We start from the raw sequence: 103,087 nt of genomic DNA on the forward strand, positions 1-103,087 counted from the left end.
CTGCCACAGCTGGAGCTGAGCTGATCCAAAGCCAAGAGGGAGGAGCTTCTTCTGTGTCTCCCATCTGGGTGCAGAGTCCCAAGGACTTGGATCATCTTCTGCTGCTTTCCCATGTATATTAGCAGGGAGCTGAATCAGAAGTTGAGCAGCTGGGACATGAAGCAGCACCCATATGCTAGGACTGCAGATGGATAGTTAGCCTAGTATGCCACTGCAGTAGCCCCTGAAAAGAACGTCTTTTAAAATACCCACTCATGCTTAGGCAATGAGATCCATGCTGTGTAGAAGTTTCCAGGCCCAAGGACACCCTGATAAAGCTCCTCAAAGCCTGAATCAGCTTCAATGATTCTGGTGATATAATAGCCCAGCAGTTTCCCTAAGTTACTACCTATGTGTGTTTAACACTCGATCTGCCTTGCTCCTGCTCCATTGACAGTCACAGCACAGGCTTCATTTCTAGGAGATCTGAGTTTCCTTGGAATGATACCTTATTTATACTTGTTATCACCCCAATAACTCTCCAGCTCAGAATTAGAAAAGCTGTTTAGTGTAGGATAAAAGAAAAGCAAATTGTCTACCTGAGGATGTTATGTTAACCATCAACTTCTTTAACTTCTGAACAATAGGATCTACTTTACCTGCCTCCTTTTCCCCTCACTCCATTTCAAAAATGACTTAAGCAACTACACAATGCTTAGAAAACAAGATACTCCTCAGGAAACAAATATAATATATGTGATAAGCTACTGAAATCCCATGTGACCAGTGAGAAGGGAGGGAAGGAGGGAGGCAGGAAAGCAGGGGGATGAAGGGAGAAAACACTATGTATTTGAGGGGTATGTGGGAGATTATCCTATGTGGGTAGCCTTTGAAATGCAGAATTCACACTAAGAATAGTCCTTTGAAAAGCACTTTAAATTCTGTCCTCAGTTTAGAATATCCTTAAACACAACAAAAGAGCACAAGTATATCCATTACTGGAAAAAGAAACTAAATGACAGATTGTGATCATGGTCAAACATTATTTCTTTAATTTAGACTCTGCCAGCAAGTTAGCAGGAACATTAGAGAAAGTTAATACTTTGTGGCTGTAGTATTAGTTAATACTAATGTGGCTGTCTTTAGGCTTGATCAATGCTATGTCATGCAGCAAAAATAAAGCATCTGAGCATTACCAAGTAATAGATCCTTCATTCACAACACTGGGGAGACAACTGCCACTAAGGGGAGGTCTAGGAAACTCCTGTATGAGCCGGTAATGTTTAAGAGCTGTGGCTCCCATGCACAAATGCACACATAAAGCTGAAACTGAACTGACCCAAGAGGAAAGAATGAGAGAAAAGCAGACTTAGTCTGCAACCATTGTTTCCTTGGTGAAACAGCAGCTGATTATCCAAGGTGCCCTTTAAATACAGGAAGTAGACACCACAGTGCAGACTGTTCCTTGGCAGACTTGGACCCCTGTCGCAGTGCTAGACCCAATACCTGGTTCTATGCTATCTAATGCTGTGGGTTGCTGCAAGGTATCTAGAATCCTGTGGATATGCATGTGTCCTGACCACATCTTGCTAACAGGATAGCATTACACCTATGTAGTTGTCTACCAAGTATCTCTGCTCTTTTTCTTTCTTATTAATAGGATCTGCAAGTGTGTTCTGAGTAGTCGAAAACGCATTCGGGTAATGTGTGTGTGTGTGTGTGTGTGTGTGCATGTGTGTGTGTGTGAGACTGTGCGTGTGCATGTGTGTGTGTGTGTGACTGTGCTGTGTTGTGGCTTTTTTTTCCCCCATGGCGTGTTTTAGCAAGAAGCACATGGCCTAAACTAACTTAATCTAACAGAAGTATATCAATCAGTATGCAAAAATGAGGAAAAAATCACAAAAGATATCCAAAGCAAGGAAAGTTCATACTGTTTAGACTGGAAAAATTTGATTCAAAGTGGTTGAATGGGTAGAAGTAGCAAAAGGAAATTACCACCAAGTCATAGCCCTCCATCCCCTACTGTCTAGAGGAGCAAGATAGAAGAGATATCACACAGAACCATGACAGCCTTCCCCAGAACCCACAATCACCATGTCAGGAAGGCCACTGGAGTACCCATTGCTATAGCTGCCACTGGAAACTTGACAAGCTGAACTTGTCTGGGACACAGTCAACTACCCATTGCCCTTAGTCTTCCTTCCACCAACCCAAGTGGCTTGCCAGTTTCTTCTCCAGACATGCTCATTGCTTGTTCTCAATACCTCATGGGAAGCCGTACAACAGCAAGCTGGCAGAAAAGGCAAAAACAAGGCCAAAAGGCCCCAGACACTGTCTGATCAGAAAGTACACAAGGCCCACATACTGAGTAAGAGTTTTCTCTTGCAGTTCAACCTTAATGGCTTGGGTGACAGCAGCCCTCCACAGTGGTGGCAACTCACTTGTGGAGAGTACCTGGACCAGGTCAGACCCAATGCCCGGGATGCGATCCATGGGCACCATCACCACACAATGAAAGAGTCCTAGGCTTTGAGCAGCCAGTGTGCCCAATGGGCCCAGGTTCTGCCTGCTAACCACCCAGGGGCAAGCTCTAAAGTTTTTAGGGTATATAATTGCTGCATAGAGACATCCAGGGATAAGGCCAGTGTGAGTGTAGGTGAGGGATGAATTCTGTGTGATTCCTAGTGATGGGGTCACAAAACTTGCTTGCAAGCCAGGGGACTGAGATCCGACAGTTTGGAGGGGAGATTCCATAAGATCTATTTGGGCCAGACTGATTCACCAACCCACATGGGAATCCTGAGATGGGCTGTTGGCGTAGAGCATCACTGACTGCCATACATCAGTCCACATGAAAGCTGTGGCTGGGGGCCTGTCTGGCAGGGCTAGGTACCAGTACCTGACTGAGTGGCATAACAGGGAATGGGTCACACTTGGTAGGTCAGAACACTAACCAACACACTAGAGAACCAGATCTGGAGGTAGATTCTCTAAGGGAAGTGTGGGCCAAATCCTGTGGAAATATAAGTCCCACTGGTTAACTTGCAAGTTGGGGTGCTGATGGGCTGAGCTAGGTGTGACCATGGAAACTGCCATCACTTATGGGAAAAAGAACCAACAACAGTCTGGGCAGGTCAAGGCAGCAGCACCCGAATGTGCATCCTAAAACAGGATGTGGGGTATGCTGAGTTGCAATTGGAAGGGGGTGGATCAGGCAGGGCCAAGCAAACCTTAACTCACAAGGAAGAACAGAAATCAGAATGCAGCACAGGTCATGCCGAGCTAGGCTGTTACATCTACTGGAATGCATGAGCCAGGGTTACTAGGCTACAGCAACTAAGGCAAAGGACAAGATAGGTGAGGGGCTATGCCAAGTTGGGGTCAGAACAAGCACTAGCATGTGTGCGATCTATGGTTGGAAACAGGCCTGATTGGGGAGCTAAGAGCACAATCTAACTGGGTTGGGGTTCCAACTGGTGAGAGCAGCAGCTAGAGTGGATGCTGCATTCTGGTCTGGACATGGCTGCAGTCTCACTTGGCACAAGTGTGGACTGGAGCTAAACATACCAGACTGGGCCAGACTCCAGCACTATCAGGTTCTCAGGAGGACCAGGGTAGATATAGGATGGAATAGGCTAGGTCTCTGCCCCTACTGAGCCATGTAAGAGCCATGTCTGGGTATGGACAAGCCTTGGCTGGGCTGAAACATCCAACAATAAGAACCAGAATGGGTTGAAGGCCAGTCAGGAAAAACCACTGTTCCTACTAGGACAGGAGGTGGACTAAATAGGGCTAGACCATGGACCCACCAATATGTGCAAGATTTGGCATTGAGAGAGGTTCTGATGGAGGCAACTCCTCTGACAGGACACAATCCCTGCAGGTGAGTGCAAGAACCATGATAGGGAACAGTCCAGACCAAGCCAGGGAAAGGTACCCACCAGCATACATTTGGCACAGGTCAGGGGCAGACCAGGCTGAACCAGTTCAAATCACACACTGGCGAATCCAAGCACCAAAACAGAGCACCAGAACAGAGTGTGGGTCAGGCTAGGTATGGTCACAACATATACCAGGGCACATTATGGCTGGGATTGGACCCTCACCAGTGTCAGCTGGAATTGGGGGTGGGTCGGGATGGGCCATGCTACAACACCCATTAGCAAATGCCAAGGTGAGGTGGGCTGGTTGGCCGCAGCACCCAACCAGCACACAAGAGAAACAGGGAGGGAGGGGTCAAATCCAGTAGGGGGAATGTGGAGGGCTACCCTGCTGGACAGCCACTCCCACTGGAGAGCGTGAGCTGGGATGGAGGCAGACCAGACCAGGCAGTGATACAGCACCTGTGAGCCTTATGTGAGCTAGATCAGGGAAAAGCCAGGCTGGGTGGATTGTTCCTACAGGTTCAAGCATAAATTTGAGTGGGTTAGGGGTGGTTTGCCTTTGCCACAACATCAGCTGGCAGAGGCTGTCACTGGGAGCTAATTCTGTGAAGCTATACAGCAGAACCACCTGGAGAGTGCATAATCCGGGAGTGGGAGTGGCCTAGGAGGGAAATAATGGGCACCTCCCTCTTGGGTTATCACTGCCACTAGAGAGCATGAAAACCAGGATTGGAGCAGGGTGGCTAGACAGAACAGCATCCGCCAGTATGTGTGTGGGCTGGGTAGTGGGGCAGTTTGGGTTGCACTAGGCTTCAAGGCCCATTGACACGTATGAGAGTTGAATGGGATGTGGGACAGACTGAACAAGTCTGCAGCACATACTGGCAAGCATGGGAACCAAGGTAGGGGCAGACCTGGTGGGGGTTATGAGGAGTCACCTCAACTAGGCTGCAGCTCCCACTGGTTTATGTGAGGGCCGAGTGTGTGCTGGGCAGAATCAGGCTGGATTTCAATACCCATTGGTTCCAGTGGAAGACAGGTCTGGAAACAGAACTAACCAGCAATTGCAACCACCAGCATGTGCATAAGGTGATTAGAGCGATGGACTGTGCCGGACCCTGTACTGGTAAACACACAAGAATCAGGTCTGGGATCACCTCAGACAAAGTTTCTCTGGGGATCCCTCCAACTGCACTACTGATCTCAGAACCCCAGCCATTAAGAGACTATGTCAGCCAGTGGATTCTGAAGAGATTTCATTGGCAGCAATTCATAACTGTTGAACTATCAAAACTGCATGAGCAGGATCCTTGGAGCATGCCCCATGCCGGGGACCTAGGATGGGTGGGAGGCTGGGTGGGGCTTTTCTCTTTATCTCTTCCCTTACCCCGGATACTAATAATAATAATAATAATAATAATAATAATAATAATGTAAAAACAATGGTCTTACCCACTTTCCTGCAGCCCTTGACCTTTGTGCCCTAATCAACTATGTAAAGGTTACAAAAAAGAGTTTTCCCTCATGCATGACAAATAGAAATAGCTGAGGACAGCATCCTAGTTTCTGCTGGGCAGCATCTATGTCCATGAGGAGAGCCAGCCACCAGGTAAAGCCGACTTGGTAAATGCAAAACATCTCAGGTAGCACTACTGGATGTTGTTGATACTGTTAGCACTCTACTGATTCATTCAAAAGCCTTAGTTTCCTTTACCGTCAAATGTGGTTAACAGCATTATGACACCCAGGACCTGAGTAAAAATGTTGCAACTATGAGGTGTCTTCAAAAACTTCACAGAATAGGTATTCTAATAAAAAACTGCGCAAGCATTTCAAAACTCCCTACTAAGGAAGCAGCACCAAAGTCAAGTTGTTTTTAATTCCATTTTTTACAAATGTTTTGAAATGCCCTGTGTCAAATGGAACCGTGCATGTAGAGCATCACGTCATTTAGTAAGCACCCCAAAAGAGTGAGTTCTATTATTTTTTTTAAAGATTTATTTTTATTATTTTTTTTTTATTGGAAAGGCGGATATACAGAGAGGAGAGACAGAGAGGAAGATCTTCCGTCCGATGATTCACTCCCCAAGTGAGCGCAACGGGTCGATACTATGCTGATCCGAAGCCAGGAGCCTCTTCCAGGTCTCCCACGCGGGTGCAGGGTCCCAAAGCTTTGGGCCGTCCTCGACTGCTTTCCCAGGCCACAGGCAGGGAGCTGGAAGGGAAGCGGGGCTGCCATATGGGATCCCGGGCGTGCAAGGCGAGGACCTTTAACCACTTGCGCCACCGCGCCGGGCCCGAGTTCTATTATTTTTTTAATGCAGGTGACAATATCTCTAAGAATGTTGCTTTGAAAATATGTAACCTTAATTTTTTAAAAATGCAGTCAGGGCAAGGTGCGGTGGCTAATCCTCCACCTGTAGTGCCAGCATCCCTACAGGCACAGATTCATGTCCCGGCTACCCCATTTCCCATCCAGCTCCCAGCCTATGGCCTAGGAAAGCAGCAAGGATGGCCCAAGTCCTTGTGACGCTACACCTATGTGGGAGACCTTGAGAAGGTTCCTGTATCCTGGTTTCAGATAGGCTCATCTCCAGCCATTGCAGCCATTTGGGAAGCAAACCAGCAGATGGAAAATCTTTCTCTATCTTTCCTTCTCTCTATAAATCTGCATTTCCAATAAAAATAAATAAATCTTTTTAAAAAATGTAGTCATACACTCAAGCCAGTCCTCCATATAGCCACTACTGAAGTTGTCTGTCTCGGCCACTGACAGAAACAACCTAACCCTAAGTTGTATGACTTTCTTAAGACTCCTCACCTGAATGTGCAAGTCTAAACAGCTTCCACGATAGGGTGACCATGGATTCTGACAGGTGCAGTAGGACCTCTCAGTCAATTCCAACCTGTTTCTGACTGGCTACTCAAAGCCATGGAGCCTGGACATCAAGGTAGTTTATGTGCTTTTGGGTTACTTCCCTCTTTCCTTGAACTGACCAAAATATCCAACTGATTCCCTCCTCCCTAAATCCTCCTTGGTACCATTCACTCCTATAAAGTAGCTTGGTACAACAAGGAAGGAAGGAAAGGAGAGAGGGAGGAAGGATTCCCAAATGATTCTGATATCAAGCAAAGGTGGGAATCACTCTTCTCTACTTTAGCTCTATACTGTGAATAAAGTGCCTGACATTCAGTAGGCCTGAGTGACTTAACCTGAAGTCAGATGACTGTGTGGCAGTTCAGTGTTCTTCCTGCCACATCACACTGGTGATTTCCTTTAATTACATGAAACAACAGCCTTACCCTAGTTAGAACTATGTTCAAAGTAGTAATTTTGCCTGAAAGTTTCAAATTAGTTAAAATGCATACCAAGCTGGAGATTTAAAAAACTATGATTAATTCAAAATATGTCACAATATTTTATTTGAGAGAACTCAAGGAAATGGATTCTTCAAAAGTGAAAGTAATGGGGCCTAAGGTGATAGTCTGACGACTACACCCTCTACTTGCAAGCACTAGGATCCCATATGGACACCAGTTCATATCCCTTCTCATCCAGCTCCCTTCCCATCCAGCTCCCTGCTTGTGGCCTGGGAAAGTAGCAGACGGCCGAAAGCCTTGGGACTCTGCACCCACATGGGAGACCCAGAAGAAGCTCCTGGATCCTTGCTTTGGATTAGCTTGGCTCAGCTCTTGGCAAGGTGGCCACATGGGGAGTGAACCAGTGAACAGAATATCTTTGTCTCTCCTCTTTGTAATTTTGCCTTTCCAATAAAAATAAATCTTTAAAAAAAAAAAAGTGAAAATAATGGGGACTTGCACTGTGGCAAATCAGGCCATCTTTCTACCTGTGGCACCAGCATTCCATATGGGCAATGGTCCAAAAGCTGGCTGTTTCACTTTAGATCCAGCTATACTAAGGAAGCACCAGAAGAGGCCTGAGTCCTTAGTATCTTGCACCCGCATGGAAGACTCAGATGCAACCTCCTGGCTCCTAGCTTAGGCCTGACCCAGCACCAACTGTTGCAGCCATTTAGGGAGTGAATTCTGTCTTTTAAAGAAATAAAATTAGTTTTTTATAAAAGTAATGCACAACTATAATCTGTCAACCAAACTTGTTAGTAATAAAAATTTTTGCATGAAAATAATGCATCTGACCACAGTAAATGGCAATTTGGCAAATAAGTCATCCACTTCAAAACTTTCAAATCTGGAGCTTTCTCTTTTAGGGGTGACACATGTTGCTTTTGCCTTTTGGGGCTACCCTTTGCCTTGCCCTGAGCCACATAGGCTATCATTGGTGAGTCATGTTTGGTCCTAAATCTGCTCATAGGACGTGGTGGATGCAGAGAGGAATTGGAGAGTTTACCCCCCTGGCTCCTCCCTGCCAGGCTGCCAGTTGGCAATAGCTAAGTTCCTCCATGAAAACTCTTCCCAATAGGTGTTGATCTCACCAGGTTCCAACTCCCACCTTCCCCTCAGGTGGGAATAATTTCCCGTAGCTGCTATCAGTTGACTCCATCCTCACGCTTGTAAACCATCCCTTCATTGTCACCTGCTATAGTTTCAGTGCTGTTTTCATTGTGTCACCTCTGTAAGCCAGGTGTTACCAACAAGGTGGGCAAGATGCGCCCTTTTCAAAGGTGAGTAGTCCACAAGGGCTCCTCCTTCATGAGTCAGATTGAAGCCCCTCTATGAGAGGCTTCCCCCAGCATCTGGGCTTTTGTGCTCTTGCCCTTCTGCCTCTGCCATGTAAAGGTGCTCTGTCCCATTCCTTCTGAGGATGCAGCCCTCACCAGGCAAACGAGTCTGGCAGCACTATGACCTTGGACTTTCCAGCCTCTGAAAGTGTGAGAAAGAAATGTCTGTTCTTTATGAATGACGTAATCGCAGTTATTGTATCCTAGCAGCACTAAAACAGACTAAGATGAAACTGTGTCCCCTTACAAATCATGTTAGATCCTAATCCACAACACAAAGGAGACAGCGAGATGGGGAGGAGGGAGCTTCAGAAGATGATTAGATCATGCAGGTGGAGCCCTCATGAGTGGGAAGTTTCCTCATACAAGAAACCACAGGGGCAGATGTTACGGCATACCAGGTAAAGCCACTGCCTGTGATGCCAGCATCCTCTAGGAGCACTGGTTTGTATTCAGGCTTCTCCCTTTTAATCTAGCTCCCTACTAATGCACCTGGAAAAGCAACAGAAGATGGCCCAAGTCCTTGAACCTTTACACCCATGTGGGAGACCCAGAAGAAGCTCCTGGCTCTAGGCTTCAGTATGGCCTAGCCATGGCCATCACAGCCATTTGGGAAGTGAGCTAGTCAAATAAATAAACATCTGTCAAATGAACAAAACAGATTAAATTTTTTTCTTTTTAGGAAACCATAAACAGACCCTGACTGCTTCCCCCATGTGAGGACACAGTGAGAGAAGGGCTGTCTATGAATCAGAAAGCAGACCCTCACCAATTACCTAATATGAGGGAGCCTTGATCTTATGTCCCTCAGTCTCCAGAACTGTAAGAATCAATGTTAAGTCACCCATTATAGAGTATTTTTATCAAAGCAGCTTAAATAGATAAAGTTACCATCATGTCGTCTTCTTCAAAAAAGATATTTGACTTTTAATTGTTATTTATTAATGATCTCTTTGATCTTCCCCTGAATGCTTCCAATGGCTAAGCCAGACCCAAGCAAGAAACTCAAAACTTCATCCAGTTTTCCCACATAGGTGACAGGGACTCTGGTACCTGCTGCCTTCCCAAAGTACACATTAGCAGGAAGCTGAATGGGAAGTGGAGGTAGGATTTGAATCCATGCACCCTGATATGGAATGCAGACACCTTAAAAGAAGCTTAACTGCTATACCACAACACCTATCCCCTGGGTATGCCTTTTGAGTATTCTCTGTCTCCTACCAGACCCCTGATTCATACTCCACCCAGTTACTTCTGTTTCTGGTAGGCAAGCTGTGTGTCTTCAGGAAAATTGTTTAACTTCTCTGACACTAAATTTCCTTAATAGTAACTATAAAATTTTGAAGGATTGTTTTTGAGAATCAAACATCAGGAACAGCTGTTTGACACAGTGGTTAAGATCTACTTAGAACATGCACATCCCATATAGGTGTACAGTCCTAGCTCTACTTCTAATTGCAGCTTCCTGCTAATACATACCTTGGGATCTAGCAGTGATGGCTTAAGAACTTTCCCACTGGGAAACCCATATTTGATCCCAGCCTGTTGGCTTAAGCCTGGCTCAGTACTGGCTACCGAGAAGTACACCAGTAGGTAAAAGATCACTCATTCTCATTCTCTGCCTTTAAAATAAAAGCTTTCTTTGTTTTTTTTTTTAAGATTTATTTATTTATTGGAAAGTCAAATATACAGAGAGGAGGAGAGACAGAGAGGAAGAACTTCCGTCCACTGGTTCACTCCCCAAGTGAGCGCAACGGCCGATGCTATGCCGATCCAGAGCCAGGATCCAGGAACTTCTTCCAGGTCTCCCACACGGGTGCAGGGTCCCAAAGCTTTGGGCTGTCCTCTGCTGCCTTCCCAGGCCACAAGCAGGGAGCTGGATGGGAAGTAGAGCTGCTGGGATTAGAACCGGCACCCATATGGGATCCCGGCATGTTCAAGGCGAGGACTTTAGCCGTTAGGCCATGCTGCCGGGCCCTAAAATAAAAGCTTTCTTAAAAGAATCATATAACTCTTAATGTAACAGCATTGGTATATTATACTCTAACACTAGCCATAAAACCAATATAAATTTATTCTTAATTTTCTTAATTTTTATACACAAAATATTTTTACATATTTTTGACTGTCTCTGAATGAGGTTAACAATGGAATTTATGGACTGAATACAGCAATTGGTGAAGCACTCTCTAATCCTTCCAGTCCTTGATAGTACAGAAAGAATGAGCTTCCTGGTGCTAAGAGGGAATTCTGGCTCAGTGCCTTCAAGCTGGGGCACCTGTTTTTTCCTTGCCTTCAGACTCAGTCTGAAACTTTAACTCTTTCTGAATCTCCAGGACTGGGGCACACTGTTGGCTCCCTCAGACTTCCAGTTTGCTAAACCCAGATCCCATTACATCATAGCCTTTATAATCACATAAGCCCATTTCTTATCACCTACCTACCCCATCCATCGATCTGTCCATTCCCATCTATCTATTTTGTTGGCTCTATTTCCTTTGAGAACCCTGACTAGCAAATTTATCATGTTGAATGTACACACCTCTCTTGTAGATTGCTTTTTTAGGTAAAGCTATAGCTTTTCCATCAGCTGGAAAACATGAAAATAAGTTACCGGACTAAAGGTCATAGGAAGGTACAGACATGGCTGTCCCGAAGAACGTGCTCCATGCAAAAAGTCACATTCGTGCTTGGCTCAGTTGAACAGTATTATTACTCAAAGTGTATTAGTCTCATTTTTCCCTCCTAAAGCAAAATGAACCTAAAACTGGGTAACTCTGAAGAACAAATGTTTGTTTAGCTTCCAGCTCCAGAGGTTTGAAGGCATGTTGCCAGCATGAGCTCAGCTCTGGTGAAAAGGTGGTTGAGATCTGGTGGTTGAGATCACTGTGGTGGAAACAAAAGCAGAAGGAAGGGATGACAGGAGAGACAGGAAGCCAATACATGATTTGGGGGTCAGCCTCGGGCTTTTACCACAGCTGGCTCCTGTGAGAACTAAAGAATCCCACACAGTCCCTTTGGAGGACAGCACCCACCAATAGCCTAAAGATCTCACATCACTAAGCCTCAACACCTCTCACATCCCCATCCTCAGAGCCAAGCATCCAATACATGAATTAAAGAACAAGCCACATCCCAGCCATAGCATGGGATCTTCCATATTTAGAGAAGCAAATCCCACAGTGGTTATAAGCTGTAGTCTGGGTGTTCCTGCTTCTATCATCAGAAAGTCCTACTGTCACGAGTACCAGTTGGAATCAACAGAATCCCTTGCTGAGACACCCTGAGGTCTCCAGTTGGAAATCTATCCAGATACTCATTTCCCCACATACACCAGCCAAGAAACAACCGCTCACACCACCCTCCCCCTGGCTTTTGCAGCAGCCATCTGGAAGCTACTGTGAATCCATCCAAGGACCCTTACAGTCCTACCCCCTGAAGTCATTACGCCCTAGACCAGTGGCTGCTGGCTTCAGAGAGAGAAGAAAGGGCTCTTCCATGACTTCACTTTATTTTAGTTTAGTGGCTCTGCACACTCACAAGATACCAGCACCACAGAGACTGTGGACTTTAAAGCACTTTTTCAAACATCACACACACAAAAAAGGTTATAAAGTTAGCAAGAAAGAGAGAGAGTCCTATCATTTTCTTTATAACATTAAAAACATTGTGGAAAAGAAAATGTTCAGAGTGTTTACAAAGCTGGCAACCTGAAGTCTTCTTTTGCTCCGTGACAGACACAAGGGATGATGTTACAGCAATCACTTGATGATACTGGAAACAAGACCTTGAGGCAACTGGAGAAAACAGTCAGCTGGAACACATCTGGCTCCTGTGTGTAGCCGCTCATAATCACCAGCCCTTCGTGTGTTTTATGGCTGAGCAGCTGGGTTGTGCTTTCCACCACACACCACCAAGAATTATGTCTCTCCAGCTACCCCAGCTGTGGCTGAACCAGTTCTCACCTCCAAGAAGACAGGAGCCCATAAAGTTCATCATAAAACACTCAGTACTTGCTCCCAACTTAGTTTTCAGGGCTTCATATTTTCTTCTATCTTAGGTATTTTGTCAAATGAAGAAAGTCTCTTGCAAGAAGCAAACATTTATGCGTCAGTTTCAACATTTTGTGGAGGCCACGGATCTGTTTACTGTTGTGAGATTTTTTTTCTTCATCTTCAAATTTCTTGGGATTTCCTGGTGTTGTGAAGAGCAGTGGTTGAACGCTTAAGAGGTTCTCACCATGCCCAGTACCAGGGTCTCATCTTTACTTTCTCTTTGCTTCTATCCTTCAATTAGGAGATTAATCCTAATTATCTCCATACCTTGCCTAGATCCAAACTTGAAATGGCTCTCATTTTAACTGCAAACACCAGGGCTAGTAGGAGGCTGCAAGGAAGTGAGTGAATTACTGCCAGCTTCCATGATGACAGGGTGGGCTTGGAACCCAGAGTGCCTTTCTTTGGGAAAGGAATTTGCTCCACAAGGGGTTCCTTAATCACTACTCCTGCCAGTCATCCACGGACTTCCACTTCCAGTGAGTGTTCACGGGGAGCCTGCATATCTGCTCCTCCCTAAATTAACCACTTTCTCACTGAATTAAGAAGCAAGACTCAGCAAAACATGACATTTCCCGAAGGGAGAAAATACTCCTCTGGCAAGACTGAACAGTGTGAAAATCTCCTGGAGTTGCTCTTCTTGTAACCCTTCCTTCCGCCAACAAAGCTTTTACTTCTACTTTTGCTTTTTTTTTTGCTCTGCAACAAACCTGAAAACTAACTTGAGAAGGCTTTTTTTTCCTTCCCACCAATTCCCTTTGATAGTTTCCCTGCAGGTTTATCAAATTCTCTCTCAAATACAATGGCCTCAGTACACAACTAAGTGTCCTACCAACAATGAAAAAGGTGTTTCTCCCCTAAATGTTACACAATGTCCCTGCTCAAAGTCAAGTCATCTCCAACTAGGAACTGAAAGAGAAAGACTTTTTTTTTTCATCACACCCCAGCGTCTCATGCACAGTGTTATTGCATGCAGTCTGTGGTTTCTTCCAGACCACGCTCAATAAAAATACAGTGTACAGGCTGAAGTCTGAAGCTGTCTGCCTCTCCACTAACCCCATAAAAGGCTCTTTTACAAACACTAAAGAATATTAGCAAATCGTTTTTTTTTATTACAAAGCAAGTTAACAATCCAGTCTTTGATATCTTCTTTAACACTGCAGTAATCATTTCATGGCAGTATTAGAAAGCTAGCATATTTGATATGCTGTCTGGTTCATACATTTCTAATGAGGTTTGCAGATTTTCCAAAGGAGTAATGTCACAGTGCTTGCTCTTAGCTTCAATACAAACAGAATATTAATGTAAAGGAGAATTGCCTTGTTCACCCTTTTGTGATAAACTATTGATAATCATATTTGTAAGATAATTCATGCATAATAGCAGTGTGTTTCTAAAACTATTCTTCACCCTGTGAGTTTTTGAATGCTATGAAATTAAATTGTCAACTAAACCTTGAAACAATATCAAAATTATACACTCTGGTTAGTGAAATAGATAAAGGTACAATACTACTACTTAGCTTTTTCAATGAACTGATAAATGAAGAGAGAATTTCTCTGTACTTGTCTGAAGATAATAAACATTTCTTAAAACTGACACTGCAGATGCAACTTTGTCAAATTGTAATATGTGTTAACTTCCTGTTTAGCATTTTTGAAAAGCACATGGTTGGGCTAAGGTTTTGGGTGTTTGGCTCAGCAGTAAGGACTCCTGCATCCTAGGTTCAAGTCCCTGCTCTCCTTTCAGTTCAGCTTTCTGGGACTTCACACTGATGATTCAAGCACCTGGGTTCCTGACACCCACATGGGAGACTCAGATTGAATTTCTGGCTTCGGTCTGACCCATCCCTGGCTGTTGCAAAAATCTGGGCGAGTGACCCAACAGATGGAAGATTTAGCTCTCTTTCTACCTCCCTTATTTCCCTCGTGCTTGCTCTCACTTTTATTCTGCCTTTTAAGTAAATAAATTTTCAAAAGTCCATAGATTAAACATTGTTTCACTGAAGGTTATGATTTTTGGGACCAGACTGCCTAAATGTTTAAAGGTTGATTTTGAGATATTTGAAGGGGTTTATACGATGTTGCCAAGATCTTTTGGGTCTTTTGATTTTAAAGCACCCTGTAAGAGATACTCAACTGCTCTGCTTGTGACATATCCAGCATCTCCTTCTCCACTCTGATTCCTGGCTGGAATTACTCAGCCCTACTAGATAAGTGTGTTTAAAAGTGACAAGTACAAAAGTTGTAGAAGTGATACATGAACACAAATTACTCTCATAGTTACTTCTGCTATCTCTGTAATCAACTGCATTGAGTTAAAGATAAAATGCTTAAAATTACAATAGCAAAATAGAAAAAAATATATCTTTTCCTCTTTCTTTTTTCATATGTTTGCTATGATCATGGATCATGAGGGACCCACACTGAAAAGAGTATGGTCTACAGCTTATTCTGTCTTGCTTCTTCTTCTTCTTCTTTTTTCAATTAACTTTTATAGTCAGAGTGGGTTCCACAGCTCAGCAATGTTGGCATTAGCCAGAAGCTTAAAAAAGACACTCGGGCCTGACCCCAGGTTTTTTCATTAAAAGCAGCATTTTAATGATACAGATGTTCCCTGACTTAAAATGAGATTACCTCCCAAGAAAACCATTGTAAACTGAAAATATTCTGTCAAAAATGCATTTGATACATTTAACCTATCCAACTTCAGAACTAGCAACACAGCACCCCATGGGGCCTCCCTTCTGTCTCCTCACTAATGGATGTCTGCCTGGAAGCTGCTATTGCTAGCTGCTCAGCGTCACAGGCATCAGACCACAGATCACTGTTCTGAAAAAAGATCAAAATTCACAGTATAATCTCAATTGAATGGGCATCACTCTTTCACCATTATAAAGTTGAAAAATCCCAAGTCAAATTATCATAAGATGTGGCCATCTGCATATCTGGATAATTTCTATGCATTTTAAGATTTGAGAAGCACTGGGTTGGTAGCAGTTGAGTGCCTTGCTAGCTCATGGGTGAGAAGCACCTTAATGTGGGTCCAGTTCCTTCCTTGTTTTCAACGTGTGTTCCTGGCTGCCCTGGGACAACTGTCATCATTAGCAATAATAACATGTATCTGTAGGTGAATCAAGTCACTTTTCATAAACATGATCAAATTTGTTTCCAGCTATTACTTCCAATTTAAAGTGGTATTTTCAAAATGCACAAATACAGTTGTAACAATGGGACAAGACGTGGGTAGAACATTTTGAATTGATTTCAAAGATGAACATATCCTAATTCAGAAAAGATACTTGAAAATATTTTCAAATATAATAACGTCAATACTCCTTTTTCACATTTCTTTTTTACTAAGCTCCAGACGACTTTTAAAATAAAAGTGACTTTCTTAGGGTTGGTTTTATCAGTCTAGAACAGAAAAAAAAAATAGATCTGGAAAGCATATTGGTAGAACTATGCCAAGAAAGATCAAATAGCTCAGTTAGGGTAGTGGCAGAACACAAGCTGGAATCCAGAACTCCTAGTTCTTCATTCAAACAGATGATAAATAACAATCATTTATGATTGCATTAATTCAGATTTTAAAAATCATTTTAAAGATTTCTTTATTTACTTTGAAAGTCAGAGTTACAAAAAGAAAAGAGACAGATATTCCATCTGGTTCACTCCCCAGGTGGCTACAACAGCTAGCACTGGGCTAGGCTGAAGAACTGAGCCTTCCACCTGAGAAGCAAGGGCCAAGCATTTGAGCCATTCTCCACTGCTTTCCCCAGACCATTAGCAGGAAGCTGGATCATAAGTGGAGCAGCTGGGACACAAACTAATGCCCTTAGGGGATGTTGGTATCTCAGGTGGCTTAACCCACTACACAACAACCCTGGACCCACAGATTTAATATTTCAATATTAATCACACTTATTCCCAATCTAAGAAGAGTCTTACTGGAGAATACAGATAGTAGCATTATGGTTAAATGGCATCTTCAAGTTTAAACATCGCAAATTCAAAGGATGCTATCCTCCTTAGTAAACACCATGTGGCAACCTGTCATTTCTGCTCAGAATAAGTATTGACTATTGACTGACTGCTTTGTGATACTTGTCCTAGGGAAGCAAATACAATCCTGACCTACAGCTCCCAAGTAACATAGCTGAAAAAAGGGCAAATCATAGTACGGTGTGTGACATTATAACTGGCCCATCAGGAAAGGAAGGATGTGTTGATATGAAAAGCAAGCTCTTGCCTCTTCAGTTCAGTGAAGCTTCCATTCACTGGTTCACTCCCTCACTGCCTGCAACTGTCAAATCCAGAGCACAGAGTGAGCCCTCACTACACACCATTGTTGCTGCCACTTTGAGCTTACTCTCCCCCGCCTGGAGAATTGTAAGTAACAGATTTCAGTTATTTGCAAATTTCCAAGTTCAAGGTATTTTGTGATAGGCTCCTTAACAGACATTTAAAACAGCTAGAAAAGCAGATCAGGACCTGAGTACAAGAATATTGCAGGTTAAGAAGATCTTTGTGCAAATTACTTGGTACTAAAATGTGAAAACAGCAAGTTTACACTTGGATGTGCACCAAAATGTCTTCCTTGAGTTCAGAAAGATATAAGGGAGATATTTTTGGTTAATTGTACCTGCCCAGTGCATTCTGTCAGCTGAAATGATACTTTCTTTGTAGAATCTTCTTTTACCCTTAAACCATCCCAGTGTCTTTTCATGCAGTCTCCCTTGACATGTAATATGAGTCCCATCATATTTATTATAAAAACACACCACAAGTTCCAGGGTGTTGGGATGGAAGTGGCCTGTCTACTACATTATGCTTGGATGCTTGGCACTGTCACAAAGAAAACATTTGCTGGATGAATGAGCAAATTAACAAGTGCAATATTTTTCAGGTCCAAGAATCGTTACATAAATCAGTACTACAAAACATTTATGAAAAATGGAATGAAAATATGATTGCTTTTGTGCATAAAAAATGGAAATCTGGGCATATACAAAGTCTTCAAAAATCTCCAAAATTTAGGATACAAAAGCCATGTGAGGATTTTAAAAATTTCTCTCCACCAAAATTTCAATTCCATTTTTCCGGGGACGTTCTGAAGTAGATTCTTGAGGATATATCTGACTCGTTGGGGCACTCAATTCAGAAACTAGAAGCACTAATACAATTAAGCCAGAGATGTAATATTGAGAGGTAAGAAGAGACAATAGAAAAACCATTTAAGAGAAAGATTATCTTAACTTAGATGCATAAATTGACACATCCTTTTCATAAACTGGTTTACTGAAATATAACTTACTTGTCATAAAGTCTACTTCATTAAAGCATACAGATCAATGGTTTTAGTATGGTGCAGACTATGCAATCATCATCAAACCGACTTCAGAATATTTTTATTACCCCATCAGAAACTTGTACCATTATCAGTCACTCACCACTATCCTTTCTGCTTGTCATTTTATTAAGCCTTGTGACACCACTACTTACCTTAAGATTTGCCTTCTCTTGACCTGTCATATCAATGAGATCATTGACAGCCTCTTTCACTTAGCATGTTTTGTAAATGCATGCACTTAGATGTTTTGAGATGCAGTTGTGACACATCACATGCATCAGTAACTTTATCCTATTTTTATTGCAAAATAACATTCCCTTGTATGACTAAAGTACATTTTTTTATTCTCAGCCAATGGCCTTTTGACTGTTACAAAGAATGTTTCTGAGAACATTCAGGTGCAAGTTTCTATGTGAACTTTTTAAATTTCTTTTGTGTGGAGGTGCAGAAAGTATAATTTCTGAGTGAACTGGCCTCTTGGCACTTATATGGGAGACTTGACATTAAATTCCTGGTTCCCAGATTTCTACCTCCTGTCTAATTATTGGTATTTGGAAAGTAAAACAGTGACTGGAGTACTCTTGCTTTCTATCTATCTCTTAATAAATAAGTAAACAAAAAAACCAATGACACAGAACTTTTTCCTTCTCTGCATGTGAGGAAATATTGAGACAGTAGTCATCTGCAAATCAGAGAGTGGTCCTCCCCAAGGACCAAACCTACCAGCACTTGGATCTCAGACTTCCACCTGAATGAGAAACAAACATCTGGTTTCTAAGGTACCAGGTCTATGGCATTTTGTTACAACACCCCAAACTAATACACATTCTCATCCCTAAGAAACTTTTGTCTTCTGATTAGGAGGCCAAATTCAGACAAAATAAATGACAAAAATCACACAACAAAATATGGAAAAATATTGCAAAGTTTACTACCGTATGAACTGAAGTGGTACAAACACGCAGGATGAGGTAGCATTTGCAAGGAAAGTGAGATGAACACATACTTGAAAGGTTTATAGCTGGGCCATGGTCTACTTTTTTGGGCCCTCTGCTTGTTTTCTGCCTGCCATGAGAGGAGGACTGTGGGTAAATGGTGAGTAGAACAAAAAGGCAAAAGGAACAATAGCCTCATATATGACATTTTTTTAATGCAGTAAATATTGAGGTATCCCTTCACCAACCTGGGAAGCCTCATGGATCCCTGAGATATACTGAATGTGCTCCTTGATATTTGAGAAGCACTCTTCTGGGCAAAAAGTTACTCTTCACCTTGGGTTTTGTTAAGTTGTCTCTTGTGCCAAGATTGTGCTTAGGTAGAGTTGGAGAAGCCCTGAGTCCTCTCTGAACCTCCTGAGTGGCGTCTGAGCCATGACCACAAAGCCCAGTGTGGCTTCCTGGGAAGTCTGTCACTGAGTATCTCATCCACAGCTACCTGAGCAAGAGTGGTACCTTCCTTCATCTGCAACTCACCTAGTTCACCTTGTGGCACCTCCAGAAGAACTGCCAACGTGTCACATGACTGAGGGCATCTTCTTCACTGCTTATCTCCTACCCCTCCTTGAACTGAGCTTGAATCATTCCCCTTGCCTCTTTAACCCACCTACCCAAACACAACCGCTCTCTTGGCAGCTCAGATAGTCCTGGTATGACTGATAGAACCATCAATGGGCACTCTTCTAACACCACACTCTGCTGCCAACATCTCTGCTTTGCTCCAGCTGTTCCTCCTATTTCTTTCTGAGTAATGTGTCACCCATGGAAGCTAGGAGGGAGACAGTCTCAGGGAACATCCCTTTTCTGGCCCTGGATGCATGAGAGGTTCTTGAACATGCTATGTACACATCCTAGTAGGTACACATTATTGTGTGTCTTCAGAGTTTGAGTTAACCAGATGATCACAGGTTGATTTGTGCCTTGGGACAGAAGAGGTCTTGTTAACCAGTGCCAAAACAAATCTCAAGCCAAAACAGAAATCCAAGCCTGATGAGAGTGGCTACTGGGTGAAGCTGCCTACTCAAAGTCCCCAGGGATTTCCATGCCCATTTCAGCTTGGCATAACCAGATACTTGAGCCTGTGCCTGGCACAAGTTGGTAGGTAAATCTTATATTTCTCCCCAATTTCTTTTAAATTTTTATTTATTTAACTTATTTGAAATACAGAAAGACAGGCAAGCAGATAGAGATTTCATACCTACTGGCTCTCTTCCCATGGCCTCTAATGACCAGGACTGGATTAGAACAAAGCCAGTAGTTGGGAACTCTATGCAGGTCTCATAAATCAGCACCAAGTACCCACGTACTTGAGCCATCACTTGTTGCCTTCTGGTGTATGCATAATGCTGGAAACAGGAGTGGAGCAAACCCAGCACTCTGATACAGGATGAGACATCTAATCTGTGTCTTAACCACTGTGTCAAATATCCATCCTGATTTTTATCAACAGCACACACTCATACAGCATCTATCCAAAATTAGTGGACAGGGGGATTATGTCACCACTCTAACATATTCACTGATTTAAGCATATGTAAATCTTTTCAGTACTTATTGTCACATAATATTAATCAACCAATGTGCATCATCTTTCAGCTAAAGCAGGGTGCTGTCATTTTAAATCTCTCCATTGACAAATGCACATTGATCACTTTCTCTGTGTAGTTTAAATTGCCTTCCCACAGCCTGACTACCACAATTTTTATTAATGCCTTGAAGAAAAATCAAGTGTACTGAGAAGCTTATAAAATACACATTGACCAGATACGTGGGAGAATTTTGGACTCTGTCAAGTCCCCTGTTTCTGGACACATTCCTCCATGCCTCTTATATCTTAAGCCTGGCTCTATGGGATCCAGGGCTTTAACTCTCCTCAACTGCTTTGCTCTCCTTCATGTTATTGCAAATGAAGGAAGCACCATCTGTCCCTCTTGAGGCAGCTTCAGAGCAGTTTTGAACAAATGCAGGTGGTTTTATTGAAATGTTCTACAACTTACATAATGTTGACTGACAATTTTGGAAAATCTTAACAGATTTTGCATAACAAATATATATATTTGGCTATTTCAAATAAAATGATCTTTTCTAATTTAAACATGTAATGTATTTATGTGTTTATTACAGAGAGCCTGAAGTTTGTTAGACACAGTAAGTTCTCTCAACTAAATGTGGAAAACAGCATTAAATTAATAGATATTTGGCAAGTTAACCTGAGTTATCTAATATAAGAGTTCAGCTCTGTTAAAGTTTATTGGAGAAATTAAATGGACAGATTTTTTTTTTCTATGAACAGTGCCTGGGACATATGACTCCAAATGAGTGTATTACCAACTTCATCTTCTTTCACACTTGCTCATTCATTTCATTTATCCTCATCCAGTATCTGTTAAGTTGCTTCTATATTCCAGCCCAAATGCTGTGGATAGGAAAGTGAGTATAACAGATGCTCTCCAATGAGCTCACTGGGACACAGCCAGGCAAGCAAACCCTTCCAAGCCCAGCCCATAAATGCTAAGATGGAGGAAGATTGAAATGCTTGAGGGACACAAAGAGGGGGTTTCAACCAAGTTGGGGAGTGACAGACAATTCAGGAAAGGTTTTTTTGCTTTCAAGATTTGATCCTGTGGCCCAGTATGCAATGATTAAACTCCTCGCCTTGCACATGCTGGGATCCCATATTGGTGCCAGTTCTAAGCCCAGAAACCCTATTTCCCATTTAGCTCTCTGCTTGTGGCCTGAGAAAGCAATCGTGGATGGCCCAAAACACCTGCGCACCCGTGTGGGTGTGGGAGACCTGGAAGAGCTCCAGGCTCCTGGCTTCGAGATTGGCTCATCTCTAGCCGTTGCAGTCACTTGGGGAATGAATCAATGGATGCAAGATCTTCTCTCTCTCTCTTCCTCTCTGTATATCTGCACTTCCAATTAAAAAAATTAAAATAAATCATAAAAAGAAAAGTTGATCCTGGAGAGTGGTCAATACTTGGCCAGACAGAAAACCTAGAGGGAAATATTTCAGGCAAGGAGTCCTAAATCAAAACCCTGGAGGTAATAGAGAAATTGCTGCCTTTGAACAGCTGAAAATCATTCACTAAGGCTGGAGATTAGAAAGACAAAAAGGAATTTGAAGATGGGGCTTCAGTAATAAGCAGGGACTGGATCATGATAAGCATTGAAAACTGTGGTGTGAATTTTATAATTTATCTTAAAAAGCAAGGGGAAGTTGTGGAAGGGTTGTATGGAAAAGATCATTGTTAAAAAATTTTAAAAAACATAAGTTTTTCCATATATAATATGGAAAAATGAACTGTGGGAGGATGAGACTGTAGGTTTGGAGGTTAAATCAGAAGCTAATAAAAAATTAAAAAACAAAAAAGAAGCTAATAAAATCAAGTAAAAATGATAATGACTTAAATGATATAGTGGTGATGAGAATGGAGAAAACATATGGGGTAAGTACTTGGCAGGTTGACTCAATTAGACTTCATGGTTCATAAAAAGGGGTGGATGTGGCAAGTGAAGAATGAAGAATGGCGCTTTGATTCATCTATTGGCACTCAGGAAACTGCCATTCATCAGAAAGAACACAGGGAAGAGTCTGTTGGAGAATGAAGAAAATGAGTTCAGTTGTGGACAAGGCAAATTTGCAATGTCTTTGGAACATTTAAAAGCATCTAGAGCCCAAAGAGCAGGACAACAGATTTAGGAGCAATTGGTAGGTTACTGGTATTTGAAACCATGGAAGCGGGAAATTTGGGAGACAAGCAGAAGTTCTCTAGCACAGAATTTCATGAAAAACTGACACTGAAGAGATGAGGCAAGGAAGAAGAATCCCCCAGATAGACTGAAAGAATGTCTATGCAGGAGGAATCAAACAGAAAACAGAACACAGGAAAATGACAAACTATCCAAGTCAACAGGAAAAAGCACTTCAAGGAGGTTGCTAAAGTGAAGTAAAAAACTGTTTATAGAATACAGATGATACTAAATGGCACAGAAAAGAGAAGTGAGAGATCCAGTTTTCAATAGATGGAACCAAAAATGCATCAGTAAACCTAAATTCCACAAGCCACACAAAGCCACTTAGACCCACAGGCACAGTCTCATACATAACTCAATTCCCAAGAAATGGGTAGTGTCCTTCTAAAATCCATCAGGGCCTGCTCTCTCCTGTTTCTCACTTCCCACCGCCCCCATCCTTTGTACTTGCTCTGTGACTCATCAACAGCCCTCAGCATTCCAAAGCAAAAGAGGAAAGAGAACAGAGGTGGGATGCAACTTAAAAAGCCCTGTGACCACAGCCGAAGCCATTTCAGAGGTACCACAATTCTAGCTGTTGAACCCAAACCACCTGGTGGCAGCAAATTATCACTCTTTTAAAGGTCACCATAGGCACCTTTCAGAGTCTGATCAACCAAAATTACAAATTTCACTTCTCTTAACAACTCAATGGAGTCTTGAAGAAAGGAGACCATGACTTTTTCCATAAGCTTTTGCATCAGACAGCACTGAAACACAAAACCACCAAAAACAACTTTCAGAATGTTTTCATTAGTAATTTTAAAGAAAAACCTTACAGAAATGAGTTTTATGAAACTTCTCTTGACAAACTTAAGACATGAGCAGCCTTTCCTTATAAAAAGACTTGCATGTATCTAACTTATTTTGCACCTAGTTTTTCATATAGCAGTAATGTTTCTAGCAGGAAAAAAGCAATAAATGCATGTACAGTTTAATTTCTTGCCATATTTAAATGATCACAAGTTATTTATTTAGGAAAACATGCAGTTGGGAAATCTCGCTGCAAAGAATATGACTGACATTTTCAAAATCCAATTATAACTCTCAAAAATTCAAATGTATAAAAATCTCATTGATCAAAGGGTAGATATACAAAATTTTTATATTTTCATTTTCTTAGTTCTGTGAAAACATATGGTTTAGTTAGATAGGATATATTTACAGGGCAGAAGAATATCACATCATATGACTCATGTTCTACCTAAATTTTTCCGTTGGATCTCTGCCTCTCACAGATGAGTAATCTAATTTCATATTGGATCAGTCCTACAATTTGATACAGTTATGGTTTGAAATAGGAGTCAGTTGCTAGTTGTATAATTCAAAGACTTCTCAAGGACAATGTAGTCATCTCTTTCCTTTCATAAAAAATTCAGGTGATGTAGAAAGCCTCTGATGGTCTTTATTACTAACAAGGCATGCCAGTAGTGCAAGCCAGATCTTCTGCCCAAAGAGAAGCAGAACTTGCTGAAGTTCCTAAGCACACAGAAGGCAACTACTATAAACCAAATGATATGAAGAGCACTACTCTACAGGCAACATTCTGAAACTGGTTCTCAAACAGATGGTCCGTGAGCATTCAGAAGTATAATGGAAATCAGGACTCCTTCAGGAGTCAGCATGGGCTCAGTACAGATCATCCAATGTTCTACCAAAACATGGTTGTTTTCCAAAAACGGATTTGGAAAGTTATGTGATATCCACAAAGGAACCTAAAAGGATGAAATATTACTGAATTATTTAGTCAGAATTGAGTATGTCACTGCTGTTTATTATGATACAACCTACTCTTACTTTCCAAAGCCAATGATTCAACAAATGTGTTACTTTATGTTTTGAAGTGTTCCACGTGCTTAAAAACCATCTCTTTGGGACCAGCACAGTAGTCTAGTGGCAAAAGTCCTCACCTTGAACATGCCCCAGGATCCCATATGGGCACTAGTTTTAATCCCGGAGGCTCCACTTCCCATCCAGCTCCCTGCTTGTGGCTGGGAAAGCAGTCAAGGATAGCCCAAAGCCTTGGGACCCTGCACCCATGCAGGAGACCCAGAAAAGGCTCCTGGTTCCTGGCTTTGGATTGGCTCAGCTCCAGACACTGCGGCTGCTTAGGGAGTGAATCAACAGATGGAAGATCTTCCTCTCTGTTTCTCGTCCTCTCTGTATAGCTGATTTTCCAATAAAAATAAATAAATCTTTAAATAAAAACCTTCTCTTCTGAAACAATCCTATCTATTATGGAGTGGGTGTCTAGATCAGGGTTCAGATACCCCTTTATCACATTGGAGTCCCGACTCTACTGCCTATTAATGAAGACCTTGGGAGGCAATGGTAAGGGCTCAAGTAACTGGGTTGCTTTCTCCTGCGTGGCAAATCTGAATGAAATTCCCTGCTCCCAATCTGGACCCAGACGCAGCCATCTGAGGGATTTGGGGAGTGAACCAATAGATGGGGGTTCTCCACCTCATTCTCTCTCTGTGTGGCCTCTCAAATAAATAAAGTCAGTCATTACTATGAGATAGAAACTATTGTCATCAAGAAACAGTAGAATTGTGACTTACGCAGAGTTGAAACAGGTCTATATCCAAATCCAGACACTTACTTAAATGTCTGTGTGATTTTGGGAAAGTACTTAATCTCTGGTTTATTTTGTTAATCTGCAAAATAGGGTGATAATAACAATAGTAACTATTTGTAAGTGGTGGTAAAGATTAGGCAAACATCTTAGAAAAGTATCTGGCACATAATAAATGTGAATTGAATTAACTACATGACTGTCACTGTAACAACTCCATCTTATGTGCTACTAACTGAAGTTTTGGGTCTCCTATCTCCAATTGATGGTATTTGGAGGTGAGGCCATTGGCAGGCAATCAGGACATCAGAGCGAGCGAGAGATAATTCCCTTCTCTGCTATGGGAGGATAAAGCAGGAAGATGGTCCTCTGCAGACCAGTACCCAGATATTAGATTTTCTAGACTTCAAAAGCAGGGAAATAAACTTTTGTTATTTAAGTCACTTAGTCTATGGTATTTGTCATAGCAACCTAAGCAGCCTAGGATAAGAGGGGGGATTCACGTGTCTAAGACACCACCATTCCCCCAGCTAAGATGTAGATCCAAGGCTCTCTGATGCCAAAGCCCACAGCATGGGCACTATAAAAATTGTGTGGTAGGGGCTGGTGTGGTGGCATAACTGACTAAGCCTCCACCTATGGTGCTAGCAGCGCATTTGGACAGCAGTTTAAGTTCCAGCTGCTCCACTTCTTATCTAGGTCCCTGCTAACAGCCTGGGAAAGCAGCAGAGGATGGCTGAAAGCCTTGGGACCTTGAACCCAAATAGGAAATCTGTTTCTGGTTCCTGGCTTCAGATCAGTCCAGCTCTGGCTATTGCACCCATTTAGGGGAGTGAACCAGCGAATGGAAGATCTCTTTCTATCTACCTTTCAAATAAATACAAATAAATCAAAGAAAGGAAGGAACGATGGAAGGAAGGAAGGAAGGAGGGAGGGAGGGAGGGAAAGGAAGGAAAGAAGGAATGGAAGGAAAGAGGAAAAGAAGGAAGGAGGGAGGGAAATGAAAGAAAGAAGGAAAGGAGGGAATGAAGGAAGGAAGGGGGGAGAAGAAGGATAGAAGGAAGGGGGAGGGAAATGAAAGAAAGAAGGAAATGAAAGAAGGAGGAAGGGAAGGAAGACAACTGTGTGACTTGGCTGATTTGAAACAACCTGACAGCCTCCTCTTGAGAACTTTGTTTTAATGATCTGTGCAACACCTAACCTGACTGCAAAGCTCCTCCTGGATCTCTAACTTAAAAGGATCCTACATAACAGGGAAGCAATTTGGAATTTGGGTTTGCAAACTTGAAACTACACCCTTCCCATTTTAAAACATGTATCACTGAAGCTCTGGTGAGTAATATGTGTTGACATCACTACTGAAGGATAAATACTAAGTGTTTATTATTGCTAAACATGAACCCAGGCTTGTTCTAACATTTTTGACATCTTAACTTGCTTAATCCTGTTGACAGCATTGTGAGGTAAGGAATTATTAGCCCCAAGTGGTTTTCACATAAAGGTTTGAATTACCCAAGGTCACTCAGCTTGTAAGTTTCTGAGCTGGAATTCAAACCATCCAAATGTCTCAAAGAAGGCCCTGGCTCTTCAAAACTCAACTGCCCCATATATTTCAAGCAATTTTCTCCACAGCCTGCTCTGTCATTTGGGATACTGAAGTCCACTCCAATTTCCAGATTTTCACAATCTCCTCCTTAGCACCCAGTCTTCACCACTGATTACACTTCCTGCACATCCTTGCTACCTTCTCTGACCTGGGCTAGCTTCCCTTGGATCACACATCATTTGCAGGCAATATCATTCCTTTATTTTTATTGCATTGTCCACTTATCTTTATAACCCAAGTTCCAAGGGCCTCTTTCTTTCCTTCTTTTTAAATGTATTTATTTCAAAGGCAGAGAGACAGAGATCAGTATTCTTAGCATTACTGGAGGTGCAAAAGAGTTCTACTTATTTCTAAGTTTTTGTCTCTTCAAAAGAAAATATACAAATTCCTTGAAAGAAAGAATCTTGTCCAACCCTTTGTCCCCTTGCTCTCGAGTTATTCTTGGGACACAGCAGTCCCTCATGAAATATTTGTTGAGTACATGGAAGAGACTGAAAATGGTACAAACTAAAACTAAAGTGTATCCCTGCTAGGGAACAAAAAAAAAAAAAACTGATGAGACAATTCTCTCTGTAAATCTGACTTTCCAATAAAAATAAATAAATCTAATAAATAAATAAATAAAAAGATTGGTTTTTTCTTTACATGAAAGAGCAACTAACAGAGTGAGGGAGATTAGAGAGATATTCCATCTCTTGGCTCACTCCCCAAATGGCTGCTACAGCTAGGACTGGGTCAGGCAGAAGCCAGAAGCCTGGAACTCCATCCAAGTCTGCTACTGCAATTTAACAATAGTTTCTTCCAAATGGCTAAGAGCTTCGCAGTACCACCCCCCCAAACCCCCACCCCCGCCAAGGCTTCTGTCAGCCGCCAAAATAAGCCTAATGACTTCAACAATGAAATTAGTTTCAGCCAACTGTGGTAACAATTAAAACGCAGGAACACTCCAAAATCTGAGGAAAGGGTGAGGGTGAGGGCGGACTATTAAAACGGATGATTACCGGGTGTGTCTCTTAGCCTCTAGGCGCTTTACATCAAAAGAACTTTCAAACTCTTCGGAAACCCGGCTCCCACAGCCTCACGGGCTTCTCCCCGCCCCCTCGGCCCGCACCCAAGCTTACTTGGAGTCTGCGTACTAGCGACAGGCCAAGCATCAGCCTCTCCGCTCGGCGGCCGGCGCTGCGATGCCGATGACGTAAATCTTCTGCGCCACACCGCGAGCGGTGCGTGGACTTGCGGTCTGAAATCCGGTGTCTGCACGGATTGTGGTGCCCGTGGGACCCAGGATACCATGAAGGAAACGCCGCTCTCCAACTGCGAGCGCCGCTTCCTTCTCCGCGCCATCGAGGAGAAGAAGGTAAATGGAGGGACTGCGCCCTGCGCGGGTGCTCTGGTCCCACGAGGTGAGCTCACCGGTCGTGGCTCGCGTTGGGCCGGGGGCAGCCATGGGGAAGCAGCCAGAATGTTGCCCGGCCTCTGCCGCGGGGTGCTGCACCGAGGGCATGTTTGGAAGGCGCGAGTCGTGCCAGCACCTGTCACCGCGCAGGCACCTAGCTTCCACTTTCCCAGCGAGGTGGGGAGGGTAAGATCCCACTTTGGCCCAGATGCCTGGCTCAGGGCCGGACCGCTAGAAATTGTTCAAGAGATGCTTGAAGGAATAAGAAAATGAATGATATGCTTACAGCGGCTGGACGGCAGGCAGACCTACGATTATAGAAACATCAGGATCTCTTTTGGAACAGATTATGGGTGTTGCGTTGTGGAACTTGGGAAGACAAGGTAAGGGAAGATTTCAGTTAGATACAAATCCAACAGGAAGTTGATTGAAAATAACATTGAATCCGCTGTTGACAAAGTAACTCGCAGGTCGGGACAGGACTTTGTGGAGTTGCCAAAAATAAGGGTATTTTGTTTAGTCCGGGGCTTTTTGGTTTTATGATCCCGTTTTGTTTTCAGTCATGACTGTCCTAAATAGTCAGTCCATGTTACTATGTCTGTGTGTTTTATTTCTGTTCTGGATGTAACTGCTGCCTCAGAATGTCATTCTGTGTGTTCTGTTCCTGAAAGCAAGATTGAACACTGACTGTTAGAGAGGAAATGCATGTAGCTAACTCCTTTGTACCTTGACCTTGGCAGAGTTCTCGGACAGGTTTCCTGTGAACTCGTTTCTCCAAAGCTCAATAGAGCAACAGAAGGGATTCTTTATTTGAACCTTGAGCTCTCCCAGATGGCTGCTCCAGCTTTTGAACCTGGCAGGTATTTCAGATCTTTTTCTTAAACTGCTTTCACCGTAGGAGAATCTAATAGCAGTAAGCTATTAGTGTAACGTTTAATGTGTATAATGTACTTTTGTTACATTTCATGATGTTAGCCCATCCCTGTTTTCATAGGCAGTCTGATCTCTTGGTGAAATTGAATCGACTCTTGGAAAGATGTCTAAGAAATTCAAAATGTATAGACACTGAATCACTCTGTGTCGTTGCTGGTGAAAAGGTGAGGAAATGTACCCAAACTTCTGATTGTTGGTTCCTGTAGCTGTACTTTCTCAGCGCTTCAATTGATTAAGTTTAGTGCTGGTTCAATTCCCTCCCTGAGTACTATTGGAACTTCGTATTATATCTTCTATCTTCTTTTTAAAGGGTGAAAAATAGTGACTTGGCTGTATGTAAAACATTCCATTTGAAGAGCTTATGCCTCTTTTACATAATCTCGCATATATTTCTTTGTTAAGTTAGTGAGCAGTGTTTTCCTTTATTATGGATGAACTGATGAGCAGATCCAAATGTGTGTGAGTAGGTGTTGGTCACACACAGTCAGTGGCAGGGCTGACACTGGAAAATCTTTGTCTCCATGAATTGTGCTTCATCAGCTTTTTAACTCCAGAGTAATCAGTTCACTTTCCACATTCCCTGCCTGAACATGTGCATTACTTGTAAAGTTATCATAAATACTATCATGTAAAAACTAAGAATTTGAAGTTTTTAAGTTAGTGAGTCAAGTAGACATATACTTGGATTTAGCATTAGGAAAACCTTACAGTGATTCTGTTTAGATGACTAGATGACTCATATAATAAAGTGGAATGTTGGTATTTCAGATTTTTGTTTAACTTAAAAGATTTTTAGGTATATTTTTATTGAAAATCTGGAAGTCACTGCATTCTAGCAACAGGAACAAAATTGTTCATGGTGTTACTTCTGATAAGTGGTTATGATCAGTTTATTTTCATCTGAAATTCACTTTCAGGTTTGGCAGATCCGTGTTGACCTGCATTTGTTAAACCATGATGGAAATATTATTGATGCTGCCAGCATTGCTGCAATTGTGGCCTTATGTCACTTCCGAAGACCTGATGTCTCAGTCCAAGGAGATGAAGTGACACTGGTAAACTCCCCTGATCTGAGCCAGGATCCTTCCAGGAATGGAGTATCCTGGATGTGCGTGCTACCTGTTACTAGCAAACACATATGATAGATGGCTAGGAGCTAAGTTCTAACATTTATTCATAGGGCGAAAACTGTATGCACCCAGGACTGCCCTAAGATCTCTTCTGTTTCCCGTTTTGGTGTCTTGTTAGTAAGAACAGGCTTACATGGGTGGACGTGGGGCTTAGCAGTCGGAACACTGGAGTACGTGGGTTTGAGTCGTAGCTCCAGTTCCAGTTTTGGCTTTCTCCCGTTGTGTGCCCTGGGAGGCCAGGCTGATACCTGAAGTATGTGGATCCCCTCACCATGTGGGAGACCCAGATTGAGTTTCAGTCTAATAGCTCCGGCCTGGCCATTTGAAGAATGAACCAATATGCAGGAAATCTGGGCTGTCTCTTTCAAACAAAAATGCCTCTTTGCCTGGTTTTCTAAGGTAGAGTAATTCTATGGAGTGTTAAATGAAGTAGTTGGATTATGTTTAAGGATCACACTTGTGAAAAATACTTGAGAGTAAAGTGGGACACTTACTGTTAAGAGGCATGTAATAACTTGAGAAGGATCTAGAGACCAGCAGATACACAGCTTTCTTTTTTTTTTTTTTTAAAGATTTATTTTTATTATTTTTTCATTGGAAAGGCGGATATACAGAGAGGAGAGACAGAGAGGAAGATCTTCCGTCCGATGATTCACTCCCCAAGTGAGCACAACAGGCCGATACTATGCCGATCCGAAGCCAGGAGCCTCTTCCAGGTCTCCCACGCGGGTGCAGGTTCCCAAAGCTTTGGGCCGTCCTCCACTGCTTTCCCAGGCCACAGGCAGGGAGCTGGAAGGGAAGCGGGGCTGCCTGGATAGAACCGGCGCCCATATGGGATCCCGGGCGTGCAAGGCGAGGACCTTTAACCACTTGCGCCACCGCGCCGGGCCCACACAGCTTTCTTGAGAGCTTTTGTTCACTATTCAAAATAGATGGCAGATGGATGTCACCAACAGAGCTTGTTAAAACTTACTGCTAAGCTCCACTGACAAGGCAGGACAGGAGCAGCACCCAAGAATTAATACCAGTGCTGCTGGCCCAGGAACCACATTTTGAAAACAGTTAACATATGTTGTCTCTGTCTTTTGTGTTGAGTGTGTCGTTTTTGCTTTACATAAATTGTATGCTAAAATAATGGAAGCTCGTTGTCATAATCTTAATGTTGCAAAAGGGAACTTGAGATTCTCATTTTCTAGATACTCATAGTGCTGTTTTCAGATATTAAGCTAGAGCAAAACTCTAAAGCCTTAGGGGTAGGACAACGGTTTGCTAATGGTATTCTTTCAGAGGAGACAGTTGTAACAAGGAAGTTAAAGTAGAACAGTTATTTGACTTGAGAATTCTGATGAGTTATTGGTGGGAGTGTAAAATGATACAGCTCTGTTGGGGGAAATTTTGTTTAGAAAGTTAAGTATATTCTGTATGTATATTTTTTGACACACGTGACTTGCCAATATTTAAGTCTGCAATGGCTTAGAAATAGAAGGAAAAATTTCCAGCAGTTTCTTTCCTAAGAATTTACAGGTGAAGTGGGAACAATTATTTGCTTAGAGACTTGTATGAACATGGTAATAGCCCGAACTTGAAAATAATCCAGATATCCATTAGCTCTTGAATGGATCAGCAAAATGGGATATGTTCATGTGATGGAATTTTAGTTTTTCATTTTACTATTTGTTGAACAAGGTGATTTTAAAAAAAAGTTCTTAACTTGAGCCTTTTCTTTTGAAACAGTATACGCCAGAGGAGCGTGATCCTGTGCCACTGAGCATCCACCACATGCCCATTTGTGTCAGCTTTGCTTTCTTCCAGCAAGGGTACGTCTCACCTTGTAATGGGCTGAAATCACCAATGCAGCCAGGAACTCTACTCAAGTGTGTACACGCATGGATGAATAAGCCCCTCCTTTAACACTAAAGCACCCTAGTGTTATTTTCTTTATCTGTGAGGGCATAACCTATTGGTAATTACACTCTCCCATAATTAAGACACGTTGCACCATTTTTCTTTTAATGGCATACTTAAAATTTTACAAATTTGCTGTGGCATGGCAGTGTTTTGCATTTTGTAAAGATGTACAAATATAAAGGACAGTTGTGTGTTAGACTCACTTTTGGGGAAGTGGGGGTAGAAATTACTGGGAATTAATGGAAGACTGGGAAAAAAGCTAGTTTCCTGTAGCTGTCCAGTAGTTTCTTCACAACTCACTGCTAAACCCTACAACAAAAAACTTGGGAGTCTTTTGGGTCCCTGTAGTGGTCCTATGGTGTCTTTACTGATGCTGTGTTTTAAAAAGTCCGTTGCTCTTGGGAACGGAGTCTGGCATAGAGGTTAAGAAGTGCACCGCACCAGAGTACCTGCATTTGATTCCTTATTTGACTTGACTCCAGCTTCCTGCTAATGCCGTCCCTAGGAAGGAGCAGCGGTGTCTCAAATAAGTGGGCTCCTGCTGCCCATTTGGGGAGCCTGGGTTGTGTTCTCAGCTTGCAGCCTCAGCCTGGCCTGGCCGTGCTGCTGTGGGCATTTGGAGAGTGACCTGGTAGATGGAAGCAGCTTGCACATGCTCGCACGTTCTCTCGCTCTCGCACTCTCCGTTTCTCAAAAGCAAATCAGAAAGCATCCATCATCCCAAAACTGATGAAAATTCTGCCTCAGATGGACTCAGGTCCTTCTAACATTCATTTCAGGATGTATTTGTTGGTGGATCCCAGTGAACGAGAAGAGCGAGTAATGGATGGCTTGCTGGTGATTGCCATGAACAAGCATCGAGAGATTTGTACCATTCAGTCCAGTGGTGGGATAATGCTGCTCAAAGATCAAGTTAGTGCTTTAATTTCTGATTAAGAATAGGCCACTTCTCTTTAGAATGTTTTTTCTTTTAACCCAAATCTAGTGAACGTGATTCTTAAGGATTGATTCTAGGATGTGCTAGATTCTGGTTTCAGAACCGTCATTCTGTCCTTTTGGCTGGAAGTTCTAAGGAACCCTCTGTATTCCCATGTAGTCTCCATGTGTGGCCTTCTAGACTCTGACCCTCTCAACTAGAACATGTTTTCTTTCATATGAAAAGATTCCTATTCCTTAAAAAAAAGGGAGGGGGCATTGAAAGTTAATTTCATTTGTAAGAGCTGGGCATAGGGGCCAGCATGATTGCCGAACAGCCTAATCCTCCACCTGCAGTGCCAGCTTCCCAAATGGGTGCCAGTTGGTGTCCTGGCTGCTCTACTTCCCATCCAGCTCTCTAGTTATGTCTTGAGAAAGCAGCAGCAAATGGCCCAAAGCCTTGGGGCCCTGCATCCATGTGGGAGACCTAGAAGGTGGTCCTGGCTTCTCACTTCAGATGGGCTCAGTTCTGTCCAGTGCAGCCATCTGGGGAGTCAATCAGCAGATGGAAGATTTCTTCTGTATTTCTCCTCCTCTCTGTAAATCTAGCTTTCAAATAAAAATGAAGAAAGATTTTGGATATAATAGATAGTGGTTCTGAAATCAGCTATATACCAGATTCATATGAGGGCTTTTAGAAAACAGACTGTTATATGACATACAGTATTTACAGTAAGGAGCATTGTGCGCTCTCCCTGTCATGTACTAATGGACCACGGGCAACAGATTACCTGTGTGTAGATTTGTGGTTCTTTCTGTTCACGGGGAGTGATGTCACTAATGACACTGTTATTAGAATGGAAGGATAATAGGCGTCTACGAAAAAGGAAATGTGCAATGTGTTTGTGTTTTCATGGTCATTGTCGTTAACAGTATTGTAACTACTACCCAGAGCCCTCTTGTTGATTACTCAGAGAAGGGACAGTAGTACATGTATATGTATGCAGTTACTTCAGAAAGTTAGTGAGACCCCTCCAAATGTCTGGTATTTTATTTGGTAAGGCCTTTTTTTGAGTCTGTCCACCTAATGTGATGGTCCTTGAGACATTTTAAAACAGTTCAAACCATGCCTTAAATTGTACTTAGATTGTATTATTTTCATACTTGGGGGGAAAAAGGTTAGACTTAAAAGTAGAAAAACTAGTAGCACTTTCAGTTTTATGTTGCCTTTAAATAACTGATGCACTTTTATAAATAGGTTTTGAGATGCAGCAAAATAGCTGGGGTAAAAGTAGCAGAAATTACAGAACTAATACAAAAAGCTTTGGAGAATGATCAGAAAGTTAGGTAAGTTAATTTTTTTCAGATACAATTTTTTTTCCTGTTAAGGCTCTTTCTTGTACACTTTTAATGTTCACAGTTAATTCTTATTTGTTAATAATGTCTACTAAAAATGATGTAGATTTTTTCAAAGATAACTATTTCGATTTAAACATAATATGTATTGTAAAGCCACATAATGTTAACATTTTCTTAGATTAAAAAAAAAATCTAATAATTCAAGTTAATCAAAAGAATTCAGCTGGCATTAACTCCCAACTCTGCTTTTGTTTGAGCATGTAAGATATATAACCCAATACTTCATTGTCCTTCTTTGTAATTTGGAAGGTTAATGCCTAACTGGTATGGCTGATTGGAAAATGAGAGAGCTAAGAGAGCTAAAGAAACTTCAGATGCCTAGAATTATAAATTTTGTAATGTCCCATGATTATTTGAACAAACTGGTATGGTTATGTTGATCAAACTGATTGTATTTCAGTATTTCTCATCCACCAGAGGATAAAACAAATTTTTGCCTTCTTATGTGTTCTCTTCCCATCTTTAAACCCTTTATTTCCCCAAAACACCATACACAGGAAAGAAGGTGGAAAGTTTGGCTTTGCAGAGTCTATAGCAGATCAGAGGATCACAGCGTTTACGATGGAAAAGGCCTCTGTGGATACTTCCGACGTTGAGGAGAAAGCAGAAGAAATCATTGCTGAAGCTGAGCCTCCTTCAGAAGTGTATCTTTTGGGGTGGTTTTAGCAGTAACAATGAGATTGGTAACACTTCTGTATTATTAAGGGTCTTTGAAAGATACACTTTTTTAGAGAGAAAACTTAAAGATGCAAGATGGTTTCTTACTCCAGTTGATACAACACCTAGGTTCTTTGAGTTATTCTGCAAAAACCAAAGTTCTTGGGGTGGGCACTGGTTCAGTGCTTAACTCACTTCCTGGAACATATGTGTGCATCCCATATTGGAGCAGCTGGTTTAAATCTCAGCTGTTCTGCTTCAGCTTCCTGCTGATACATACCCTGAGAGTCAGCAGATGATGGCTGCAGTCCTTGTTCCAATGTAACAGCCTTGGCTGTTAGAGGGAGTGAACCAGTGGATGGTTATCTCTTTGCCTTTCAAATAAAATGAAAATAAAAACTTTAAAAACATATCTAAGAAATTGCCCAGGACTGGACTGGAGGTGGAGACAAGTCAGAAATGCAATCCATGTCTCTCACATGGGAAACAGGAATCCAGTAAGTTGAGCCAACTTCCCGGGGTGTGCACCAGCAGGAGGCAGGTCAACAAGTCAGAACCAGGAATCAGATACTCCAGTGGTGGGATGCAGCGTGAACTGCTAAGCCAGTTCCCTGTTCTCTTGTATGTCTGTAACGTCTCGCCTGAGTTACACACTTTATTTTTCTCTGTAGTATTAGCTGTATTAAATTTTTAAATTCTTTTTCTTCTTGAGAGCCCAGAGGTAACAGAACAGCTGCAGGTTATTGAAATAACAAATGTTTTTTTAAAAATTCTTTTTCCTCGTGGAGGAACATTTCAATCAGTCTTACAAAAAGAAATCTTTCATCTTTTTTCAACAGTTCTGTCAAATAGCAATATTTAGATTCTGTTTTCTTAACTTGCCAAGTATTTCTAAACCTGTCCTATGGACTCCTGGAACTGCCCAAATTGGAGAGGGAATAGAAAATGCTTGGGGTGAGCCTGAAGACTCTGAGAAGGACGATGAGGATGAAGGTGGCAGTGATGAAGCTGTCATTCTTGACAGTGTGAAAATGGACACTGGAATAGAAATTTCTGATTCTGGAAGCCAAGGTAAGTGATACTTATATATATATAAAAATAGCTGCATGTGATTTCTATCTGAAGAATCTATAGACATACAAAATGTATATCCTTTTTTAGGAGGACTTTTTTGTGTTTTGAAACTATTAAGGCTGACAATAATTTCTTTAAAATTTTTTATTTGAAAGGCAGAGTTTCAGAGAAGGGAGGGAAATACCTTCTGCCCACTGTTCACTCCCCAACAGTCAGGGCTGGGCCAGCCCAAAGCAAAGAGCCAGGAACTCCATCTGTCTCCCATGTGGGTGGCAGGTACCCAGGCACTTGGGCCATCTTCTGCTGCTTTCCCGGGAACATTAGCAGAGAACTGAATTTTAAGTGAAGCAGTTGAGTAGAACTGGTGTTGGAACTGCCAGTGTCATAGATGGTCACTTAAGGGCCTGGCACAATGGCTCAGTGACTAAATCTTTGCCTTGAAGTGCTGGGATCCCATATGGGCAACTGTTTGTATCATGGATGTGCCATTTCCCATCCCGCTCCCTGCTTGTGTCCTGGAAAGGCAGTAGAGGATCGCCCAAAGCTTTGGGACCCTATACCTGCATGGGAGACATGGAAGAAACTCAGAGCCAGGAGCTTCTGGGTCTACAAAGCAGGTGCAGGGTCCCAAGGCTTTGGGCCATCCTCGACTGCTTTTCTAGTCCACAGGCAGGGAGCTGGATGGGAAGTGGTTCAGCCAGGACACCAGTCAATACCCATGTTATTGTGCCAGCACCGTTATTTTGACACATTTATTTGCCCAATTTTAAAATTGAAGGTATATTTGCAGTGACAGGAACTAAGGTGAGATTTCCCATTTGTTGATTCACTGCCCAAATACCAGGAATAGCCAGGTCTGGGCCCGGCCAGAGGCAGAAACTGGGAGCTCCATCCTTGTCTCCCACCAAGATGGCAGGGCCCAAAGACTATCCTCCTCTGCCTTCCCAGGTACAGTAGCTGGAAGCTGGATCAGAAACAGGACAGCTGGGACACAAACCAGCATTCTAATACAGTATGTCACAAGTGGTAGTTCAACTGGCTTTACCACAACACCAGCCTCCAATTTTCTTCTTAAACGATATTTATTGTTGGCATGAGTATAAACCATTTATACTTCACTAAGCTGTTCCCGCTCCTTCCCAGGCTCTGCATTAGTAGGAAGTTGGAATCAGGAGCAGAGCCTGGAATCAAACTCAGGCACTCCAACAGGAGAGGTCAAGCATCTTAACTTGATAGGCTGAAATGTATCACTATAGTACTGCCTTAGTAGAACTTTCTGTGATGTCCAATACAGCATCATCTAACCCCAGGTAGCTTTTGAAAACTTTAAGTGTGAATTGTATAATGAAGGAGCCGAATGATAAATTTAGAAAATCTGGCTGAGGGAGGGTGATAACATTTAGGGGAATCTTTGCACTGCATAACTTGTTTTTACTTTTACTTACTCAAATTAAGTAGGTAACAGAAAAAAACTGCCTGCTTGACTGGGACCCTTGTTCAACTTTCTCAGTAATACTTATTCTTTATTCTTAAAAGTGCTATATAGAATTCCGTAGCCCTGAATGTAACAGGTTTAAACAGTCTTAATGATCTGAAAGTTGTTTCATGAAGACTGACTTTAAAACAAGTTAAAACTAAAAATGGGAAAAAAAAAAAAACCTGATGTGGGCAAAGATACTCAAAGCAACATTTTAGAACATTGGTCAGTGTTAAAAATACCAGCACTGATGAGTGCATATTTGTGGAAGTTTTTGGCAGAAACATCTTTTAAAATGAATGTGCCTTTTGACCCAGCAGTTCTGCTCAGAGAAAACTGTGGGGCCTTCCTCGTGGCCAAAATTGGTTCTTGGAAAGTGTTTTCCCCTACCTTTTCTATTGACAGTCTATAGATTAAAAGTTTACCTAAATGGAAGCAGTGTTCATCAGTAAGAGTAGCTTGGGCTGTTATTGAATTGGAAGCTTTAGAACTTGTGACACCCATGTGAAATTTCTTGAGATTACTTACCAATATTGCTTTCTTACAACTTTCTTAGATGCCCCTATAGTGCTCTCAGACAGTGAAGAAGAAGAACTGATCATCTTAGAACCAGAACCACACAAAAATCCAAAGAAAATAAGGTAACAAAGTTCTGGTTTATTGGAAATGTGTACACATATAACTTAGCAGCCTTCTGAAGTCTACCTCTACTACAGTACTGTTAACAAAGACATCCCTTTTACATTAAGATATTCAGCTGTTGTGTGGTTTCTTCAGCCTAAAATTAAAAATTAGCACCTCGTTCTCAGGTTCCTGTATTTACTTTCATAGCTGCCACTGATCTATTTCAGTGATCCAAAACTTAACAAGCATGGCTAGTGAACTGTTCATTTATTTACTTTATTCACAGAACACAAACCCCCAGTGGGAAACAAGAAAAAGCACCAGGCAAAAGGCCAATGAAAAAGAGAAAGAAGAAGAGAACTGCTAATTAAAGCCATCCTAGTTGAGTATTTGTATATAACTATTAAAAGGCTATTTATTCAGTACTAACAGCCCTGGGTATTTTTTGTTCACAAATCCATTATGAGCCTAATATTTTTAATAGTTCCTTTTATATTAAAATGAGCTTTCTAGAACTTTTTCTGTTGTTTTTTTTTCATTTAAAAAACCCAAGTAAAACTTTGTAAAAGGACTAAAATGACTTCATAGGTTGACTGTACAAAAAAGCCAGAATGCAGATCTTCACTGACATGGTAAATAAACACAGAACAATTATACAGAAGTTAACAGGCTAATTTAGTTGCTTAGGAAAATGGGCGTTAAAAAAAATGAGGGTCTGTTTTAGTGGGTTGGCCAGATTTTTACCTAAAATTAAATTTGACTTGCAAAATTTTCCAAACGAATTTATTAATTCAATATCCTGACAGCTGGCATCATTAATACTTTCAACAAAACAACTCAAAATTAGCCAGATATCTAAGATAGATACATGTACAAAAGATATACAAATTAAAACCATTTAAAAAAAGTAATAGATACCATAATTTGTTTTTGTCCATACCTGTATTCAGAAATGATCGTTAACATTAAAAACCTAAGATAAAATCTGTACACGATATACTTTGAGTGATTTACATCTTAGAAAACAAAAGCAGTCTTTGCTTTTACAGATTTAGTGTCTCTGGTGGGTTGAGGAGGGAAACGCCATGATACCTGTAAGTAGAAAAATACCTAGTTTTAGTGAACATCATTGGATGAGGGAAATCATATAATACAATATGTATTGGGAACCTCTATTGGATTGAAGAATGTCTGATCCCCAAAATACCTCCCTCCCCCTTCTCCCTCTTCCAGATGCAGGATAAAAAAGCATTAACTACAGCTGCCTCCAAACAAATGACCTGCCAGGAGAACAGCTGCTTGTGGAGGCTGTGGCAGATTAAAGCTAAAATGGGAATCGGAACGATTTCCGAAGCACAGCCAAAAAGCAGGTTTATTCAAAATCCAAGTTAGCTCTTACTTTGAGTTTTTGTACTTTTCTCTTATTGATTGTTGTGCATGCTGTGGTGCTTTGAGGTAGGTCTGGTGAAGGTCCATGAGGCAAGGTTTCAGGATGTCCAGCGTGTATCCAGTCTTGCGTACTAGTGATTCAGGCTATGGCAAGGGAGCAGAGAACCAGTGTTGTTGATAGTAGGCAGTAAAACAAGTTGGTGATACATTTCAGTACTAACAAATGTGTTAGTTTCTCAGGCCATTATTCCATATTTCTCACGCATATTCCCATTTTAACTACTTGCCCTGCAAACAGCAGGTCATAGAATCTGAATTCTTGAAGGCCACCTTTCTTCAAATCCTACAACAAAGCCTTCAATCTAACAACAGATGTTATTCAACAAGTGAGATGTCTTAAACACAGATCACGACAGATCATTTACATTACCATCACTTGTACAGGATGATTATCTAACTGAACTGACACAAGGAAGATAGGTGAAGACTACGTCATACATACCCAGCTTTGTCCCGTGACTGTGTAGAGTGCTAAGTGAAAGGCTGCTCCAGCAATAACTGATGGCAGATACTTTAAGTATGGGTCAGCATCTATCAAACTTAATTCTCCCAGAAACTGAAATGAAAAATACCTTGTGATCACAAGAGTTCTAAGTCAAGCCTCAAGTTCTGACCTGATTGTTTCTTGTGTTTTACTTTGTACCAATTCCAGAAAATATTTCACAACCTCATCTCTAAATACATAGTGTACTTACTGCCCCATTTAGAAAAAAATTTTTTTTTCTATTTGAAAGGGAGAATTTGAAAAGAGACACAGATCTTTGATCCACTGGTTTACTCCCCCAAATGGCCGCCTATAGCTAGAGCTGGGCTAATGTGAAGTCAAGAGCCTGAGCTCCTGGGTCTCCCACATGAATGCAGGGGTGGAAGGACTTGAGTCATAGTCTACTGCTTTCCTAGGCCATTAGCAGAGAGCTAGATGGGAAGTGGAATAGCTGAGACAAGAACTGGCAGCAGTGTGGGATGCTGCTGCCATAGGAGAAGGGTTAGCCTGCCACCAGTGTTGGCCATTTCTGTGCCATTGTTGTCTTGACTTGCCCCAATTATTACATAAAACTCCAACAAAAATTTAAATAACTTACCATTGCTAAACTTTCAACTTTGCAGTTTGCAGGTTGCTGATGCAGGAAATATTGGGTGAGAAACTGATTTACTGTTGGGGCAGCTAAGTCAAAAGCAAGGACTTTCAAAACTAGATGCTCCATTCTCAGAACTTGCTTCTTGGTATAGGTATCATCTGTAATGTACACGAACTCTGCTACTTCTGGAGGGTATATTTCTTCAAATTTCCTACAATGAAAGTTTTTAGATAATCAGTCTTGATTCTGAAATCACAGTAGCAGAACATCTGGAATGAATCCAAAACCTACACTCCACAAAATGTACTTATATCAATTCCTGACCATCCAAATTGAAAGGGCTCCCAAGACATTTCTCCCTGTTCAAAGAAATGAGATGACATTCCCCAAGGAGAGAACTACACTAGAATTTTCCAAATAGCTAAAATTTTAAGAAGTGTTAATTTGTGGGAAAATAAACTTTGACAACGACAGCTCCTCTAACCCCAGCCTCCATCACACCATCATCCCTAAAGTAATCACTGATGCTCTGTCCTGTACCACACTAAAATGCCAGTGGATGTGTTTTTAATGTAGCTTCTTCCCTAAGCAAAAAGGTAGTGATCACTTTCAATCAGGCAAAGCAAGTTGAACTTACGAGGCTAGCAGCATGGCAGCCGTGCCCACAAGCTGAAGCTTTCCTCTCAACACAGACATTGAAGAAAGGAATCTGTCGATGTAGTTCACTGCCAAATGCAGGGTCTCATTCTGTAGTTTATATTCCTCTCCTACTTCAACTAACCAGTCCACGAGGATAGCTCTCATACTGTTGGTGATGTCAGGTTGCTTCTTCATGTAGCCCACTTTAGGTTTACATTTAAGCTGTTGAAAAAGTTTAGTTGTGTTAACAAAGCTGTGCACACTGTGAACTTAAGCATTAGGATAAAGCAGTTTATATTGTTTTACTGAATTACATTTACAAAGCGGACTCAGTCTTTACCTCCATTTCCCTAAGATAAGTGTGAATATCCTCATGGTAGTCTGGAACTTCATTAACACTCACTGGCTTTTCATCTTCTAATACAATTGACATGTCCATCATATTTGGTGACTCTGAGACAATAAAAAAATGTCCAAGTTAACTGTTAAAGTTTTGTGTTTAACAGTTCAAAATTACTGTTATAAGGAATCTCATTATCAAAGCATCTACTTCATCTGTAAGAATGCTTGCTTATAATGAAGTACTCAGAATATCTTAACTATTTAGAATTTCAGTTAATAAAAATTAATACATATTAACAGGCCAATAACAGAAAATGAAGCCTGAGTATTCTATTAAAGCATCATGTCCTATGGGACAGCAGCAGATGGCACAGTTAACATCCTTAAGAGTTGCCTAAAAGACTGCAGAGCCACAGTCTGATATATTCAAGGCACACTTTGGTAGTAGTTAGAATCAGAACTAACTGGTTTCTACCAAGTGTTAATGAGGGCATTAACTTTATCAATGCACAGTTCAGATTAATACTGTAATAAGCTATTCATTTTTTGTAATGCTATCTTGAACCAAATACCATTATTTCACTTGAAAGATCACCTTGTGGTTAAGTTTGTTGCAAAAGTGGAATAAAAACAAATTACTTCCAAAGATCCTTCCCTAATTATTCTCCCAACTAAAACTAAAATTGGATTAGATACAATGATCTCTTCAGTGATTCAACAATCCATGGCAAACAAATGGCACAGCCCAGACACAGCCCCGCAGCAGCTGCTGTCACAGAAAACAGCTGTGGTGGAGACCTGCACCAGGGCATCCCAACTCGGGTATCAGATGACACAGAATCGAAATGCTAAAGCTGCAGATGTTGGAGATCACAATATCACGATTCAAAAGTACTAACTGCTTACATGCAAATGAAATCTACACTCACAGAGAGGCAAACAGTTATGGGGTCACATTAAAATCAGCATTGACGCTCTAAATAAACTGATGTGATCAGGATTGAGGTCCTTTTGTCGGTGGCTAGGTCAAATGTTAGCTGTGAAATAAGTACCTCTAACCATATAGCTATCATTATCTTAGTATGACATATTTTCTTTGAAACTTACCACCATTGAAACTACCATCCATTGGATAATCGAGAGGTACCAGTGGTTTTCTTTGTCCGGGTAAAGCAATTGCTGAACTAAAAGCCAAGGCATCCTCAGACTTGGGGGAGGATTTTTTGGAATCATTGGGCTTCTTGGGAGGCTCCTGATCGGGTTCATCCACATGAATGGTGAAGGCCGGCTGTTTACCATTGACTTTCCAAGGAGGAACTGCGGCATGCTCATCATTTACACAAACATCCTTTAGAGGTGCAACCTAAAAGGACATTAATAGCTGGCTTTGAATTTTGCCACTTTCCCCCCATGAGATCCAATACTCAGTATTAAGGAAAATTCAACTTTCATAAGGCTAGGCAAGGAAGATAAAAGGAATATTTCAGTCTCACGTACTTATGAAAGCACCTAAAAAAGGCAGAACCAGAGGAGAATTATATAAACCCTGACCAAAGCCACAAAGAACCTGGGAGGTGGCAGACCTGACAGGCTGAGGAAGGCAATGGCACCTTTATAAAGCATTGGTTCAGCACTTTGGCCCCAGGGTGGAGCAACATAGCCAATTCGGCCAAAATGGCGGAATTGGCAAAAGCTACAGGTTATTATTATTTTTTTCTACATCCCTTTCTGAAATACAAGGACGCATGGCCAGATGGTGAGGGGGGAGGGGACCCGGTTCCTCGGACAGTGCTTGGGGTTTGAAAGTGGAAGAAAGGCGTGGGGCTTGGCCAAGGCACTGGTTGTGGGGTTGGTTTGACCTCAGGATCCACAGAAATGAGCCCCCCAGGGCGGACATGCACCACCCGCAGCGCTGGGAACGCATACACTGCTGAGTGGAAGAAAGCCAATAACGGCACCCCGCACGCAGGAGGAGCGGGGACCAAGTGGAATTCCGATCCCGCCTCCGGCTTCCCGTGCAAGGCCCCGCGTTTGTTTCTTGTTCCTTCCCTCCTCTTAAGTCATGCCCGACCCCCGCTCGGCCCACCGCCCTCCAGCCGTCTCCCATCCCTTTACCCGTCGCGTCCTGGGCCTTAGCTGTACGGCTGGAGCCCGCGAGTTCCCGGCCTTCAGTACCGCCAGGGCGGCCTGGGTCCGTGGCTGCTGGGCGGGCAGCGCGGTGTCCGGGTTGATGTTCTCCTGGTCCTCGTGGAGCGCCTTCTGCTGCAGCGTTAGCAGGGCCGAGCCCGCCTCGCGGGCCGCGGGCTTCGGTGCCGAGTTGCCCAACATCGCTGCTCCCTGCGGCGGGCGGCGCGATCAGCTGCCGAGCCAAGCAGCGTGCACTCCGCCCAGCCGACTAAGGCGCCGATCCCGCCGAGGAGCGCTGCAACCGGAGCCGCCGCCGCAGCCAGGGCCAGTCCTGCCAGGCGTCCGGCCCTCTCCTCGGCCTCCGGACCGCTCGGATCGAGGAGGTTGCGAGAGGCGGAGGCAAGGCCTGGCGGGCGTGCAGCACCGAGTACGCCCGCAGATGCAGCCAGCAGCCCGCCGCCGCCGCGGCTGTTCATGCAGTTCAAGTATCCCGCGACTATTGAAATGGGCCAATGAGAGCGGCCGCGTCCCGCCACGTCACCGGATGCGACAGGGTCGCAGCAGAGTGAAGGCGGCGGCGCAGCGAGCCCTGCACGGACGAGGCGGAGCCACGTCGCGCCGGGCGGGAGGAAAGGCGCCTGCGCGGACCGGCGCGGGGCCGGAGGGCGGGGCCAGGCGGGCGTGCAGCCTGCAGGCGGGAGCTGCCCTGCGGGAGTGCAGCGGCTGTTAGTGGCCTCAAAGTCACCAACTCTTTGTTTTATCTAACTGGAACTAGTTTCTACAGGTCAGAGGATTGTTAGGATTACGTAACGTGCACCCACCTTTTAACACGCAGTTCACATAGCAATACTTAAAAATGACAGACTACAAGATGATCTTACCACTTAGCAAGGAGGCAGAACTTTCTCTTAGCATTTTTTATTTTTCTTAATGAAGATGCAGGTAATTCAAGATGACACAATGAACTATCGTTGATAACAGGTAAATAGTAATAGATTACAAAAAACAGACAATCACCAGTCATTACCTTTAATGTTTTTGCCAAGCTATGGCAGCCAATAGAAAGGAGACGGAAATTCTAATGACTGAGATAAAATTACGGTGTTCCATTTAAAATGAAGGCTATTTAAATGCAGCAAAAGCAATACGACCCTATTACAACAAAACTCTTAACTGCATGTATCTAACACATTTTTACATTTAACATATAAGGTTTGCAAATAAATACTGGCATGTAACAAAGCAATTTTCTGTCAAACTCATGAGTCGGCCCTTCCTGAAAGCATAAAATCGAGCTTATTTTCCATGATGTTAGTACCATGTAAAAACTTTTAAGCCAACTATTTCCCTGACATCTGACACGAATACACTTGAATCAGGATTAATGAGCAAAATATTTTGCTCCAACAAGAATGAAAAAGGAAATTACGGCCGAAGGAAAACGAACGCGGCATGACTCCTGCACTCTTCCCGCTGGGCGCCTGAGATCCGCCTGTGACACAACAGCAAGGGAAGCGTGCCCAGGCTCGGAGCCGTGCTTCCTTCTGGGGCCACACCTTACAGCGCTGTGTAGCACATCACACAAGCAGCAGGATCAGAAAACACCACCGACCAAGCAATCAGCTGCCCATCAACCCCAGCCACCAGCACAAACAGACGGAGGTGGCTGGCACAGTCTGGCGGCATATCTAGGAACCGAGACACACACCAGGTGTGGAAACAAGGTAATACATAAAAATATGCCTTGAAGCCTGTAAAGTAGTTTACACTTAAGTGTGTAGGTGCCTTGCACAAAATTTGAATACATTTTAATTTTCAATATAGTATTTCTCAATTTGAAAATAAAAGCATTCACTTAGTAAAATGTACAAAGCAAACCCTCATAACCATTCTCCTTGAGCTTCAAAAGTAAAAACACATTTTAAAAAAATATTCATTTATCAAAATAGAAGTATTACTAAAAAAGTCACTGTCTCACATTTTTAGGTGATACATCAATAAATTATTTGACATCAAAAAGCATTTGCAGTACGAAGCATGTTTTGGCATTTCTGTTGAGACTCTATCTTTGGAGCTTTACCTTGCTGACACATCATGCTGCATCAAAGAAAGCAATCAGTGCATTTTGATCGTAACTATCCAGGATCTCCAGCAGAAGAGGTACCTTGGTTTTTACATTGGTGCCTTTGAACTTAAACTTATCGATGAAAAGATCAGTGATCATGCCTACAAAGAAAAATGAAAATGTCCTGTCACTTAGTTCTATTTAATGGAATACTGAGTAAGTAATCACCTGGAAATTTTTTTTTAAGATTTATTTTTTATTTTTATACAGAGAGGAAAACCTTCCATCCACTGACTTACTCCCTAAACGGCTGCAAAGACCAGAGCTAAGCTGATCCAAAACCAGGAGCCAGGAGCCTCCTCCAGATCTCCCATGCAGGTGCAGGGTCCCTAGGCCCTGGGCTGTACCTTCCCAGGCCACAAGCAGGAAGCTGGATGGGAAGCAGGGCTGCCAGAATTAGAACTGGTGCCCATATGGGATCCTGTGTGTGCAAAGTGAGAACTTTAACCACTAGGCTATCACACCGAGCTCTGGATATCGTTTTTAAGATTGACATTACTGGGGTTGGTGTTGTGACATAATGGGTTGAGCTGTCACCTACAATACAGGCATCCTGTATGGGCGTGAGTCCTGGAAATTCCACTTTCGATCCAGCTCCCTATTAATGCACCTGGAAAACCAGCAGAGGATAGCCCAAGTGCTTGGGTCCTGCACCCAATGGGAGAAACAAATGAAGCTCCTAGCTCCTAGCTTCAGCCTGGCCCAGCTCTAGGTGTTTCAGCAATTTGAGAGTGAACCACCAACAAATGGAAGATCCCCGTGTCCTCCCCTTCTGTCTCCCCCTTCTTTGCCACTCTGTATTTCAGACAAATAAATTTTTATTAGAAAAAGTAAATTGTGGGGTGGGTGGGAAACAGGGTGGGGCTTCTCTCTCAACATCCCCCTTTACCTCAGATACATGAAGGAACAACATGGAAATAATAGTCTTACCCACTTTCCTATAGCCCTTGAACCTTTTTGCCCTAATTAACTATGTAAAGATTGTCAAAATTATAATAAAAAATGGAAAAAGTAAAATAAAAAAAAAATTCCTGCCACCCACATGGGACACCCAGGTGGAGTTCCAGGGTCTTGGCTAGTACCTAGCCCAGCTATAAGAACAGAAATGTTTAGTCTTAGGTTTTAGGTAAACAATATTTCTTAAATAAAGATCATTTCATGATAAGAATTAAATGTCCCATTTGATTATGAAGATGGTTTAAATAGTGTCATGCATAATAGTTGTTATATAAGGACTGAGAAAAAACTTTTTTCCTATGCTGCTCCTTCCTGCCTGCCTCCTCTTCTTTCCCTATTTCTTTCAACGCAAGTGGTGAAACACTGATCCCACCACCAAAGTAAACCAAGTTTTTAACATATATATATATAGTTGATATATATAATTTACATATATATGTCAATTTATAGTTCAAACTTTGGTTTGCTTTGGCAGCAAGATTTTGGGTATATTGCAAGTTGTATTGTGAAACAATTCATTTAATTTCACCTAAAATTATTAAATGCTTCTGCTTTGTTACAACTCACAATAACAATAAAACCTGAACATTATTTGTGTAAAATATAGTCTAAACTCTACTACTTCATAACTTAATATTTGACTCATTTTTTCCTGTTTTTCTTACAAGATCCTTGTCAAGCAGCCAGTTGAAAACAAATACTGAAAGACCATTCTAGACTGGTCTACTAACCATAAAGTCGTTCAAGATGTGCAGGTTGCTTTTTGTATTCTTCCAGCAGATAATCAGCCTCTTCAAGAATAGAGCGATACTCTGGTATCAGAAAATTTGTATTTCCTTCATGAACCTGCAATTCCTTATTTTACATTAAAAACAGAAGTTCAAAATTACATCCAGTATAACATTATTTAGAAAAATATCAAGATTTTAAAAATAATGATTGTGAATCATGGCATGCATACTTACTTTTAAAGCTTCAATTAATTGTACCTTCTTAGCCAAAAGCAACTGGTACTCCAGCTTTGGGTGAATCAGCTTTAAAGTGTGTTTGACTGACACCTCATTTATCTCTAAAAGGAGTTGGCCAGGCACAAATAGGTAAATACATTGATCAGAAACAACACCAATGTCACAACAAAAAAATCAGAAAGAATTACCATATGATATGTTGAGGTTAATTTTCCTTTTCGTAGCTTCTTTAGAGAGCACATCTTTTAGGATGGATATAGTAGAAATGTTGTCAGATTTAAAAACTCCTTCTCCTTTTCTATAAAATTAAAACATTTTTAAAAAGAGCTAGAGAAAGACTTGGTCCATTAAATATACATTTTATGATTAGCATTCTGTGTTTATATTTCACCTGATTTTTAAATTTATGCCTGCATGTGTCTTATTAATATAAGGCATACTTAAAATATAATCTTTTACTGCCATCTTATTTCAATTCCTGAACATATTCATGAAACTGAAGATGCTAGACAATGCCTCTTAAAGAAACAACAATTTATGTAAGTCCTTGATTTAAGATGATTTTTTCTTCCTTTTCACTCATAGAGCTAATAGCTAATCCTTTATATGTAACATATGCATTTAGATTTTCTAACTTATAAACATACTGAGCAGCATCAGGGAGCTGGGTCAGAAGTGAAATGACAAGACCTCAAGCTAGAACTGCAATATAGGATGCAGTATCACAAATAGCAGCTTAATCCGTTGAGAAACAACCTGGTCCTACAATAGGTCTTCACTGTACCTCAGGTGACTGTGGCCAAACTGGGCCTAAGGCAAATCACTGTTAAAGTGACAGGAGCTGATAAATTCCTTTATTTGGTTAAGGTTGCAGGCATTTGATTTCTTTTTATAATTAACACAAGTTTCCTAAATAATATTTATCATCTTTTATCTATTTTCTTTTTTTAAAAGATTTATTTATTTTATTACAAAGTCAGATATACAGAGAGGAGGAGAGACAGAGAGGAAGATCTTCCGTCCAATGATTCACTCCCCAGGCGGCCCCAACGGCTGGAGCTGAGCCAATCCAAAGCCAGGAGCCTCTTCCAGGTCTCCCACGCAGGTGCAGGGTCACAAAGCTTTAGGCTGTCCTTGACTGCTTTCCCAGGCCACAAGCAGGGAGCTGGATGGGAAGTGGAGCTGCCAGGATTAGAACTGGTGCCCATATGGGATCCTGGGGCGTTCAAGGCGAGGACTTTAGCCGCTAGGCCACGCCGCTGGGCCCTATTATCTTTTCATTTGGTACTCACAAATCATCTATATTGGTTGGCTGTAGTCAGATTCTACTTTTATATAAAGATGAATAATAAACCCTTACTATTTTGATCCCAATTATGTTTTAGAAATCATGGCATTTTCACTAGTATTTAATCTTAACAGATGATATTTAATTAACACAGGCTGCCAAACATTGTGGAATGACTCAAATGGTCGATCTTTTAATCATCACAATAACCCAATGAAGTATTATTACTTCCATTCTTCAGAAAAGAAACTTAAAAAAAAAAGACATATTTATTTTTATTGGAAAGGCAGATTTGCAGAGAGAATAAGACACAGAGGGAAAGATTTTCCATCTGCTGGTTAACTCTCCAAAAGGCTGCAAGGGCCCGGAGCAGACTTGATCTGAAGCCACCAGCAGAAGTTTCTTCTGGGTCTCCCTCATGGATGAGAGTCCCAATGTTTTGGGCCATCCTTCTCTGCTTCTCCATGCCATAAACAGGGAGCGAGATGGGAAGTGGAGCAGCCAGGACACAAACTGGCATTTATTCAGGATCCTGACACTTTGCAAGGGGGAGGATTAGCCAATTCAGTCATTGTGCCAGGCCCAAGAAACTTGAAAATCAGAGCTAAGCAACCAGCCAAGGTAACACAGATGGTGAGTCACAGAGGTAAGATTCATGTCTAAGTATGTCTGCTTCCACACTTGATCTTAGCCAAAAGGCCGAGAATTTATTATATGTCTGCCTCCAACGCAAATGCATCTATACTACTACACTTCCATATACATGTATTTTTAGCCAGGTGCCTGAAAAATATCTATTGAGAACATGCTGTATGCAAAACCTTGTATAAAGTACTTGACCATATAAGCAAACATAATTACAAATAGACTCTATGCATTGGACATACACAAAAACTATACTTTAAACAAAGATAAGTAACAACAAAATGCTATATGCACTGAAAAAAGAATTGAGGCAGGTTTTAAAAATATAGCTGTTAAATTGTGCCTTGACAGTTAAATTAGTTTTGAATGTTAAGAGAAGGTACTTAGGGGCAGCTGTTACGGCATCGAGGATTAAGCAACTGCTTCAGACACTCACATCCCTTAAATATAAATCTCAGTTTTACCACTTCTGAGCCAGCTCCCTGCTAACACACCTGGAAGGCAAGAGTCACAGTTCAAGTACTTGAGTCTCTGCACTCAACATGGAAGGCTTCAGTGAACTTCCTGTCTCCTGACTTTGGCCTGACTCAGCCCTGGCTCAGTTGAGGCCATGTGGGGAATGAATCAAAGGATGTAATATTTATCTCCTGGTCATTCTGCCTTTCAAGTAAGTTAACTAATAAGGAAACAAATAAATAAATCTTTAGAAACACAGATTACTTAAAGAAACAGAATGGGAATAGGCATTTAGTGGTCCCACCCTGGAGCGTCAAGATCTATTCCCAGCTCCTAACTGTAACTTGTGACTCTAGCTTCTTGCCGGTGTGCACCCTGGCAGACAGCAGCTAGTGGTTCATGTAACTGGGTTCCTGCTGCTCACATGGGAGACCTGGGTTAAGTTTTGACTCCTGCCTTCAAGCCTGGGTCCTGGGGGCATTTGGGGGGTTGATCAGCAAATGGGTACTCTATCTCTCTAGCTGATGCTCAAATAGGGGCTTAACTGTGGCATAACAGGTTAAACCCCCACCTGACAAAATTCTCTATGGGAACCAGACTAGAGACAGCTGCTCCACTTTTGAAATGCTTGGGCCCACACCACCCACATGGGAGACCCAGAAAAAGCTCCTGGCTTGGGGCTGAACCAATCTGAGATGATGCAGTCATTTGGGAAGTAGACAGCCCCCCATCTCTCTGCTCCCCATTTTCTTCTTGTCTCTCTCCCCTCCACTCCCTTTCACCCTCTTTCTGTCGCTCTCTCTCCCATTTTCTCTGTAACTCTGCCTTTCAAGTAAATGAAACTCTTTTAAAATAAATAAATAAAAACTAATAATTTTAAAAGATACAAAATGATAAATAGCAAAGATATGCCAAGCGCATGTTGAATTATCTGCTAGGACTGACATGCAAAGGTCACTGTGGCACTTCAAAACAGGAGTAATTACCACAAGCTCCCAGAAGGGTACAGTGAATCAATCTCAAATAACTGATGCTAACACCAGTAAGACTTACTCAGATTTTTTTGTCCCAAAAGACTGTAATCTATTGTAAAATTACATGTTTGTTACTGTTTCTAGAAGTCAGTGCAGTAAACTCTCAAGTAGAAAGCAGAAATAAATTCTCAATTAGTTGCTCAGAGAAAGAATCCTTAAGAGGCAGAGGGCAAAAAAGGGATAAGCTTGCCACCTTCCCCCAAAGGAAACAAAGAAAACCAAATCTTCCTAGCTTTGGACTGACCTGGTTATTTATTTGAAAGGCAGAGTTGCAGAAAAAGATTGGGCAGCAAGACAGGGAACTCTTGTTCACTCCTCAAAAGACTCCAACAGAGCCAGGAACTTCTTCCTGGTCTTCCACGTGGATGCAGAGACTCAAGCATTTGGCTATCTGCCATTTTGTCCTTCTGCAGAGTGAACCAGCAGATGGCAGATCTTATCTGTTTATCTCCCCCCTTCTCCCATCCAAGTACTAACCAGGCCCAACCCTGCTTAGCTTCCAAGATCAGACGAGATCAGGCGCGTTCAGGGTGGTATGGCTGTAGACCTCCCCCCCTCTCTAACTCTGCCTTTCCAGTAAGTAAATAAATCTTAAAAAAAAAAAAAAAGTATAACCAGGAAGTCCAGATGAATTAGAAGAGTATAATGACATTCACACTGCAACACGACAGCTTCAAAGAGTCTACACGCTCTAAGCCCTGAAATTCTAAGCCTTTTCACATGTTTATATAAAGAAATTTAACTGAAATTTTCATTAGAATTAGGATAAATATTTACTCAATCAGGAAAGGGGGGCCATCTTTACAACTGCCACTATATTGTATGTCAGTTTATCAAAGTCGTTCATGTTAATAAAAGTGTAGTTTTTTTACATATGAGTTCTACATGCTTAAAATGAAGAATATTCCTATGGATTTCATGTGAGATTTTGCTGTTATTACTACTCTAGAAGAGTGTCTTGAAACAATTCATTCTCTCATTTACTGTTAGGAATTAAGGAAAGGTACTGATCTTTCCTTTTGCCTTTTTTTAAAAAAGATTTACTTATTTATATTGGAAAGTCAGATATATATATATAGATAGATAGATAGATAGATAGAAGGAGAGACAGAGAGGAAGATTTTCCGTCTGCTGGTTCACTCCTCAAGTGGCCATAATGGCTGGAGCTGAGCCAATTCAAAGGCAGGAGCCAGGAGCCTGGAGCCTCTTCCAGGTCTCCCAAGTTAGTGCTGATGTTGCCATGGTTACAGGAATTGGGCAGAGTTTGCATCAGACCAGACAGGTCACATGGGCCGTGGGAAGGGGAGGTAGGGTTCTGGCAGTTCAGCAGGACAGCAAAGCCCTGATGGATCAATGATGCACACAAGCCAATATTCCTCACCAAATAATGGCAGGAGAGACGCCTGCTTCAGCTTCTCTGTCAAGAGGGGTTTAAAAGTCCCTGCAAGCTTCTTTCCTCGCCTCTTTCCATTCCTCTGTAGCTCCCTCCTCCACATCTGTCTTTTTGGCACTGGGGAAGAAAGGTTGGCAAAAGCAGTTTCTTTGAATAATGGCCATTGGTATTTTCTATACTTGACTGAATTATTCTTTCATGGGAAGTCAGCAAATCTAACAGGTACAGGGTCCCAAGCCACAAACAAGGAACTGGATGAAATGTAGGAGCCAGTACATGAAGCGGCGCCCACATGGGACCCTTGTGCATGCAAGATGAGGACTTGAACCACTAGATTACTTGGTCCTACTCAACCGCTTTCCTAAACACCTTAATCCCACCTGTTTTTCAATAGATGATCTAGATTAGTATAGGTTTTCAATCACATATTTTCAGATTATTCCTTGCTTAGGACAAATTAAAACCTAGAAGCACTATTTATACAAAACAACATTTGCAAGCCAGTAAAAAAGCTTGACTTACCTGTAGACACTTTCAAGCTGTGTATCCAGAAAGGTGTTCTGGAAGTAAAATGTCACACATTCTCCTGCAGGAGGCTTTTCAGGAACTTCAGGCAGGCAAAATACCACCCAGGAGTGAACTTCAGCAAAACTAAATTGGCCTGTTAGGGTCAATGTATTCATGGGTCTGGAAATTTATTGTAGAGGCACACATTTGTGTGGGAACACATAGAAATGGCATATGCACATATTAACAAGCAGAATTTTTGCTATTGTAGCTAAACAAATATAAAAACAAATTTAACTTTTCTCAATCTTATTTGAAATTTAACTTTTTTCAGATTAATCTTGTATATCAAAAAAGTGAACATTTCAAATTCATGAAAAATGGTCATTAAAGGTATTATTCACTTAAGTCATATAACTAGTTTATTTTTTCATTAGAACATACTTCTCTTTACCTCTTTCATAAACTTTAAAAGGGCATAGATTTGAAACCTTATTTTGTGTAGTCCTGGGCAAATTACAAAATAGTATCTTAAAAAAGGAAAAAAGAAAATAGTATCCTCTAAATGGGATAATACTTTCCATCTTGCAAAATGGTAAACTAAGACAAATTGATTTAAAATAAATTAAAATGGATAATTATGGAGAGTTGAAAAAATACTTTATGGGGTGAAAAGTTCAAAAGGAACTTTAAGGACACAAAATTTAAGACTATTAAAAACAAGAAGGATCTTTCGAGATCATCCAAATTAATCTTCTCATTTGCAGATGAAAAAAAACAAAACCCACAAAACTTATGTCTCAAAATTGCACAGGAACAGATTATAATTCCAGTGTTTTGACTTCCACTTTGCTTTTTCTAGCATACCATACTGCCACCATTTACGCCATCCTTATTTTATGCAGGAAGACACCCTAAAAAAAAAATCTATGCTTTAAAAATGTTTTTCAGAATATTCTTCCCGGGCCCGGCGCAGTGGTGCAAGTGGTTAAAGGTCCTCGCCTTGCACGCCCGGAATTCCATATGGGTGCCGGTTCTATCCCGGCAGCCCCGCTTCCCTTCCAGCTCCCTGCCTGTGGCCCGGGAAAGCAGTTGAGGACGGCCCAAAGCCTTGGGACCCTGCACTCGCGTTGGAGACCCGGAAGAGGCTCCTGGCATCGGCCCGTTGCAGCTGCTTGGGGAGTGAATCATTGGATGGAAGATCTTCCTCTCTGTCTCTCCTCTCTGTATAGCCGCCTTTCCAATAAAAAAAATAATAAAAATAAATCTTAAAAAAAGAAAAGAATATTCTTCCCTGTATCTTATTTAAATTGCATATATTTTAAGTTACAAGCTACAACAGGGCTTTGGCTTAACATCACAGCTCTGGTTTTTCTGTTTGTTTTTATCACAGTGATGTACTTGTCCAAACCTCCATTTCTCACTTTTAAAATGGAGACATCACTTTTGTTTTACTCTATGAATTAAATAATATTTATGCCATCTATAGCACAGTATGTGGCAAAGATAAGCTATTCAATAACTATTCATCTCTTTCCCTTCTATTTCATTTAAGTCTATGTTCTCTTGTGCAGACAAAATACAAACAGGATATTTCAGTTGGAAAGGAAGTAAAAAATAACAGGGGCTCTCACAGCCAATTACTATGCTGCTATCTCCTGAAATGAAACCGAAAGGAAGTAATGAAACTAATGTTTGAGGCATGATTCACAGACAACTATTCGACAATCTAAATGCTAAACAGTACTTGCTCACAACAGGTATTCAAGGAGGGGAACCAAGATGGAGGAATAGGGTAAGGACACATTTAAACAGACACATTCAAACATGTGAAGCAGAGCGGGCACATTCCAGGAAATAGGAGAGGACAGTATGATGGCAGAGGGAACCTGGAGACTAATGAACACAGGAAAGCAGTGGAAATAAAGGGGTGGTGTTGCAGTGACCAGACATTCCAGCAACATTCAGCTCACAGCAATCTGAACTGTACTGGCAGCCGGCAATTCACCAGCAACAAAGTGGGAAGGGACACTCACCAGGGGCTCAGGGGGTGAACCCAGACAAAGAACTGCCCATTCCGCCGGTTTGTTTGATTTGACCAGGAGCAGAGACAGAGCAGCAGATCCCAAACAGGCGGTGTGAGAACAGGGTGGATTTCACAGCCCAAACCCCCAGTAGAGCCAAATTGGGTGCCATCTTGTGTAAAGAGGCAAAGGCTATGGGACAGGACTGCACATGCACTAAGCTGGAATAGAACTCATTTTGGGTTCAGTGAATTATACCAAGATAGCATCCTACAGGTTCCTCCCAAAATAAGTCAGGTAGCCCCAGACCTAATAGCCAGAAGATCCAGAACTCCACAAGTGGCACATCAGATGTCATTTTGTACAGTGTGACAAAGGTTCTTGAGACTACAGGGACAATAGTGAGCTGGCGAATGCACTGAGCTGGGAACGAACTCACTGAGTTCAGTGTGCTATACTGGTCCCACATTGAAAATAATACCAACTTTGGTATCGTATGACTCAAAATAGGTCCTTGTGGCCCTCAGACCTAATGGCCAGCAAGATCAGCACTGCCAACAACCTAGCTATTCAGGACACCTGGTGTCTCCCTCATGCTGGGAACTACACAAAATAAAAGTGGGAGAAAGGTTATACAGACAACAGTGCAACAACGGCATGGGATGACAGGAAGTGGAAAGTGGTGAGCCAGGAGCTGGGGCTATGGAAACCTGGTGGAAGTCTAACATGAGAGCCCAGATCTAAAACTCACTGGAAGGAGTGGCAGAAGAACTGCAAACAAAGACTCATGTACCAACTTCAATAAGTAATATCAAATTACAGACTTGTGGGTGACACAGCTTAGAAACCTGCCCTAAGGAGAAGAATCTGTTAACTAGAAGAACAATGACCAAGAGAAAAAAAACAGACAAAGGCACAATGAATATTACTGAAGACTACCCTGCAAAGGAGCAAAAGCCTTTGCCATTCCTCAGTTAACTGAGGAATACAATAAGAAAATAGGGGATACAGAATTCAAAATGCTTGTTATAGAACTTGTTATCAGCAACGACAAGCAAATGCAGGAATTTAAGGAATGTCACTCAAGAAATACCAACACTGAAACAAAATCAAGCCAAATTATTACTGGAAATGTGTGTGCGTGTGTTTGTGTGGCAGGAGGTTTTGGGGGAGAGGACAGGGGAAATCCCAGGGCTTATGCAAATGTATCATAAAATGATAATAATTTTAAAAATTAAAGCCCTCAAAAAAGGTATTTAAGACAGAAAACTGCCACTCCAATGATTCCAGAAAGACAACATATGAGGAAAGATACAAAAATCCAATTCAAACCAGCTTCTATTAGAATAAACAAAGTATTTAATTTCTAAATGTTGAATAACCTCCAGAATTTACAGTACAAAAGGCAATTTGCTCTGAATTATATCATACAGTAAAATTAAACTGCTCTTTCCTTTGTCTCACCTGCCATGATCAATAAAGTGTGTTCTCTGATGGAGTGAAAGAGGTTTTATCTGGTATTGGCGGACTTGACAGGTTTTAGGTTGAATTCTTGGAGTCACATATGCTTGAAGCGTGCCATACTGGCCTTCAATTGAACGAATCTGATTGAACACAAAAGAAAAGAATAAAAAGCAGCAACATATGTGTATCTTTAAAATGTTTAACACAAATTATCAAGTACTTATGCTTTAATTTCTCTATTCAAACCTGAAGGATATAATGATGCCTATTAAAAAATTATTTGTGTCACAGACTTGACATTATTTGCAAAATTAGTCTGTAAGTTATCCTTACCATATTTCCATTCGCCACTTTAAGACATTCTCATACTCTATCATTATAAAAACAGAGGTATATTATACATGAAGTTCATATGAAAAATTTTTGTGATCAAGAAGTTTTTGTTGAAAAGATAAGTGAGTCTTTGAAATAACTAAAACTTCATTCAGAAGTAGGGTATTATATAGCACATTGCTATTGTTATAAAAATCTGACCTCTATTAAAGTAACTCCTGTAATCTAACATTTTGACTCACACCTTTTGTGTCATAGGTGAGAGGAAAAAAATCAATGTTTTACCTAAATAAAAACTTAAATTAAGATTTTTTTTGCAAATGTGCTAGAAATATTGTTTTTAAAAGAAAGAACAATAAGGGGCCGGCGCCATGGCCTAGAAGCTAGAAGTCGTTGCCTTGAACGCACACTGGGTCATATCCTGGCAGCCCCACTTCCCATCCAGCTCCATGCATGTGGTCTTGGAAAGCAGTCAAGGACGGCTCAAATCCTTGGGACCCTGCACCCATGTGGGAGACCCGGAACAGCTCCTGGCTTCTGGCTTCAGATTGGTGCAGCACTGGCCATGGTGGCCACTTGTGGAGTGAATCCATTGGACAGAAGGTATTTCTCTCTGTTTCTCCTCCTCTATATATATAAATGATTTTGCAATAAAAATAAATAATATAAATCTTACAAAGAAAAAGCTAAAATAAATAACAGGGCCTGGTGCAACTGCTTAGTGGCTACATCCACCTTGCATGCGCTGGGTTCCCATATAGAGCCTCAATGTGGTTTTTATTAGTGTTCCCCTAATAGCCAAGGATCTTGAGCATTAGCAATGACATGGAAGCAACCCATATGTCTGTCCAAACAGCAATGGATAAAGCAATTGAGGTACATCTATTCCATGGAGTGCTACTCAGTCATTAAAAAAGAATAAAATTCTACAATTTGCAACCCAATAGCCCCAACTGGAGACCATTATATTCAGTGAAATAAGCCAATCCCATAAGAACAAATATCACATGTTCTCTATGATATTGGGGAACATACATGCAAATAAAAACAAAGAGATATATAGGTATATATATACATATATATTCCTGTGAACAAACTGTATAATGGAGACTAGCTAGACTATCTTAGCAGGAAGTAAAGATACATTGTGGTATACAACTCTACTGAATGAAAAGGGAATTCCCAATGAAAATGTTAAAGATATTTTGACAATATGATACTAGATTTTTCACCATTGCCAATACTTACAATGCCATGATACACTCATACAGCAGAATGTTGGATTTGTGACTATTGCTAAAGGACTATATTACTATAATAATGTGGGGGAAAATGGTGGTGGTGGGGAAGAATGGGAAGGGAGGAGGCGGATGTGGAGGGGGAATTCCTATACACACAATACACTATCATGGAAAATAATTATACATTAAAAAATGCAAACAATTTTTTAAAAAGAAAAAAAATGTATCTAAACATATAGGGATTTTATATCCATTTTTCTTCTGGAGATCCATTCATGGTACTGGATGAAAATCTACTCATTCTTAATAGCATACTATTCAATGATATGGATAAACAGTCATTTATTCAACCATTTAATTAGTGAGAATATTCATTTTGCTTCTACTTCTACACAATGAAATTAGTTATATACAATATCTGCATTGTATATTTCTCTAATTTTTTAAATCTTAAGTAGATTCCCCAAATGAAGCTGATTATTTATCTGTTTCCCAAAATGGCTATAAACTTTATTTTTCCATCAGCCATGGTGGAGACAGTCCTTTTACTCAGCCCTGTCACACAGTAATGTTCTTTCTTAACATTTTTTTACTAACTAATCAGATAGGCAGAAACTTATTTTGTTGTTTTAATTTAGATTTCTGTAATAATGGGGTAAAAATCTTTGTTACCTATTTGGAGTCCCTCTTCCGTGATTCACTACCACATCCTTTACTTATTTTCTTTTTCATTGGTATTTTCAATAGCATATCATAGGCTGCCTTAACATTTTATTATAAACTATTCTTGAGAGGATAATTACACTTTTAAATAACTAGATAATCTCAATTTATTTCAAAATGACATAAGAATTACTGAATTTGCTTCCAGATAAATTCAACACCAATTTTTAAGAAGAAATAGAAATGTAATATGATTTCCCTCTAAGTAGAAACATTATACGTTAAGTTTCCATAAGTGTGTGCAAAACTCTATTTATACATGATCTTCTATTACATAGAACATTCATTTAGGCTTAAAAATAACCTCCAATCTTTCTCATGGTGGTTTCACAACAGATTTTATGAAACGTTCTACTTCGCTTTTTCTTGACACTTTTTAGACATTAATTTTTTTCTTCAGAATTTTAAAATTAAAATTTTTAATTCATGTACCTGTCAGTTCAAAAAAAAAAAAAACTTGCTCTAAATTTGTTCTCATTCTGGTCTTTTTTTTTTTTCGGCTCAAGTGTATTCTTTCAGAAATCAACATTATCTTGGTTCTCAATTTTTGTTTTCAAAATGCTTAAAAGAAGCAATGTACAATAAATTGAACTATTTAGAGGAAAAATGCATTTAATGAGACCCTTCCTTAATTAGATGTAAAAAAATACATAGCAGCATCTCTCTTTTTTTTCCTAAGATTTATTTATTTTTATTGGAAAGTCAGTTTTACTGAGAGAAGGAGAGACAGAGAGGAAGATCTTCCATCTGATGATTCACTCCCCAAGTGGCTGCAATGGCTGGAGCTAAGCTGATCTGAAACCGGGAGCCAGGAGTTCTTCCAGGTCTCCCTCGCTATCCCAAGGCCTTGGGCCATCGTCCACTGCTTTCCCAGTCCACAAACATGGAGCTGGAAGGGAAGCAGGGCAGCTGGGACATGAACCAGCACTCATATGGAATGCTAGCAGATGCAAGGCGAGGATTCAGCCACCAGCTCACTGTGCCAGATCCAGCAGCATCTCTTGAAAAAAGAAGACCTTCAGTTTGACAATATAATTAGCACCAAGAAAAAAGGTACTGATTGTAAGTATATAAAAATTTTTTTAAAAATCTCAAAACAGGTACTGCAGCGTGGCCTAGCAGTTAAAGTCCTCGCCTTGAACACGCCCGGGATCCCATATGGGTGCCGGTTCTAATCCCAGCAGCTCCACTTCCCATCCAGCTCACTCCCTGTGGCCTTGGAAAGTTGTTGAGGATGGCCCAAGGCTTTGGGACCCTGCACCCTTGTGGGAGACCCAGAAGAAGTTCCTGGCTCCTGGCTTCAGATCGGCATAGCATTGGCCATTGCGCTCACTTGGGGAGTGAATCATCAGAGGGAAGATCTTCCTCTCTGTCTCTCCTCCTCTCTGTATATCTGACTTTCCAATAAATAATTAAATCTTTAAAAAAAAAAAATCTCGGGCCCGGCGCGGTGGCGCAGTGGTTAAGGTCCTCGCCTTGCATGCCCAGGATCCCATATGGACGCCGGTTCTATCCCGGCAGCCCCGCTTCCCATCCAGCTCCCTGCCTGTGGCCTGGGAAAGCAGTCGAGGACGGCCCAAGGCTTTGGGACCCTGCACCCGCGTGGGAGACCCGGAAGAGGCTCCTGGCTTCGGATCGGCATAGTATCGGCCCGTTGCGCTCACTTGGGGAGTGAATCATCGGATGGAAGATCTTCCTCTCTGTCTCTCTTCTCTGTATATCTGCCTTTCCAATAAAAAAATAATAAAAATAAATCTTTAAAAAATAAAATCTCCAAACATAACTAGATTAATATGCTAAGCTGAATATTCTGTTGTAAAAATGATCATCTTCCTAAATAGCTAAAGAAAACTTTAGGAAATTTTCTCTGGGATAAATAGCAATAAGTGATGTTATTGGAATGGAATGAGCAAAATCCAGCAGCAAGAAAATATGGAGGAAATATCCAGAATAATGTCAATAATTAAATTAGTTTTCTGGGACCCTGATTGGATCAAAATGTGAACACAGAAGTCAGGGGTGTGCACCTGGCTCAGCGGTTGAATCATCACCTGGAACTCCCTCACGCCTAGCAGCTGAAGTTCCCATCTTGAATGCACCAGGATCCCATAAGGGCACCAGTTCTAATCCCAGAAGACCTGCTTCCCATCCAGTTGACCCAGAAGAGCTCCTAGCTCCTGGCTTCAGATTGGTGCAGCTCCGGCCACTGCAGTCACTTGGGGAGTAAAACACTGGACAGAAGATCTTCTTTTCTGTCTCTCCTCCAATCTATATATATATCTGACTTTGCAATAAAAATAAGTAAATCTTTAAAAATAAAAGAGCAGAGATAGTGATTTGACTGCATTAAGATCTACCTGGCCATTTGCAGTCAAGACTCCAAAATGACACATTTCAAGGGGAAATTCAATGCGAATAATTTACATAATGCTGTTGTAAGATACATAAAGGGAAAAAAATAATGTTTACACATGCAAGTGAAGATAATTTCTAACATTTCTTACCTTGAGCTCCAGCCTTGTGGTATTTGCCTGGCACCGATAAGTAGCAAGCAGAAAGTTGTCGTTTGACTAGGAAGAATTCAAAGTTCAAGACAAGATGAACTTATGTTTACAGCAAGAGAAACATCTCTTTCAATAACAATAATTACCATTTGCTTGAGTAACTTATTATCTGTGCTACGTGAGCTTCCCACATGTCCTCATTTATTGCTACAAACAACACTAGGTACTGTATTTTACTAAGTTTTAACAGATGAAAACACAGAAGCTCTGGGGGTTAGGTAATTCTCCCCAATATGCGCCTTCCATGAACTTCTTGAAGACATTGTTAGCTAAATATTTGCTTCCACCCTGCAAATAAAAATAGTCTAGTTTCATTTTCTCTGCACTTTTGAACCTTGTCTTTAGCGAGTAACCAAAGAAATAATAAGGATGCTAATTTGAAAGCAGAAACTCAAATATTTTAATTTCAATTTTTTAACTCATAAATAGTATTAATCAGTGTTAAAGTAAGGACATTATAATGTGATTAAAAACAAATGCACTGAATTATTTCTGGGTAAAATGCTACAGATCAAAAGAGAATGAGGACTGCAGTCCTCCATCTCCTCCTTTTCTGGCTTGCCTTCTCCAGTGCAGCTAATCCAAGACCTTAATTTTACCTTCCCATCTCTTCATGAGGCACATCTACCTTTGAGTCTACTAGTACTAAGAGAAATAATACAGTAAGCCTGTTCAAAAGCACTGACATGATCTCATCACAGGCATTCTACACCTATAAAGGACTCAATAAGTATCTACTGGTTGAAGGTTAAGAAAGTATTCATTGAGTTCCCCCAAACCAGGAAAAACCTAGAAGCAAGAGTGAAGGAATAGAGCATTTTCAAATGCAATAAAGTATGAATGCCATAGCATTTTCAAGAAATTTTAGGAACTTCAGTTGGACAGAAATAACGTGCTTAAGAAAGGAGGTAGCAGTTGGTAAGAGAGAATTTGGAGAGGTGAATCACGAAATTTTTTATATGCCAGAATGAGGAATCTAGACTAACTTCCAACAGAAAATAAGGAATATATGAAAGGTTTTAAAGACATGATACAGTGACATTTTCTGTTTAGATAGATACTATGTCCCTCAACCAAACTCAGGAGTTCAGTTACCAAAGTTTTATGCCAATGGCACTAAGAGGGTAAAAGCTCATTAAAGACATAGAATTAGCAAGTGACTATATAGGATTAGGTTACCCATAGAGTGAATTCTGGTGATTATAATAAATACCACCCAGACACAGAGAAGCACCCAAGTTTCTCATCACGTGATGCCCTGTGCCAAACCAGGATTCTGCCAACAACAGTACCATTGCTCGAGTTGAACCAAGGAGACCCACCTATTCTTACACTGTGAACATTTTGCATCTGGAGCCAAAATAAATTTCTTTTCTTTATAAAGTCTCTGTTCTCAAGTAGTTAGATTACAGTGAAGAAAAACTGATAGAGAAAATCCCTCTGGTAGAGAAGCTTGGCTGAAGAAAAACTGACAGAGTCAACAGTTCCAGCAAGACAAAAGGAGGGCAAGGACTGGTCAACAGAACATGAATGAAGCCCAAACGGGGAATGAGTCAAGGATATAGAACTGACATAAAGTAGTAACTCACTGGACATAACAGACCACAAAAAGAAGACATGCAGGACAGAATCCAAATTTCTGAATTATTTGAGGACAGGGAAAGAAAAGTAAAGCCAACTTTGAGGGAAATTCTATGAAAGGTAAGATTATAGAAAAAAAAAATTAAACCCCTGTAGCATTTATGCACTTTAAACAGTATAACAGAAATAAAAACATGAGGATTTTTCATATTTTTACTCACCTCAGAATCACAGCTACTAAAGCTAACAACTGCAGAATTTTTATCCACATCAAGTAAATCAATTGGAACATCACTCTATAGCCAAAAAAAAAAAAAAAAAGTTCAGAGAGAAAACCTGAAAGTGTTTGTAAAATGTGTTTTCTCTACTAGCTCTCCTTAGTTCTATTTCATGTTCATCTTGGAATCTGAAAGTATCTGTTTTCTTACTCATACTTGGCAGTATATACTTCCAGCAAGTAAACTTAATAAAAAATATTATAATCGTCTATTTTTTTCTAAGTAGAATTAGTGGAAGTCATAGAATATCTTTTTCTTTCCATCCCCTTTAAAAGCATAAGCTTCCTATTTTTTCAGTACCAAAAAGATACCAGTGGCTGTAAATAATGGCTATTCTATCAATTCCTTTTAATCAATTTTAACTTTACCTGCAACATGGACAGAAAATAATCTTTGGTCTTGCCTTAGGAAGATGTTTTTAGGAGAAACTTGATGCATCATGTTCTGTATAAATGATGTTCCCAGAGTTGTTCAATGTAGCAGCCCATGAACTTATACCACCATTAAGAATTTTCTGCCTTCAAATTTTAACTAATAATATGATCTGCCCACCACATTTCTGAAACCTTATCTTCTTCCTCCAAGTTATAGTTTTTCATTTTCTGATATGTTTTCCATTTTATTTTCATTTTACTACCATCATTTTGTATTTCCCCAATATTTGCAAATTTATATTCATATATTGATAATGGAATTACACATGATTATTTCTACTAATTTCACCCTTTGAGGTGATCTATTTTGCCTACTGACCTATCTAGAAGTTACTGAATTAATGAGTAAGCTGTACTATCACCTGTCATGTTAATGCCAGTAAAGTTCTAGTAAAGATATTAAATATTGAAGTTTTCTAAGTTATGCTTCTATTAAGATTCTCTCAGAGGGAGGCCAAAGTAGAAAACTTCTATTACCTTTTAGATCTTTTCCCCTTTGTATCATGACCTTATGTCTACTCACCTTTTGTTTATTAAGTATACAATAAATTTAAAAGATAAAATTCAAATATCTATCATGCAAACTGACCACCCAATGAAAGATTAACCAGCCTTAATTTTTAATATTACTGTGTAAAACTAAAAATGTTCAAAAATAGTTAGTGTGTGACTGGTTTACAAAATAGCTCTAATCATAAAGCCAAGAAATCAGATATTTTGATTACCTGTATTAAGACATTATCTATTGCGGTCTGTACCTCTAAAACAAGGCTATAGCTGGCATCATCTTTATTTAATGTAAATTTGTCATTTATACTAAACGAAGGTACTGCTGATTTTGCTTTGCTTGATTGAGAAGACTTCTGATAGTTCTCTCTTTCCTGCAATACTTTACACTGAAGATGTTCCAATTCACTCCTATAAGAACACAAATACAACCTTGTCATCTATAAATACAAAAATATTTCAGATCTTCATAATGTCTACATAAATTTGAGACACTCACTTTAGCAAAATTTGTCTTTATAAGTGGTTAACATTGTAACACCAGTAAGAGCAAAATTTTTGCTCCTATCACTGACTAAACAATGTCACATTATTTATCTCCAACTCAAAAGCTAAAACACCCTCTCGTTCCCAGATCAAAAAAATTAACAGAGTTGTATCAAGGTAGGATGCAAATAATCATTTACAAGATATGAATCTGGTCGTAGAGGACAAGCTACACTAGTCAAAATAGAAAAATAAGACAGCTGAAGAACATATAAGAGGAAACAAAACATGAAGTCAGTAAGCATGTGCAACAGGAGGGGAAGAGGCAGAATAAAGAAGCTGCAGAGCATTAACAATTTGGGACCATAAGCAGGGTCATGAGTCAGAGGCCCAAGATCTATTAAGAGTTGAAAAAGGATTGTGAGCGCAGGCTCCCTAGCTGTTAGGCAAATACAAATAAAAATCATGTTGTGGTTTCACCTAACTCCAGTGAGATCAGTCTACATTCAGAAATCTACTAACACATGTTAGCATGGATGTAGGGAGAAAGATATCCTCCTCCACTGTTGATGGGAAGGCAGGCTAGTGTAACCACTATGGAAGCCAGCATGGAGAGTGCTCAGACAACTGAAAATGGATCTACCATATGACCCAGCTATCCCACTCCTAGGAAAATATACAAAGGAAGTGACATCTGCACATTAAAAAGTGACCTGCAACCCTATAGCAGCACAATTCATAACAGTGAAATAATGGAAACAACCCAGATGTGATCAAAAGAGAAATGGATAAAGAAACTGGGGTACATCTACTCCATGGATACTACTCAGCCATCGAAAAGAATGAAATTCTACAATTTGCAAAAAAATGGCCCCAGCTAAAGAACAATATGCTCAGTGATATAAGCCAATCCCAAAAGGACAAATGTCACATGTTCTCTCTGATATACGGCAACGTCCATGCAAAATACCAGACAGATACATAGGCAAACATATATAAAAATATATCCTCACAGATGAACTGTAAAAGATACCAGCATACCAGGGAAGTGAAGATACATTGCAGTGTGCATCTCTACTCCTGAATAAAAGATAGATCTCCAATGAAACTGTTACATATATCTTGATATTGGGATTCTAGACTATCTACTATTTCCTATACATTCAATGCCATGAAACATTAAATAACAGAATGCTGGACTTGTAACTGTTGTTGAAGGACTTCAGTACTGTAAATAGGTGGGACATGGGGCAGTGGAGAGAAGAATCCCTGTGCTTGGAACCATATCATGAAAGAAAAAGAAAAAAAAGAGTATTCTGAGACTGACTGCACAGGCATTGCCTAGTGTAGTTCAAGCTAAAGGGAAATTTCACATATAATTGAAGTAAACAACAGAATAACATGAGCCTTAGCTTAGCCTGCCCCAATCTAGGATAAAAAGAATAGAAAGGGGCTTAGGGGGAATATGTGCAATAAACACAGAAGATTTATCCACTCAATTAATTCTTACTGCTAAATATTATGTATTTATTCCTGTGTATCTAACACTATTTCAGGGGCTGAGCGAATAAATTAGAAGTTCGTAATAGAGTTACATTGTAGTGGAATCTGGATGGGGCAGATTTGGTTACAAAGAAAAGGCATTATACTGGGGATGTAGGAAACCAATCACTAACTCATCATTATCCTGGCTGCAAGAATCTGAATATCTTGAAAAAAATTTATTGCACTTATTTGCATGCACATTTAGAGTTTGCTTTCTCAGTGGCATTGGTGAAATGGCTTGTACTAGTAGTACTTAAACAATTTGTTACCTGAAAAGTTTTTGTGGTTTTCAATTATCACCAAAAAAAGAAAAAAATCAGCCCTCATTGACCTAGGAGGTTTAGCAAGGGATGAAGGAGAGAAAGCCATAATTGAAAGTTCTAGTAAGTCAGATACTTTTTCATAGGGTATGTCAGGTTGAGCAGCTAAGACCCAACATTACTCAGTTCCAGTAAGAAAACAAATTTTAAAAAATTTTAAATCCAGAAGGGCCCACAGGAACAGAGAACAAGAGCTAATGAGAAAATAGTTATCTGTATTTCCTTTTCTCTAATCTTTGCAAAAAACAATACTATAACTGTTTATAGCTAAATAAATGAAAAATACAATTCTTGATCAAAGAAAGTCACTACAGATACAGAAAAAAGTATTATGATACCAAAATATTAATACTAGTCTTTTCAAGTCCATAAATATTCACTTTGTTTTTAAAGACTTCATTTATTCAAAAAAGGCAAAGTCACATGGGAGGTGGGTGGAGAACACAAGGACAGAGAAACAGAGAAAGCAAGATAGATATTTTTCCATCTGCTGGTTCACTCCCAAAGAGGCTGCAGTGCTCAGGGCTACGCCAAAGTCAGAAGCCCAAAATTCCATTTCAGTCTCCCACATGGGTACAGAGGCCCAAGGACTTGGGCCATCTTCCACTGCATTCCCAGACTTGTTACCAGGGAGCTGGAATGGAAGTGCAGCAGCCAGTACCCAAAATGGCACCTAAATGAAATGTCAGTGTTCTAGGCAGTGGCTTAACTCACTTCACCACAAGCCAGCCAAAAACACTCACCTTAGAAAGTGATTATTACCCACATGGGTCTGCAATCGCCTCACCTTGGTCATGAACATTAAAAAAAAGAAAGTGATTATCATTTACTTATTTATTTTTAAAAAGTGATTATTGGACCCGGCGCAGTGGCGCAATGGTTAAGGTCCTCGCCTTGCACGCCCGGTTCTAATCCCGGCAGCCCCGCTTCCCATCCAGCTCCCTGCCTGTGGCCCAGGAAAGCAGTCGAAGACGGCCCAAGGCTTTGGGACCCTGCACCCGCTTGGGAGACCCGGAAGAGGCTCCTGGCTTCGGATCAGCATAGCATCGGCCGTTGTGCTCAATTGGGGAGTGAATCATCGGATGGAAGATCTTCCTCTCTGTCTCTCCTCTCTGTGTATCTGCCTTTCCAATAAAAATAAAAAATAAATCTTAAAAAAAAAAGTGATTATCATTTCTTCCAATAAAATATGGTACATATAAATAATAAAAAGCAATAACCATATAATTAATGAGATGAAATCTAAAAAGCAAACTACCGTAAAGAAGAAATTTTATTCTGCATCTCCTGATTAATTTTTACTTCTTCTCCTGGTCCACTTTCCTTCTGAATGGGTTCTGTTGTCAGACCTGTAATCCAGCCTGTAGAGACGAATCACAATCATGCATTGTTTAGTGGTTCTAGTGTTAAAAAAAAAGGTATTATACTTTGTATAGCAGAAATACCAATACATATACCATTTTGTCCACTAACAGCAACCTGTTTAGCCCTAGAACTATTCAGATAATCAAAGCTGAAAAATATTCAAACCTAAAGACATGACTAACTATTTTGGGTTGCTATTTTCTTTGTTCTAAATACTGTAATACTTATTTTAAATGTTGTATGATTTATTTATTTATTTGAAAGTCAAAGTCAGAGAAATACAGAAGAACTAAAGAAAGAGATCTTCCATTAACTGGCTCACTCGGTCAGTGGATACCTCAGCTGGCCCTGGGCAGGACTGCAGCCAGGAGCAAGGAGCTTCCTCTGGGTCTCTTGAATGAGGGAAGAGGCACACGCATTGGGCCATTCTCCACTGCCTTCCCAGATACTTTAGCAGGAAGCAGGATCAGAAATGATGCAGCCAGGACTTGGAACAGAAGACCATCTTGGATGCTGGCTTCGCAGGCAGCCACTACACCACAGTGCTGGTCCCTAAATTATTTTTCCAAGTATGATAAAGTTAACACATTCCAGCAAGTTCAAAAAAAGCCAACAAATAAGAATTGCCAGCAATGAGCATACAGCGTATGGGTTAAGATGCTCACATTCTACACTGGAGGTTATGGGTTCAATTTCCAGTTCAGGCTCCTAATTCCATCTTTCTGCCAGTGTAAGCCCTGATAGGCGACGGGGATCAATCAAGTAACTGATTCCTGCCAACCTCACCTGGATTATGATGCCTGCTCCTAGGTCAAGCCCGACCCAGATAGGGATGTTGCAGACATTTGGGGACAGTTATCTCTTGTCAATCAAAAGGAAAAAGAAAAGAGTTATCTTTGAAAAATTACTTTCATGGAAATAAAAACTCTGAAATGAGTATTGTGAGAATGCAAAAATAGCCAGCTCATAGTTAAATTCTAATTGGTTATTATCAATTTCAGTAAACTCTTCTCTTTAAAGCAAAAGATATCAATGGTACTGAGACATGATAAGCACTCTTAAAAAGCATTATTCAAATATTAACTATTTCATAAATTAAAAAAAAAACCTACTCCTTTTTCCTATTTTCTAACCAATGAAGTTTCTTATGTGATTGATTACCAGTGACTTACTAATAAAAACTTTTTAGGGCCAAATGTGATACTATATTCTCCCTTTGCATCAACTGGGATCTCATATTGGCACCAGTTCATTTTCCACTGCTCCACTTCCCATCCAGTTCCCTGCTTGTGGCCTGGGAAAGCAGTAGAGGATGGTCCAAAGCCTTGAGACCCTGTACCCACATGGGAGACATGGAAGAAGCTTCTAGCTTCAGCTCCAGGCATTACCGCCACTTAGGGAGTGAACCATCAGAACGAAGATCTTTCTCTTTGTATCTCCTTCTCTCTGTATATCTGACTTTCCAACAAAAAATAAAAATAAATCCATAATTTTTTTTTACTTTATAAAATTTTAATTGATTAAAAGCAATCAGCCAAATTATTTTTGTTATTGCTATTTTCTTCAACAGTTATCGTCTATTTTACCTGAATATGTAGATACCACGATTTCATCATAACCATCTTTCCCTACACAACCGCCTTGGATAGATGTGACACTTTCAGAAAACATCTGGAATAAATTCAAGACCAACCATTTCATTAATGCTTAGACACTTCACAGTAAAGTAAGCTACAAAATTTATCCTTTGTCTCTTGTTTTATATTTATTATATGCAGACTCTGAGATCAGAAAGACAAAGATCTTTAACAAATGCAACAAAATTACATTTCCTCTTTTGAGAAAGATGATTAAAAATGACTAGTATATGTGTACCGGTTAGTTTCATCATCCAAGAAGGAGCCAGGGTTATGGCACAGTGATGAAAGCCCCTGCCTATGCTGTCAGCATCCCACAAAGCTCTCTGCTAATTAATCTGGGAATGGGGCAGAAAACGGTACTTCTTGTTCCCGTACAGACCTAGAATAAACTATTGGCTTTTGGCTTAAGCTTGGCCCACCTCCGATCAGTTTGGTCATTTTGGGAGTGAACCAAGAGATTAAACATTTCTCTGTCTCTCTCTTTCTCTGTCTGCCTTACAAATAAACATTGTTTTTTTTAAAGCTTAATTAGCAAAAATAGTTGACTTACACATACTTTAAAAAATTGTAAGCGGGGGACTGGCGGCGTGGCCTAGTGGCTAAGGGCCTCACCTTGAATGCACCGGGATCCCATATGGTCACCGGTTCTAATCCCGGCAGCTCCACTTCCTCTGTATCTCTCCTCCTCTCTGTACATCTGACTTTGTAATTAAAATAAAATAAATCTTAAAAAAAAAATTGCAAGCAGGCCTGGCATGGTAACCTAGCAACTAAAGTCTTCACCTTGCATGCACCGGGACCCCATATGGGTGCCAGTTCTAATCCTGGCAACCCCACTCCCCATCCAGCTCCCTGCCTGTGGCCTGCGAAAGCAGTGGAGGATGGCCCAAAACCTTAGGACCCTGCACCTACATGGAGGACCCAGAGGAGGCTCCTGGCTTCAGATCAGTACAGCTCTGGCTGTTGTGGCTGCTTGCAGAGTGAGTCAAAGAACAGAAGACCTTCCTCTCTGTCTCTCCTCCTCTCTGTATATCTGACTTTCCAATAAAAATAAATAAATAGAAATTTTTAAAAACTATAAGTAAAATTGCCGGTAATTTTTGTCTATTATCTGAACTCCACAGACCATCTCTCATGTGTACTCTCCAGATACTGTTTTAGGTGCATAATCACAACCTAAAAGGAACCTTTAAGAATTTGCTACTTTTAAGAAAATCTATGATTTTCAGATGGTTCAATGTTTACAATACCATCTTTCAAGCTATCGTTCCCAAACATGTTTTATGTAAATCAACTAGTAACATCTTTTTTAACATACATTCTAGGTAACCAACTTTTAAATTTTTTGGAAAGCAAGCAATAAACTATAGGACAACCTGCTTTATGTTCAAATAGTAACAAAATATAACTTATAAGGCAGTATTACACTCTGATATGTTACAATCAATTCTATTAAATTTTAAAGAAATGCATTAACAACACCTTATTAAGTTTTGACTACCAGAAAGCAAACTCGGGTAGGTAATGCTTAGCTGGAAGGAATGAGAAACATTTTCAAACGGGGCAACAGAGGGAATGCACAGAAACATCAAACCAATCAACAAAATGTTAGCTAGTCTATACCTCTAAGCTATCCTGCAAAAAAGGCTATTATAACTCTTCCTGAGGCTACTTCCCAGAGGCTCAAGTAGCAAAGATTTTATTATAATTTGCAAAAAGCTCATTTTTAATAAGTATCCTGGTTACTTCATAAACACAAGAAATCTTCAAAAAAATCTTTTGTTCATGTTTCCACAAGTAATTCTGAACAAAACTTTACCTTATATATTTTAGATGTCGGTACTTTTCATCCCTACTTTAAATAGCTACAAGGAATAGTTTCTGGAAGTTGTAAGCAATATTTTTAAATAAAATTATAATATCTTTTAATCATACCTAGAGAATCTAAATAGCAGAACAAACACACACAGATACACACACACACAAATGATTCACTTAAAAAGTGAAGAAAAAAATAATCTTTTGTTGTAAGTTGGAAATTTTACACGGCTACTTTTCTCTCCTTGAACTTTTATTTTCACCTCACCTTTCTGAGATACTTTTATCTTAATATAAAATACTCATATGCATGAAATTCTTCTGTATTTTTTACATATTTCTCTATAACCAAAAATATATAAATTATCTTATAATTATAAAGTTTTATGTATGAAAAATTGTTGTAAATATAGTTAGCAATATATGAATGTCTGAGATAAACTTTAGTAAATAATAATCACAAAGGTAAAGTTCCACAGGAAACATGTCTAATGATATAAATGGGACTTTCCATTTCCTTTGGAATTAGTTAGGTCTTACAAAATTAATTGTACATAGTGTTAGAACAAAGTTGGGTTCAACATAATTTTTCTTCTTACAAACGTAAGCACCGATTAACTACAGTCATATAAATATTTTGAAAGGAATACAATTTTTGTGGAGTTTGTTTTTTAACATATGATTTTTTTTTCCCTGATACAATTCCTTAGGCTCAGGAATTTCCCCTTCCACCCTCTCCATGCCCTTACTCCCCCTCTGCTTTCCCCTACATTATAACAATACTATAGTCTTTCAACAACAGTCACAAATCCATCATTCTACAGAAGAACCTTTGTTACATAAGTTAACTAGATTGTCTAAAAATCTTCCAAGTGATGGACATAGTATCACCAACTATCAAAAGCAGTTTTAGTGATAACAACATAATTAGGCCCTTCTTAAATTTACTGAAATCAACTAATTGCAAATTAATTGAATTTTAAAAGGATACTTTGCCCATTAATCATGCATATTTTCACTTTCAGTGGTTAATTAAGTGACCACTGAGTATAGTTTGTACTATTTCACCTAAAAGCATCATCTTTAATATACTCAGATATATTTATAAGTTAAACATTTTAATGAAAAACATCTATCTCCTGTGCTTTAAACACAATTACTAAAAAGCTTTGGAGCTTCAGCTTTAGCTAACTCAACTCATTTAAAAAAGTTATATGTAGCCCTTCAAAGAGTTCACAGACAGGGGCCAGCATCAGCACAAAGGGTTAAGCTGTCACTTGTGACACCAGCATTTCAGAGTACTGGTTAGAGTCCCAACAGCTCCACTTTCGGTCCAGATTCCTGCTAGTGTGCCTAGAAGGTAGCAGATGATTGCCTCTGCCAAGTGGAAGATCAGGAAGGAGTTCCTAACCCCAGGCCTTAGTCTGGCTCAAACCTCACTCTTGTGGCCTCTTTCTGTCTCCATCTCTGTCTCTTCCTCTCTGCACCTGTCTTTTAAATAAATACTGTTTTAAGAATTCATAGAAAGTGGTTTTTAAAGTTCATTTTTGTGAGAAAACTCCCCTTTTAATTCTATTTTTCCATGAACTTTTTGAAGTATCCTCATGTAATCATGAAAACACAAGCCTGGGGGCAGGTGTTTGGCACAGCAGTTAAGATGTGTTTCAGAATGTCCACATTTCATTATGGAATACCTGTTTTCAAGTCTCAGCCCTGCCTTCAGTTCCAGCTTCCTGCTAATGTACATCCTTGGAGGTACCAGGAATATCTCAGTAACCTGGATCCTATCACTCCTGGGAAACTCAGTTTGAGTTCTGCACTCATTTGTTTTGTCCTGACTCAGCCCTAGCTGCTGCAAGCATATGGAAAAGGAGCCAGTGGCTAGTTTTTTCTATTTTTCTCTTTGTCTCTCTGCCTTTCAAATAGATATTGTAAATAAATAAATGAAGCAAGCAAGCAAGCAGAGAATCTTAGGCACGACAGATAATGTGTACCAAGTCAGAGTTAGACGCAATTCTAACAAAACAGATCAAACAAAAAGTAAATTCTCACTATTACATAGCATAATAGGGGAGACTACAGCTCGCTATAACTTAATGTATAATGTATGAGCAAATAGAAGTTCCAACTCTTTAATGACATAATAACAGCAAAGAAAAGGAAATGCTGATTATTTCATTTTGATCAATACACATTGTATACAGGTATTTAAATGTGACGCTGCAGCCCATACATATGTATAATTATTGTTAAAAATCTTTTAAAATATAGTATGGGTAAGTTTAAATAAGAAGAAATATGGAGTGACACTCAAGGTGAACAAACTGACAAAAACAAAGACCTTGCATAGTCCTCAAGACATTGGCAAAGGAATGGATAGTATCCCTTTTTCTCATCAGGAGACAGGCACCAGGATCACGTGAGGATCCTGCGATGTTCAGGTATGTATAAAATGCCATAATATTTGCATATGACGTTCACATATTCTTCTACATGCTTTAAATTATCTCTAATTATTTATAATACCGAATAAAATATAATCATTTGTAAATAGTTGTTACACCTTATTTATTGTTGAGGGACTAGCGAGAAAAGTATCTATGTTCAATACACTTCAATTTTTCTTTTCAGTATTTATGATCCAGTCTGTTGACTACACAGATGCGGAGTTCACAAAGGTAAATGGCAAACTGCTTATGCCTAAGTTAAAATACAATGTTTAAGGAATGTATGTTTTTCTTTTTATGATTCTCACTTTAACTTTCTGATAATCCAACCAGCTACCAAGTCAGACTGTGAGATAAGAGGTTTTCTGATAAGGAAAACATATTCAAGATAAAGGCAGCATATCTGAAGCCTAGGAATAAGCTGAAAGCAGTATCTTCGCCATTAAAAAAATAAGAGTGAAAAGATAGGATTTCTTAATGTGAAACTCGGCAGAGTGTTATTTCATTGCTGGCATTTGGAATAGAAATCATAAAGAGACCTGAGGTCTAACATAAAAATTTCTCCATGGTACTAAGAAAAATCAGCAGACATCAACAAAGGATTATTATAAATTCTAAGCCTAGCTCAGACCAGCAGAGGAAGCCGCCAGGGGCAGCCACAGCCTGCGCCCTGGCCCACCTCGGCTGCCCCGGGGTGTCTGTCCCCCTTCCTGCTCCTCCTACTCCTCCTCCTTCTCTTCTTCCTCTACACCCCCTCATCCGCCCATGGGAGGGGGAGCAGGGAATTGTTCTGCCCTGGGCCTCCAGCCCTTCCCCTCCCCAAGTCAAAAAAGCAAAATAAAATAAAATAAATTTATTTATTTAATCCTAAATTATTATTTACATTCTTAGCAGGATGACTTTTTATAGCAACGACTAACAAATTTGAAATCAACCTATAAAATAAACTGTGTAACATTTTTATCCCTATACTGTCTTATTTATTTTGTGGTCTTTTTTTTCAAAGAACTTACGTTTTAATTGCATTTTCTTTTTAAAAACTATTTTATGTATTAATCTTTATTTCTTTAAAAGGCAGAGAGAGACAGACAGACAGAGATGGAGACAGAGAGATTTTCTACCTGTTGGTTTATTCCCCAAGCCTACCATAGCCAGGGCTGGGACAGGCTGAGGCCAGGACCCCAGAACTTAGTTTAGGTCTTCAATATGGGTGACAGGAACACAGTTAATTGACTCATTGCTATAACCTTTCAGGGAACAACTTGGCAGACAGCTGGAATCAGAAGTGGAGCCAGGACTCAAAATCAGATATTCCAATATGAGAGCATGCCTCTCAAATAGTATCTTATCTTACACCCATTACCTGTCCCTGAATTTCCCTCACTCTGTTTTCCAAAAAACAAGTCTCAAAGGATCCTGCATGAGACAAGATGGGGAAGCCCTAGTTTGAAGAATACTGCTCATGAAAATGAAAGATTACATTTACATTAGAACGCTTCCCTTGAATCTTTATAGCCTAGCATAAATGAGTTTAATTACATTAAAATCTGTGAATTAAATGTACCTCTATTCAGAATTTTTTACACAGTCGGCCTTTTTCAGTGGCTAGAGTACACTGCTACTTTTCCATCTTTAAGGTTACTTCTTACATTGTCCATATGTTCATTCCTAAGCTTCATTTTAAATAAACACTTATTTATGTTACCAAAACATACAAAATTTATTCTTATTAAGTGTTGAAACATAAGAAAGTAAGGTAAAATGTATAATGCTTTTGAGCTTTAAAATAATTTCTAAGTGTCATGAAGCAGTAACTTATTATTTGGCTTGAAGACAACAGTCAATTACTCAAATACTAGAGGTTTTTATAACATCAAAATAATTATACTTAAACCAAAAGCTAGATTTTAACATACTTTCATTTCATATAATTCAAACGATCAATCATCTCCATGATAATTTGAATTATAATCATATGAAGTATAATGAACCTACCTGATCGAATCTTAGAATAGGTTCATTTGCATTATCAAAACTATAGACTTCCACCATTCCATCATCTCTTCCAACAAGTAAATCTTTAACACCATCACCCAAAATATCAAAGCTGTCAATACACAAAATACCTTTAAAAAAAAAACACAACAGTTATTTTAAAAAAACTAACAGCTGTAGTGAAGTATATACGAACTCAGAAAGGATATAAAAATGACTTCAAGGGTATGGCATGGTAGCCTAGCAGCTACGTCCTCGCCTTGCATGTACCAGGATCCCATATAGGCAATGGTTCTCATCCTGGCAGCCCCACTTCTCATCCAGTGCCCTGCCTGTGGCCTGGGAAAGCAGTTGAGGACAACCCAAAGTCTTCCAACCCTGCACCCATGTGGCAGACCGGGAAGAGGCTCTCGGCTTCTGGCTTCAGATCAGTTAGCTCCAGTCATTGTGGCTGCTTGGGGAGTGAATCAGCGGATGGAAGATCTTCCTTTCTGACTCTCCTTTTCTCTTTATATTTGACTGTCCATTAAAAATAATAAAATAAATCTTAAAAAAAAGAAATCTTAAAAAGATTTATTTTATTATTTTTATTGGACAGATATACAGATTTAAATAAATTTAAACATTCATTTTATTTTGTTTTTATTGGACAGTCAGATTTACAGAGAGGAAGAGACAGATCTTCCGTCCGCTGATTCACTCCCCAAGTGACCGCAATGGCTGGTGCTGCACCAATCCAAAGCCCGAAGCCAGAAACCCTAACTCTTTCAATTCACTTCATACCAGGTTAATTCATTTAGCTACACTAATCTTCCTACTGTTGTTTAAAAGAACCAAGTCCTTTTCACATTTTTCCCCTCTTCAAGAAAGATTCTTCTCCCCAAATCCTTACATTTCTAATGTATTTTCTTATCAATTAGATTTTGGCTCAAATTTCCACCACTTCCAAGAGACTTTCTTTTTTTTTTTTTTTCAAAAAGATTTATTTTATTTTTATTGGAGAGTCAGGTATACAGATAGGAGGAGAGACAGTGAGGAAGATTTTCCTTCTGTTGATTCACTCCCCAAGCAGCAGCAATGGCCAGAGCTGCACCGATCCGGAGCCAGGAGCTTCTTCCAGGCCAAGAGACTTTCTTTAACCACTCAGTAAAAAGCAGCCCATAAACTTCCTTAATTATTATTCACTAACACATTTTCCTATTGTATCTTTTTCAGGTGACCAAGAAAAGCTATTTATATATTCATTTGTTTATACTATCTTCCCTAGCAAGTATTTGTTGAAGCAATAAAAGATACCTTATCACTTACAAATTCAGGGATAAATCCTCCTAGATAGGTATGCATTCTTTAGGAAATACAAATATTCCCTGCCCTGATCTACAATTGCACTTTTTCTTTGCCTTGTAACAAGTGCTCCCACATTCTACTTAATCCCCTATTCCAAACCCTTAAAAATGGATTTTCATAGAAAATTATGCATATTATTCTTTAAAATCCTATTTATCCCAAATTACCATTAATATTTCTCAGTTAATGTATGCCAATAATATGCTAGACCTAACATAAGACAGTAGATAAATTCAGAATTGGCTCTTGAATTCCTAAATGAGTTATATCATGTGAATAAAAAAAAAAAAGACTTAAATAATAATTTACTTTATTCCTAAGCATTGAAATTTCAGAATTTGAGCCACAACAAAAGCATACCTCCCCTCTTTTTCTCATTTCTAATTTCCCACTTGTGTACTGGTTTGGATGCAGTGATTTGAATAAGCCCAAGTTTTCCATCTGATGTTCCAAATAGAATGTCTTCTCCTGAGCTACCTGTTTAGAATGAAAGTCAACATATTATATCCATTCCATAATTCATAATATCTCCTTCAAATTAAAATGATTTCACATTAGAAAACTCATTTTTAAATACTGTAAAAGATAACTTTTGAAAGAACACTTTATTCACAGGCAAGATAAGACACTTCTCATCACATAATTTTAGATGAAGAAACTACAATTTATTTTCAAAAACTAATTATTGCTGATTACTGACAACTTATCCAAAAAAAAATGTGTTACTTTTCCAGTTTATATTCATTCATTCTACAATTTTCTGTTTCATCTAATATTTTTACAATACACCATTGGTTGGAAAAATGAAATTATGATTACCTCCATTTCCATTACATAGTTCTAAAACAGTTGGTGGACCAGGAATTTCGATTTCATATATCACATCAGATCCCTAAAGAGGAAACATTTATAAATTAAAACAGTTTAAAAATGAAAATAACATAGATAACATCAATATTAAAATACAGTATGCTTACTAATACCTAGAATAAAACATAAAACTGTTGGAAAAAAGCAAGTCATAATTATCAATTTGTATCTGTTATAAAACATATGTAAATAGCCTTGAAAATAAAATACATATAAAATATAAAGACCAAGAAGAAAGTAATTACAATATTTTCCATCTTCAATACTTTTTATTTTTAAACATACTGTGTGCCTGAAAACTTGACATAAGTAAATCTTACCAAAACTCTTTAGGAACAAGTTATTTCTTCTGTCCCTTTAAGATCTATTGAAGAGTTTTAACATTTGAAGCAAACACAAAGTAGCTTCCTAAGAAAAGTTCTGGTCTTGCTTTTGGAAATTTCCAAAATTCACGAAGTATTTATTTAACATGTTTTCCCCAGCTTTGCCACTTGTAGTGCTAGCCTCTTCATACACAGTATTTGATAAGCTATTACAGATTAAGGTAGCAGTACCGACGCTCACAGGGGAAAAGTATCCAGGGTTTTAAATTCAATAAACTATAACTTAAAAAAAATGTAGATAATATAGTATACTATTCTATTATTTTATTTATTATTTTTACTATTAAATGTTTAACATGTTTTATGACATTTCAAAACCGCAATGCTTTATGTTTTAAAGATATTTTTAAAACTCAAAGATATATACATAAAACTCTAAAAACATAACATATACAAATATCTGTTAAAAAATACAACCTCTTGAGAAACAGATTGAATAAAATGTAGATAAAGATTAAAAAGAGTGTACAAAGTAGATTTCAACTCTTTCCACTAATTCTTATTGGAGGCAATTTTTTTCTTTCACTTTTTTTTTTAACAATATGGATCCCATCTTATCAAAAAAGTAGAATCGTAGAATTCAGTCAAATCTACTTTTAATTCCAGCTCTGGTTAAAAGCCTGTGCAACAACTCATATTTGAAAGATAAGGTTAGGGAAAAAATAATTATTCATATCTACAGAATGAATCCCCCAAATTACCTAATTACCCATACACGGGAAAAAAACCTCACAGAATTAGTGGATGTTTCTTTCTACAAAATGCCAAGAAACAGCCATCTTTCTATAGAGTTTCACAGAGTGACATGGTCTGCAGAGGCATGAAATCCATACTTAGACTTCGCACCACTATCAGCCTAATTTTTAACTCAATTAATCCATTTTCATATGCATTTCGCCTTTAAATTTCAAGGGTCTTTTTTTATACTAATAAAAAAGAAAAAAAATTACAAAAAAGCCTTTAAGTTTCACAGAGTGTATGTTTTACTGAGTCAGACTCAAGAAGACACAGTCTTAACTACTGTGACTAGTAACAATGACTGGAAGCAACTGATCTAGCCAATCACAACTTCTGCTAAATAAAAGGCCAACAAAACAACTGTAAAAGCTCAGAAAAGTTCTTTGGACTAGGAATATTCCATTCTGACTGTACAAATTCAGAAATTGTAGATGGAGATGGGAAAAGCAGTTTTTTCCTTCAAAATATGACTCCTAAAAACTTATAAAAGATCTCAACATACTTGCTTTAAGTAAAAATAAATTATCCCCTTGAACCTTTTTACCCTAATTAACTATGTAAAGATCGCCAAAAATATAATAAATTTTTAAAAATTATCAATCATTGAAAGTTTTTCCAGAAAAAAACTTACGTAGCACACTTAAAACAGACATAACTAAAGCAATTTATCTCAAGTACACAACATTGATCAATATTCATCTACCTAAGTAATATAAAGTTATAAAATACAAACAATGACAACCTGTAAAACTCTGAGTACTCTGTCCTGGCAGGCCAATACTGGTGTAATACGTGGCACTCTATCCACTGGAAGGCAGATGACATCATTGATTTTGTCCGCAGAAAGGTAATAATGTTGGTCTTTGCAGTCGCAATAATGGTTGTAGATGTAACTTGCACTGAGAAAGAGGTCTGAGCCAGATATGTGCCTGAGAACATTAAAATAGTAATTTAACACACATGAATTTAAAAAAGTGAGCATAGGTCACTCCTGAATTTTTTTCGGATGAAAACAAAACTAGAGGCCACTGTGTGGCACAGTAAGTTAAGCCACGACCTTCAAAACAGATACACCATATGATTTAGCTCCATGCTCACAATCCTGGGAAAGCCACAGAAAATGGTCTAAATGACTAGGACCCTGCCAACCAACTACTTGGAGACCTGGATATGATCTCGCTCCTGATGTCACCCTTATTCAGTCATAGCTATCGCAGTCATTTGGGGAATGAACCAGCACACGGAAAATCAATCAATCTCTTTCTTTCTTTCTCAATCAATCTCTCTAAGTCTACCTTTCATATAAATAAATGAATCTTTCAAAAAAAAAAAAGATAAAACCCAAAACTATTTAAACTGTTTATTACTATTTCATCATAGAGAGAATGACTTTTTTTTTTCATTTCCTCTATTTAATGTCTAGGTTTTTTTTTTTTTTATAATAGACTGAAAACTAAAAATAAGGATCTTAAATCCTTGGGCTAATTCAATAAAAACTGAGCTCAAAAAAAAACAAAACAAAAGTAAGGGGAATTCAAATCTTTATCTGAAGCAAATCAATATAGCACAAACTTATCCTGAATGTATTCTATGTGGCCAACCATTGTCCTAAGTGATCTGACATGGATTAATTCATTTAATCACCTTAAACTAGGGAACACTATTATCCCTTTTTCAGGTGAATGATAAAATGTTAAGTAACTTGCCCAACAACACATAACAGTAAACAGTGGCGTAGGCAGTAAATTGCACAGCTTTTAGCTCTCTATTAGCTTTCTTACTAACAAGTTAAATCACCTAGACATGTTTATTTGAAATGAAACAACTTTAACATTTATTTGAAATGAATCTACTTTCAACTAAAAGATAAACAACAGAAAATTATTTCATTAGAATTTATCTTGAAAAATTAAGTTAATTTGTTATACTTAACATAATTTAGGCAACAATCATAATAAAGTTCTAATTCTTAGAAGGAATCATGTTTTCACATGGTGGGGGCCCAAAAATTTTTGACAAAAATTATATTACAGTGCAAATGCATCTCTCACTTTCTACCCCCACAAACCAAAAGAGAGTAACTGAACCTCAAGATTTTTTTTGATTTCCCACACTTTAAAGCCTCCTGAAATACCTTCATACTTGTAGTGCATCAGGCTAATTCTTCAACGGCAATGCTGCCATCCCATATGGGCGTCAGTTTAAGTCCCAGCTGTTCTACTTCCTAATTCAGCATCCTGCTAACAGCCTAGGAAAGTAGTGGAGGATGGCCCGAGTCGTAGGGCCCCTGCACCAATGCACATGGAAGACCCAGAAAAAGCTCCTGGGTCATGGCTTCAGATCAGTTCAGTTCTGACTTAGTTAAATAGGTGGATGAAAAATCTCTCTGTACCTCTTTCAAGTTAAATGAGTAAATCTTTTCTCTAAAAAAATCATGATACTACATTATTCTTTGCAGAACTTAATGATCATTGATTTTCTCCTCTTCAATTAAGTGGTCCTACTTTGTGACTACAAGTGATTAAATATCCCTCTTAATATCATTTTTTAATATCCAAGTTGAACTATCTTTTAAATTTTTATTTATTTTCATTTTATTTTGAACGGATTAGAGCCAGTGAGAAATGCATCTGCTAATCTATTCCCTGCAAGCCTACAACAGCCAGTGGTGCATGAGGCCAAAGCCAGGAGCCCAGAGGAGCTCAATACAGGTCTCCCATATAGTTGGCAGGAACTAGTATCTGCTTTCTCCCAGATTTTGTACTATCACAAGACTGCATTGGTGACAGAGGAGCTGGGTCTCAAACCACACACTCTAATGAAGGACACAGGCATGTCTACCAGTGTCTTATCTGCTATGCCAAACGTCAACCCTGCCCGTTCCCCACATAATATCATTCTTACCAACTTACACAATTTTGTATCTTTTTCATGCTCTGCAATTCCACTTTGAAGTCAACATGCATTACGATAGCCAAAGCAAACAGTATTCTTGACAAGAATGGGGAATAAATCAATGCATTGAGTGGGGAAGGATATATAGGATTAATTATTTTTTTAAAATAGTTGTCTTCCTGAATATTTTGAAATTATAACTTTTGTTTTACTGTGAGACATTAATGTTCAGATTAAGATAATAAACCTTCAAAAAATTTTTTAAAAAAAGATCTCTTAAATGTACGTCTGCCACTCCAGTGAAAATATTTAAGGTTAAGAAGATGTAAGAATTACTGGGAAACGACTTATTTTCCTCACACCTTTGTCTCTGTACCTCTCTGACATAGGGATATGCTAATTAACATTTAGTTTCAGTATTTCACAAGTATTTTGGCCCTGTCTAAAAGAGTATGTCAAAATATTACATTCTTGTTAAATCACTTAAAAGTACTTCCACCTGCGATTGTGTAATTTTGATCTAATCTTTTCAAGCCACAGTTGTGTAGCTCAGACAGCAGGTGGTCACGGTGCACTCTATGGAATTACACAGAGGGCTTTGCATTACAGATTGTACTTTCCTAATCTAGTAGTGGTCTAGCTGTTTGTGCAAATTTACTGGTTCAGATTCAAATGAAGAACTGTTTTCTAAAAATACATTAGGCCCATTCTTGATTACTCTGAATCAGCAAATATGAAACAGGACAAAGCATCCTAATCTTCCAAAAGATCCTCCTGAGTAGCAGGTATAATAACAGCAAGTCAGATGAATTCTAAATCCCTTTCTAACAGCCCTGTCCCTTACCCCATGAGTCAAACATTAACATTTTGCAAAAATTTCACATACCAGGAAATCATGAAGGGAGTTATTTTTCTTAGAGTCTTAGCTGACTTAACCTGAAAGTCACCAAATTTGATAGCCAGCCTTTTAGTATATGTTGCTTCCTCAAAACCAGAACTCCCAAAGATGGCCAAAGAATATAAACCTAAATATCTAGAGGTATGTTTTTATCCTCTAGTACTTCATGATGAATTATAGTTGAAGTAAGCTATAATTATGACAAAGTTTTAAACAGAAAACAACATTTTAACAGTCAATACATTTTGAGTCTATGGTAAATTTTAATTAGCAAAACACTTTAAACAACTTGATTTTCAAAAAAAAAAACCTTTTAGATGTTAATACTTCATAAGCTGCTTTACAATCTATACAAAATATGACCAATACATATATAAAAAGCAAAAAGAAAAAAACATACATGGCTTTAATGCTTTCAGTGAGGTTTGTTTCAAACGAGAGGAACTGCTTTCCTCTCTTTGTGAAGCCTCTAATCTCAGATCCTGCAGCAACAAAAATTTTCTCCTGCGGTGTGTTAAGAACCCCTCCTAGCTCCAGCCGCTCAATTTTCAGGCCCGGGAGAGTCTTGAACACTGCCTGCAAAACATTGAACATTGCATTCAGAGAGAAAAAGGTAAAACACAAGCTTCTTTATTGTAAGCCTTTTTCTTTTACCTTAAAATGTACTAACTATGATTTTAAATTTATAAAATACTATAGTTCTACTATATAGAAACACCTCTAGTTGAAGATCGATTCAGGTCTTTTTTTCCGTTTTTTATGGTGTTTTTTGGTTTGTTTTTGTTTTGGGGGTTTTTTATTGTTGAATATTCTTAAACTTTGGAATATATTACATACAATATGACATAAGTAAAGATTGCACTCTCATTTGTAAGCATGGTTCATTAAGCAGCAACATTAACATTGCTAACTGATGAAAACAGAGAATCTCGAGTTTAATTCCATATCTATTGAATTGAAATCTTCATTTTAACAAGATTTCCCAGACAGTTCCTAGATATATTAAAGAAGCACTGGTTTAAGCAATATTCTCATCTACAGGAAAGCTTATGTAGCAAATTACTTAACTAGGTCAACTGGACACATTTTCACACTTTAATCACCTCTTTAAAATAAATAGGGGGTGTGCTAGTCCCATAGAAAAGCAGGAGAATACTCCGCCTGTGGCATGGCAAAAGCATCCCATATGGGTTCCAATTCATGTCCTGGCTACTCTAATTCCTGCTCCCTGCTGGTGTCCTGGAGAAGCAGTGGAGGAATGCTCTCACCTTTGGGTCCCTCCACCCATGAGGGACACTCAGACAAAGTTCCCTGATCTGGCTTCAAACCTACCCAGCTCCAGCCACTGCAGCCATCTAGGGAGTGAACCAACAGACAGAGGATCACTCTCTCTCTGTGTCTCTCATTCTCCCTCTAACTGCCTTTCAAAACTGAACATTAAAAATTAATCTCTCCTCATTTCTTTCGTTTTTAGCATTAATTCTGTTCTTGGCTACTTCTATTTTCTTATTTGTACTTGTCTGACCCTCTAAACTTTATATAAAGAGAATAAAATATGTAGGACAACACATCAACAATGGAAACACTGGATTTCTGGTCATTTTCACTCTCTTCATCGTTTTAAATTTTGCAAACTGTGCATTAAATACTGAGAATTACCAACTCAGACTCTCCACTTACAAACTATGGATCTGTGAATATGGTGACATAATAGTAATCCTCTCCTTGATTAAGTTGCATGAAGTGACAAGCATCCTGACAATCACGTCTGTGATTTCATTAGGCTATGTAAGACTCCATTCTAACTGACAGGATTTTCCTGCTGTCTTTCAATAAGTAGGTTACCGAGTTGTGTGAAGGACTGTGGGAGGCCACATGGCAAGGGAATGTGGAAACATCAAAGGGCTGGGAGAAGCCCAAGCCTAAAAAGTGGGAGCCTCAGACTCCAACAGCAAGGAGCTGAGTTCAGCCAACAACCATGAGACTATGAAAGAGCAGCTGTGTTCTAGGAAGGGACACAGGCCAGCTGCCGTTTAAACTGCAGCCATGTGAAACTTAAGCCCAGACTCCCGACTCGCAGAAATTATGAAATAAAAGACATGTACTGTTGTAAGACCTGAAGTTTTAGGTAATTTGTTAGACAGTCTAGAAAATCTGGCGCTTAGGCCACTTGCAGCCTCATCCTTCATAAATTACCTCCTTTACAACCCATTTTCCCTTGTCTGCATTTTCAAAAATGCATACATTACAGGTGTTCAATAAGTAAGGCATTTCTCTTTTAGAAAAGCTTTTCTTCTCTTGATAAAAAGCTATACTTACGACTGCTTCTCCTTTCTTCATGCCAAAGCACATAACTACCCCATCATGGTCTCCAACAACCACCTGTAATATATTGAAGAGAATCCAAACTTATTATCAATATGTCCTTTATGAGAAAAGCAAGATTCTCAATAAGTAAATTACAGTTTTAAAAGCAGAGCTATTAGAAAATCTAGGAAAGCAATTTCTACAAAACTAATCTTTCAAAGAACAAGAAAGACCGAAAAAGAAAGCTATGGAGAATCAAAAATGAAAGTAATTGCAATACAGAGCTAGTTCAAAAGGTTCTTGGAAAAAAGAAATTAGAAAGTAACATCTATTTTGATGCTTTTTTTAAAAAAAATCCATATATATTGAGGCATCTCCAGAAAGCTCATTAAAAAAAATTATGAGGGCCCAGTGCATTGCCTAGTGGCTAAAGTCTTCACCTTGCACACACCAGGATCCCATATGGGCGCCGGTTCTAATCCCAGCAGCCCTGCTTCCTATCCTGCTCCTTGCCTGTGGCCTGGGAAAGCAGTCGAGAAAGGCCCAAAGCCTTCGGATCCTGCACCCACATGGGAGACACAGAAAAGGCTCTGGGCTTCTGGTTTCGAATTGGCTCAGCTTCAGCCATTGCGGCCACTTGGGGAGTGAATCATCGGATGGAAGATCTTCCTCTCTGTCTCTCCTCCTCTCTGTATATCAACTTTCCAATAAAAATAAACAAATCTTAAAAAAAATTATGAGAAAATCAGATGTGGATTTCAAAAATTTTACACCAAAATAAGTTTGCCTTTTACATCAATTTTTCCATGAACTTACCTTCCAACTTTGTTCTTACAATGTTCACTGTAAGAAGATCATATGAACTAAAGTGGCAAAAGTGAATTTTTCTCTTAACTAAACCTTCTAAAACGTTTTTATTGGAAAAAGCTCAGCATATGAATAAGTACAGAAAATTGTCATTCAACAATTTTTTTTTTAATATTTTGGTTTTCATTGGAAAGTCAGAAATTTTAACACTTCTTTTTCAGAGATTGATAATTAAGCAGATGTCTATAGGGGCCTGACATGATAGCCTAGTGGCTAAATCCTTGTCTTACACACACCAGGATCGCTGATTCGTGTCCAGATGCTTCACTTCCCATCCAGCTCTCTGCTTGTGGCCTGGGAGGGCAATGGAGATGGCCCAAAGCTTTGGGACCCTGCACCAGTATGGGGAGACCGAGAAGAAGCTCCTGGCTTTGGATCAGCTCAGCTCTGGCCATTGGGGCCACATGCGGAGTGAGCCAAAAAGATCTTTCCTTCCGTCTTTCCTTCTCTCTGTTAATTTGCCTTTCCAATAAAAATAAAACTTTAAAAAAATTTTAAATAAGTTAATACCCTTAATTTAAAAAACAGATATCTATACCTGTCTATCTTTCTATCTATCTATACTACAGGGACAATTACCAGTTATTTTAAATTTTAAAAACACATGAGGTTTCACTTCATCCCAATTATAATCACTACCATGAAAAAATCACAAATGTCGGCAAGGATGTGGGGTTTGAAAAGGTCCTTTAATACACTGCTGGAGGGACTGGAAAGTAGTGCAGCCATTTAGGATGACAGCATGATTACCAAGAGATCTGAAACTAGATCTGCTATGTGATCCAACCACACCTCTCCTGGGAACTTACCCAAAGGAAATGAAATCAATGTATGCAAGAGCTATTTGTACTTTATATTTATTGCAGCTCAATTCACAACAGATAAATCACAGAATTAATCCAAACTTTCATTAAGAAAATGTGGTATACATACACTATGGAATAAATCTTATCTTTTGCAATAGAATGGATACAATTGGAAATCATTATGCTCAGCAAAATAAGCCAGTATCAAAAAGACAAATTTTCTGTTTTCTCTGATATGTGGCATCTAATATAGAATACACACACAAAAAAATGCATAGAAATGAAATATAACTTTGGGGCCTGATACAATGGTGCAACTGGCTAATCCCCCTGTCACAAGTGCTAGGATCCCATGGGGGCACTTGTTCATGTCCCAGCTGTTCCACTTCCTAACCAGCTTCCTGTTTGTAGCCTGAGAGGGCAGCACACAATGGCCCAAAGCCTTGGAACCGTGCACCCACGTGGAAGGCCTGGAAGAGTGTCCTGGCTTCAGGTTGGATTTTCTTGGCTCCAGCCAATAGAGTCATTTGACAAGTGAACCAGCAAATGGAAGATCTCTCTGTCTGTTCTCTAAAAATTTGTATTTCCAATAAAAAACATAGATCTTAAAAAAAAGGAAAGAAGTATCACTTTGGGATATGATTGCCTATGTTTATACTCCAGTGGAAATATGGCCTTGTAGTCTTTTATTTTACTAATTGAATACTATGATTACTGGCAAATTAAGCTGGTAAATATAGACTGGATTACAATTATGTCTGTGCAAATACTAAGAAATGGGTACTGGGAAAGGAGCAGAGGATTGAGGGAAAGGTTACTATCTTTTTGGAACTGTACCAGCAAAACATACAAAATCTGTTCTATTAAGAAAATGCAAAACACCACAATTGATATCCAACACATACATTTGTGTGTTTGTATAGCTGGGGGACTCTCAAAAAGCTCATGGAAAAATATATTTCATGTCAACACTATGCATAGATGTCAAACTTTCTTGCATCAAGATAAACTATTTATCATAACATATCTTACAGGAACCAGTCTGAAAAGGCATTCCATCAGAGCAAAATGAATTCTACTAAACTAAAGCCCCCCCCCAAAAAATTATCAAGCTCCTTGATGAAGCTTGGGTGGAAGAATGGTGAAAGCATTTATGTCTTATAAAGGGTTTATGGAGAAACACTCCCAAAGAAATCAACAACCTACAGATGAATGATTTAAGAAGGAACCAGACAACACAGAGAATGAAGCATATGGCAGCAGGCCATCCAATTTCCAAGGAAAAAAGTACCTTATTGGTGCTCAAATTGAAAAGATCAACAATTGGTATTAGAAACTAGAGCAAGCACTATAGATTTTTAATTGGTTCAGTTCATACAATTATTACTGAAAATTAATGTATAGCAAACATTCTGCTGGATGCATGCCCAAACTTTTGTGCCCAGAGCAGCTGCAGTCAAGAATGCAGCCTTCACTGTAATAAATGACTGCCAGAGAACTGGACCAGGAGATAACACACGATGTTACTGGGACAAGCCTGAAACAAAGCATAATCAAAGCAACGGCTCCACGAAGAGGTAGAAGTCGTCCAATAAAAGCAAAAGAGGACAAAGATCATGGTAACATTTTTTTTAAAGCCTCAAGGAATTTTGTTGACTTCTTGGAAGGCCAAAAAATGAACTTATTAGGAGAACATTCCGAAAAAAAATAGTTATAAGTTTTCGCATAAAAATACCCAAAAGGGCCCAGCGTGGTGGCGCAAGTGGTTAAGGTCCTCACCTTGCATGCCCGGGATCCCATATGGACGCCGGTTCTATCCCAGCAGCCCCACTTCCCTTCCAGCTCCCTGCCTGTGGCCTGGGAAAGCAGTCGAGGACGGCCCAAGGCTTTGGGACCCTGCACCCGCATGGGAGACCAGGAAAGAGTCTCCTGGCTTTGGATTGGCATAGCATCGGCCTTTGTGCTCACTTGGGGAGTGAATCATTGGACGGAAGATCTTCCTCTCTGTCTCTCCTCTCTGTATATCCGCCTTTCCAATGAAAAAATAATAAAAATAAATCTTTAAAAAAGAAAACCCAAAAGAGCTTCACTAGGAAACTCACTATCACAATTTTCTGCTTACTTTTTTCATCAAACCAGGACAATATTTGAGAGCTCTCGGTGGGAAATCATTAAGCATCCACCTCACATTGTTAATTGGTTCCTTCTGACTTCTTTTAGTTTCCCAATCTCAAAAAAAAAAAAAAACTTTAACGGAACCCATTTTCTTCAGTTAATAATAGTGATAATAAAGACTGCACTGGCATGGTTAACATCCCAGAACCATCCATTCTTTCGGCATGAAATAAATGGCTGGCAACATAGCTTACAAAATGTATTGAACTTGATGGAACATATGTTGAGAATTAAATATTATAATTTTTATTTTTATCTTTTACATATTTGAAGTCTCCTCACATATGTAAGGGGAATTGTGTTTCTATACAAATAAATGAATCGCTCATCTCATTAGATTATAGATGGTTCAATCACACAAACCATCTGAAAATTGATCCTGTATTAGAATATAAAATAAATCTCAAGAATCAAAAGGTTTATATCACACAGAGCATATTCCAGAACCACTAATTTTAAACTTGCCTGGGGAACCAAAAGTCCTTTTTGTAACATAAGCTGTGGATCATCTCCCAAGGATAAGGCCACATTCGTAGGTGACACTTAGATCAATGGCATTGACAGAAATTTACTTTCAGACAAAAACATATAAAACTATGTAAGATTCTGAATTCTTTGATAGTTTATTATCCCAATAATTTTAATATAGTAATTTATTAATAGGAATCCCCAAAGTGAGACTCCTGGAATTCTGGAGAAATCAGAATATTTTAGGGGATCTACCAAATCAAAACTACTTTTATTGCCCTTTTTTAATGGTTGCAACAAGGGTGCATAAGCAGTCTGATAAGATTCAGCAATGACATCAAAGTATAAGCAGATCACTTGTAATTTTCACTATTATTTTATAGCAGAGAAAAATAACCAGGTTCTCATAAGAATATTATTAATGAAATAAGTTACTAATTTTATTAAATGTGAACTCTTGATTAAATGTCTTTTTAATATGTAGTGTAGCAAAATAGGAGTATTATGTAGTGTAACTTTTGATTAAATGTCTTTTTAATATGTAGTGTAGCAAAATAGGAGTATTATGTAGTGTAACTCTTGATTAAATGTCTTTTTAATATGTAGTGTAACAATGCATAAAATACTTCCAATAAAAACTGAAGTGGTTATAAGAAAAAGCAATTATATAATTACTCAGTTATGAGATTAACTACCTGCTTTTTTCAAGACACACTATCTTGGGAAAATACAGAATTATTAACATTATAGAAAATATAACATGGAAAAATTAACATTATATATAATTATGGAGAATTATAGAAATATTAACATTTGGCATATAGCAGACATTTTCTTAAAACGCAAAGAAGCGAATCTGTTGTTTTAAAGGGAGACAGCTAACATTATTTGTTAGGCGTGACAAGCACTGAACTTTCTCATGTTGGCATTGTGGTACACTAGTTGCCTCCTGAGACACTGGCATCCCATTTGAACAAAAGTTCAAATCCCAGCTGCTCTACTTCTGATCCAGCTCCCAGCTAAGGGCCCAGGAGAGCAGGAGAGATGGTCCAAACACACGTCCCTGCCACTCCATGAACAATCTGCATGAAACTCCTGGCTCCTGGTTTCAGCTTGGCCCAGCCATTGCAGTCACTTGGGGAGTGAACCAGGGGATGGAAGATCCCTCTCTTCCCCACCTCTCCCTTTATGTAACTCTGCTTTCAAATAAACAAATAAATCTTAAGAAAAAAAGTTTGAGCTTTCAAATGAATACATACACTTGCCATTGTAAGCTTGACAGCTTTGAAACATTTAACTTTTCTGATGACATTGGTAGTGATGTTTACAATGTGTTTAATATTTTATAATATATCAACATTAGAAGTTATACAAAACAATTACTTAACAATCCCAAGTATTATTGGATGTTATGAAACCATAAAATAAAAAAGATAAATGAATGATTTTAATGTACCAAAGCATAAAATTTCATAAATACAGTTTCAGATTTCATGCTATAATTACTATATATCAAGTTTAGGTAGCATCAAATAGGAATTATTTAGAAAAACTACTTCAATACACATCTCAATTTTCAATTATTTCCAACTATTCAAGTTGGATTTTCTTTATATTTTAACCAAAACAACATCAGGAATGCAGAAAACAGCTATAGGAATCTATCTTTCTTCGGTTATATCAGATTTTAAAGAATTGTCAAAAATGAAACACCAAATTCTGTTTTGAAAAATACAGTTGTGGGGCCAGCATGGTGGCACACAGGCTAATTCTCTGCCTGTAGTGCTGGTATCCCATATGGGTACAAGTTCCCATCCAGTTGCTCTTTGCTTGTGGCCTGGGAAAGCAGAAGAGGCAGGCTCAAGCTTGTGGCCCAGACATCCACATGGCAGCCCCAGAATAAGCTACTGGCTTCCAGCTTTGGATTACCTAAGTTCTGGTCATTGCAGCTATTTAAGGAGTAACTATTGGATGGAAGACCTTCTCTATCTCTTCTCTTTATGTAAACTCTACATTTAAAGATGTATTTTTAAATACATTCATAAAATAAGTAAATCATTAAAAAATAAATAAATCTTTAAAAATTATTAGAAAGTTTAGGTAAGCATTTTCTCTATTTCTGTTAAGTATTTCTTTATATATACAATCTAGTACACACAAAATAACCACATGCTATATGGGGCTTTATTTGTTTTTATTTGAGAGGCAGAAAGACAGAGCAGGAAGAAACAAAGACAAAGTTCCCATCTGTTATTCATGCCCCAAATGCAAGCATAGCTGAGCTGAATCAAAGCCAGGAGAGGAGATAAAGTGCAGGTTTGAAACCTACATGGCAGGAAGCTGATCACCTTTGCTTTGCATGATATTCATTGGCAACAGAACTGGAACTCAAAGCCAGGCACTCCAACGTGGGATGCCTTAAATGCTTCACTGAACTTCCCTTCTCTACTGAATAAGCTTCAGCAAGCTCTTTTACGTTATCTACTATGAGAATTCATGTTTAGAAAACTCCCTTGGATTCTAATTTCTGCTCAAATTAATCATTTAACTATTTCTACATTAACATTTTTTAAAGTATAATTTACCAATAAGAAAGTATTAGGAACCTATCTTCTGTGGGAGCAAATGAGAAGCAAAGAAATCAGTATCTCCACCGTACCTTTTGTGTAGCTCGATGTCTTGTAGCAGGCAGTAGCTTCATAGTCTTCTGAGAGGTCACTCCCACCTAAAGAAACACACCAGCCAATCAAGGCACGTACGTCTTCTGCTATGCTGTAATTTAAAACTATGATACCAGAGACTAAATGGACCATGAGATTCAGGGCGTAGCCTTTTTATCACTGAAATTGATGATATAACGGCTAACATCAGCAATGAACTTATTTCCAAATGAAATATGTTACTAAGGAACATAGGAAATCACCAAAAATAGTAAAACGTACACCATGTCTCAAGCCAAAGTAATTTATGACATACTGGTAAAGTATTTCATTAAGAAAAAAATTAGAAACCTTCTTTCCCAACCTCACAGAGTTGCTGAAGGTTTTTTGTAAAGTGATTTAAAATCTTCGGAAAGTAGATTATAGTTCCCAAAAATGCAACAAAGAAATTTCTGCCAAGATATCAGGCCTGTTCTAGGCAATGAAACCTAACCTAACGATTGTTGTGGGCTAAGGAGTTGATTAGTGCTCGTTGGTCTGAGCAGGAACAGGAACTGGGCTTGTGGCTAAAAACACCTAGACTAATTGGACTCATCTGTATCCAATATCCTGCTAAATGAGGACATCGGGGGAAGAGTATATAAGGAGAGGTGAAGGAGCAGTAAAGCGAGACACTTCTTAGAGACTTCTATCATCACTGGTCTTCTGTTGGTGCTTCATCCCTAGACCCTCTCCATGTCCACATTACTGGCTCTGCTGGCCGGAGCAAATGGTACCTAACACGGGGCACGGCAAGAGGGACAATCTGAGGGACCCCTGGACCTATGAAGTTAAGTTCAGAATTTAAAAATTTTGCAGGGGCATAAGTAATTTCATCCCCAGACCCTCTCCCAGTCCTAGGGCACAAGGGACCATCTGAGGGACCCCTGGACTCTGGAGGGGCATTAATGATTTCATTCCCAGACCTTCTCTGCATCCTGGGGCAGGAGGGACAATCTGAGGGACCCCGGAAATCCGGAGGCAAGTTTAAAAATTTTGCAGGGGCATAAGTAAAATTTATCATGGGGCAGGAACTCGGTAACGTGCAGATGATTAAGGGAATCCGAGATCTGCTCCAGCCACAAGGCGCTGATGCTAAGCTTAAGGCCTCGCAGAAGTTTGTTCAAACTGTCTGCGATGTATTCCCATGGTTTGCTCTCTTTGTAGCAACCTTTTTCCTCTGGCACTTGGTAAAAAAAAATGCTTTGTCATCCCCTCAAGTGGTGGTGCAACCCTTCCTAGAAAGATTATCCGTAAAAAGAAGAGGGGAACTGCAAACCAGGGTAAGAAAGAAAGAACCCCGAACCAGAGTAAGAAGACAGAGGGGACCCCAAACCAAGATAAAAAGGAAAAAGAACCCCAGACCAAAGTCTGGAAAAACTGTGCGAAGAAGATTCGCAGTCCTCTTCTGAGGAACAGCAAGGGGAAGAGCATGGAAGTGAGTCTTTCGAGGATCCTCCACCCGTAGAGCACGTGCCCACAGAACGTGTGCCAAGCAAAAATCTCTTTTGGCCGGGAATAGAGCCCTATGTGTTGCCTATGCCATTGGCACCATTAAATCTGAGTGCAGTTGTGAAAGATTTACAGCAGCAACTTCAGCGTCTCTCCCTTCAGTTGAAGCAAGATTAGCTACAGCCCCAGACAAAATACAACTTATTTCTCTGTTTAATTATTTGGAATTTCAACTTTTTCTGAACTGTATTAAACCTCCCCAAAATTTCCATAGTCCAGATGTTTTTAGCCATGTTTAAAAAGGCATCCAAGAATTCAAAAATTTCAAATTCTAGGGCTTCCATTGGTATTCTTACGAGGCCTTAAGAATGCTAACAGATTTATCTCCTATTTTGTGGAGACGGCTAATCAGGTTGATTGAATTATATTAAGACTATTTGCAAATGGATGTGACACATATCCCAGAGTTTGGGATGCTAAAGTATGTACGTTACTGTCGATACTTGCTCTGGATTTATTCCAGACTCTTCCAGACAGGGGAACAAGTCAGGCACACTCTAGCCTATTGCTATGCATGTTTTTCCATCTTGGGAACTCCCAAAGTTATCGAAACTGATAATGGCCCCTATATCAGCAGTAAGTTTTCTGATTTTGCTGCCTCCCACCATATACAACTAATTATAGGCATCGCTTATAATCCTCAAGGACAAGGTATTGTGGAACGTACCAACCATACTATTTAGGATTATCTTATTAAAACAGAAAAGGGGGAGTATAGCATTTTCCAAGATCATTTGAACCTTGTATCATTTATCTTAATTTTTCTAAATTGGATGCTGAAGGATGGTCTGCTGCAGATCGTCATTGGAATCCGTCTCAGAAGCAGAAGGGTTACATGATGTGGAAGGATCCCTTGACTGGTCAGTGGCAAGGCCCAGATACCATCCTCATATGGGGGCGAGGATCAGTTTGTGTTTTCCCAGAAAACGAAAATGGCCCGAGGTGGATTCCTGAGCGGCTTGTCTGGCAAGCTCCTGCTGCGGAGTCTTGTGAAAGCTCGGGTACTGGCCATGGTGATGGCATTTGTGTCGGAAGGTCGACAGGACAAGCATGTAAACTGGGTCATTGTTAAGCACCCCTCCTTTTTGTCTTCTTCCTATGAGCACCGAGGTCCGGATATTTCTTGCCAGTTTCTCCTTAAATCAGACTACCAGACTGCCTAGTGTGTGACCCCAGCTGTTGGGGATCTGGCCCTCCCCTTAAAAATTTCTAACCCGTACTTTTTCTTATCATTCCCCTGTTATTACCACGGAGAAAACACCCACCTTTTCTATGTGGCAGCTTGTGGGGTATGGACATGCGCTGACATGCCCCCCTCTTTTCCCTTCTTCAGGGATGCAGTTATTGCTATGGAATTTATTAGTTCTATCACTCCTCTGGACTTGAGAACTTGCTCATGTGGGTGAACCTCAGCTCCTTGAATTTAAAGCCCGTGTCTGCCTGTGTTATCCCGTTTTTCTCTCTTACATACAGAAAACGTCTCTGAAGTGAATTGCACCGAGGTCAGCTGCCCCCTAACAGCATGTTGGAATGGCCTGGAATCCTGCCTGTGCCTGACAGGGCTAACGGAAAGGCCTCTGTTGGCCTAATACAGCGCAAAACAGACTTCGGCATAACAGTGACCATCGTAGCCAGTACAGCAGCAGTGACCTTAGGACATCCTACAGTGACCACTAAGCCCATGAACAAGCTTGCATAACTGACTGCCTGAGCTATGGAACAACAGAACTGTATAGATGAACACATGCAGGTGGGCATGCTTATGTTGTAACAGCAGTTGATGTGTTGGCAGAGGAGCAGCAGATATGGTCAGGGCCTCTTGTTCCGCCTCAAATGTCTTTATGTATGTAACACCTATACAAGTGAAAATGTTTCCCAAGCCCGGGAACTGCTGTCTACTCATTGCTACCAAGCTAAAGATACTCCTAGCCATGGAACAGGGTTACCCGCTTCCCCAAGTATGGTTTGTGCAGCTGCAGCAGATATCGCATTGAATGGCAGCCAGTGACAGGTAAGATGGACCGGGCACTGACCAACCTAAGACAGGGACTCCGTCATGCTATGGAGATTCCCGATGACAGGTAAGGCTGATAACCTGAGAGTCCACAACCTAAGACAGGCACATTCACGTCTGCTTTAAAACAAAAAAAAAGGGGGACCTGTTGTGGGCTAAGGAGTTGAATAGTGCTTGTTAACCTGGGCAGGAACAGGAACTGGGCTTGTGGCTAAAAACACCTAGACTAATTGGACTCATCTGTATCCAATATCCTGCTAAATGAGGATGTGGGGGGAAGAGTATATAAGGAGAGGTGAAGGAGCAGTAAAGCAAGGCTTCGCAGAGACTTCCACCATCACTGGTCTCCTGTTGGTGCTTTATCCCCAGACCCTCTCCCGGTCAACGTTACTGGCTCTGCTGGCTGGAGCAAATGATGAAGATTATTTTACAAGAGATATAAAGGTTTTTGATGGGGCGGGGGAACTTAGAGAAGGAGAGATAGAGGGAGATCTTCCATCCACTGATTCACTCCCCCAAACATCCGCAAAGGCCGGAGCTAAGCCAATTTGAAGCAGGGAGCCTCCTCCGGGTCCCCACATGGGTGCAGGGTGTCAGGGCTTTGGGTGTCCTCCATTGCTTTCCCAGGCCACCAGCAGGGATCTGGATGGGAAGTGGGCCACCGGGATTAGAACTGGTGCCCATATGGGATCCTGACACGTTCAAGGCGAGGATTTTAGCTTCTTGGCTACAGCACAGGGCCCAACTGCATTTTTTTTTTTTTTTTGTCCAGCAGAGAAATGTCAACATTTGTTGGTCAACAGTTGGGGGAGGAGGCTAGGGAAAACGATGCATACTGAATGAATGCAAATATGGTTTTATTCGGCATTCCAGTGAGTGGTAGTGCAGTTTAATCTGTTAAGATTTGGGTTTTGAAATATCCATCTGCTAAGTGCCATGGAGGTGAAGCTGGAGGCTCTGAGCACAATTATGCAGCTTTGCTAATTACCCAAGGGAAGACCAGATTGAACTCAGAATAAAGGGGATGGAGAAAATGAGACAGATCCAAGAGAGATTTGGGATGTGAAAACAGAGCATGCGGTGACTGGATACAGAAGATATTAAAAGCAGAAATACCTAGCCTAACTCCCAAGGAAAATTCGCACCAATAGCTACAACAGGACACGGATGAAAACGAAGAAGTCAGGGAATCGGGAAAGGTAATTCTAGGGCTGAGACAAATCCTAAAAGGCACGATAGTGTAACAGAAGCAAAGAGGTCTGGAGTTCACGCCTTTAATCCACATAGCAACTCCACCAATGACAAGAATTATTATCCTTTCGGGAGCCCCTGGGTGGTCATCAGGAGGAGTAAATATTTATACACGCTTAGCTCTTAGCGCAAACACTCCATCAATGGCTGTCATGGCTTTTAGCTCACGGTGAGAAACAGTTATCTGGCTGGCGGGAAAGGAGACAGTTAGGGACCCCAAGGCAGCTGCAGCCAGAGCACAAGGGCAGGGGCAGGGCCGAGGGGAAAGCAAAGCGGCGGGATGCCGTGAGGATGAGGCGAGCGCCAGACCATCGGGGTGTGTGCTGCCCTTCCCACCTCCAGAAAGCTCCTCACAGACCCGCCCGAGCCGCCCGCAAGGAGGGTAGCAGCTCCCGGTGCCCCCATCCCGCAGCCACCTCAGCCAAGGAACGCATCCTCGCATATACCTGCACGTAGTCCGCACGATTTAAAACCAGATCCATGCCGGCGACCCAGACCGGACGCTCGCAGGTTCCCCAAGCGCACGCCCCGCGTCCCCTACCAGGGACTATAAACAGCTCCAGCGGCCTCGCCCAACGAAGCTCCGGCTAGGAGGCCGAACAGCGGCGCTGACGTGACGTCAGCACGTCCATGTGATTGGCCCCAAGACAAAACGAAGTCCCGCCTCCGTAAGCCTGATCCAATCAGAGGTGGACAAGAACGGTGACCAAGGACCGGGGTCTGGGGGTGGGAAGGGCTGTTTCCATAGAGACGGGAGACGCTGGCTCCCGCCTCAGCCCTGCCCTAAGGGAATAGGTCAGCAAAGCAGCATCGAGGTGAAGCCCGGGCTTCTGCCGGCCGCTGGCGCTGTTAGAAAGAGTTAGCTACTGTCGCGACCAAGTTGTCTGACAGCTGCAGTTTATTTTGCTTTACAAACGCCTAAGTCTGTTGAAGAGCTCAGAGACCAACTTTGGTTTATGTGAGCTATTTTGTTAATAATCGCCAATTAGACATTAAAACTGAAGACAGTATTTTTAAAATGTGTCTTCATAATTGTATTTTTCAAGTTAAAGCAGAACAAATAGCATGAGTTGCAAATCTATAATTGTGCAATTTTGTAGTAGACAGCAGGAGTTTCAGATTTGATTTATATTCAATCCTTTTTAAGTTAATTGTATGTTATTTTACATAATTAATAAGGATGGATACCCATGATGACCACTGACTAAGATGGGGAGCTCCGGTCAAGACATAGGGAAAGGTGGGTGGGACAAATGCTGCCAATTTTCCTTATCTTCCTTTTTCTCCTACATGGGGGGAGAAAGGGTGCTCCCAGCTGCCAAACCTCATCAGTACCTGGGGATGAGAGAATGACCATTTGCTGTCTTCTTAGAAACCCCAATGTGGAGAAGAATGTTCCAAGAATATTGCTTGCGTAGTTTTGATAGTTCTGAGATGCTGTTGGTTTTGTTGCTTCAAGATAGAAAATCCTTACAAAGACCATTGGCTGACAGAGTCCACCCCAGTGCACCCACTCACCTGGATACTTGCTGCCAAAACTCAGCCAGGAGAGTTGTCCAACCTGCTGTGTTCTCCATCCTCTGACATGCACTGTGCTCTGAAGGCCCAAAAGAGCTTGCAGTCTTGTCTCCCATATGCACCAGGGCATGTCATCCACTGCATCTGCATCAGCAAAGGAGGAGACCCAGTTCTGATACATGCATGTGGTCCAAGGTCAGACTATAAATCCTATGATCTACCCTGTGGCCAGAGTTTTCAGGCCTGTGGTCTGGTTGGGGAGTCCCCCAAGAAACCTCACCTGGGATGACTCCATACCTAACTCTTGCATGTGCCTGCCAGGACAGGATCCAGTTCAGACCATCACATGTATCAGACTACACGCACACCAATGATTGTGGTTGCCTGATCAGTTCTATCCCCAGCTACAGGTCCTATGCAAACCTATGGGATACTGAATATAGCCTACTATAGATCTGGCCCTTATACTCACCAGCAGGAACTGCAGCCTAGTTGGGGTAGCTCCCATTACCCGCTACCAGACCTGCCCCTAGGCCCGGTTCCTGTGCATGCCAGTGTTTACAGCAGACTACTCTGGTCCAGGCCACATCCCAATGAGGCTCTCATATACACTTATGCTTGTTACAGCTTAGCTCAGCCCACTGCACCCCACAACCCAGTTCATACATATGCCAACTGATACTGCTGCCTTGTCCAGCAAGGTCCACCCCCAACCCAGACTGTCATGCTCACAAGTGGAAGCTGCAGCCCAGCAGAGGAGTGTCCACAACTTCCCCACTAGGCCCAGTCCCAGATCTTGCACTTTCCAGGGATTACTGTAGTCCAGTCTGACACAACTTGCAACCTGTCTCAGTACTTGCTAGTGGATGCTGTGGTAAAGCTGAGCCAGTTGGCACTTACTATAGCTTTTGCATGAGCCAGTAGATGCAGTTGACTGGCTTAGCCTGGTCCTCCCCCAAACCCAACTCACATGCAGGCTGAAGATTGTTGCAGCTCTCCTCATCCCAGATTGTCCCCAGTCCCAGCTTTCTTGCACAGCACCGGGATGGGGCCTGGAAGAAACTCCTGGCTCCTAGCTTTGGATGGGCTCAGCTCCAGCCACTGTAGCTCTTTGGGGAGTGAACCAATGAATGGAAGGTTTTTCTCTAATAAATCTGCCTTTCCAATAAAAATAAATAATCCTTAAAAATAGAATGCAGGGCCCTATATGGTGGCCTAGCGGCTAAAGTAATCACCTTAAAAAAGCCAGGATCCCATATGGGCACAGGATCGTATTCCTGCTGCTCCACTTCCCATCCAGTTCCCTGCTTGTGGTCTGGGAAAGTAGTCGAGGACAGCCCAAAGCCTTGGGACCCTGCACCTGTGTGGGAGACCTAGAGGAAGTTCCTGACTCCTGGTTTCAGATCAGTGCAGAACCGGCTTTGAGGTCACTTGGGGAATGAATCATCAGGTGGAAGATCTTCCTGTCTCTCCTCTTCTCTCTTTATATATATCTGACTTTGCAATAAAAATAATAAATAAGTCTTTAAAAAGTAAATAAATAAATAAAATGGTTTCATTTTGCATATTTGAAACATAAAAATATTGGACATGACTGGGCAATCCAGTTATCCTAAGTTGTACTAGCTCTCTTGTAATAACCACAATATATTTCCATATTTTTTAAGTTCCTAAAGTGTACAGAACTCTTTGAAGATACTGGGTCCCATTTTGCACAGTGCCCACTTTCACTTCAAATCTAGGAATCCAAGCTTTTCAACAGACTGAATGCCAAAATCAAGAGTGCTTAGTAAATGTTATCCAAAAAGATATTTTACAAAACACAATTTTTTTTAACAGGAAGGCTCAAGAAGTGGTTTGAATATTATTCTTTCCTTTTATTATCTAGAACTGAGATTAGCAAAATGGGCAAAAGGTAAAATGTCACAAGGAAAGAAAAATTGTAGGCTTTTTGACAATCTTCTAATTGTAGGCACCCTGATGTCTTTCTTCTAGGCAATGTGTTTTGGTCCTGTTAAGATGCTCCCTTCTCCAAGCTGTCCCACCATCTATGAGCTCTGCTTTCTCAAAAGATCTGTTACAATGAGAAGAGAAGGGATTTGTTGACCCAGAACTATATTTAACCTCAAAAGAAGTATTAATTCTGACAGCAATCCGTTAAGCTGATCCTCACCTTGCCCTGTGGTACCACATTAGTGCTGTGCATCTACACGATATCTAACAAGATATGGTTTGCCTACAGTGATTCACTGAGGTAATGCTCTCAGGAAGAAGAGAAGTGGGGAAAATGTAGGGAAAAAGGCAACAGAGATATCATCTCAGCTTGGATCCTGCTTCAGCCCAATCCTTTCCCAAGCTGTAGAACAAGAAATTCACGGCAAGTTTGTCCCAGCCTTGAATCAAGGGGACCAGTTCTTGGCTGTTGCTGTGACACAGAGCGATTCACCACTGCCTGCAATGCCAGCATTCCACAGGCATCCAGGCGTTACACTTCCCATCCAGTTCCCTGGTAATGTGTGTGGGAAAGAAGCAGAGGATGGCCTAAGTGCTTGGGCGCCTTCATCCACCTGAGACTCTAAATGGAGTTCCAGCTTCCTGGCTTCAGCTCTGTCCAGCCCTGGCCACTGGGGCCATCTGGGGAGTGAACCAGTAGAAGGAATTGTCTCTGTCTCTCTCTCTCTGTTAATGCTGCATTGCAAATAAATAAGTAAATAAATATTTTAAGGAAGAAAAATTACTTTTTTTTTTTTTTTTTTTTTTTTTTTTGTTACTGCACTGCACTCTGACTCTTCATTTCAACTGAGAGCATTTCCCTGGAGAGATGATTAGCTGGGAACTGTTCAGGAGTAGCTAGGAAATAGGTACGATGACCCATTAGAAAGGATCTGGGCAGAGCAGGGATAACATCCACAGCACTTGGACCTTGCTACTGTATATCAGCTGTATATAGCTTAGTAAATTAAACAACCAGTGTTAACACCCCTTCAGTTGTTGGAGGCATGAGCCGAAAAAATAATAATAAACTAAAATAAGGCATGCCTATGTACACATACGCTGTGGATGTCATGAGCTTTATCTCCATACATTTCTGATCTCCAAATTCCAAGGATTTCAGGCTAAATGTCCCTGGTCAAATTGCTGCTTCTTCACTTAGCATTTTTCCAACCTCAAATATAAAAATTACTAAATAAATATTTTGTTCTCTAGCCATAAGCAAAAGTTCCCACACATGGAATCTTTATTATGCTACAAAACAAAGTTATCATCTATTAAAGAAATTTCATATATTTAACATTTTAACAGAAAGCATGGTAGCGTAACAATGGAAAAATTCAACATTTTATTCAGTTCTGAGGCTTAAATATAATATATAAAATTTGAAAAGTGTTTCAGACAAATAGTATTAGCATAGCACAAAAACTAATGAAATATTTTATAATGGTAGCAAAAAATTTATAAAGTTGTCTTCGTAATCAGTCTGTACTTAAAAATTAGAGACTAAGACGCAATCTTAAAACTTCATGTAGTTCCACTTAATGTTCATGTCTGCCTTCCTGGTGTGGTCTTAAAGATTTTGAAGTATGATAGTTTTTAAGACTGCTAAACCCTTGGAGCTGTTGAAGTCCTTTCTTAATATCATGAGGTGAGGCAGGTGGCCAGTATTCAGCTCAGCCATGTCAGCAGTCAATTGCACATGCATTACAGTGTATTCTGTGTAGCAAGTGGAATTTGTAAGTAAGAAACATCAATAATTATCATCAATGATGGCAAGAGATACCTCAAAAAGAAATGGAATACATCCAGAGATGGTTGGCCATGTTTTTCTAGACAGTCATTGCTTTCTACTTCTTTCCCTAAGAAAAATCTCAAAAAATCTCATCCAAAACTAGTAGGCAAGCTATGAAGTCAGCTTTTAACCTTATTAGATTATAATAGAGCATCAGAAATTAGGTTATAACACAATAATAACCCTCTATAAAACCCAACTTTAAATAAAACTCCCCACCCCCCATTGACTAATTCACATTATTAAAAACAGCAAATGGAAGTCTAACACAGAAAACAAACAACATATATTTTAGAAAACTCTT

The 103,087-nt window shown here is 40.1% G+C and overlaps 3 protein-coding genes and 1 pseudogene across 5 annotated transcripts; 1 reads left to right on the forward strand and 3 right to left on the reverse strand.

Moving 5' to 3' along the window:
* The first annotated feature begins 28,152 nt into the window (after positions 1 to 28,152).
* EXOSC9 (exosome component 9) lies at positions 28,153 to 38,899 on the forward strand. Of its 2 annotated transcripts, XM_040966743.1 has the most exons (14): positions 28,153 to 28,298; positions 28,626 to 28,720; positions 29,078 to 29,197; positions 29,332 to 29,434; positions 30,188 to 30,325; positions 32,135 to 32,217; positions 33,088 to 33,220; positions 34,482 to 34,570; positions 35,140 to 35,286; positions 36,186 to 36,370; positions 36,703 to 36,715; positions 37,353 to 37,399; positions 38,407 to 38,491; positions 38,761 to 38,899. In XM_040966743.1, the coding sequence occupies exons 1-14, from the start codon at positions 28,233 to 28,235 to the stop codon at positions 38,843 to 38,845; spliced, it is 1,389 nt and encodes a 462-aa protein (XP_040822677.1). In that variant the 5' UTR covers positions 28,153 to 28,232; the 3' UTR covers positions 38,846 to 38,899. The 2 variants fall into 2 exon arrangements, with proteins under 2 accessions (XP_040822677.1, XP_040822676.1); XM_040966742.1 differs by lacking the exons at positions 36,703 to 36,715; positions 37,353 to 37,399.
* A 616-nt stretch (positions 38,900 to 39,515) lies between these two features.
* On the reverse strand, positions 39,516 to 44,599 carry CCNA2 (cyclin A2). Of its 2 annotated transcripts, none has more exons than XM_040966745.1 (8): positions 44,099 to 44,599; positions 43,094 to 43,346; positions 41,982 to 42,094; positions 41,640 to 41,863; positions 41,006 to 41,213; positions 40,366 to 40,479; positions 39,874 to 40,007; positions 39,516 to 39,566 (listed from the first exon to the last, which is right to left on the reverse strand). In XM_040966745.1, the coding sequence occupies exons 1-8, from the start codon at positions 44,309 to 44,311 to the stop codon at positions 39,518 to 39,520; spliced, it is 1,308 nt and encodes a 435-aa protein (XP_040822679.1). In that variant the 5' UTR covers positions 44,312 to 44,599; the 3' UTR covers positions 39,516 to 39,517. The 2 variants fall into 2 exon arrangements, with proteins under 2 accessions (XP_040822679.1, XP_040822678.1); XM_040966744.1 differs by having other exon boundaries at positions 43,091 to 43,346; positions 44,099 to 44,437.
* Positions 44,600 to 45,650: 1,051 nt separating this feature from the next.
* Positions 45,651 to 98,075, reverse strand: BBS7 (Bardet-Biedl syndrome 7). Its single transcript, XM_040966740.1, has 19 exons — positions 97,925 to 98,075; positions 92,662 to 92,727; positions 85,699 to 85,761; positions 83,780 to 83,955; positions 80,329 to 80,515; positions 78,415 to 78,487; positions 77,956 to 78,072; positions 76,249 to 76,379; positions 69,935 to 70,019; positions 68,242 to 68,344; positions 64,851 to 65,043; positions 63,635 to 63,709; positions 61,773 to 61,838; positions 56,972 to 57,111; positions 53,499 to 53,663; positions 48,349 to 48,458; positions 48,158 to 48,261; positions 47,924 to 48,047; positions 45,651 to 46,336 (listed from the first exon to the last, which is right to left on the reverse strand). Exons 1-19 carry the CDS (start codon positions 97,958 to 97,960, stop codon positions 46,203 to 46,205), a joined length of 2,148 nt encoding a protein of 715 aa, XP_040822674.1. The 5' UTR covers positions 97,961 to 98,075; the 3' UTR covers positions 45,651 to 46,202.
* Positions 49,998 to 50,159, reverse strand: LOC121147658 (annotated as a pseudogene).
* Positions 98,076 to 103,087: the final 5,012 nt, after the last annotated feature.

This window comes from Ochotona curzoniae, unplaced genomic scaffold (assembly GCF_017591425.1).
Source record: "Ochotona curzoniae isolate NIBS_2020 unplaced genomic scaffold, NIBS_Ocur_1.0 scaffold_4506, whole genome shotgun sequence".
Taxonomy (NCBI): Eukaryota; Metazoa; Chordata; class Mammalia; order Lagomorpha; family Ochotonidae; genus Ochotona; species Ochotona curzoniae.

Bases quoted from the DNA above. Each gene is read 5' to 3' on its own strand.
- EXOSC9 (XM_040966743.1), top strand. From the start codon at position 28,233: ATGAAGGAAACGCCGCTCTCCAACTGCGAGCGCCGCTTCCTTCTCCGC. The intron at 30,326-32,134 runs GTAAACTCCCCT...CTTTTGAAACAG, and splicing joins AAGGAGATGAAGTGACACTG to TATACGCCAGAGGAGCGTGA. The intron at 35,287-36,185 runs GTATCTTTTGGG...TAACTTGCCAAG, and splicing joins GCTGAGCCTCCTTCAGAAGT to TATTTCTAAACCTGTCCTAT.
- CCNA2 (XM_040966744.1), bottom strand. From the start codon at position 44,311: ATGTTGGGCAACTCGGCACCGAAGCCCGCGGCCCGCGAGGCGGGCTCG. The intron at 41,214-41,639 runs GTAAGTTCAACT...CTTTCATTGTAG, and splicing joins GCTGCCATGCTGCTAGCCTC to GAAATTTGAAGAAATATACC. The intron at 39,567-39,873 runs GTAAGAGCTAAC...TTCTACTTACAG, and splicing joins GAAAAGTACAAAAACTCAAA to GTATCATGGCGTTTCCCTCC.
- BBS7 (XM_040966740.1), bottom strand. From the start codon at position 97,960: ATGGATCTGGTTTTAAATCGTGCGGACTACGTGCAG. The intron at 78,488-80,328 runs GTTGTCATTGTT...TTTCCTCTTTAG, and splicing joins GAGTACTCAGAGTTTTACAG to GGATCTGATGTGATATATGA. The intron at 48,459-53,498 runs GTAAGTCAAGCT...TTAATTTTATAG, and splicing joins CAGCTTGAAAGTGTCTACAG to AAAAGGAGAAGGAGTTTTTA.